Source organism: Pseudorca crassidens, chromosome 7 (assembly GCF_039906515.1).
Source record: "Pseudorca crassidens isolate mPseCra1 chromosome 7, mPseCra1.hap1, whole genome shotgun sequence".
Taxonomy (NCBI): Eukaryota; Metazoa; Chordata; class Mammalia; order Artiodactyla; family Delphinidae; genus Pseudorca; species Pseudorca crassidens.
In genome coordinates, this window is record NC_090302.1 from 88,302,002 (window position 1) to 88,446,180 (window position 144,179).

At 38.5% G+C, this 144,179-nt stretch overlaps 1 protein-coding gene across 6 annotated transcripts; it reads right to left on the reverse strand.

The window, feature by feature from the left end:
- Window positions 1-9,522: 9,522 nt before the first annotated feature.
- On the reverse strand, window positions 9,523-100,144 carry PTPDC1 (protein tyrosine phosphatase domain containing 1). 6 transcript variants are annotated; one of them, XM_067744883.1, is made up of 11 exons: window positions 99,812-100,144; window positions 62,974-63,061; window positions 59,810-59,897; window positions 29,489-29,660; window positions 27,319-27,399; window positions 26,965-27,083; window positions 25,892-26,029; window positions 22,690-23,948; window positions 19,569-19,754; window positions 16,786-16,896; window positions 9,523-14,228 (listed from the first exon to the last, which is right to left on the reverse strand). In XM_067744883.1, exons 2-11 carry the CDS (start codon window positions 62,977-62,979, stop codon window positions 14,112-14,114), a joined length of 2,277 nt encoding a protein of 758 aa, XP_067600984.1. In that variant the 5' UTR covers window positions 62,980-63,061; window positions 99,812-100,144; the 3' UTR covers window positions 9,523-14,111. The 6 variants fall into 6 exon arrangements, with proteins under 6 accessions (XP_067600984.1, XP_067600985.1, XP_067600989.1 ...); XM_067744884.1 differs by lacking the exon at window positions 62,974-63,061; XM_067744888.1 differs by lacking the exons at window positions 62,974-63,061; window positions 99,812-100,144 and adding an exon at window positions 33,644-33,687.
- Window positions 100,145-144,179: the final 44,035 nt, after the last annotated feature.

The following is a 144,179-nucleotide window of genomic DNA, read 5'->3' on the forward strand; positions in this document are numbered from 1 at the left end:
CACATTCAACTTGATGTACCCTGCATCTGTGGAATACCTGAAAAGACAACGAATCATCCCAAATTGAGAGGGGGACTATGAGAGCAAGATTTATTATTTTTTCCCTTTTCCTCTTTTTGTGAGTATGTATGTGTATGCTTTTGTGTGAGATTTTGTCTGCATAGCTTTGCTTTCACCATTTGTCCTAGGGTTCTACCCGTCCGTTTTTTGCTGTTGTTGTTGCTTTTACTTAAAAAAAAATTTGATTTTTCTTAATAATTTTTTTATTTTAATAACTTTATTTTATTTTACCCTACCTTATTTTATTTTCCTTTAACCTCTTTCTTTCTACTTTTTCTCCCTTTGATTCTGAGCCATGTGGATGAAAGGCTCTTGGTGCTGCAGCCAGGAGTCATTGCTGTGCCTCTGAGGTGGGAGAGCCAACTTCAGGACACTGGTCCACAAGAGACATCCCAGCTCCATGTAATATCGAATGGAGAAAATCTCCCAGAGATCTCCAACTCAACACCAACACCCAGTTTCACTCACCGACCAGCAAGCTACAGTGCTGGACACTCTATGCCAAACAACTATCAAGACAGGAACACAACCACACCCATTAGCAGAGAGGCTGCCTAAAATCATAAAAAGTCCACAGACACCCCAAAACACACCACCAGACATGGACTTGCCCACCAGAAAGATAAGATCCAGCCTTACCCACCAGAACACAGGCACTAGTCCCCTCCACCAGGAAGCCTACACAACCCACTGAAACAACTTTAGCCACTGGGGACAGACACCAAAAACAACGGGAACTACGAACCTGCAGCCTGCAATAAGGAGACCCCAAACACAGTAAGATAACCAAAATGAGAAGACAGAAAAACACACAGAAGGTGAAGGAGCAAGATAAAACCCCACCAGACCTAACAAATGAAGAGGAAATAGGCAGTCTACCTGAAAAAGAATTCAGAATAATGATAGTAAAGATGATCCAAAATCTTGGAAATAGAATAGACAAAATGCAAGAAACATTTAACAAGGACCTAGAAGAACTAAAGATGAAACAAGCAACGATGAACAACACAATTAATGCAATTAACAATAATCTAGAAGGGATCAATAGCAGAATCACTGAGGCAGAAGAACGGATAAGTGACCTGGAAGATAAAATACTGGAAATAACTACTGCAGAGCAGAATAAAGAAAAAAGAATGAAAAGACCTGAGGACAGTCTCAGAGGCCTCTGGGACAACATTAAATGCACTAACACTCGAATTATAGGGGTTCCAAAAGAAGAAGAGAAAAAGAAAGCGACTAAGAAAATATTTGAAGAGATTATACTTGAAACTTCCCTAATATGGGAAAGGAAATAGTTAATCAAGTCCAGGCAGCACAGAGAGTCCCATACAGGATAAATACAAGGAGAGACACGCCAAGATACATATTAATCAAACTGTCAAAAATTAAATACAAAGAAAACATATTAAAAGCAGCAAGGGAAAAACAACAAATAACACACAAGGGAATCCCCATAAGGTTAACAGCTGATATTTCAGCAGAAAGTCTTCAAGCCAAAAGGGAATGGCAGGACATATTTAAAGTGATGAAGGAGAAAAACCTACATCAAGATTCCTCTATCCAGCAAGGATATCATTCAGATTTGATGGAGAAATTAAAACCTTAACAGACAAGCAAAAGCTGAGAGACTTCAGCACCACCAAACCAGCTTTACAACAAATGCTAAAGGATCTACTATAGGCAAGAAACACAAGAGAAGGAAAAGACCTATAATAACGAAACCAAAACAATTAAGAAAATGGGAATAGGAACATACATATAGATAATAACCTTAAATGTAAATGGAATAAATGCTCCCACCAAAAGACACAGATTGGCTGAATTGATACAAAAACAAGACCCATATATATGCTGTCTACGAGACACCCATTTCAGACCTAGAGACACATACAGACTGAAAGTGAGGGGATGGAAAAAGATATTCCATGCAAATAGACACCAAAAGAAAGCTGGAGTAGCAATTCTCATATCAGTCAAAATAGACTTTAAAATACAGACTATTAGAAGAGACAAAGAAGGACACTACATAATGATCAAGGGATCGATCCAAGAAGATATAACAATTATAAATATTTATGCACCCAACATAGGAGCACTGAATACATAATGCAAATACTAACAGCCATAAAAGGGGAAATCGACAGTAACACATTCATAGTAGGGGACTTTAACACCCCACTTTCACCAATAGACAGATCATGAAAAATGAAAATAAATAAGGAAACACAAGCTTTAAATGATACATAAACAAGATGGAGTTAATTGATATTATAGGACATTCCATCCCAAAACAACAGAATACACATTTTTCTCAAGGGCTCATGGAACATTCTCCAGGATACATCATATCTTGGGTCACAAATCAAGCCTTGGTAAATTTAAGAAAATTGAAATTGTATCAAGTATCTTTCCCGACCACAATGCTATTAGACTTGATATCAATTACAGGAAAAGATCGGTAAAAAATAAAAACACATGAAGGCTAAACAATACACTACTTCATAGTGAAGTGATCACTGAAAAAATCAAAGAGGAAATCAAAAACTACCTAGAAACAAATGACAATGGAGACACAACGACCCAAAACCTATGGGATGCAGCAAAAGCAGTACTAAGAGGGAAGTTTATAGCAACACAAGCCTACCTTAAGAAACAGGAAACATCTCAAATAACGTAACCTTGCACCTAAAGCAATTAGAGAAAGAAGAACAAAAAAACCCAAAGTTAGCAGAAGGAAAGAAATCATAAAGATCAGATCAGAAATAAATGAAAAAGAAATGAAGGAAATGATGACAAAGATCAATAAAACTAAAAGCTGGTTCTTTGAGAAGATAAACAAAATTGATAAACCATTAGCCAGACTCATCAAGAAACAAAGGGAGAAGACTCAAATCAATAGAATTAGAAATGAAAAAGAAGAAGTAATAACTGACACTGCAGAAATACAAAAGATCATGAGAGATTACTACAAGCAACTCTATGCCAATAAAGTGGACTGCCTGGAAGAAATGGACAAATTCTTAGAAATGCACAACCTCCCAAGACTGAATCAGGAAGAAATAGAAAATGTGAACAGACCAATCACAGGCACTGAAATTGAAACTGTGATTAAAAATCTTCCAACAAACAAAAGTCCAGATGGCTCCGCAAGCAAATTCTATCAAACATTTAGAGAAGAGCTAACACCTATCCTTCTCAAAGTCTTCCAAATTATAGCAGAGGGAGGAAAACTCCCAAACTCATTCTATGAGGCCACCATCACTCTGATACCAAAAACCAGACAAGGATGTCACAAAGAAAGAAAACTACAGGCCAATATCACTGATGAACATAGATGCAAAAATCCTCAACAAACTACTAGCAAACAGAATCCAACAGCACATTAAAAGGATCATACACCATGATCAAGTGGGGTTTATTCCAGGAATGCAAGGATTCTTCAATATGCTCAAATCAATCAATGTGATACACAATATTAACAAATTGAAGGAGAAAAACCATATGATCATCTCAATAGTTGCAGAGAAAGCTTTTGACAAAATTCAACACCCATTTATGTGAAAAACTCGGCAGAAAGTAGGTATAGAGGGAACTTTCCTCAACATAATAAAGGCCATATATGACAAACCCACAGCCAACATCATCCTCAATGGTGAAAAACTGAAAGCATTTCCACTAAGATCAGGAAAAAGACAAGGTTGCCCACTCTCACCACTCTTATTCAACATAGTTTTGGAAGTTTAGCCACAGCAATCAGAGAAGAAAAGGAAATAAAAGGAATCCAAATCGGAAAAGAAGAAGTAAAGCTCTCACTGTTTGCAGATGACATGATACTATACATAGTGAATCCTAAAGATGCTACCAGAAACCTACGAGAGCTAATCAATGAATTTGGTAAAGTAGCACGATACAAAATTAATGCACAGAAATCTCTCGCATTCCTATACACTAATGATGAAAAATCTATAACTGAAATCAAGAAAAGACTCCCATTTACCATTGCAACAAAAAGAATAAAATATCTAGGAATAAACCTTCTGAAGGAGACAAAAGAACTGTATGCAGAAAATTATAAGACACTGATGAAAGAAATTAACGATGATACAAATAGATGGAGAGATATACCATGTTGGATTGGAAGAATCAACATTGTGAAAATGACTCTACTACCCAAAGCAATCTACAGATTCAATGCAATCCCTATCAAACTACCAATGGCATTTTTCACAGAACTAGAACAAAAAATTTCACAATTTGCATGGAAACACAAAAGACCCCGAATAGCCAAAGCAATCTTGAGAACGAAAAACGGAGTTGGCGGAATCAGGCTCCTTGACTTCAGGCTATACTACAAAGCTACAGTAAACAAGACAGTATGGTACTGGCACAAAAACAGAAAGATAGATCAATGGAACAGGATAGAAAGCTCAGAGATAAACCCATGCACATATGGTCACCTTATCTTTGATAAAGGAGGCAGGAATGTACAGTGTAGAAAGGACAGCCTCTTCAGTAAGTGGTGCTGGAAAACTGGACAGGTAAATGTAAAAGTATGAGAGTAGATCACTCCCTAACACTATTCACAAAAATAAGCTCAAAATGGATTAAAGACCTAAATGTAAGACCAGACACTATCAATCTCTTAGAGGAAAACATAGGCAGAACACTCTATGACATAAATCACAGCAAGATCCTTTTTCACCCAGCTCCTAGAGAAATGGAAATAAAGACAAAAATAAACAAATGGGACCTAATGAAACTTCAAAGCTTTTGCACAGCAAAGGAAATCATAAACAAGAGCAAAGGACAACCCTCAGAATGGGAGAAAATATTTGCAAATGAAGCAACTGACAAAGGATTTATCTCCAAAATTTACAAGCAGCTTATGCAGCTCAATAACAAAAAAACAAACAACCCAATCCAAAATTGGGCAGATGACCTAAATAGACATTTCTCCAAAGTAGATATACAGACTGCCAACAAACACATGAAAGAATGCTCAACATCATTAATCATTAGAGAAATGCAAATCAAAACTACAATGAGATTTCATCTCACACCAATCAGAATGGCCATCATCAAAAAATCTAGAAACAATAAATGCTGGAGAGGGTGTGGAGCAAAGGGAACACTGTTGCACTGCTGGTGGGAATGTGAATTGGTACAGCCACTATGGAGAACAGTATGGAGGTTCCTTAGAAAACTACAAATAGGGCCTTCCCTGGTGGCACAGTGGTTGAGAGTCTGCCTGCTGATGCAGGGGACACGGGTTCGTGCCCCGGTCCGGGAAGATCCAACATGCTGCGGAGCTGCTGTGCCCGTGAGCTATGGCTGCTGAGCCTGCATGTCCGGAGTCTGTGCTCTGCGATGGGAGAGGCCACAACATTGAGAGGCCTGCGTACCACAAAAACAACAACAACAACAAAACTACAAATAGAACTACCATATGACCCAGCAATCCCACTACTGGGTATATACCCTGAGAAAACCATAATTGAAAAAGAGTCATGTACCATAATGTTCATGGCAGCTCTATTTACAATAGCCAGGAGATGGAATCAACCTAAGTGTCCATCATCGGATGAATGGATAAAGAAGATGTGGCACATATATACAATGGAATATTACTCAGCCATAAAAAGAAACGAAATTGAGCTATTTGTAATGAGGTGGATGGACCAAGAGTCTGTCATACAGAGTGAAGTAAGTCAGAAAGAGAAAGACAAATACCATATGCTAACACATATATATGGAATTTAAGGGAAAAAAATGTCATGAAGAACCTAGGGGTAAGACAGGAATAAAGACACAGACCTACTAGAGAATGGACTTGAGGATATGGGGAGGGGGAAGGGTAAGCTGTGACAAAGTGAGAGAGTGGCATGGACACATATACACTTCCAAATGTAAAATAGATAGCTAGTGGGAAGCAGCCGCATAGCAGAGGGAGATCAGCTCGGTGCTTTGTGACCACCTAGAGGAGTGGGATAGGGAGGGTGGGAGGGAGGGAGATGCAAGAGGGAAGAGATATGGGAACATATGTATATGTATAACTGATTCACTTTGTTATAAAGCAGAAACTAACACACCATTGTAAAGCAATTATACTCCAATAAAGTTGTAAAAAAGAAAACCAAAAAAACAGAAAAAACTTGACTTACCAGTGATGATATTGACCTTGATTCCCTGGCCAGGACCTGTTTGCCAGTTTTCTCCACTGTAACCTGATACACCTTCCTGCCCCCTTCCATATTATACTTTCTGTAAGCAACTTACTAAGTGCATCTCACATTTTAGTGGGGAAGAGAAGAGTATCTACCTAAATTAATCTGGAATTCTTCATAGGAGATTTGTCTCATCTCCTCCACTTATCTATTGCTCACTTATTTATATAATTATGGCCTCACAGATATTTTATACTTTTTGTATGGCTCATGCATTGTAGAAAAACAAATGGTGGGCTGGATTTGGCCTGAACCCAAGTCTAGGAGACTCCTCAGGAAGGACTCATGTGAATAATATTCTCTGAGTTATTTTATGTTCATACAAATGTGTGGCCTTTATATATAACGGTTGCATTGCTTGGAAACAAAATCCTTTTTTCCATTTCTTCAAAAACACAAAGGGGGGGCTGTTGGAATTGCATTGAATCTTTAAATAGCTTAGAAAATAGCTTGACATTTTAACAAGCTACTCATGTATCATTTATCTTCTGGCATGGTGTTGCTTTTGAAAAGTCTGATGTCAGTCTGATTTTACTTCCCTTTTAAATGACTTGGTCTCTTTGTCTGATTCTCCAAAGAGGTTTTTCTTTTTCCTTTAAAGTCCAATCATTTTACTAGAATATGTGTCATTGTTGGCCAGTCTGGGTCGATTTTCCCATGTATTGATAAATGGAGTGAACTTTTAGTATATACTTTTAAGTCTTCTTTTACTGAACCATTTTTTTGGTATTACAGTTTATAATTTGTTTTTTCCATTATTTTGGCTTTCTTTTTTGGATATTCCTATTATACTTGTGTTGAATTTTCTTTGACTATCTTCTGTATCTATCACTTTTCTCAAATCTTTTTAATCTTTGTAAATTTGTTTTCCTCCTTCCCACCTTTGTCTCTCTTGGATTTATTTGCTCTTGTGCTCCATCTAGTTTAATTTTCAGTTTCTCAAAGCTTTTCTTATTTCTAATTTTCTTGAGTTCATCTGCTTTCCTTTCAGAACTTCTTTTTATCCAATCATGTCATTTCTGAGTTTTTCATATTCTGATTTTTTGTTATTCTATCATAGCTTCTATAATCCTAATTTTTAAAGCTCATTTAAATATTAAGTATTTGCAAGCGTATTTTTCTGGCATCCTTTCTTTATTCATAGAGATGTTATTCTGCACCTAATCCATTAATCTTTTTTATTCTTTTAATAATTTTATATGGGATTGTTGCTCATTCTATGTGAGATGGGGCAGAACTGCTTCCCTACCTTCATGGTTTCAGGGCTTCTTTCTCTGTGGTTTTTGAAAAGTGATGAAAAAAAAAACCAAAACAACTCATACTTTCTGTTCCTCTCCCAACTTTTAAAAAGATCTTCTCTTTCCTTTGTCCTCAATTTCTCCCTCCTTGTCAAATTGAATTCTACTTCCAGCAGCATCTCCTTAGTAGGAGTCACAAAGATATTTATGTTAAGAAGTACAGAACAGGTTTTTGTTCTTCTAAATGAACTATTTTAGAAATTTTTCAATTACTGATATATATAAATATCAATAAATACAATATAACTAAGCAAAACCTCTTTGAGGAACTTAATGATTCTTAGGAGAGCAAAGGGGTCCTGAGATACACCAGTCAGAATTGCTGCAGAGGAGCCAGTGTTTGTTGTGTGCATTTGTGTATGCAGAATCCACTGTCACATGCATGTATGTGTGTATCAGTGACTCTACAGCTTTGCTTTGTCACATAGTGTCTCAGTTGCTGAGAATGGAATGCTGAAGTCCCAACCCTAATTGTGGCTTTGTCTATTTCTCCTTTCAGCTCTATCAGGTTTTGCTTCATGTAACTGGACGCTCTGATGGTTGGTGTGTACGTATTCAGGATTGTGTGTCCCTGGTGGGTTGATCCTTTTATCACTGTGTAATGTTTCTGTAATTTTCTTTGCTCCAAAGTCTACTTTATCAGATACTAATATAACAATTCTGTTTTTAAAAAATAGTGTATGCTATAACCTATCTATAACATTGTATTTTAATGTTTCTGGCAGACAGGATTTATTAATCATTTTTTATCCACTTGGCCAATCTGTCTTTTAATTGGTGCATTTAGACTATCTGAATTTAGGTAATTGTTAGAACTTAAGTCAGTCATTTTATTATTTGTTTGCTTGCTTTGCATTCCTCACTCTTGTTTCTTTTCTTTCCTGTTGCAGTTATTTGAACATTAAAAAAAAGTCCATCCTGATTATAGTTTGTGAGAGTATCACTTTGCATAGTTTTCCTAGTGCTTACTGTAGGTATGACATATGTAACTTGGCACAGTCTACTGGCACGGATATTTTACTACTTTGAATGAAGTGGAGAAATATTACTTCCATTATGCCCCTATACACTCCACTCTCTTGTTTTTAAATATAATTGCCCTAGCTATTTTTTCTATATACACAGACATCAGGGCTCTCCCCTCCTTTCCTCTACCCCCTTCCCTTTCTTTTACCCTCATTTATTGAATCCCTTTTATGTGCCCAGTGTTACACTAGGAGTAGTTCTATGGATGAAAAGAATATCAACAAATCCAGCATCCTATGTTTAAGTCCTGTGAGAGACAGAGATGCATGTGAACACACACGTGAGAGAAGAGGAAACACAAATGTCCCCAAACATGTAATAACACATTGGAACACTATCTCCATCAACTAGATCTGGCAAAAATCAAGCATTCATCACACAGTACTAAGTGTTGACAAGGATGCAGAGCAATGGGAGCTCTCATTCATGGCCGCTGGGAGTGTAAACAGGTACAAACATTTTTAGAAATGCTTTGTTATTGCATAGGAAACTGGACATGTGCATACCTTAAAGCCCATAAATTCCACTCTGAGCTACACAGGCTAGAGAAACTTGCGTGTGTGCACTCATGTGTTTATATTAATGTACAAATATAAACCACCAAGTGTCTATCACAAGTCAAAGGGATAAATGGTGGTATATCCACACAATGAAATACCACTCAGCAGATAACACACAGATCACACATCAACACGCAGAAATATGAGCATGTTGAGCAAAAAAAAGCAAGTCACAGGAAAATGCATACTGCATTCTTCAGTTTACATGAAGTTTTTAACCAAGCAATGTGCTATTTGAAGTAAAACTATAAACACACACAAGGTACACTGTAAGCACTGAGGAGGAGCAGAGATTTTGCTTTCTCCTGTGTCAGTCAGCTCAGGCTGCTGTAACAAAATACTACAGATGGGTGGATTAAACAACAGACATTTATTTTCCCACAATTCTGGAAGCTGGGAGTCCAAGATGAAAGTATCAGCAGCGTGGGTTCCCCAGTGACCTCTCCTTGGCTTGAAGATGGCCATATACTCTGTGTCCTCATATCTTCTCTTTGTGCATGTCTGTGTCCTGATCTTTTCTTCTAAGGACAGCAGTCAGATTGGATTAGGGCCCACACATATGGGCATCCTTTTAACTTAATCACCCCTTAAAAGGCCCTATCTCCAAACACAGTCACATTCTGAGGTACTGGGGATTAGGACTTCAACATATGAATTTTAGGACATAATTCAGCCTATAACACCTCCCCACCTCCTTGGTCGTCAGGTAGTTGAATTTTACACTTAACAAAGAGTTAATTAGAACATATTCTGTTTGAAGGGATCAGAGCTGAGTTTTGAAGGACATCCAGAATTAACTGAATAACAAGTGTTGAGAATTAGTCTTCCAGCATTGTATAGAAAGAGTGCAAGTGTGGACTGAAGGGGGTAGCGAGGTGGCATACAATGCAGAACTCAGGGTGCTGATGGAAGGAGAAGATAGCACGGACAAGTGACGTGGCAGATATAGACTTGGCTCCTGATGGCGGGATGAATGATGGAATGATTCCTGGGTGTCCCCAGCATCAGCAGAGTGCAAGCACAGAGTAGCACAAATCAACTGCTGAAAGAATAGGAGTTTCGTATTAGTCTCTTCCAATTGTATTGGAACTCTAATGTGAGCATACAAGATATTCTTAGAAAATAATTGATCATCTAAACTTTGCTAAAATAATTCAGAAAATGTCACCTACCAGTCCCAGGCACACTAAATTTAGTATTTGGTTGAACCATATGAAATGGCCCATATTTGATAATTCTTGACTTGCAGAAATGGCCATTCAATATGGTTCAACCTGATTCAACGTCTGAGTAGTCTTGTTTTATTTTTAAGAGGAGAAAAAAAATGATAAAGCAATTCACTAAATCAAAACCAAGGAATATCTGAAGACTGTAATCAAATGGTCATGTAAGTAGGAAAGTATTCTAAAAACATAACTTCTCTCCCAAAGAGGCAATTTTAAAACATGTTTTCATTTGCCTCCCAGAGGCAATCTTAAAACTTTTCATTCTTAAAACATCTTTTCATCAAAAAAGCCAGGAGGCAAGAGCGTAACAGCCTTCTATTGTGATATAAATTGCAGTGGATGTATGAAACTTATTTTGAGTGCAAAAGGTTTTATGATATTAAAGTCTTATTGGGACATTATTTTTAGTGACTGGATATTTTAATTGATGGCTTAGAACGAAGATTTGCCACAGCTCCACTATTGAATGGCTCCATTGTGATTACTTATAAATCAGTTTTATTGTCAGCGTTGGGCTAATCAGAGATCAGCTCATGCTTAAAAGCATAATTAAAAAATAATGCACCACTGTGTAACAGGATTTGTTGAATTTTTCTCCTGCCATTTTATCTGTAAATAATTTTCAACACCTAACAATGAAAAGGGCTCCTTTGGTAAGGTGCTAATCTTGGGCCACATTCATAAAAATAAAAAGCACCAAAGGGAATGTGGTTCTTGGTTCACTTGCACTGAAAATATATCAATGCTTATTAATTTTGAACAACAAAGATCCTATGAGTAAGCTATCACTTTTAAACAATCACCCAAATTATTTGGGGGCCTTCAGATATCAAGAACTTGGGGCATGCACTGTTTACAACATAGCATCTCTGGAAATTTTTTTAGACTTCTAGAGAACAGCCAGAAATAGCACTCAAGCATATGAGTAAGTGTCCTCCACTTAAGAGAAAATAGAGATACTTTCTCTCTATTGAAGTATGATATATGGCTATTTTCATGGAATCCAGAGTGATGAAAGCACATACTCTTTCTCAGTTGGAAATGGGAAGCTGGCTGAAGCTATGAGAAAGTAGATCAGCGTAGCATTTCTGAGTTATGCAAATAGATGAAGCAATCTCTAAAACAGCAGCACTTCATCTCAAAGAGCATCAGCAAATCTCTGAAATAGGAAAAAACTAAAAAGTGTGATATGCTAGAGATTTTATATATATATATATATACACATATATATATATATATATATATACACGTGTGTGTGTGCATATATATATAAAACAGTAACAGAGTGAGCTCACTCTTTTTCAGAGGACAAAAAATGTGGGATATTTTTGCTGCAGTTATGGATAATGCGATGTTCTATAATGCCATCGTGGAGTCAAGTGCTGAAAGGGCCTCAAGAGGGAGGCGAGCATGGTTCAAAGTCAGTCAGAGGGGAATTCTTTCATCAGCCAAGTGTGAAAAATACTTCTCTCTTGGTCTTGTAAGAGAAGTAAGCAAGACAAGCATGTGCTCAGCCATGGTAGTTAAGTTCTGAATGTGTGCGCTTTTGGCCCTTTCCACTCTGCTGACCTAAATTTTGCAGCCCTGTAACTTCTTCCAGTAGGTAGATTTCTATCCTCCGGGCTACAAAGAACTCCCCACCATTTCAAAGACAGGAAGGCAGGAATCTTGCTGACCTTGAGATTTTCCTCACACATTCCTCTTAGAACCCTCGTATCTGCCGCCCTCCACCCCTTTGTCATTCTGAACCGACAGGGTGGGGACTGACTAGAGCCTGGCTAGCTGACTATTCAGCCTGCAGCTCAGGCTGCCCGTCAGGATACTCTAATCACAAAGCCACATCTTTATCATTGGGACCTCAGAAGCACCAAGCTAAAGAACTACAAGACGAAGGTTATGGGGTTTTTTTTTCCCCACTTTTATTCAAATTAATACAAAAACTGTATACAGTCTAATTAATTTCTCCCACCATCTCTCTTTTTCAGGCTGGTGCACTTAGATTTTAGACATGCACTGCTGTGGTCACATCATGGCTGTGCAGGATCTATCCTCTAATTTGAAACGACCATTTCAGACACACAAGCCAAAAGCCACTTGTCAAATAAGCCATGGGTGGTGCCTGCCCACGTGAGACTGACTGAGATGAGGATAAACACCTTTTTAGGTAAAAAACATGTTTTTATAATGTACCTTTGGATAAACGTAACTGTTTTCTCCCCTTCTTTCCCAGATTAGGCACTTGAAAATAAGAAATTTCAGGAATGGGCAATCCAGTTCATTAAAATTCACTGGATTTGATTTCCTAAAAAATTCAAACAGCGTGGCATTTGGCATTTGCCACTAGAGTTAGTAAGACCGATAATGACTAAAATATTTTTGATGTGCTAGAGCTTGATTCAGAAATGCACAAGTTGGAGAAATTTCATTTGTTGTAAATTAGTCTTATTTCCCCTGAAATTCTGTCTTTAAGATTAAGTAGTAGCTTTAGTTAGAAACTGGTTTAATATCACTTTTATTGGGAAGAACTACTATCTGTTCTGTGGCTTGGCCTCTCGTGCCCCACATATTCATTTAAATAATATTTAATGGCTTCAATTGCTGATAGTTTTGTTTATAAGGAACTAAAATATTTTGAGCAATTACTTCCTCTTATCCAAATGAATGCAACCTACGTTGAGTCAAATTCAGTTTAAAAGTCTTAATTCTCATAGAAGTAAAGCAGCCAAAGATAGGGCCCTGAGGCATCTGGGTTTATGGAACGATAGACTCAGGAGGTGTGGGCTGGTGCTCGAGCTATCACAACATCGGCATGAACAGAACTGCCTCTGGGGAGAGGCTATGGCTGGGGTGCCCGCCCCTGTAAGACAGTTCTTTCTGCTGGAGTCCTGCAGCTTCCCATACTGCCTGTCACTGATCTCACTTTCTCTGTAAAGATGCTGCTCAGCTTAGCAACAGCCCAGGGAAGTGGGAATAAGGTTTGATGTGTTGAGAACTGCTCCTTCCGCCTGTGACAGCAGAGGTCAGTGAGGTTGTCTGGAAGCCTGACCAAGAGCAAGTCTATTTCCTACAGTAATAAGTCCCAAACACTGCACTGTCAATCCTTTAACGTAAAACTAAATCACTCTGAAAAATAATACATTTGAGATCCTTTGCCACACTTATAAAAAGAAAAAACAGATTCAAACAAATATTAAAAAATCCTTTAAAAATGCTGAGTCAATTGCCTTCTTATTAACAAATATAAAACCGTTTAAGACACTTGGTGACTTCCTTAGGTCGTGTATTGGGGAATAGACACACAGTGAAGTTTTACTACTAAAATTATCTATTTGGTAAAAACTCTAGGAAGAGTTCCATCAATAAGATAATTGTTTTGGAAAGAAGAGTTAAAACTTTTTCCAAAATGTCAAAAAGAATAAGGATGTAAACACCACATTCTTAAAATATTAATACAACAATATTAATCCAGTTAAATAAATAAAAGAAGTGGCACCAACTTTATGGCAATTTTTCAACACAAAAATGTAACTCAAAGATATTTTAAAATAAATAATTGCTCCAAACAGGAACAAGCATTCTTAGCACAAACCAAGAGCATCTGAAATAAAGTGCTATGAGACGAAGCAGTTCCACATTTCAGCTTGTTCAGCTATGAGCAGAAATGCCATCTAGATCTTCAGGTCTGAAATATTCACGAGGGGAAAGTCAGCTTCACTAAATAGCAGGCTTAGGGCCGTCTTTTGCCATTTTTCTTTTTTCTTCCAGTGTGTGCTTAAATATTTTCTTCAGGGTGTTGTAAACTATTGGTCCATTTTCAGAATCAAAATTAACCTGGTAACAAAGAAAATTTATATTCAGGATACTATAACAAGGATTTTAACCAGTCTTTATTTTGGGAGAAAAGGGGGTGGAGAAAAAAACAAAGACTTATAAACCAAATTATATACAAATTAAAATGCACACACAATGCATTTCACACACTAGTTTTAATTAAAATACTATATTAGAACTGCCAATCATGTCAATACCAAATTTATGAATGAAAACTAAAAAAATTAAATCTAGTGCCTGGATATGTACAGTACTCATGAAGCAAGTCAACAGTGAGTGTGATGGGGGTTTTGAATGCAGAGACTAATCATGGATGGTATAAGGGAAAGGTCTCCTTATTAAAACAATGCACACCAGCTTAACTGTTGGACTGAGGTGACCTGAGTGGGAAGCCTAGCTTTCCACCTGTCAGCAATTATAGCCTCAGGTCATACCTAATCTTTCTGTAAAATGAAGACCACAAGATCCATCTCCTTAGGATTTCTCTGAGTACTAAATATGAGGCTCTAACACAAGCTTGGCACATGGAAATACCTCCATAAAGTTAATTTCCTTTCCCATTGGTGGGAAGGCACCACATATACATATTTGGATTGTTTACCCAAGTTCACCGTATTGCAGGGTTAGGAGTAATGTTAGGACAGAGAACCAGAGCAGTCACCACACCTCCACCCCACTCCCATCGCCAAAGCAATGTGTGACTCCTTAGGAAAGGATGAGGATCACTTGGCCAGTGATCCCCACAGAGAGTGAAGGCTGTTCCTTATGAAGGGCTGGGAAGAGTCTGAGATTTCACCCTGATAACACACCTTATAGATGCTAGCAGAAGACATGAGATTGCTGGGTCAGAGACAAACAACTTTATGACTGAAGGCAGCACATGCTCCATAATCACATGGGTTCCCTTGCCCTCCAACCCCCCTGGGGATGATGCAGAGGGGCACAGGTGGAGTCTGCATCACAGCTGAGGAACTCCATGCTTAGGCAATCCCCCATGTTTGATGAGGGAGCTGTGGCAAGACTACTAAGCTTTGGCCTGAAGGAAACATGATCTTTGTTACATAGGAAGCAGATGCTACACAGATTTCCTTGAAGAGCTAGCCTGGAATAGAAGCTATCAGGGCCTTTGCTCCTAAGATTGTGCACAAGGGGAGAGACCCAAGAACGGTATTCTAATATTTTTACAGACAGATTTGGAACAACTGGTATATTTAACTTTTCATTAGTATCCCCCTAAAAGGTCAACAGAAGTTGTAAAGAATTCCTACCACTTTCAGAGAGATCAGTATTCAGGATTTTTTTCCAGTTAAATTCAGAAATTTAACTTTATCTTAATCATTATTTTGTCTGTCCTATCTGCAAAAACTTAGTAACAACAGTTTGAACTGTATACTTTGTTAAACACCAAATCACAACCATCCCCACACAGCAGTGGCCTCTGGGTCTATGAAAACATAAACAGAGACGTAAAGGATCACATGACTTTGGTTTTGAGGCGCTGACTCTGGAAACAGTCATGAAGAGACTGAGAGGATGCAAAGTGGTTACTGCTGTAAAGCATCAGATGAGGAACAAAGAAACCTGCCAGAAGGACATCACTTTTGAAAGAGTGGATGGGGAAAGAGATTGGTGAATGAGTACAAATAATAAGTGCTATTATCATTAATGTTTGCCACAGATGCTGTCATCGAAAAACTGGGTTCTTTGTTTAATGACATTTTTGTATCACATATGAGAGATACCAAACAAATTGGTTTAAGAGGTATGGGGAACATTTTCTTTCTTTCAATATTCATTTGGCTGCACCAGGTCTTAGTTGTGGCATGCGGGGTCTTTTGTTGTGGCAAGCGGGCTTCTCTCTAGTTGTGGTGAACAGGCTCCAGAGTGTGAGGGGTCAGTAGTTGCGGCGCGTGGGCTTAGTTGCCCCCGTGGCATGTGGGATCTTAGTTCCCCGACCAGGGATCGAACCTGCGTCCCCTGCATTGGAAGGTAGATTCTTAACCACTGGACCACCAGGGAAGTCCCAAGGGAACCTTTTCTCTTGGTATGAAATCTGGCGTGTTTTTTCAGCCAGGAAAGACTGCTGCAGGCCAAAAGGATGTGCATGGAAAGGAAACATTATTTTACTTTTTGCTTAGGATTTGCCAACCAGACACGGTACCGAACTGCTAACGTTGGATGTTAAATTCTCAGCAGACAGTTTCTTGTTCAGACCCAAGGTAGAACTGGCTCAACAAGAAAAGATTCTCTGAGTTCTACTAGGAACATGATTTAAAAATATTTTCTCAACACTCAATTGTTTCTCTCTACACAAAACTTCTTTGTTCCAAAGTTTTCCTTCAAAAAACCCACAGTTCAGCCTTTTATATCATTGTTAGGAAACTGATATTTTTTAGCCAAAAGTTTGCAACTATTTTCGAGAAATGTCAAACACATTTCCATTAAAGGGAAACATGGCCAAAAGGTTTATTTTAGAGAAGGCTGGTGACCCTCGGATTCTGATTTACAAAGATGATACTGAGTGTGGTCTGTAGGGGGAAAGAGAAGTGCCACCCACCTTAGTGAAGGCTTTAATGGCACGTGCAAGAACGGCTTCCTCCACGTGGGCAGGAATCATCTGCAGGCTCACTATGCAATGCAACACGCAAAGAATAGTCTGTTGCTGCCCCTGTTTTTGCAGAAATCAAAATCAAACAAGTTAGGGGTAGGATGGGGAGGGTGGGAGGGAGACGCAAGAGGGAGGGGATATATGTATGCATATAGCTGATTCACTTTGTTATATAGCAGAAACTAACACAACATTGTAAAGCAATTATACTCCAATAAAGATGTTAGAAAAAAAATGCGTCAAGAAATAAACTTAAAACAACTGCTAAGCCAAGAACTGGTTTGTGACCAAGTAATCATTACCTCAAATACTAAACTATCTACCAAGGGCTCTACCAGTGTTTAGGGTTATGTGTTAACTTGAAAAGCTTTCAGTAGATAATATCAAAGCTAGTTAGTTATTACACAAAGTAGAATTGAATCTGAAGATAAGTGCAATTTAAAATCAAATGCCTTCCATTCAGTGAACTGAGGACGATCCATTCTTGTTGTTTCTAGACATAATTGTTTCAGTATGGCTAGTAGATGCTGACACGTCACAGCAATACGTGGACTAGATGGCTGGGTACTCAGTGCTCAGTACCTTCATCATGTCTTGCCAGTGGCAGACAATACTGAGTGGGGAGGGGCAGAAGAAGAAAGACAGCCACAGCCGTCCAGGAGCATGCCATAAGGGGGAAGGTCCCTGAAGAATGTGTCCCCAACTTGACTCCTGCGGGTTGCTTACTTTGGAGAAACAAAGGAGAAACTCCATCACTGGAGCAATTCGCATTCAATACACGTTGCCCCCTGAGAGCCACTAATTTCACTTCTGGAAATCTACTCTAAGGACATGATCTGAAATGCAGAAAAACCTGCAAGCACAAATTATCATTACAGTGATGCCTATAAAAGTAAAAAACTCTAAATAAGGTAAATGCCCTGCATGTGAGGGTTGGAGTGAATGATGAGGAAACAGCACAATGTGACAGAAAGTACATGACCTTTGTGCCGGAGTTTGTATCCTGCTCTGACACATGCTGCACACTGTGGGCAGACTGCTTCACATTCCCTTTTATGAAAAGTGGGGCCTCTACCTCTCTGAGTTATGGAGATGAACAAAGGTGAAAATATAAATTATGACCTAGCGAGGGCCTGGCCCATTGCCACCCAATGAAAGTTAACTGCCTTCCTTATCCACCCTCCTGTTTCATCTCTAAAATTTAAATGCTCAGAAAATAGCCTAAGAAAGGGACTGCAGATACAGGAAAAACCTTATCTTTAAAGACATGCATCACACAACTGTGAGCAAGTGCCTGTCTGTATCTCTGTGTGTCTATATGAAGTAGTAATAGTAGTAGTAGAATATTTGGAAGGAATGAGGTGTTTACACCACAGCGTAGTAGGTTACTCAAGGCTGATTATAACATTGTTTCCTAAAACAAAACAAAGCCGATTTATAAATGAAAATTTAATATCTCTTCAGGGTTAAAAATATTAAATTGTATAAAAGAATCTACAATGAAAAGTCTCTCTTGCTTCTTAGATCCACTGTCTCCTACTACTATTCTCTAAAGCAGGGGTCCCCAACCCCCGGGCCACGGACTGGTAACAGTCCATGGCCTGTTAGGAACCAGGCCGTACGGCAGGAGGTGAGCAGCGGACGAGTGAGCAAAGCTTCATCTGTATTTACAGCTGCTCACCATCACTCGCATTACTGCCTGAGCTCTGCCTCCTGTCAGCATTATGGTGAGTTGTATAATTATTTCATTATATATTACAATATAAAAATAATAGAAATAAAGTGCACAATAAATGTAACGTGCTTGCATTATCCTGAAACCATCCTCCCCCCAACCCACTCCATGGAAAAACTGTCTTCCATGAAACTTCTCCCTAGTGCCAATAAGGTTGGGGACTGCTGTTTTAAAGGCAACCACCATTATCAGTTTCTTATTTTTCCCTCTATATTTTATACATACACAAATTATATACATAAATGTATATATGTGACACACACCCTTTTTAAAGAAATACAAATGAATGCATATTCCAACCTACCTCAGTTATTCACATTATATGTTCAGAGTAAATAAGTAGAAACAAATACTTGAAAATGAAAAAGTGGTTAGTTATAACATATCCCCATGTTCGAGCATTATCTACCCATTAAAGTTAACATTAATGAAAAACTTAAACATGGAAAAATACCTATGTTACAATTTTGAGCAAAAATGAAGTATAAAGTTGTATGTGAAATAATTTTTACCAAGTTAACATATGCATCAGTAAGATTGAAAGAAAAGACTTGAAAAAGTTTAAAGTAGTTCTCCTGGGGTTATGGGTATTTTCCCTTTTTATTTTTTGTATCTTCTAAATGTTTATACTGGGGATGCATTTCTTCTCTTACCTTGGAAAAATTTAAATTAGACCCCGATAAGGGATTCTGTGTGAATTCTTTTTTTTTTTTTTTGTGGTACGCGGGCCCCTCACTGTTGTGGCCTCTCCCATTGCGGAGCACAGGCTCCGGACGCGCAGGCTCAGCGGCCATGGCTCATGGGCCCAGCCGCTCCGCGGCATGTGGGATCTTCCCGGACCAGGGCACGAACCCGTGTCCCCTGCATCGGCAGGCGGACTCTCAACCACTGCGCCACCAGGGAAGCCCTTCTCTTTTTTATAATGTTTTTTTTCAGTCTGTAAAACTTGTATTGAGGGCCTTAGTTAACTTCATCAACTGTTCAACAGCTACTTTACCTTCTCTAATAAAAACAGTGCTTCTGCGGCATCCGCAGATCTGTCAACCAACATGTCCACGTCCTCTTTGGTTATCACAGGCTCCTTCAGCTGCTCCACCCAAGACCACATCAAACTGCACAGGATGAAAGGATCCCTTTCGCCACATATTCTTTCCCAAGCTCCATCTCGGGAATTTAGTTCTTTCTAAAAAGGAAGGAAGAAAGAAAGAGAAAAAGAAAGGAGAGAGGAGAGGAGAGGACAGACAGGAAAGGAGGGAGAGGAAGAGAAAGAGAGAGACAAAGTGAGGGAGAGAAGAGGAGAGGGAGGCAGGCACGGTTTGACATCTGATGATCCTTAGGCTGTCCAGGAGAGTAAACTCTTAGGCTCTGGGGTGTGGAATGGGACCCCTCCCAGTGACCCCACTTCCAGCCAGTACCTTGGGCTAAGACATGCAATTTCTCTAAGCCTCAGTTTCCCTTTGTAAAGTTCATCTCCACCCCACAGGTAGACTGACTAACTGAGAAGGCTGTTAAAGCTCTTGGTACAAAGAAAGGCTTAGCTAACCTGAGTTCTCCACTTTGTTTAGAGACCACAGAAACAGTTCAAGAAGAGGGAACCTTCCTTTTCAGGCTCCTTGGAACAAAACAAATATTTACTGCAAGGAAGTAGAATGGTAGATGAAAAAGTGTAAAAGTGCCAAAAAGTCAGTAAATGTGGTATATGTATTTCTTTCAAATTCCTTTTTAGAATCCTATGTAGAATTTAACAAACAAGCCCTGTATTCTGAAATTTGATAGGGTAAAATAACTAGGAAGTCTTGCCAATACTCCAAATGTCTGGAGATAATTTAAGATTTTAAAACTTTACCTCACAGAGATCAGGGGAAAAGTGAGATAAGAATTTTAATTTCTGACAGGGTTCAGATTTGTTTTTAATAAATAAAATATGTGTTTGCAATAGTAATAAGCAGAATAACTGCCACCATCCATTCATTCACCCATCCAATATTCATAGAATACTTATAGTATGATAAGAACGATGATACAAGACTTATCTCTGATTCTTACAGCAACCCAGCAAGGAGGTCTCCTTTACAGATAAATGTACTGGGGGGCTCAGGAAAGATGAAGTAACTTGCCCAGGAGCCCAAAGTGTGAGAGCGCATTCCCAACCCAGATCTGCTCTATCCCAGTCTGTGATGTTTTTCTCATGCTACCAGGGTCCTCCAGCAACTGGGTTTCTCTTTAATATGTCATAAATAAGCCAAAACTTTTAGTTGTGGATAGTCCTTCATATCCCATAGATCATGTACATAGCAGAGTAGCTTTTACTCAATTTTTATGTTGGGCAGAAACAACATGACTCAAAGACCCTCTTAGTAGAACAACCATTACATCATTGTTGTTTTCTGAAACCTTCCCGCTGGGTTAGGAAAAACATCAGGGATGATGGAAAGTATTAAACACATGAACTGTATCCTGGCCCTGCTGCCTTTGGACCACATCGCCTCAAGCACATCACTTGACCTCTGTGACCCTTAGTTTCCTGAACTGTGATACTTAATTCATAAGGACTGAAAGATTAACAAAGAATCTGTAAAAAACATCATCTGTCTCACAGGATTTCTGTGAAAATCACATGAAATAATAGATGTGAAAGGGCCTAATAAGGGCACAGGCAGCATTATCCTACTCAAATCATGTTCATTTTACTTTTTCCAGAATTCAACTGATTTGTTTTATTACTGAAAGACCCACAATAAAATCTAGAAAGGAAAAAAAAGGCAAACCTATCCAAATGATAGGGTAGTATCTACCTCTAGGAAATGCTTTCGTTTATATTATGTGTTCAAACAGTCTGGCCCATGTGGGGCTGACCCACGAGGGGGTGGTGAGCTCTCAAGCCTGAACTCGGAGGTCCTGCCACTAGCTACTGTGGCTCACAGCAACACAGAGGAGACCTGCCCACTGAGTGGAAGGCTTGTTCAGTTTGGAGTAGGAAATAAAGAAAATACTTCATGTTGGAAGAAAGCAATACATTTAACTGTTCATTAAACAAAACACTACAATTCTGATGGAGAAATCGTGTGTGGAAGCGCTCTCCTCCTGTCACACAGTTGCAAGTGAGGGTGAGGCTTCACGCCTACCCTTCCCGCCTCTGCATCTGGAAGGTCTGGCCTCCTGAAAAGTGTACACACCTTGTTTGATTAATGGTAGGATATGGAAAAGTAGCTACACAAATAATTCATGGTAGGTTATGGGCTAACAAGCCAAAATTTCACTGAGCCAGGCCTCCCCAGGTCAGCCCCGCATTTGGGCAGTTTACTTGTTTCTGATAACTAGGTTTATAAGGCCTGCCTTTTCTCTAGACCAGCTGCTTATTTTGGGCAGAGAGCAAGGCTAATTTAAGACTGTCTTCCTAGTGAAAGTACAACACAAGAAGGCGTTAAAATTTAAAACTTCACATTCTAATTTAAGTAAAGGCTAAGAAATAGACCCCAAGAACCCAATCTCAGATAAAACCAGTGGCACAAAGGTACGCTGAGGCCACTTCCATTTGCCTTCCAGAATCCAACACCTGACTTATTGGGGTGGACTGGGAAGTCTGCAGGAGGGAATGCTGAGCAGACAGCATCCATCACTTGTCCTTCTGGCTTTACTTGATAGTTGGGTTAATGAGCTTTGGAAAAGAATTGTCTCTATTTCATTTATATCTCTGTCACTGGTTCTCAGAGAGTAGTTCCCTGCTAGGTCTCAGGTTAGAGATACTTCGGGTCAGTTCCTACAGCTGTCTGCTGTGGTCTGTTCATCTGTCCATCAGTCCTGCAAGCCCAGTGAGAAAGAAGGAAACTATCGACATCAATCAATATCATTGCCTTGCTCAGTCAAGCACCCTGCTGAGTGCTAAGCACTAAGGGCTTTCCTTCACAGAGACTGAAATGAACCTACAAAACAGCCCTGTGTCTGCTGTTTCTATGACAGCAAGCTGGTATTATAGCTGAGTAACTTGAAGTTCAAAAGTTACGTATTATACAAACATGTCTTCAAATTCCTGTAACAAATGAATTTGGGAAAATGTACTGTTTTTGCTCTTACACAAATATTTCCCACTCATATATAATTAAATGAAATACAAGTACCTGCCACATTTCTACCTTCTTTTTCACTTCCTCCTTTTCTGCAATCTCATTTAAATTTGCCAGGGCTTTGGCTGCCAGTATTCTCCTTGCTTCAACACTCAAGTCAGAATGTAAAGCCGTGTATGGAGCAACTTCAGACAGGTATTTGCTATCCTGGGTTTCAGGTCCAACCCAGAACTGTGCTTTGGGACTGGACGCACAGTCCACGGGGTGGTGGCAAGTCTCACTGTCCTCCGTAACAGAGCTTGGGCTACAACCACCACGAGTTTCACACTCACAGTGGGACATTTGCTGGTGAGAACAGTTTAGTTCCTTAGGGATATTTGCAAAATTTGGTGTAACTTGTTCCCCAGGGTTGTATGAACCTGAAATACCGGAAGAGAAGGTTCTACTTCGCTGTACTTCCTTTGGAATGTTCGTCCTATGGAAAATTGATGACCTGTCATCTTTGAGTCCTTCCAGGCCTCCCAATTTAGCATGATTCCAGAAAGAAAATGTACTGCGGACCAGCGTTTCCTTATTTAAATCTAGCTGTGGAGACTGTGGGGAGTAACAATGGCTTATGTGCTTCTGTTGCCTGGGGTTATGGCAAAGCAAGGCCTGGGCAGGCGCTGTCCACAGAGTCCTCCCTTGCTCCAGAAATGACTCGGCTCTCTTTAAGTCCGAGTCACTGTAGCTGAGCTGCCTTTTCAGACGAGTCAGGGGCTGAAGGCACTCAACATTCCGCCTCTTCCAAAGAGGGTCGAACTCTTGCTCACTGGAAAGAATCACATCCTGATTCTCAAAATCTGCCACCACTGCACTGGGGGTGAAAGAGTCCGATGCATCACTGTCATGTCTCAGTAACTCTTTATCCAGCTGCATTGTGACCATCTCAGAAACAGTCTTTTCAATTTCAGCAGAGAGGCCAGGTACTTCTGCCACTTCTTCCGTCACTACTGGCCTGTTCTCAGCTAAGTCCAGCAACAATTTGCACACGAGATGGATAATTTTGGGTACATTTTTCAGAAGTCGTGCCTCATAGCCATGAAGCAGATGCCGCTGACGAATGAGATACTGTGCTAAGGTGACAGCATGTGCCTTGGGGTCACAGCAAGAGAATATATTGCGAAGAGGAATCAGAAACTGAGTAAATTCCCTTACACATAGTAGCTGTCCTCGGGTTTGTATGGAATTAGGTCGCTTTGCCCGAACAAATATAATTGCTTGGTCAGCAGTCATTCTTGTTGCAAAAACTAAGTAACATGCTATTAAAACACCTGAACAGTGAAGAAGAGAATATTGATATGAGAAAAGCTTATATTTTTATTTATACTCTTTGGTGATTTAAAATTTGAATATCTGTTAGGAAACCATATAAATACAGAAACATTTTAAGGACAACGATAACTTTTTGTACAGGTGTTCATCTATTTACTAAGTCTATGTGGCAACCCTCCCCTTGACTGAGAACGCTTGGTCACCTCTGTACTCCAGGGCAAGCACCAAGAACTGTCACAGTGAAGCTGAGTAGGTGTGGAGTGAGGGCGGATGACTGAGTGTGGAGGGTGATGACTGAATAAACTGATGACCTGGCCCATTGACCGTCATTAATGCCCAGCTCCAACATGGAAGAAAGCCAATCCTGCTTTCCACGTTGAACAGTTCTTAAAAATTTCTATCCAATCAGTCTGTACACTCTACCTGGAACTTCCCACCCCTGCCATCTTTGACATCAACTCGTGGCACATTCCAGACTGGCATTTTTCCTACTTGGGTATTTTTATCTTTGGCAATTATTCACATTCACAATCTATTTTTTTCTCCTGATGATTCTTATTTAAGACTAAACTAATGCCTAAACTAATATGTATTTTCCTCTAGACCATAACTATTTTTCTATAAGCCCTTAATATTAAGGAAAACAGCCTTAACAGTATAAACATTATGTATTCTTGTTAATTAATACTAAATTAAAATGAATAATAAAAAGGCAATAATCAATTAACTCAAATATAAAAGTTAATAAACATCAAGTAAAAGGCAATTCAAAAGACATCTGTGTAAATCACCAAGTTTGTGAATCTCGTTACACGTGAAAATCAGAGCCTCTGAAAAATGCATGTTTTCCTAGTACACGGCAAGGTCCAACCTATCTTTCTCACTAGGACATGGCAGTTCTTTAGGGTAAGTATGAAATATCTGCAGAGCTATCATGTGGAATCCTTAGAACAGTGAGATTTTGGCTCAACCATGAGAGCTGACAGTCTGGGACAGAACTGAGTCTCTACCCTAAAGATGCTCCCCAGAAGGTGGAAGACCCAGTGGTAGGTATATGGGTACACTGTGGACAGAGTCGAGCTCAGGTGTCTGGCTAGATTACATGACAATGAAGATTCCAACTCTTTTTTTTTTTTTTTTTTTTTTGTGGTACGCGGGCCTCTCACTGCTGTGGCCTCTCCCGTTGCGGAGCACAGGCTCCGGACGCGCAGGCTCAGCAGCCATGGCTCACGGGCCTAGCCGCTCCGCGGCATGTGGGATCTTCCCGGACCGGGGCACGAACCCGTGTCCCCTGCATCGGCAGGCGGACTCTCAACCACTGCACCACCAGGGAAGCCCAATTCCAACCCTTTTTGTGCCTCAATATCAGTATTGCACTGATATTCTGCAGCATTTTTAAGTAAAATCATTGATTTTTATATAGAATTCTAGGTACAGGTAAGACTCTCCTTTATAAACAAAATCCTTACAGCCATGGGTTTTAAATCATGGCCCTGCCACTTACTTGATGTAGCAAATTAACCTCCTTCAAAACTTACATTGTTGCTAAAGACTTAAAAAGATAGTAGGTGAAACAATGCTTGCTATTTTCATTATTATTTTGGTTCAGGAAAATTACATTTTAAAAAGACACTGCATATTAAAAATAAAATGTTGATTTTTTCCTTTAAAAAAGAAAATCAGAAAGATCATTTAGCTAGCTTTGGAAATCCACCTATTTATTACTCAATATGATGAGGTTTTAGCACTAAATCATTCAAAAATACTCTTATGAATATATGGTCACTGAAGCTATCTAAGATATTTCAAGTATCTTTTACTGACTTGTTCCATTTGACTTAAAACTTTGATAGGAATCTGAAAACTATCCTCTAGAATTAGGAAATATTCCTTATATGTTTAAACATGTAGAAGGACAATAAAACCACCTCCTAGAATTTACCTGTTCGACCAAGCCCTGCATGACAATGGATAGCTACTTTTCCTTCTTGTAAGGCAAATGTCATCACCTTCACCATATCTAAGATGGTGGTAAGGGATGCTACACCATAATCCTTCCATCCAAAATTGTAGAAGTAAACTGGACAATGAGAAAGAGAACAAGAAGAAAATCAACATACAGGGAAAATACTTGTAAAGACATTTGAAAAAAGTGAGTGAATTCATGAAAAGTATAAAGCTGTAAGGCATGCAGATCTCACTGGATGAGTAGACCTAAAATAATAGGCTTTTTACATTTCCAGTAAATTTACTGTTAACATTTCTTAAAAAGAACATTCTATATTACTTAATACATTTCCTGCTGAAACTCAGTCAGAAAGAATTAAGGAAAAGCAGGATTGCAAATTAAAGTCAATGATCTATGCCAAAATTACTCAACCATGGAGGGAAAGCATGCAACCTTGTTTAGCACGGAAACATGTCTAACTGACTGATAAATGGCATAAGGTAGTACATATAGATTTTCTAACTAGTGGGATAAAAACCTAACATACACTTCTTAAAAACAAGTTGTAGATTGTCACATACAGAATCCCTGCATCCTACCCAGGGGCAGAGCTATGCAGTAGGTAAAAGCATGAATGAGTCCTGGGTTCCAATCCTGCTGCCATGTTTAAGCTGTGTGATCTTGGGCAAGTCAGAACTTCCTCAGCCTGTGTGACCTCATGTGTGAAGCAGAACAACTATATTATGTGACTGCTTTAAGGATTAAATGAGATGACAGGTCTGGATACTGTTTATATTAATTATACAGGCATTATTTCTACAAGGTCTCCTCTCAAGTCCCCTCCCACAGGGAAAAAGAAATCTTATACTTTCAACACCAATACCACAGAAGAATGATAGCATTATTTAAAGTCAAAGTTAGCTCATCTTCACTTTTTAGAAGCCCTACTACACTACTATGCAGTAACTGTTTATTTCCATCACCTTTTTAACCTAAGAGCTGAATAAACAGAAAGTCTCTGAGTTCTGTCCTTGGTAACTCATGGAGAAGAGGATGGAAGGACTTACTGCCAGCCTCCATGAAGGCTTCAGGAAGGTATGTGAAGCCACTTTCTTGTTCCAGAGGGTTCCCACAGCTGGCATGCTCACCAGGACGCTGCAGGTTGATGATACTTTTTATGCCATGGCTTAAAGGAAAAAGAAAAAAAAATTAGTCATATTGGAAGGTAGTGTTAAAAAAATTAACCATTTTTGGCATTAATAAACATTATTAACTACTTTCAAAACCTTAATTGTCTTATTTGAAATAAGTTCTTCACACTCCTGTTGGTAAAATGAAAGCACCTTTCCATTTGAAGTCAAAAGCAATAGAAGAGAAAACACAAGCTGGCTTGTTAAAGTGTGTAAACACGCAACGTTTACCTTCGGAACTGCTCGATGATGCAGTACTTCTCGAGGAGCTCAGTGGATGGGCGTGCCATGGCCAGGATATTATCAGTGACCCTACAGATGGGAGGAGGGACTGGTGATATGCACAAAACTGAGAAAGCAAGATTTCAAGCCCTTACTTTTTCTATGATTTCAACAATGCTATAAGGTAAGAATCTCCTTATACAAATCCGACTTCAATTCTGTATTATGATTAGGGCTCTAAGAAACCCTAGCTTCTTAAATCCCTGGAAAAAATTCCAGGACATTAAGTATTTATGGACTCCAGCAAAGTACTTTCAAGGACTTTCATGAGATTATAGTGGACATGATGGAATGATGGAGAAACCTCAGCTGGCAGCAAAGGACATCCTGGATTAGTTATCCAAAGGTTACTGGCTAAATGAGGAGGGCCAGCTGGGAGGCATTTTTAGTTACATAGCTATCCGTACCTCAGTTACCTAATGTATTGAGTGGGGATAATGCCTGCCTCACAAGGTTGGTGTGAGAATTCAATATGATGTGAATGTAAAGACTTTAGCACAAATCCTAGCATGTGGTTATGAATAAATGCTGAGTTATTGTAATTTTGCAAAAAATATGGCTTTGGAGTCAGTCGGACCTGGTTTCAAATGCTGGCTTTTCTACTTTCTAGCTGTGTAGCAAATTACTTAGTCCCTCTGGACTTCAATTCCTTCACCAATAAAATGACATTAATGATGCCTACTTAAAGAGTTTTATGAAGATAATAATTTGAGAGTGTTCAGCACCGTGCCTGGCTTTTAACCAAATGGATGTTTACTGAGTGTACAAATGGATAGAGACCCAGTAAATGGCTATCACTCTCACTAGGGCTCTGGCTTCTGTTCTGATTACATTTCTCACCAGTGGCCTAGTGAAAGATACATAAGGTAGACTATTGCAAGTTGTGGGTCACAAGAACCTGAGAGGAGTAACGGAGACATTAGATGAACAGGTCAGGATTCAGAAAGATACTATCCCTCATGCCTGGGGCAATGTCTAAAACTGTTTAACAGGGACCCCCAAAGGTTTGGGACTCCCCAAATTTAATAGCATTTAGTGTAGGATTGAGAGAGATGTAACATGAAAGCAGTAGAGGCGAAAAAAGTTCAGATAGTTTAGTCAACAATAAACCAAAAATATGAATGTGACCTTAAGCTTCATTATTAGAAGACATTATTGTGTGACCACACCTCAGGAATAGTGTTTGCTTTTTCACAACATTCTTCAAGAAAGATAGTGATAAACTAGAACATGATCTGTGGAGAACAACAGTGACAGTGGACCCCAGACTATAGTACTACACATGTATCCAGAAAATCCAATATGACAAGGTACAGGGTTGCAAGTTAGTAAGCTGGTTGACAAATATCTAATTTGTAAATGAATTCTTGCTCTATAAAATGATTCACAAGCACAGTTCTTTGAATAGTGAATTCCTCTTAGTGCATTCCAAATGTGATTTGGTTTTGAATATCAGAATTTTTTAGAGATATCACTACATCAAAAAAGGTATACTCGACAGTTTACTATTAATAATAAAAGCAGTATGATTCAATAATGAATGAATTACACTTACATACCATAAACAAAGTAAGCATCTTATATCATCTACTGAACTGACAACTCGTACCACCTTCTACTGAGGCAGACTGGAAGTGTATGTATTTGTATGAAAATGTATCCTTTTATACAGAATACAGGAACAAAATAAAAACGAGGCTAAAGCTTACCTGTATGAAACTGAAAAACTACCTATGTACCTCATAATTTCTCAAATTTATAGTTGAACATTTAAATTATTTTTAGCAATTTCTGAAATTTAAGAGCTATCTAGTTACCATTTCTTTAAGATACTTTACATACAGCATTCCATTCAATTAAAAAAAAACCTTATAGGGTTGGTTTCATTATTTCCATTTTACAGATCAGGAAACTGTGGCTCCGACTGCCTGTGTGAGTAGACCAAGATCACACAGCTTGTCAAGTGGCAAAGCCAGGGATGGAGGTGAGGTCCTCCGATTTCAGAACCCCACATTCCTTCTTCTACAGCCCACTGCCTCCTGGTCATCTCCTACACGTCCATTCTGTTTTCCCACTTAGCAGTAGGTGGGAGCTACCAAAGACAGACAGAATCACTTACCAGGATGAGTAGACCCCCTTAATAGCTTGCTCCTGTTCACTCCAGCGAGCTGCATTTTCATACTTGCAAGCTTTGCCACCACATGCCATGGAACAGGCCATATGTCCAGGAATGACATGCCGTAAACGCTCTCCAACTTTTGTATACTTTGGTGTTGGACGTCCTGAATTTCCTAGAACATTCAAAGGGACGATTGAAAATCCTACTCTCCGAACAGAATAGTAACATGGGAAACAGCTTCCATTTTCTCTCAGGATTGTAGATGACAAGCTGGTGCTAAGTCCCCTTCACTTTGTCAGGAATAAAACTGTTTCCCTTTCGTGTAAGTACACTATCCTTTACTACAGAAAAGGCTTTTGCACACAATAATCTCCACATGTCACATTGGTAATGAAAAGGAAGAAACTGTAAAAGCAGATCTTCTACAAGGGAATGAGTTTTGTGCAAAAACTACATTTTTAATGAAAAAACATAAAACATTCAATCATTTTTATCTCCTATTACATGTCTACTGAATCTCTTAGCATAACAGACAATAAAAAGTATAATGCAGGATTAATTGTCAAAAATTTAAAAAGTATCAACACAGTATAACCTCTTCACAGTTCTTATATTTAAACTCAAAGCTGTGGCAATCTTTAAGAAGAAAAGGAGCTTTACTTTTTCTCTCGGGGCAAGTTGGGTTTCTCTCAGCACAGCTGACGGAGGACATGGCCACCATCACCTGGAGAGAGGATGACGAGAGCATCTTGGCAGTGGAGCTGCGCCGCCCCTGCTGCAGTCGCACGATGGGGTCGGAGGCAGAGTGTCGTCGGCCCTGGAAAAAGGAGCTGAGGAATGGCACAGCAGAAAGCCTCCGGGGTGGATCCTGCATGGCGCTGGGCTTCCAGGAGGGAAGAGCTGGAGGCAAGATGTCAGCGCCAGCCTGCTCCATGATGAAGTTACACTGAAACATGAGCATCACTCTGCGTGATCTAACCGCCATTCAGGATAGGCTGACTTGTTTCCATAGTGACAAACAAAGAAACTACTGATTCCCACTCAGATCTGTACAAGCAAAATCCCATATGAATGGATTGTTTTGAACAGACTGTTCAAATATAAGGAAGAATAACATGTATTTTAAATAGATTATACTTAAAATGTGACTTTTCTATTGTTTCTCAAACACATTTTAAAAGATCTGACTGCTCAAAGAATTACATCTAAAATACTGTAATGAATTTAGAAAAATGTCTTTCTGATGTAAACACACACATATAAAAATATTTAAATTTTGTTATTCCTTTCATATCTATTCTTTGAACAGTTTGAAAAATATTCTCTTTCTACTGCTCTCTGGAAGAGGGCTGATAAAAAGTTAATTGTAACAAAGTGAGAGAGTGGCATGGACATATATACACTACCAAATGTAAAACAGATAGCTAGTGGGACGCAGCACAGGGAGATCAGCTCGGTGCTTTGTGACCACCTAGAGGGGTGGGATAAGGATGGTGGGAGGGAGACGCAAGAGGGAGGGGATATGGGGTATATGTATATGTATAGCTGATTCACTTTGTTAAACAGCAGAAACTAACACAACGTTGTAAAGCAATTATATTCCAATAAAGATGTTAAAAAAAAAGTTAATTGTAGTAAAGTGGGATATACTAGATACCTCTAACACTATTAAAACACCATTTAATTTTTCAAAATAAAAAGAAAATCCTATTTTTTTAATAGAACTATTAAAGAAATGCTTGGATAGAACAAATAAAGACATCTGTAGAGCTGATATATTAATCAAAAGACATTTATATTCATATTCTTATTTTCAAAATGTGAAAACCCAATTCTTGGTTATTGGATAGTAATAGTAGTCATAACTATAGCCCTCAAAAACTCAAAGACACGATTCTGTGCCTTTTGTTGCTGACTATGGAGAAAAGAAAAGCTTCAGTAATGTCTTGGCAGAGGCATAGGAAGAAAATTCACTAAGTATCACATTTTTTAAAGGAACTGGATGAGGGGGAGGTTGCAACTTGATGATCAAGGATATAAAGAACACAGAAACTATAACAACCACCAACTGTCTGCCTCCTCTCTTGTTAATGTCAAGCTGCACACCCTAACCCCACCCCCGTGTCTCTCTCCCTCTGTCTCTCCAAATGGTATTTCAGCCATGTGCAGGTGGAAACAGTCTACTGTCATAGATAGGGTTCTTCTTTGTTTTGTTCTGTTTTATTTTAACAATTAATAATGCTTTAAAGCATGCTCCTTTTAAAACACAGCCCCCATCTCCCCAACTGGATGTGCTTTGTCAAATAAGACAGAGTTGCTCAATTTGGTGCCCAAATTCCTACGAGTATAGCATCCTGCCCCTGTTATTTTGCATACAGCAATGGAAAAGAATTCCTTTTAACATACCTAACCCAGAAGGCACAGCTTCCACACAGTTTTACAGGAAAGGAAAGAGTAGAGGATGCGGTATGGAAGGCAAGTTGGAACCTGATGGCAAGAGACCCTAAATGCTCAAACTAAGGGGTCTGAGTCTGCTATCTGGGGAACAGGGAGTCTGACTCAAGTTTCTTAGTGTTAACATTCCCTGCAAAGATAGGGCCGGGAGCCAAGGACTGGGGGCCTGCTGGGACTGTGACTGTGTGAACGGAGCTAAGCATGGAAACAAGACAGTACAGGGGCAGACACTGCACTGGGTGCTGAGACTTCAAGCCTAAGTGAGCAGCAGCAAGATACTGAAGCAGGTAAATATGGAAGTCCATGAGAAGAAGGTGCGAGAGAAAATCCGGCAGGCAAGTTCCATCTGAGATGAAAGGCATGTGAGGCAGCAACTAGGAGGTCTCAACCAGTGAGTAGGAAATGCATGATCTGTGCAGCTCTAAGGACATCCACAGAGGAGAGTCCAAGTGACTCTGTTCTCAACAGTTCTGAAAATGAGAATGAATTTGATGAGGATAGGACTTGTCTGGACCAAGCTAAGGAACGAAAGGTTTATGTATTAAAATACAATGTCTTACAGATGTGTGAAACAATAAGTGTGAGTATATGTAACTAAACTGACCCAAAAAATGAATAAAATAACTATTTTCAAAAAGAATACAAAAAGAGACCAATTTGGTACAAGTTCTAATATCTTTTATTCCATGAATTAGAAGATAATCCCTATAAAGTCATGGCATGATTCTTTTTCGGCAACATTCTGTGAACAAAAATGTGGTTATGTGGAGATGTGGATTTCTGAGGTCAAGGAGTTTGGCACAATAGCCTAAAAATCAATTTAAAAATTTAAATTGGGGTGAATTATAGATTTCTAATGATGAATTGTTCAGACTTTTAGAAATAACGTTTTAATATTTATTTAAATTACCAATAGGGAAAAAAGAGAAGCCTTATCTTTAGATAGAAGGAGGAACAAGACTATTTTATTTTCTATTTCATGTATTATATAAGATGGAAGTATTTTAGAGTAAGAGTAATTCTATGAAGGGCCATACTTTCAACAGAAACTAAAAGGTAAAGAACTGAGTTATTTGTAGTGAGGTGGATGGACCTAGAGTCTGTCATACAGAGTGAAGTAAGTCAGAATGAGAAAAACAAGTACCGAATGCTAACACATATATATGGAATCTAAAAAAAAAAAAATGTTAGATGAACCTAGGGCCAGGACATGAGTAAAGACACAGACATAGAGAATGGACTTGAGGACACGGGGAGGGGGAAGGGTAAGCTAGAACAAAGTGAAAGAGTGCATGGACTTATAAATACTACCAAATGTAAAATAGATAGCTAGTGGGAAGCAGCCGCATAGCATGGGGACAGCTCGGTGCTTTGTGACCACCTAGAGGGGTGTGGGATAGGGAGAGTGGGAGGGAGACGCAAGAGGGAGGAGATATGGGGATATATGATACGTATAGCTGATTCACTTTGTTATAAAGCAGAAACTAGCAGAAACTAACACAACATTGTAAAGCAATTATACTCCAATAAAGATGTTACAAAAAAAAAGGTAAAGAAACTTTTTTTCTGGCAACCACAGAGAAAGTCTGTAGAACCTCGTTATTATAAGCTACATTCACCTCTCTGCTCTCCTTCCCTCCTTCCTCCATAGTTATAACTTGAGGCCACAAGAAACAACACTACTGTTGTTTCTCCACTTACCTGCTAACAGGATCTATATTTTCCTTCTCCGACAAAGTGTTTTTCTAAATACATAAGAAAAAAAATATCAGTTTTCTATATTCCATGAATATGAAATCATAGGGGACCCTGCCTCATTACTATTTTTACCCTTTTTCTTCCAAATATGCTATCTCTAAAAAAAAATCAGTCTCCAAGAAAAAGTAGGAAAACAAAAGATAATCCCCATGACCAATCCTATACTCCCCCCTAAGATGCTGTCATCATCAATGCATAAAAGACCCCTCTCAAAGCATAAAGAATATGGGTGCTGCACTCTAAACACAACAATACCTTTGTGGCCAATGGCCTGTTTGTAGGTAGGCAATCAGACCTTCCCAAATTCAGAATAATATTTAAGGAACCAAATGAGATACTGGTCACTGCAAATGTGAAATTAAGCACAGTAAACAACAAAGAAACCTACCTAAAGTTACTTATGAGCCCTTGGTCTTTTCCTCTTTAATTTCTACATGTGGGTGGTTAGAGCACTAAAGAGTCTAAAGAGATGTGGAGCCTTGAGAACTGGTAATTCCTTTTTATACTCAAGAAAGGACTAATAACTTCCTATTTAAACAAACTCATGCAACAATAGGCCCAAGAATGCAGTGGGAGATGGAGGTCCATCTGGGCTCAGTCCTAAGTCAATACAGGAGTCATTTCCAGGAACTGGAAATGGACTAGAATGCTGACTTTACAGCTTCTTGTTTTCCACTTTTTGTGACAGGAGGCTCACTTCTCACAAGGCAACTAACTATTCTAAACTGTTTGACAGCTCAAGATGTTTTCTAATGTTGAGTCAAAATCCATTTCTCTGTAAACATTGGTCCTGGTTCTTCCCTCTAAAAATTAAAAATAAAGCATCTCCTTGACTTGCAAGGTTTTCAAATATCTGAAGACAGAACTCCTCTAAGTCTTCCCCTATTCAGGTCAAATCTTCTTAATTTTTCAAACATTCCTAGTATATGTCATTGTCTCCAGATCCTTCACTATAATTCCCCTTCTTCAGAGAGCCCTCCCTCTCCCCTTTACTGCTAAACTTCTAAAAAAGTTGACTTCATTTGCCATTTCCATTTGTCACCTTCTCGTCCTCAATCTATTCAACTCTGGTCTCTGTCTTCAGCATCCACTGAAAATTGATCTTGCTAAGGTCTCTGACGCCTTTTTATAGTTTCTGTCTTATTTTGACTGCTTAGCACATTTAACACAGTTCAACAATTTAGTTTTTTTTTTATTAACAACTTTATTGGAGTATAATTGCTTTACGATGGTGTGTTAGCTCCTGCTTTATAACAAAGTGAATCAGTTATACATATACATATATCCCCATGTCTCTTCCCTCTTGCGTCTCCCTCCCTCACACCCTGCCTATCCCGCTCCTCTAGGTGGTCACAAAGCACTGAGCTGATCTCCCTGTGCTATGCGGCTGCTTCCCACTAGCTACCTATTTTACGTTTGGTAGTGTATATATGTCCATGCCACTCTCTCACTTTGTCACAGCTTACCCTTCCCCCTCCCCATATCCTCAGGTCCATTCTCTAGTACGTCTGTGTACATATTCCAGTCTGGCCCCTAGGTTCTTCATGACAATTTTTTTTTTAGATTCCATATATATGTGTTAGCATAAGGTATTTGTTTTTCTCTTACTGACTTACTTCACTCTGTATGACACACTCTAGGTCTATCCACCTCACTGTAAATACCTCAGTTTTGTTTCTTTTTATGGCTGAGTAAAATTCCATTGTATATATGTGCCACATCTTCTTTATCCATTCATCTGTTGATGGACACTTAGATTGCTTCCATGTCCTGGCTATTGTAAATAGAGCTGCAATGAACATTGTGGTACATGTATTTTTTGAATTATGGTTTTCTCAGGGTATATGCCCAGTAGTGAGATTGCTGGGTCGTATGGTAGTTCTATTTATAGTTGTTTAGGGAACCTCCATACTGTTCTCCATAGTGGCTGTATCAATTTACACTCCCACCAACAGTGCAAGAGGGTTCCCTTTTCTCCACAGCCTCTTCAGCATTTATTGTTTTCTCCACAGCCTCTTCAGCATTTATTGTAGATTTTTTGATGATGGCCATTCTGACTGGTGTGAGATGATATCTCATTGTAGTTTTGATTTGCATTTCTCTAATTAATGATGTTGAGCTTTCTTTCATGTGTTTGTTGGCAATCTGTATATCTTCTTTGGAAAAATATCTATTTAGCTCTTCTGCCCATTTTTGGATTGGGTTGTTTGTTTTTTTGATATTGAGCTGCATGAGCTCCTTGTAAATTTTGGAGATTAATCCTTTGTCAGTTGCTTCACTTGCAAATATTTTCTCCCATTCTAAGGGTTGTCTTTTTGTCTTCTTTATGGTTTCATTTGCTGTGCAAAAGCTTTTAACTTTCATTAGGTCCCATTTGTTTATTTTTGTTTTTATTTCCATTTCTCTAGGAGGTGGATCAAAAGGGATCGTGCTGTGATTTACGACATGGAGTGTTCTGCCTAAGTTGTCCTCTAAGAGTTTAATAGTGTCTAGCCTTACATTTAGGTCTTTAATCCATTTTGAGTTTATTTTTGTGTATAGTACTAGGGAGTGTTCTAATTTCATTCTTTTACATGTAGCTGTCCAGTTTTCCCAGCACCACTTATTGAAGAGGCTGTCTTTTCTCCACTGTATAGTCTTGCCTCCTTTATCAAAGAAAAGGTGACCATATGTGCATGGGCTTATCTCTGGGCTTTCTATCCTGCTCCATTCATCTATATTTCTGTTTTTGTGCCAGTACCATACTGTCTTGATTACTGTAGCTTTGTAGTAAAGTCTGAAGTCAGGGAGCCTGATTCCTCCAACTCCGTTTTTCTTTCTCAAGATGGTTTTGGCTATTCAGGGTCTTTTGTGTTTCTATACACATTGTGAAATTTTTTGTTCTAGTTCCCTGAAAAATGCCAGTGGTAGTTTGATAGGGATTGCACTGAATCTGTAGATTGCTTTGGGTAGTAGAGTCATTTTCACAATGTTGATTCTTTCAATCCAAGAACATGGTATATCTCTCCATCTATTTGTATCATCTTTAATTTCTTTCATCAGTGTTTTATAATTTTCTGCATACAGGTCTTTTGTCTCCTTAGGTAGGTTTATTCCTAGATATTTTTTTCTTTTTGTTGCAATGGTAAATGGGGGTGTTTTCTTGATTTCACTTTCAGATTTTTCATCCTTAGTGTATAGGAATGCCAGAGATTTCTGTGCATTAATTTTGTATCCTGCTACTTTACCAAATTCATTGATTAGCTCTAGTAGCTTTCTGGTAGCATCTTTAGGATTCATTTTGTATAGTATCATGTCATCTGTAAACAGTGACAGCTTTACTTCTTCTTTTCCGATTTGGATTCCTTTTATTTCTTTTTCTTCTCTGATTGCTGTGGCTAAAACTTCCAAAACTATGTTGAATAAGAGTGGTGAGAGTGGGCAACCTTGTCTTGTTCTTGACCTTAGTGGAAATGGTTTCAGTTTTTCACCATTGAGGATGATGTTGGCTGTGGGTTTGTCATATATGGCCTTTATTATGTTGAGGAAAGTTCCCTCTATGCCTACTTTCTGCAGGGTTTTTATCATAAATGGGTGTTGAATTTTGTTGAAAGCTTTCTCTGCATCTATTGAGATGATCATATGGTTTTTCTCCTTCAATTTGTTAATATGGTGTATCACATTGATTGATTTGCATATATTGAAGAATCCTTGCATTCCTGGGATTAAACCCCACTTGATCATGGTGGATGATCCTTTTAATGTGCTGTTGGATTCTGTTTGCTAGTATGTTGTTGAGGATTTTTGCATCTATGCTCACCAGTGATATTGGCCTGTAGTTTTCATTCCTTGTGACATCTTTGTCTGGTTTTGGTATCAAGGTGATGGTGGCCTCATAGAATGAGTTTGGCAGTGTATCTCCCTCTGCTATATTTTGGAAGCGTTTGAGAAGGATAGGTGCTAGCTCTTCTCTAAATGTTTGACAGAATTCGCCTGTGAGCCATCTGGTCCTGGGCTTTTGTTTGTTGGAAGATTTTTAATCACAGTTTCAATTTCACTGCTTGTGACTGGTCTGTTCATATTTTCTATTTCTTCCTGGTTCAGTACTGGAAGGTTGTGCATTTCTAAGAATTTGTCCATTTCTTCCAGGTTGTCCATTTTATTGGCATAGAGTTGCTTGTAGTAATCTCTCATGATCCTTTGTATTTCTGCAGTGTCAGTTGTTACTTCTCCTTTTTCATTTCTAATTCTATTGACTTGAGTCTTCTCCTTTGTTTTCCTGATGAGTCTGGCTAATGGTTTATCAATTTTGTTTATCTTCTCAAAGAACCAGCTTTTAGTTTTATTGACCTTTGTATCGTTTCCTTCATTTACTTTTCATTTACTTCTGGTCTGATCTTTATGATTTCTTTCCTTCTGCTAACTTTGCAGATTTTTGTTCTTTCTCTAATTGCTTTAGGTGTAAGGTTAGGTTGTTTATTTGAGATGTTTCTTGTTTCTTAAGGTAGGCTTGTATTGCTATAAACTTCCCTCTTAGAACTGCTTTTGCTGCATCCCATAGGTTTTGGGTCATCGTGTTTTCATTGTGATTTGTTTCTGGGTATTTTTTGATTTCCTCTTTGATTTCTTCAGTGATCTCTTGGTTATTAAGTAGTGTATTGTTTAGCCTCCATATGTTTGTATTTTTTACAGATCTTTTCCTGTAGTTGATATCTAGTCTCATAGCATTGTGGTCAGAAAACATACTTGATATGATTTCAATTTTCTAAAATTTACCAAGGCTTGATTTGTGACCCAAGATATGGTCTATTCTGGAGAATGTTCCATGAGCACTTGAGAAGAAAGTGTATTCTGTTGTCTTTGATTATGTCTATAAATATCAATTAAGTCCATCTTGTTTAATGTATCATTTGAAGCTTGTGTTTCCTTATTTATATTTTCATTTTGGATTATCTGTCCACTGGTGAAAGTGGGGTGTTAAAGTCCCCTACTATGATGTTTCTGTCGATTTCCCCTTTTATGGCTGGTAGTATTTGCCTTATGTATTGAGGTGCTCCTATGTTGGGTGCATAAATATTTACAATTGCTATATCTTCCTTGTTAAATTGATCCCTTGATCATTATGTAGTTTCCTTCTTTGTGCCTTGTAATAGTCTTTGTTCTAAAGTGTATTTTGTCTGATATGAGAATTGCTACTCCAGCTTTCTTTTGATTTCCATTTGCATGGAATATCTTTTTCTATCCCCTCACTTTCAGTCTGTATGTGTCCCTAGGTCTGAAGTGGGTCTCTTGTAGACAGCATATATATGGGTCTTGTTTTTGTATCCACTCAGTCAGTGTGTGTCCTTTGGTGGGAGCATTTAGTCCATTTACATTTAAGGTAATTATCGATATGTATGTTCCTATTCCCATTTTCTTAATTGTATTGGGTTTGTTATTGTAGGTCTTTTCATTTTCTTGTGTTTCTTGCCTACAGAAGTTCCTTTAGCAGTTGTAGAGCTGGTTTGGTGGTGCTGAGCTCTCTCAGCTTTTGCTTGTCTGTAAAGGTTTTAATTTCTCCATCAAATCTGAATGAGATCGTTGCTGGGTAGAGGAATCTTGGTTGTAGGCTCTTCCCCTTCATCTCTTTAAATATGTCCTGCCACTCCCTTATGGCTTGCAGAGTTTCTGCTGAAAGATCAGCTGTTAACCTCATGGGGATGCCCCTCTATGTTATTTGTTGTTTTTTCCTTGCTGCTTTTAATATTTTTTCTTTGTATTTAATTTTGGATAGTTTGATTAATATGTGCCTTGGAGTGTTTGTCTTTGGATTTATCCTGTATGGGACTCTCTGTGCTGCCTGGACTTGATTAACTATTTCCCTTCCCATAATAGGGAAGTTTCCAACTATAATCTCTTCAAATATTTTCTCAGTCCCTTTCTTTTTCTCTTCTTCTTCTGGGACCCCTATAATTCACATGTTGTTGCATTTAATGTTGTCCCAGAGGCCTCTGAGACTGTCCTCAATTCTTTTCATTTTCTTTCTTTATTCTGCTCTGCAGTAGTTGTTTCTACTTTATAGTTGTTTCTATTTTATCTTCCAGGTCACTTATCCATTCTTCTGCCTCAGTTATTCTGCTATTGATCCCATCTACAGTACTTTTAATTTCATTTATTGTGTTGTTCATCGTTGCTTGTTTCATCTTTATTTCTTCTAGGTCCTTGTCAACTGTTTCTTGCATTTTGTCCATTCTGTTTCCAAGATTTCGGATCATGTTTACTATCATTATTCTGAATTCTTTTTCAGGTAGGATGCCTATTTCCTCTTCATTTGTTCGGTCTGGTGGGTTTTTATCTTGCTCCTTCATCTGCTGTGTGTTTTTCTGTCTTCTCATTTTGCTTATCTTACTGTGTTTGGGGTCTCCTTTTTGCAGGCTGCAGGTTCGTAGTTCCCGTTGTTTTTGGTGTCTGTCTCCATTGGCTAAGGTTGGTTCAGTGGGTTGTGTAGGCTTCCTGGTGGAGGGGACTAGGGCCTGTGTTCTGTTGGATGCGGCTGGATATTTTCTTTCTGGTGGGCAGGTTCACGCCTGGTGGTGTGTTTTGGGGTGTCTGTGGCCTTATGATTTTAGGCAGCCTCTCTGCTAATGGGTGTGGTTGTGTTCCTGTCTTGCTAGTTGTTTGGCATAGGGTGTCCATCACTGGAGCTTCCTGGTCATTAAGTGGAGCTGGGTCTTGGTGTTAAGATGGAGATCTCTGGGAGATTTTCACCGTTTGAAATTACGTGGAGCTGGGAGGTCTCCTGTGGAGCAATGTCCTGAATATGGCTCTCCCACCTCTGAGGCACAGCCCTGACACCTGTCTGGAGCACCAAGAGCCTGTCATCCACATGGCTCAGAATAAGAGGGATAAAAACAAGAGAAAGAAGGAAGAAAATAAAATAAAATAAAATAAAATAAAAAAGTTATTAAAATAAAAAAATATTTAAAAAAATTTTTTTAAGTAATAAATAAAAAACAAAGAAGAGAGCAACGAAACCAAAAAACAAATCCACCAATGATAACAAGCCCTAAAAACTATACAAAAAAAACAAAAAAAAGGACAGACAGAACCCTACAACAAATGGTAAAAGCAAAGCTATACAGACAAAATCACACACAGAAGCATACACATACAAACTCACAAAAAGAGGAAAAGGGGAATATATATATATATATATATATATATCGTTGCTCCCAAAGTCCACCTCCTCAATTTGGGATTATTCGTTGCCTATTCAGGTATTCCACAGATACAGGGTACATCAAGTTGATCACGGAGATTTAATCCGCTGCTCCTGAGGCTGCTGGGAGAGATTTCCCTTTCTCTTCTTTGTTCCCACAGCTCCTGGGGTTCAGCTTTGGACTAGGCCCCGCCTCTGCGTGTAGGTTGCCTGAGTGCATCTGTTCTTCACTCAGACAGGACAGGGTTAAAGGAGCAGCTGATTCGGGAGCTTTGGCTCACTCAGGCTGGCGGGAGGGAGGTGTACGGAGTTCGGGGCGAGCCTGCAGCAGCAGAGGTCAATGTGACGTTGCAACAGCGTGAGGCGCGCCGTGTGTTCTCCTGGGGAAGTTGTCCCTGGATCATGGGACCCTGGCAGTGGTGGGCTGCACAGGCTCCCAGGAGGGCAGGTGTGGATAGTGACCTGTGCTTGCACACAGGCTTCTTGGTGGCTGCAGCAGCAGCCTTAGCGTCTCATGCCCATCTCTGGGGTCTGTGCTGATAGTTGCCTGCCTCTGGAGCTCCTTGAAGTGGTGCTCTTAATCCCCTCTCCTCACACACCAGGAAACAAAGAGGGAAGAAAAAGTTTCTTGCCTCTTCGGTAGCTCCAGACTTTTCCCGGACTCCCTCCCAGCTAGCTGTGGTGCACTAACCCCTGCAGGCTGTGTTCACGCAGCCAACCCCAGTCCTCTCTCTGGGATCTAACCTCCGAAGAACGAGCCTCAGCTCCCAGCCCCCAACTGTCTTGGCGGGTGAGCAGACAAGCCTCTTGGGCTGGTGAGTACTGGCTGGCACAGATCCTGTGTATGGGAATCTCTCCACTTTGCCCTCCGCATCCCTGTTGCTGCACTGTCCTCCCTAGCTCCGATGCTTCCCTCCTCCACCACCCGCAGTCTCCGCCCACGGAGGGGCTTTCTAGTATGTGGAAATCTTTCCTCCTTCACAGCTCCCTCCCACCGGTGTAGGTCCCGTCCCTATTCTTTTGTCTCTGTTTTTTCTTTTGCCCTACCCAGGTACGTGGGGAGTTTCTTGCCTTTTGGGAGGTCTGAGGTATTTTGCCGGCATTCAGTAGGTGTTCTGTAGGGGTTGTTCCACGTGTAGATGTATTTCTGATGTATTTGTGGGAGGGAAGGTGATCTCCATGTCTTACTCTTCTGCCATCTTGAAGCTCCCTCCGCCAACGATTTAGTTTTAATTTTTAAAAAATTTTGGAGAGGATTTTTTTTTTTGGAGCAATATTAAACTTACAGAAAAGTTATAAGACCAAGACTATTGTTTCTTGAACCATTTGAGAATAACCTGCAGACATACTGCCCCATTACTCTAAATAACTTAGTATATATTTCCCATAAACAAAGACATTCTCTAAAATTCCCCGAAATCAGAAAATTGATTGATACATTATTAGTTGCCCACTATTCCTCAGACCTCACTCAAGCTTCACTGATTATCTCAATGTTCCTTATGGTAAAATCATACTACACAATGTTCAGAATCACACGCTGAATTTTAGTTGTCCCCTCATTTATTTCACTTTAGAACAAGTTCCTCAGTCTTTCCTTGATATTGATGCCTTTGACTTTTGAAGAGTATAGGCCAGTTATTTTGTACAACATCTCTCAATTTGGGTGTGTCCGCTTTCTCATAATTAGATCCAATAAGTCCTGGTGTTTATTGGTAAAGAATAATATTTAGAAACCAAGTCCAGATGCTAGGTGTGCTCATTACTGTTAACAGTGTTGTTGCTAGCAGGCCCTCTCAGTGGACACAACTAAAGAATATGTGCACTATATACATGCATACACACACACATCACACATTTAAATTAATATTTACATATGCATGCATATATGTTGAAAACTTATTCGAGTTCACCCTGACATTACCAGTTCCAATCCAAGAGCACAGGTTTCCTCCTAATATCCCCCTTTCCATAATTATAACTCCCTTCTCTGATGGTGAGAACCCTGCTATTATCCTTTACTTCTCTGACTAGTCCCCCTCTATGTGACCAATCTCCCCTCACTGCTGATGGCCCCCCTTACCTAAGTGGATGCCTCCCTTCCTCCAACTGAACTCTAAGATCCTGAGCTAGCCTGCTGTTGCCACCCACATGTGTGGATGTCTCCTCACTCTGCTTGTGTTCTGATACACTATGAGGGGTCACTCTGCCATGAGGAGCTCTCCTAACCTCATTTGAGCTCTGACACCTATTCTAACACCCAGGAATCAGGTCAGCCTCCCACATGATATCATCCTGCTCAGGAATCATGACTGCCAGGCTGCCCCCCTATATGGATCTGCCTCACCCTGTTTGGCTTCCAGTGTTGCAGCCTTACTCACCCTCTGGTGTGGATGCCTACTTTTTATGGTCCCGCCCAGTGGCTTTTGGACTGTTCAATTCAGGAAGGGAAGGAAAAAGATGAGGAAGAGAAAGCTCCTTCCTTTTTTTCCCTTGTTAATGGTGGCAAAATACACATAACATAAAATTTACTATTTTAACCATTTTTAAGTGTACAGTGCAGTAGCATTACATACATTCAGATTGTTGTGCAACCATCACCACCAACCACCTCCAGAATTTTTTCATTTTCCCAAACTGAAACTGTATACCCCCTAAACACTAAGTCCCCATTTCTCTCTTGCCCTAGTTCCTCGCAACCACCATTGCGCTTTCTGTCTCTAAGAACTTGACATTCTAGGTACCTCATGTAAGTGGAACCAAATAATTACTTTTGTCTTTTTGTGACTGGCTTATTTCACACAGCTTAATGTCTTCAAAGTTCATCCATATTGTAGCATGTGCAGAATTTCCTTCCTTTCTAAGGCTGAATAATATCCCTTTGTATGTACATGCCATATTTTATCCATTAATCTATTCATGGACGTTCAGGTTGTTTCCAACTTTTGGTTAGTGTGAATGCTGCTATAAATATGGGTGTACAAATATCTGCTCAAGTCCCTGATTTCAATTCTTTTGGTGTATACCCAGAAGTGAAATTGCTGGATCATATGTTAATTCTATTTTTAATTTTTTGAGGAACTACCATACTGTTTTCAATAGTGGCTGTACCACTTACACTACCAGTAATACAGTAATATACTAGAGTTCCAATTTCTCAACATCCTTGACAACAATCATTTCTGTGCTTTTGATAATAACCATCCTAATGGATATGTAGTTGTATCTCACTGTGGTTTTGATTTGCATTTTCTAATAGTTAATAATGTTGAGCATCTTTTCATGGTTATTGGACATCTGTGTATCTTTTCATGAGAACAGTCTATTCAAGTCCTTTGTCTGTTTCTGAATAGGGTTGTTTGTTTGTGGTTGAGTTTTAGGAGTTCTGTATAATTCTGGATATTAGTCCCTTGTTAGATACATGATTTGCAAATAGTTTCACCCATTCTGTAGGATGACTCTTCATTCTGTTGATAGTGTCTTTTGAGGAACAAAAGTTTTAAGTTTTGATGAAGTCCAATTTATCTATGTTTTTCTTCTGTCACCTGTGCTTTGGTGTCATAATTAAGAAATCATTACGAAATCCAATGTTATGAAGATTTTCCCCTTATTTTATTCTAAGAGTTTATACCTTGAGCTCTTATGTTTAGGTCTTTTTTAAAAATTGAAGTACAGCTGATTTACAATTTTGTGTTAATTTCAGATGTACAGCAAATTGATTCAATTTTATATAAACTTATATATGTTAATATATAACTATTCAAATTTATATGTTAACATATATATATTTTTTTCTTTTTCAGATTAGGTTATTACAAGATATTTGTAATAGGTTATTACAAGATATTACAGTTCCCTGTGCTATACAGCAGGTCCTTGTTGTTTATCTATTTTATATATAGTAGTATGTATTTGTTAAGCCCAAACTCCTAATTTATAACTTCCCACTTTCCCCTTTGGTACACAAACAAGTTAATTTTCTATCTGAGTCTGTTTCTGTGAGTCTGTTTCTGTTTTGTAAATTGTAATTGTTTATTTGTATCATTTCTTTAGATTCCACATATAAGTGGTATCATGTGATATTTGTCTTTCATTGTCTGACTTCACTTACATGATAATCTCTAGGTCCATTCATTGCTGCAAGTGGCAATATTTCATTCGTTTGTATGGTTGAGTAAAATTCCACTGTGTGTGTGTGTGTGTGTGTGTGTGTGTGTGTGTGTATACACATATACTGCATCTTCTTTACCTATTCATCTATGAATGGATACTTAGGTTGCTTCCATGTTTTGGCTATTGTAAAGAGTGCTGTAATGAACATTGGGGTGCATGTATCTTTTTGAATTAGAGTTTCATCTTTTCCTGATATATGCCCAGGAGTGGGATTGCTGGATCATGTGGGAACTCTATTTTTAGTTTTTTAAGGAATCTCCATACTGTTTTCCACAGTGGCTGCACCAATTTACAATCCCACCAACAGTGCAGGAGGGTTCCCTTTTCTCCACACCCTCTCCAGCAATTTATTATTTGTGGACTTTTTGTGGACTTATGAGGTGGCACCTCATTGTAGTTTTCATTTGCATCTCTCTAATAATTAGCGATGTTGAGCATCTTTTCATGTGCCTGTTGACCATCTGTATATCTTCTTTGCAGAAATGTCTATTTAGGTCTTCTGCTCATTTTTTTTTTTTTTGATTGGGTTGTTTATTTCATACTGAGCTGTATTTAAGTCTTTAAACCATTCGAATTTATTTTTGTGCATGGTGTGTTCTCATTTCATTGATTTACATATGGCTGCCCAGCTGTCCCAACACCACTTGCTGAACAGACTGTCTTTTCTCCGTTGTATATTTTTGCCTCCTTTGTCAAAGATTAATTGACTGTAGGTGCATGGGTTTATTTCTGGGCTGTCTCTTCTGTTCCATTGATTCATATGTCTGATTTTGTGCCAATACTCTGCTGTTTTGATTACTGTAGCTTTGTAATATTGTCTGAAGTTTGGGAGGGTTATGCCTCCAGCTTTGTTCCTTTTCCTCAGGATTGCTTTGGCAACTCTAAGCCTTTTATGATTCCATATAAATTTTAGGTTTATTTGTTTTAGTTCTGAAAAAATGTCATGGGTAATCTGATAGGGATTGCAGTAAATCAGTAGATGCTTTGGGTAATACGGACATTTTAAAATGCGTAAATGCGTAACCTCAGTCTTATGATGAAACAGTAGATAAACTCATATTAAGAAACATACTGCAAAATAACTGGGCTGTAATGTTCACAAAGGTCAAGAAAGTACTAACTGTGATCATTGAAAGAAACTGAATAAACATGACAAGTATCCTTTTGTTATTAAAAGATATTATTGACACAGTTGATAAAACTTGAATGGGGGTCTCCGGTTGAAAATACATAGAAATTTTTTGTGTGCTTTTCTGTAAGTTAGGAAATTATTTCAAAAATAAAAGAACTAATATTACAAAAAGAGAGACAGTCAGACAACATGGGAATCCTGATGGAAGAATATAGCACAGTCAATGAAATATTGTGCCAATAAAAAAAACCTGACTAGACTCTACAACAGTCTATGAATCCAATTTATAGGAACACTACGAGGGTATAATCAGCAAATACGGATTGTGACAAAATCTACAAGGTAAAATTTCTGGTTTCTTCAACAAATAAAGTGTAAGGAAAAAGAGGGGGAAACCCAAATTTAAAAGAGATGTAAGATACATATCAACCATGTATGATATATGAAACCATATATATTGTCGGATCTCAATTCAAACAAAGATACATCCATCTATGAGACAATTAGAAATCTGAGCAATGTTTAGATACCTAAGCAATTATTGTTAATTTTTTTAAGTTATTGCAATGATGATATATGATTAACGAATGAAATGAAGTAATATGGAAGTAGAGAAAATGAGTGGAGGAAGTGAGTGAGCTGAAATTGTTAAAGCTGGGTGATGGTACCTATATAGGGGATCGTACTTCCATGGCAGGGGGGTGGTACCCACATGGGAATCTTTACTGTATTTTGTATACTTCTGTGAATGTTTGAAATTTCCCAAAATAAGTTTTTTTCCCTCAAAAGTAGTAGAACCAAGATTTAAATTGGGGTCTAATTCCAAAGCTAATTCTTCCTGAGTTTTCTATTTTCCTTAGTATTTTATTTATATATCCCCTAATTAAAATTTCCCATGACCCATTAGTCAACGTTTAAAAAATATACTAACCCCATCCCAATGTTAACCTAATAAAGTATAACTGACTAAATGAAGATGCACTTTAAGAAAGTTAAATATAAAGTAAGTTTTTTTATTTTTCCAGATTTTTTTTCCTAATTAAAAATTAGCTACACTTATAAAATGAGGAAAATTTTATTTAAAAAAATGTTTTTGGAAAGGTGAAAATCAGCTTACCTAGTGGATTACAATAGGGGTTACAACCTTCCTGGGGGCACTTGGAAATGTATATGGTTTTTTTGGTTGTCATTGTAATCTAGGGACATTACTAGATGAGCGGGGCAGGGATACTAAATGTCTTCAATGCTCAGGGCTCTCCTGTACAGTGACCAGTTGCTCTGCCTCAAAAGCCAACAGAATCCCAGGTGAGAAACACCAACTAAGAGGTAACATTCCAACAGAAGAAAGGATAGAGAAAAAGGCTCATCTGATTCTTACATTCGTTAGGCTGGAAAGTACTCAGGGGAAAAAAAACCCCATTATTCTACAAGAGAAGCAGCAAATAGACACCATTATTGCATTTGTTTTAGACAGCACTGCTTTCTAAAACCAGGTAAATGAAAATGTATTGTAAATCTGGCACATAGAAGTTGTCCACAGATGGTAATTATCAGAAGTATTAGTCCCTCTAGAGTACCTCTAGAGTCAGACACAGCACAGACAGATGAAGGAGAATCCACAAGGATCTGGAATTTAGACAAGGTCACAAGTATAAAACACTGGTTTTCCTGATGAAAGAGAGCACCCCCTGGTGGAGTGGTTAGTTTCCAATAAGAAGCATAAACAACTTTGTGAACCAATTATTCCCAGCAAGCATTTAACTCCAATACCTTTAGACCTTTACTCCTTTACTTTTCCTTATATTATCTAATCCATACTTAGAGGGGAAAAAACCCTATAGAGGACCACTAAAGTGAACTTGGGCAAAATCCAGAGTAGGCAATAAGAAAATCATGCAAAGGGTACTGCCAAGAAAAATTATTCAACATGTCTCTTGGCTAACTGCTGGTGGTAGCAGCAAGACTAGTGGTGCCAATGTGGCAGGAAATCAGGGTGTACTTCCAGCTTAGAACTTTCAACAGAAAGAAACAGTGAAGGTGAGTGTGGTAGTAAGAGTCCAAGTCACAGCACCCTTCCTTTCCTGGGACACCTTGTAAAAATCAGAACTGTAGGACCATGACAGAGGAGAGAAAAAAAAAGAGGAGGAGGGCTAGCACGCTTCTGAATGTGCTTTATAAGTGACACTTGCGAATAACAAAAGAAGAAAAAATTGAAAGGTCGAATTGCAAGTAGGCATTTGATGAGAGGAACAACCAGATAATTTAAGTCTAAGAGGATAATGAAGGAGACAAACATTGTTTTCAATATTCCTTCTTAAAAGGCTAAGGAGAGAGTGGCCAAGATGGTGGAGTAGAAAGACTCTGAGGCCACCTCCTCTCATGAACACACCAAAATCACAACTATATGCAGAAAAACCATGGATGAAAAAGACTGGAACCTACCAGAAAAGATCTCCTACAACTAAGGACCAAGAAGGAAACAACAGATGGGTAGAACAGGTGGACTCAGCGATATAATCAAATCCCGTACTCTCCACAAACTGGAGAATAATTATATTGCAGAGTGAGTGAGAATTCTGAGTCCCACATCGGGCTCCCTAGCCCTGGAAGACAAGCCTCCAGAGCATTTGGTTTTGAACTCCAGTGGGGTTTAATTTCAGGAGCCCCACAGAACTGGGGAAACAGAGACTTTACTCCTAAAGGACACACACAAAATCACACACACCAGGACCCAGGGCAAAAGCAGTAATTTGACAGGAGTCTGGGCCAGACCTACCTGCTTATCATGGCGAGTCTCCCGGAGAGGTGGGGGCAGCTGGGGACAAAAACACTAGTGGCAGCCACATTTGGGAACATTCTGCTGGATGAATACTGCTTCTGGCAGCTGCCATCTTGGCTGACTAGCGCTAAGACCTGGTCTCACCCAACAGCCTATATGCACTAGAGCTGGGCAGCCTCCAGCCAAACAACTAACTAGGCAGGGACACAGCCCCACCCATCAGTACACAGGCTGCCCAAAGACTTCCTGAGACCACAGCCACCTCTAAGACATGCCCCTAGACATGGCCCTACCCACCAGAGGGCCAGGACCCAGCTCCACCCACCAGTGGGCAGGCACCAGGCCTTCTCCCCAGGAAGCCTGCACTAGCCTCTAGAACAGTCTCACCCACCAGAGGGGGCAGACACCAGACGGAAGAAAATGACAATCCTGCAGCCTGCGGATCCAGGCCGCTCACAGCAGGCCAAACCCTACCCTGGGACCAGCTGGGTCCTGGCCCTGTCCACTAGCAGGCCAACGCAACCTTCGGGACACCCCAGACCCCATACTCAACTGTGACAGGAACCACTCCCCACCCCTGCCACCAACTATCTGAAAGGAGCTCTGGGATCCCAGAGAGACTCCAACAACTGGCTCTGCCTACCAGTAGGCCAGCACTAACCCCAGGACCTGGCTTCACCAACCAGTGGGCGGGCAACAGCCCTGGAGTCTTCAGGACCCTGACCCTGCCCACCAGTGAGCCAGCACTAGCCCTGGGGTTCCCTAGGATTCTGTAGCCAGCCGCCTTGTGACCAGGCCCTGCTAAACAGCAGCCAACAGCACCTGCACAATGCAGGGCCTGGCAACCAAATGGGCTAGGGGTCAACCAAGCTTAAATGACCATCCACATAGCCCCCATAACAGAAGAACCCACATATTCCCTTTAGGGGGAAGCTCTAGAGCATATAGCTTGGATGATGAGAGAGGAGTGCACTGCTGTAACACAGGACATCTCCTACAGAAGGCCACTTCTCCAAGGTCAAGAAACGTAACTAACCTACCACATACATAAAAAAATAAATAACAACTTAGACAAAGTGAAGTGGCAAAGGAACATATTCCAGAAGCAGGAATAAGATAAAACCCCAGAAAAAAACTAAGTAAAGTGGAGATAGGCAATCTACCCAAGAAAGAGTTCAGAGTAACAATCCTAAAGATGATGAAAGAACTCGGGAGAAGAATGGATGCGCACAGCGAGAAGTTAGAAGTTTTTAAACAAAGTCTTAAAAAATATAAAGAATGACCAATCAGAGATGAAGAATACAATAATTGAAATGAAAAGTACACCAGAAGGACTCAATAGCAGACTAAAAGATAAAGAGAAATGGATCAGCGAGCTAGAAGACAGAGTGGTGGAAATCACTGATTCTGAACAGAAAAAAGAAAAGAAATGAGGACAGTTTAAGAGACCTCTGGGATAATATCAAGTGCACTCATTTTGGCATTATAGAGGTCCCTGAAGTAGAACAGAGAGAAAAAAGGCCTGAGAAGATATCCGTAGACACAACAGCTGAAAACTTCCCTAACCTGGGAAAGGAAACAGTCACCCAAGTCCAGGAAGCATAGAGTCCCATGTAGGATTAATCCAAAGAGAAACACACCAAGACACATGGTAATCAAAATAACAAAAGTTAAAGAGAATATTAAAAGAAGCAAGGAAAAAGCAACAAATTACGTACAAGAGAACTCTCATAAGGCTATCAGCTGTTTTTTTTAGCAGAAATTCTGCAGGCCAAAAGGGAGTGACAACTTGTTGATGTGGTATATCACAGTGATTGATTTGTGGATATTGAAAAATCCTTGCATCCCTGGGATAAATCCCACTTGATCATGGTGTATTATCCTTTTAATGTACTGCTGGATTTGGATTGCTAGTATTTTGTTGAGGACTTTTGTGTCTATGTTGATTAGTGATATTAGCCTATAATTTTCTTTTTTTTGTGGTATCTTTGCCTAGTTTTGGTATCAGGGTGATGGTGGCCTCACAGAAAGAGTCTGGGAGTCTTCTTTCCTCTGCAATTTTTTGGAACAGTTTCAGAAGGACAGGTGTTAGCTCTTCTCTAAATGTTTGATAGAATTCACCTGTGAAGCCATCCGGTCCTGGACTTTTACTTGTTGGGAGTTTTTTTTGATTTCAGTGCTGTGATTGGTCTGTTCATATTTTCTATTTCTTCCTGGTTCAGTCTTGGGAGACTGTACCTCTCTAAGAATTTGTCCATTTCTTCCAGATTGTCCATTTTATTGGCATATAGTTGCTTATACTAGTCTCTTATGATCCTTTGTATTTCTGCAGTGTCAGTTGTAACTTCTCCACTTTCACTTCTACTTTTATTGATTTGAGTCCTCTCCCTTTATTTCTTGATTCTGACTAAAGGTTCATCAATTTTGTTTATCTTTTCAAAGAACAAGCTTTTAGTTTCACTGTTCTTTGTTACTGTTTTCTTCATCTCTATTTCATTTATTTCTGCTCTCATCTTTACGATTTCTTTCCTTCTACTAACTTTGGGAATTGTTTGTTCTTCTTTCCCTAGTTGCTTTAGGTGTAAGGTTAGGTTGTTTACTTGAGATTTTTCTTGTTTCCTGAGGTAAGACTCTATTGCTTTAAACTTCCCTCTTAAAACTTCTTTTGCTGCATCCCATAGGTTTTGGATTGTTGTACTTTTGTGTTCGTCGGTACGTATTTTTTGATTTCCTCTTTGATTTATTTCTTCAGTGATCCATTGGTTGTTTAGTAGCATGTTGTTTAGCTTCCACATGTTTGTGTTTTTTACAGGTTTTTTTTCATGTAGGTTATTTCTAATCTTATAGCATTATAGATGGAAAATATGTTTGATATGATTTCATTTTTCTTACAAATTGAAGAATAAAAACTATATGATCATCTCAATAGATGCAGAAAAAGCTTTTGACAAAATTCAACACCCATTTATGATAAAAACTCTCTAGAAAGTGGGCATAGAGAGTGGGCATAGAAAGTGGGCATACCTCAACATAATAAAGGCCATATATGACAAACCTACAGTTAACATCTTACTCAAAGGTGAAAAGCTGAAAGCATTTCATCTAAGATCAGGAACAAGACAAGGATGTCCTCTCTCGCCACTTTTATTCAACATAGATTTGGAAGTCCTAGCTGTGGCAATCAGAGAAGAAAAAGAAATAAAAGGAATCTAAACTGGAAAAGAAGACATTAAACTGTCACTTTTGCAGATTACATGTTACTGTACATAGAAAATCCTAAAGATGCTACCAGAAAACTACTATAGCTGATTAATGAATTTGGTAAAGTTGCAGGATACAAAATTAAGACACAGAAACCTGTTGCATTTCTATACACTAGCAATGAAAAATCAGAAAGAGAAATTCAAGAAACAATCCCCTCCCAAAAAAAGAAACAATCCCATTTACCATCTCATCAAAAAGAACAAAATACCTAGGAATAAACTTACCTAAGGAGAAAAAAACCTGTACTCCAAAAACTATGAAACGCTGATGAAAGAAATCAAAGGTAACACAAACAGATGGAAAGATATACCATGTTCTTGGATTGGAAGAATGAGTATTGTCAAAATGACTACATTACCCAAGGAAATCTACAGATTCAATGCAATCCCTATAAAATTACCAATGGCATTTTCCACTGAACTAGAACAAAAAAACCTTAAAATTTGTATGGAGACACAAAAGACAATGAATAGCCAAAGCAATCTTGAAAAAGAAAAACAGAGCTGGAGGGATCAGGCTTCCTGACTTCGGACTACTACAAAGCGATAGTCATCAAAACAGTATGGTACCGGCACAAAAATAGAAATATAGATCAATGGAATAGGATAGAAAGCCCAGAAGTAAACCCACGCACCTATGGTCAATTTATCTATGAAAAAGGAGGCAAGACTATACAATGACAGAAAGACAGTCTCTTCAATAAGTGGTGCTGGGAAAACTAGACAGCTACATGGAAAAAAAATGCAATTAGAACATTCTTTCATAACATACACAAAAATAGGCTCAAAATGGATTAAAGACCTAAATGTGAGACCAGACACTATAAAACTCTTAGTGGAAAACATTGGCAGAACACTCTTGGACATAAATTGCAGCATTATCTTTTTCCATCTGTCTTCCAGAGTAATGAAAATAAAAACAAAAATAAACAAAGGAGACCTAATGAAACTCAAAAGCTTTTGCACAGCAAAGGAAACCATAAACAAAACGAAAAGACAACCCACAGAATGGCAGAAAATATTTGAAAATTATGTGACTGATGAGGGATCAGTCTCCAAAATTTACAAACAGCTCCTGTGGCTTAATATCATCAAAATGAACAACCCAGAAGACCTAAATACACATTTTTCCAAAGAAGACATACAGATGGCCAACAGGCACATGAAAAGATGTTCAACATTGCTAATTATTAGAGAAATGCAAATCAAAACTACACTGAGATATCACCTCACACAAGTCAGAATGGCTATTATCAGAAAATCCACAAACAATAAATGCTGGAGAGGGTGTGGAGAGAAGGGAACCCTCCTACATTGTTGGTGGGAATGTAAATTGGTACAGTCACTATGGATAACAGTATGAAAGTTCCTTTAAAAACTAAAAATAGAGCTATCATATGATCTTGCAATCCTATTCCTGGGCATATATCCAAAGAAAAACGTGGTCCAAAAGGATACATGCACCCCAATGTTCATTGCAGCACTGTTTACAATAGCCAAGACATGGCAGCAACCTAAATGTCCATCGACAGAGGAATGGATAAAGAAGACGTGGTACATATATACAATGGAATATTACTCAGCCACTAAAAATAACGAAATAATGCCATATGCAGCAACAAGGATGGACCTAGAGATTATCTAGGTCCTAGAGATAATGAGTGAAGTAAACCAGAGAAAGTGAAATATTGTATGATACCACTTACATGCAGAATCTAAAAAAAAATGATACAAATGAACTTATTTTCAAAACAGAAAGAGACTCACAGACTTAAAGGACAAACTTATGGTTACCGGGGGAATGGTGGGGTGAAGAGATAGTTAGGCAGTTTGTGACTGACATGTACACACACTGCTGTATTTAAAATGGATAACCAACAAGGACCTACTGTGTAGCACGGGAATGCTGCTCAATATTCTGTAATAACCTAAATGGGAAAAGAATTTGAAAAAGAATAGATACACGTATATGTATAAATGAATCACTTTGCTGTACACCTGAAACTAACAGAACATTGTTAAACAACTATACTCCAATATAAAATAAAAAGTTAAAAAAACTAAGATAAAAAACAAAAGGGAGTGGCAAGATATATTTAATGGGATGAAGGGCAATAACTTACAACCAAGAATACTCTACCCAGTAAAGCTCTTGGTTCTGATTTGATGGAGAAATCAAAAGCTTTACAGACAAGCAAAAGCTAAAAGGAGTTCAGCACCACCAAACCAGCTTCACAACAAATGTTAAAGGAACTTCTCCAGGCAAAAAAGAAAAATCCACAACCAGAAACAAGAAAATTACAAAATGAAAAAGCTCATAGGTAAAGGCAATCATACAGTAAAGGTAGGAAATAATCCACACACAAAGCTAGTAGAGGGGTTAAAAGACAAAAGTAGTAAAATCATCTATATCCACAATAAGCAGTTAAATGATACACTAAACGATTAGATGTAAAATATGACCTCAAAAACAGTAATTGTACAATATTGTAAAGCAACCATACTTCAATAAAAAAGGAAAAACCAGTAATCATGAGAAGAGTACAAATGCAGGTTTTTTTAAATGCATTTGAAATTAAGAGATCAAAAACTTAAAACAATCATGTATATACATAGACTGCTACACAAAAACCTCATGGTAACCACAAACCAAAAATCTATAATAAGTATACACTTAAAAGAGAAAAAGGAATACAACGTAACACTAAAGACATTCATCAAATCACAAGAGAAGAAAACAAAGGAAGAAAGGGAATAAAAGACCCATAAAAGCAAATCCAAAATAATCAACAAAATGGCAATAAGAACATACACATCGACAATTACCTTAAACGTAAACTGACTAAATGCTCCAACCAAAAGACACAGAGTGGCTGAATGGATACAAAAGCAAGACCCGTGTATATGGTGCCTACAAGAGCCTTGCTTCAGATCTAGAGACACATACAGACTGAAAGTCAGGGGATAGAAAAAGGTATTCCAGAAAAATTGAAATCAAAAGAAAGCCAGAGTAGCAATACTTATATCAGACAAAATAGACTTTATTTTATTTTTAAAAAATTGTTTTATCATTCTTATTTATTGATTGATTTATATTTCTTGGCCAAGCCATGTGGCATGTGGGATCTTAGTTCCCCAAAAGGGATCGAACCCACACCCCCTGCACTGGAAGAATGGAGTCTTAACCACTGGACTACCAGGGAAGTCCAGACAAAATAGACTTTAAGATAAAGACTGTTACAACAGACAACGAAGAACACTACACAATGTTCAAGGGATCAATCCAAGAAGAAGATATACAGATTGTAAATATATATGCACCCAATATAGGAGGCACCTAAATACATAAAGCAAATATGAACAGACATAAAGGAAGAAATTTACAGTACCACAGTAGCAGTATGGGACTTTAAAACCTCACTTGCATCAATGGAGAGATTATGCATACAGAAAATTAATAAGGAAACACTGCCCTTAAATGACACATTAGACCAGATGGATTGTATTGAGATATATATATATTTATATATATATATATATAAAGCATTCCATCTGAAAGCAGCAGAATACACATTCTTTTTAAGTGCACATGGAATATTTCTCCAGGATAGATCACATGCTAGGCCACAAAACAAGCCTCAGTAAATTTAAGAAAATTGAAATCATATCAAGCATCTTTTTTAAAAAAAATAAATAAATAAATTAATTAATTAATTCATTCATTCCTGGCTGCACTGGGTCCTCATTGCTGCACGTGGGCTCCATCTAGTTGCAGCGAGAGGAGGCCACCCCTAGCTGCGGTGCACGGGCTTCTCACTGTGGTAGCCTCTTCCACCATTGAGCACAGGCTCCAGGCACACAGGCCTCAGCAGTTGCAGCACATGGGGTCAGCAGCTATGGCTCAAGGGCTGCAGAGCACAGGCTTAGCAGCTGTGGCACATGGGCCCAGACGCTCCGTGCCACGTGAGATCCTCCGAGACCAGGGCTCGAACCTGCATCCTGTGCACTGCCAGGCAAACTCCCAACCACTGTACCACCAGGGAAGCCCTCAAGAATCTTTTTTGACCACAATACTATGAGACTCGAAATCAACCAGAAAAAAACTGCAAAAAACACAAACACATGGAGGTTAAACAAAATGCTACTAAACAAGTAATGGATCACAGAAGAAGTCAAAGAGGAAATTAAAAGAAAACCTAGAGACAAATGAAAACAAAACACGACAATCCAAAACCTATGGGATGCAGCAAAAAGTTCTAAGAGGGAAGTTTACACTAATACAAGCTTATCTCCGGAAACAAGAAAATCTCAAATAAACAACCTAACCTTATACCTCAAAGAACTAGAGAAAGAAGAACAAACAAAACCTGACGTTAGTAGAAGGAAAGAAATCATAAAGATCAGAGCAGAAATAAACAAAATAGGGATGACAAAAACAATAACAAAGATCAGTGAAACTAAAAGCTGGTTCTTTGAAAAGATAAACAAAATTGATAAACCTTTAGCCAGAATCATCAAGGAAAAGAGGGACAGGACTCAAAACCAATAAAAGTAGAAATGAAAAAGGAGAAGTTATAACTGACACCACAGAAATATAAAGGATCATAAGAGACTACTACAAGCAACTCTATGCCGATAAAATGGACAACCTGGAAGAAATGGACTAATTCTTAGAAAGGTACAAACTCCCAAGTCTGAACCAGGAAGAAATAAAAACTATGAACAGCCCAATTACCAGTAATGAAACTAAATCAGTAATGAAAAAAAAGAACTCCCCAACAAGTAAAAGTCCAGGACCAGATGGCTTCACAGGTGAATTCTATCAAACATTTAGGGAAGAGTTAACACCTATCCTCCTCAAACTATTCCAAAAATTTGCAGAGGAAGGAATACTTCCAACTCATTCTATGAGGCCAGCATCCCCTGATACCAAGATCAAAGAAAATTATAGGCCAATATCACTGATGAACATAGATGCAAAAATCCTCAACAAAATACCAAAATCCAAACCAAATCCAACAATATATTAAAAGGATCATATACCATGATCAAATGGGATTTATTCCAAGAATGCAAGGATTTTGCAATATCTGCAAATCAATCAATATGATATACCACATTAACAAACTGAAGAATAAAAACCATGTCATCATCTCAATAGATGCAGAAAAAGCTTTTGATAAAATCAAACATCCAGTTATGATAAAAACTCTCCAGAAAGTGGGAGTAGATGTAACATACCTCATCTTAATAAAGGCCATATATGACAAACCCACAGCTAACATCATACTCAATGGTGAAAAGCTGAAAGCATTTCCTCTAAGATTAGGAATAAGACAAGGATATCCACTCTCGCCACTTTAATTCAACATAGTTTTGGAATTCCTAGCCACAGCAATCAGACAAGAAAAAGAAATAAAAAGAATCTAAATTAGAAAGGAAGAAGTAAAACTGTTAATGTTTGCAGATGACATGATACTACACATAGAAAATCCTAAGGATGTCACCAGAAAACTACTAGAGCTGATTAATGAATTTGGTAAAGTTGAAGGACACAAACTTGATACACAGAAATCTGTTCATTTCCATACACTAACAATGAACTATCAGAAGGATAAATAAGGAAACAAGCCCATTTACCATTGCATCAAAAAGAATAACATACCTAGGAATAAACCTACCTAAGGAAACAAAAGACCTGTACTTAGAAAACTGTAAGACACTGATGAAAGAAACTGAAGATGACATAAACAGATGGAAAGATATACCATGTTCTTGGACTGGAAGAATCAATATTGTTAAAATGACCATACTGACCAAGGCTATCTACAGATTCAATGGAATCCCTATCAAAATACCAATGCCATTTTTCACAGAACTAGAATAAATAATTTTAAAAATTTGTATGGAAACAAAAGACCCCAAATAGCCAAAACAATCTTGAGAAAGAAGAACAGAGCTGGAGGTATCATGCTCCCTGACTTCAGACTATACTACAAAGCTACAGTGATCAAAACAGTATGATAGTGGCACAAAAACACATAGATCAATAGGGATAGAGAGCCTAGTATAAACTCAAGCACTTATGGTCACTTAATCTATGACAAAGGAGGCAAGAATATACAATGGGGAAAAGACAGTCTCTTCAATAAGTGGTGCTGGGAAAACTGGACAGCTACATGTAAAAGAATGAAATTAGAACATTCTGTAACATAATATACAAAAATGAACTCAAAATGAATTAAAGACCTAAATTTAAGACTGGTACTGTACAACTCCTAGAGGAAAACACAGGCAGAACACTCTTTGACATAAATTGTAGCAACAGTTTTTTGCATTTGTCTCCTAAAGCAAAGGAAATAAAAGCAAAAATAAATAAATGAGACCTAATTAAATCTAAAAGCTTTGGCACAGCAAAGGAAACCATCGACAAAATGAAAAGACAACCTACTGAATGGGAGAAGATAGCTGCAAATGATATGACCAATAAGCGATTAATATCCAACATATATTGATATAAACAGGTCATACACCTGATGAAAAAATGGACAGAACTGAACAGACATTTTTCCAAAGAGGAAATACAGATGGCCAACAGGCACATGAAAAGATGCTCAACATAGCTAATCAACAGGGAATTGCAAATTAGAACCACAATGAGATATCACCTCACACCTGTCAGTATGGCTATCATTAAAAAGAACACAAATGACAAATGTTGGCGAGGATGTGGAGAAAAGGGAAACTTTGTACACTGTTCGTGGGAATGTAAATTGGTGTGGCCACTGTGGAAAATAGTATAGAGTTTTCTCAAAAAACTAAAAATAGAACTACCATATAGAACTTCCACTCTTGGGTATATATCCAAAAGAAAGAAAAGCATTAACTCGAAAAGATACATGCACCCCAATGTTCACAGCAGCGTTATTTACAATTGCCAAGATATGGATGCAACCTAAGTGTCCATCAACAAATGAACGTTTAAAGAAGATGTGGCGTATATATACACAATGGAATTTATTCAGCCATAAAAAAGAACAAAATCTTGCCATTTGCAGTAACATGGATGGACTTGGAGGGCACTATGCTAAGTGAATAAGTCAGAGAAAGACAAGTACTGTACAATATCACTTATATGTGGAATATAAAAAATACAACAAACTAGTGAATATAACATAAAAGACTCACAGATATTGAGAACAAACTAATGGTTACCAGTGGTGGGGGGAGCAATACAGGAGTAGGGGACTGGGAGGTACAAACTACTGGGTGTAAGATAAGCTCAAGGATACATTGTACAACACAGGGAATATAGTCAACATTTTGTAAGAACTGTAAATGCAAAGTAACCTTCAAAAATTGTATAAAAAATTAAGGAATAAAAAAGGCTAAGGTCATTAATCAGGATTTTGAAAAGGAATTTTAACAGGTGAAAATAGTAAGGCAGAAATAAACAAAAGGCTGTAAGTAGTACCTGCAACTTGAGATTCCAATATGAAGAATCAGCCTTTTCTTTCATGTGTATTCATATAACTATTAAACTCTAGTTTACACAAAGACAAAAAGCATATTAAAGAACTATTACCTTTCATGTTTGCAGCATACCCACTGTTATTCACCAAAGTAGAATATGGTTGTTCATTTTGAGGCAAGACTCCCGCAGCCATGGTAGTCTGTTGGGGGAGAAAAGATTACTTTTTGAAGGTTTGCCTATAGAATATTCATATGCTAATCACGTATAATGTGCTAGACTTCTACTGTCTTATACAGCAGTCATTAGCTAAGGGGTTATTGAGCACTTGAAATGTGGCTAGTACAGATTTGAGATATGTTGTAGATAAAGAATACAAGATTTTGGAGACTTGTACAAAAAAAGAATGTAAAATATCTAATTTTTTACATTTATTTGGCATTGAAATATTTTTGATATATTGGGTTAAATACATTTTTAAAATTATTTTTCTGATTCTTTTTATTGTTACTGGCAAATCTAAATTTGAATATGTGGCTCACATGATATTCTACTGGACAGTGCTGTGCTAGACAGTAAGGACATTACAGAGAAAAATAAGACATACTCTTCCTATACATTTATAGTCTGTTGGGAAGATAAGATGTAGACACAAATAATGCTAATATGTGCTAAGTGTCACAAGGCAGTCTTGGACAAGCAAGACGGCTGTCCAATTTGAGGGTAGGTGCAAGGCTTGAAGAAGGAATTTGTACTTGAACTGGGCTCAAGGAGTAACATTTATTGTGGACATGACAGTACACTAGGCAATTAAACAGAAGCCCTCATTCTTTACTAAAAGTAAGGTAGATAGCTAGTGGGAAGCAGCCGCATAGCACAGGGAGATCAGCTTGGTGTTTTGTGACCACCTGGAGGGGTGGGATATGGAGGGTGGGAGGGAGATATGGGAACATATGTATAACTGATTCACTTTGTTATAAAGCAGAAACTAACACATCATTGTAAAGCAATTATACGCCAATAAAGATGTTAAAAAAAAAAAAGAGTTTACTGAGTTTATGACTTTACAGTTAACAGTCTTCATCTAGCTCATGCTAAGCTATATGGCTAAGTGTTCACTGTGTTCCTATGGTTTCTCCACTGAGGAAAGTGAAGTAAATCTTTTTATGTGTCAAAAAGCAAAAACTGCCACCTTTCTGAAGCCCCTATTATGTGTTGGATTGTGAAATAAGGAAAACACATTGATCTTTGTTCCCTGGTTCCTGACACAGAGCAACTAGACCATCGTAAATTCCTAAGTGATAGGAGCCCAAGGAGCCTCTTTTGTTCCAATTCTAATGAGGCAACTTTAACTCTACGTGGGCTACTGGATGGCTCCTGGATTGCACTGGTCACCAGAAAGACCAAGCCATGATTAGAAGCTTGGAATGTTCTAGAAGGGGAGAGTTGACTGTGACACAACAGAAAGTCACACACAATATTAACGTTTTTTTCTAAATAATGATTTTAATATTTTTCTTTGAAAAAGCACGTTTATTGTTTGGGCATCAATGACTGGGGGGGTCAAACTATAATTTTTATATGGTTATGTATTTTTTTTAAATGCTCTAAAAATCTGTTGAAATTTTTTGCACCAATAAATTAACAGTGGCAATTAATACAGCCTTAATATTTTTCCCTAGAGCATTTATTTTTGTGAGAAAAATCACTTCACAAATTTCAGGGGTCCTCCGAGAATTTCAAATTCACTAAAATTTTATTTCTAAAATCAAGTTTTATATGCTCAATAGGTATAAAATTTTTAATCTAAAGTCCTACTCAATGAAACTGTCTCCCTTCAAAAGAAATACAAGAATTAAAATCATAGAGGTGCTCTAACATGAAAGAAAAAAGAAATTCCTGCAATATTTATATACAAATCTGGTATCATACTAATTAATACAAAATTTTATAATGGGCATAACATTTCAAATGAATGTTACATAAAGACAAGAAGTCAATGGACTAATGGAACAAGTTGTTCCAGGAAACTCATTAGCAAAAACTTAATTTGAAAGAATATACATTATGATTAGATTTACAGTAAACATTTTTACCATATTACTTTTCAAAAATTTGAACTTTTAAAACATGTTTTGACCAAAAAACAATTTATCACCATGTTAGAACCATGGAATTTTAGAGCAGTCAGAGTTCTAGCCCAGGCTGTTTTGTAGATGAGGAGTTATAAAGCATATCCCAGGTGATCCAGCATGTGGTAACAAGGTAGAACCAGTTGTCACTTTTTCTGTGAAGGCTTCCCTGATGCCACCCTAAGCTCTTCAGCTGTAATGTAATGAAATGCGACTACTGGACTGGCTCCCCTGCACACCACGGGGTCTCGAGAGGAGAAGCCATGATTTGCTCATCTCTCTCTCTAAAGAAGGGGAGAGTCTGGTGTAAGGAACACATTCACTGCACATCTGTTGAGCTGAAATGGGCATACTAGACTGAGTTTCATGGATCTATTCATGTCTTATTTATGTGTGTATCCCCAAGACCTAGAGCTCACTGAAAACGTGGCTTTTCATGTTGTGGTTAAGACTCCCCGCTTCCAATGCAGGGGGCGCGGGTTCGATCCCTGGTCGGGGAATTAAGACCCCACATACTGTGCCGCGCAGCCAAAATAACAAACAAAAACAAAAAAACAGAAAAACTCCATTGCTTTAAAGAGTGTTGAATTAATTTTACTCTTTTGGGTAGCAAAAAGTACAAATATGATTGTGGACTGTCTTTAAAAACTTTCTTTTTAACTAGCCCCTCAGAAACTCAAAGTTGTAAGGAACCTCAGAAGTCGTCTATTAGAATCCTAACCCACAAGAGCATTCTCTCCACAATGTCTTTGAACAGTAACACTGACATTATCACACAGCTCTGGTAGTTAGAAAGCTCTTTATAACGTGGCCACTCTGTAATTTCTGCCCATTGGTGAGAAATATTTCTGCCCTTTGAGACTACACAGAACAATAAATAAACCCTTTCTTCCTCATATCAAAAGCTGGCTGGCAATCATCCCAAATTACATCTTCCCAGACTAAGGACCAGCAGTTCCTCCCCTCACCGTTTTTCATATGTAATGGTTCTAGACCTCACAGACCTGGATGCTGTTTTCTATTTACACTCTATAGTTATTCATATCCTAGTACTCAGAGCTGAGAGGTATCCCTCAGGTGGCGTGTGATCATCAAAAATTAGAACAAAAACAATCAGCTCCTCTGTCTGCAGTGAATGTGGCTTACCATCATATTTCAGCAGTCTCAAGCAGTTTTCAGCAGTCTCAAGACACATCAGGATACAATGGTTAAAAAAAAAAGGCTAAAAAATGATCTATAGTACATTTTGAGGTTAAAAAATGGACATTCAGTACAGATAATTAAACATATATAAAAGTTTAAAGTGAAATAAATGGTACAGAAGAAGAAGTAAAGTCTCCATTCCTATCTCCCAGCCCAAGTTTTACTCCCCAGAGGTAAACAATGTAAACATAGGCTTTAGTTCTTCCGGTGGGTAGTGACTATATGTACACCTCTGGTTATTATTTTATCATCTTTAAAATGATTCACCAGACTATTGAATTCCTGGTATAAAAGATGAGGAAATTGGCTCATTTACTCTACCAACCTCCTACCATGCCAAACCTTTCCCCATTTAATACATCATTATATTTTTAATTCTTCTGATTATCTTTGTAATTTTAAATAACATCCTTTAACCATCTTTTCTTCTATCAACTTTAAACAGTATCATGACTCCTTACCTTGTAAAATAAGAAAAGTAGTTTATCTGTATTATTCCATTTCACCTTTCCCCTCCACTTCCACGTTCTGCTAACTATATCATTTCTTATTTTTAAAGATTTTTAATTTTTAAGCTTTAGCTATATCTGTAATTAAGTTTCCCATGCTTTGTCTATAGGCTCATTCCAATATGTAAGATGAAATACAATATAATTATTGAGTGTATTAGATATTTTATATATATATATATATATCTGTATACACATATGTATAATCCATACATATTTACCTTAAAAATATTTTTTACCAAGTCTTATGCTTGGACTCATATAAAAAGAAGTGCAATCGTGTATCACAAAACCTGTGCTGCTCAAAGTAAAACATTCCAAGCATCAGTGTCAAGTGGATTATCCTTTATTTCATTAGCTGCTTAAAACAAGGGCAGATTTTGTTCTGCTGTAAATTTAGACAATGTATTTCTTATACAGACTTCCCCGTTGTTTGTTTGTTTTGCGGTACGCGCGCCTCTCCCTGCCGTGGCCTCTCCCGTTGCGGAGCACAGGCTCTGGATGAGCAGGCTCAGCGGCCATGGCTCAAGGGCCCAGCACGAACCAGCGTCCCCTGCATCGGCAGGCGGACTCTCAACCACTGCGCCACCAGGGAAGCCCTCAAATTCTTAATCATACTATCTACTTGCTTTTTAAAAATATTTTTTCCAAGCCCTTTGGGTTCCTAATTCTAATGTGGATGAAAAGCTTCCTAGGCCCACTAAACAGTTACCAACCTAGGATTTCTTTTAATTGCACCCCTGAGTTGAGGCCACTGTTCCTCAGATTCTGCTTTGGCTTTGCTCTATCCTCAAGTAATTTTTTCATGAAAGGTGAATGTACGACGAACTTTCTAAGTCCTCTCATTCTGAAAATATTTATTTTATCCTCATACTTAGATGATAATTTGGCTACTTACAGAATTCTACGTTGAAAGCCATATTATGTCATGTCTACTGTGTTTTAACAAACAACATTGCTGATGAGAAGTCTGGATGTCAATCAGTATATTAGAAACAGGCCCTTTTCATTAACCTTGATTATTAGTTCCTTCCAATATGTAGATTGAGTCTCCTTCAGAAGCTAAAATTGTCTGTGTACCAAGTACCATGATCTATATTTTAAGTGCTTTACTTTACAAAATCCACATCATTCTTACATAATCACTCTATGCAGTATATACTATTATTAGCTCCATTTTCTCAGGTGGGAAACCTTGCTTGAGATTACACATTTTCACTGGTAGAGCTGGGACATGAATACAGTCTGCACGCTTCTAATACCAATCCACTGTGCCCTACAGAAAGATCTGACCAATTTACACAATTTATTAAAAGACAAGTCTTTTCTCTCGTCCTCATCAATGCCAGCCATTTTAAACCTTTTTAACAGAATCATCTCATTATTGTTTTACTTTGCATTCTTAAGTGAGGCAAAGTAGTTTTTCAGAAGCTTTTTTAAAAACGTGAATTTCTTGTAAATAAACTGCCTGCTTCAGAATTTAGCCCTTTTCCTACTGGGACATTTGCCCCTTTCTTACAGACTTGCAAGATGTCTTTCTATATTAATATCAACTCTTCATCATATATGCTGCACATCTTTTTATTTATTTATGTTTGATGTGGACCATTTTTAAAGTCTTTATTGAACTTGTTACAATATAGCTTCTGCTTTATGTTTTGGTTTTTTGGCCTCAAGGCATATGGTATCTTAGCTCCCTGACCAGGGAACGAACCTGCACCCCCTGCATTGGAAGGTCAAGTCTTAACCACTGGACCACCAGGGAAGTCCCTGTACATCTTTTTAAAAATAGCTTACCATGTCTTAAATATGTTGTGTGTTTTGCCTAGCAGTCTTACTCTGTCCTGTAGTCCAGACTGTAAGATTTTTCTATTGACTTTTCTGGCTGCAGTGACACAATACAAAAAGCTTTCTCCAATATAAGCTGTAAATCCCAATTTAATGTCTCCCATTTGGGGGTGATAAATGCTGTCCCTTTTTTGCAGGTTAACAGTACTATTGCTAAAACATAAGTTAATCTACAAAATTAAAGATAGTCCATCTTTAAAGAATATCATATGTATCCTAATATGACTTTATAAAAGCCATCTTTAAAAGTAGTAAAATAAAATATTCTTATTTGTAAATTATCTACAATTGTAAAGCTTAAATACTATATTTTACCAAACAACACGACATGCTTTATATGAAAAAGTAATTCTTCTAACCTAGGAAAAACAGTGGAAGAATGGAAAATTTTCTTTAAAGGTGTTAGTAACCCAAGAGTTACTATACATGCGTACAGTTAAATTACCAATTTTCAAAGATCTGAAATATATAATAAACATTAGTTTGAGAAACAGAATATTTCAAGACCATTCAAAATCTAAGAGTTAAAACAGAAAATCAGCTCTATTTGTATCTGTAAGGCCATCAAAAGCATCCAGTGCAGATTCCTTTTCATTCTTCTCGCAGTTGCTGATCACTTGCCTTCATCTAAACTCTAGTAGCCTCAGTTCCACTGCTTTATAAATTAAACAGCTTTCCTGTTTTCCTGAACAACCAGTCAAACTTTCATCCTGTTTTACTTAATCCTTCTTTCTCCTCAAGGAAATCCTCATTACTTATTCAATAGGTCTCAATTGCTGACTTTTTTTCCCTTTCTCATTAGACTAGTTATTTGAAATCAGTATGGCAGCTCCAGAGCTGCCTTTATTTTAGGCTAATTTAGCCCATTGCTTAAGGCCATATCTTTCTAAGGCTTCCACCTGCTTCTCTGGGTATTATGAGGCCTTTCTTCTCTGGCTGGTGGGAACACGAACTATTTCCAGCCCCCTGAGTGCCCTGAAAACTGTTCTGTCTACTCCTTCCTGTATCTTTCCCTAGTCTTGAGTAATTTGCACAGGTCAGTACTCAGCCAAATACTTTAGGCCAGCGAAGACTTAAGGGCCCTCTGCACGTTTCTGAAGGCTCTCTTCACACTGCTCCCTTCTCTCCAGTACGCTACGCTGCAAATTCTAGCCACCCTGGCTCTCTACACATCTCTGAGAAGGCTCTGTTTAGGTACCCCTGCACTGCAGCCTACAGATTGCTTCCAGAGAGGCAGCTGGGGCAACCTTAGGCTCATCACATTTCTCTTCTCTCAGATATCACAATTCCAAGCTGCCTGCTTTCCAATGTCCAAAACCCATTTTTTATATATTTTGCCTGGCTTTATAGTTATTTCAGGCAGGAGGGTGATTCTGGTCTCTGTTATTTCATCTTGGTTGGAAGCAGAAATCTCCGTTGGCCCTCTTCAAATACCTCAAATTCAGGGGAACTCTGCAAGAGTGCTCATTGTGCATTGACTCTGCATAAAAACATTAATTTACTGTCCAATTATATACAGCTCAACTAGGTTAGTTAAACTATATGGTATAGTCAAAAGTTCTCTGTTTAAATCTTGACTCAGTTCATTGCCTTCTGTATGAACCATTTTGAGCTTCAATTTTATCTTCTGTAAAATGAGGATTATTATATCTACTTTCTTAGGATGCTGTGAAGATGAGAGGTTGTGTAAGTGTGTGTTTCTAGCACAATGTCCGGTATATAGGTATTCAATAAATGCTTATTTTCATTTGCAAGCCAGTATCTGTAATCTTTTTGTTTCTCTCCCTTCTGTCTATACTCACTTCATTTTCCTGTGATTTTTTATAAGAATCTGTAAAGGATTCCCTTCATTATCTGTAAAACAGTCCTGCCAGTAGTTAGTAATGGTTGAGCTTTTCAAGAAGATTTATAAAAACATTATCTCCATTCACAACTGAATTTATTTCATGTGCCTGGTTGTAGATTCAGGAGAAAAAGGGTTTGAATAGTAATCCTATCATTTCACTGCACCATCATATATTACTTAACTTCATGTTCTGATCCTTATGACAGATATTTTGCTCACTCTATCCTAGAATTTGCTTTTATTCCAAAAGTCCCTCAAAATGACTCAATTGTTAGGATTAATCACGCGCTATTTAGTACCTAATACTTAAAAGTTAGAGCAGCATGGACTATGACTCATACTGTTAAGAATCATCACAAAGTAAGAGTTCGATACAAAGTATGTTCTACTTCATAAAAAAGTCATTTCACACCAGAGACTGGGTTCTGAGGTGGACTGAGGAGTTCTTAGGTCACTACTTTCCCTTCCATCTTCCAGATACACAGTGATCTGCCAAAATCTACATGTGTATTTTTGGGAGAAAATTTGTGGGGATTACATTAAGAAGTGCCTGGGAAGTTAGAAGTGTGGTATAATCCTTCCTAGATTCTCAAAGCACTACCACTCCAACTTGCATCAGAATCACCTTGGGTGCTTGTGGAAAATGCAAATTCCTTGGCCCACCCTCAAAATGTCTGAGCTGGTAAGTTTGGTGTAACAATTTGTATTATCAAATTGTTATTATTATTGTTATTGTTATTATTACACGCCAGCTCATTCTGGTAAGAGGCCTTCTGCCCACACTTAAAGAAGTACAGTCAATATGATTAGATTCTACACAGCAACCATGACAGAAGAATTTGAGGCTGAAAAACTTAAGTTTGTAGGGGGAAAAACAGAGATGGAAGCCCAAGTCTATAAGCGAACCCATGAAACCTATATAAATATTTTTATGTTCATGAATAATAACTAAAACACATAAGCTTACTCGATGCCAGGCACTGTTCCAAATGCTTTATATATCCTAATTCATACAATATCCATGACAACACTATTAGGTGAATACTACCATTATTCCCATTTTAAAAAAATAATTTTATTTATTTATTTTTTTAACATCTGTATTGGAGTGTAATTGCTTTACAATGGTGTGTTAGTTTCTGCTTTATAACAAAAAAATAGCTTTATTTTTTAGAGCAGTTTTAGGTCCATAGCAAAACTGAGTAGAAGGTATGGAGATTTCCCATAAACCCCCACCCTACCTCGCACATGCACAGCCTTTTTCCCATTATCAACAATCCCCACCAAAGTGGTACATCTGTTGCAATAGATGAACCTACACTGACACATCATAATCACCCAGAGTCCACAGTTTACCTTAGGGTTCACTCTTGGTATTAGACACTGTGGAACTGGACAAATGCATGGCATGTATCCACCATTATAGTATCATACAGAATATTTTCACTACCTTAAAAATCCTCTATGCTCCACTTAGTTATGCTCCCTACCCCACCCCAGCAACCATTGATCTTTTTATTGTCTCCGTATTTTGGCTTTTCCAGAATGTATTGATAATACAGTTGGAATCATACATTATGTAGCCTTTTCATATTGGGTAATTTCACTTAGTAATATGGAAGTAAGGTTCTCCATGTCTTTTCATGGCTTGATAGCTAATTTCTTTTTAGTGCTGAACAATATTCCATTCTCTAGATGTAACAGTTTATTCACTAACCTAATTAAGAACTTGGTTGCTTCCAAGTTTTGGTAATTATGAATACAGTGGCTATAAACATCTGTGCGCAGGTTTTTGTGTGAGCATAGGTTTTACAGCTCCTTTGGGTAAACACCATGGAGCATGACTGCTGGATCATATGGTAAGAACATGTTTAGTTTGTACATTATTTCTATTTTACAGATTAGGAAACTAAGGCAAAGAGAAACCAAATAATTTGCCTGAAGTCACGTCTATTATTTGAATTGGGATTTGAGCTGGGATTTGAATTTACACAGTTTAGCTCCAGAGTTAGTGCTCTTAACCACTACACATACAGCTTCTCAACAATTAATAAAGACCTCACACTAAATAAAAGGAACGTCACTGTTAGTCAGCTACACTATGCATTGTAACCTGGCTACGCTGGATTCTGCACCATTTATAAATTCTTCATTTTCAAGAAACTCTTCAGATCTCCTTTCCACAGCAAAATTTTCAAATTTATTTTGCTCTTTGCAGGCAATCTGCTGATTCTCATTCCAAATCTTCATTCACTGCTGTACCAAAGACAAATATCAAGAACACAGCCCCTTTTAGGTTTAACACATTTTAGGTTCCTCCCTCCCAACAGAAAAAGAAATGCAGCTGGTCTGAACGTAACGTTATAAAATCTAAACATATTTTCAATAGAGTCGTTGGCACTTACTGGCTCTGTGATCTTAAGCACACTTACTAACATCTCTGAGACTCACTATCTGCTCTGCAGTAGTTATAAAGATTACCTGAGAGCCAGTACACAGATCTAACTCCATGCCTGATCCATAATTCAGTCTGTTCTCAAGACAGCAGCCAGAGTGATCTTGTTAACTTCATGTCACCCTTCTCTTCAAAACCCTTCTAGTCACCCTATTTACAATTTAAACCAGCTCCCCTTCCCTGTTCCACTTTTCTCTTCAGGACTTATGAATAGCACATTACATAATTTACTTATTTATCCTGTTTATCATCTGCCTTTCTCTACCCAATGAAGACATAGATTTTTGTCTGCTTTGTCAACTGTTATGCCTCAAAAGCCCAGAAAAGGACCTGTCACTAGTAGGTGCTCAAAGATTTGTTGAACAAATACATGAATATATGTTCAATAAAAAGTAGCTGCCACGACACCACCATCATTTAATCTCTTTGAACCTCAGCTTTTTAATCTGTAAAGGAGGCATAGTAATAGTGCTTTACTTATCTCAAGATTATCGCTAAAAGCCTATTTATTACATGACAGTACCACTACGCAAATGCAAGGAATGGCATTCTCACTATCTTAGCTTTCCTGATCACAGTTATATCTCCAACTGCTCACCTATTTTCAAACTGACAAATTTGTATTTCTTCTAATTCCCTGAGGTGTGTAGCTGTTTTTCTTCAGCCAGCCAAATACACATGATGACAATAAATTCAACCCTCAGCCCAAATTTTCTCTCCTTTAGGATGCCTTCGTAATACCAATTACACTGTTTATTCACATCCCCTTATCATGAAGGGCTGACTGAAGATTTATCTAGTGGCCCGGATGCTATAAAACATAGCTTCCTAATACCACAGTAGTATTTTGTTCTTAAAAGAATTAAAGCACTCCTTATGACCTTTTATGTAGTAAAACAAAACCAAACCAGGTTACTTTTAAACTGTAAGTCCTCACCTCTGAATCTGCAACCTCAAAAAAACAAAACAAAAAACTCCAAAAACAACAAAAAAAACCCAAACCCCCAGAACTATATAAAATCCCCTATCTCCTCAAATCACTTCCGGAGGGCAGGTAGGCAACATTTAAAAAACACCTTTTCTTTTTTAAATCCCTCCAGCCTTTCTAACTATGTAAGTCCTCAGGGAAAGAACTAAGGACTGCTTTGAATATACGATATGTCTAGCAGTTTGCTATGAACTTCACTGGCTTCTGTGATCTCACACCTTAAATACACCTTAGGCAGGGTCCCTGTCTCTCAGGAGACTCATCACAGATCAGGGAAAAACAATACTACAGTAGGATTCTCACCATTTCATCATTTAAAGAAATATGCTGTTTGTTTCAGATTCTTCAGAAAACACATTATGATAAAGCAGATAGGTAAGATATTAACAATAGGTGAAGCTGGTTTTCACAAGCAAGGTTTCCATACTCCCTAGCCTTTTCCCACAAAAAACCACATCTGGCTGGTTATTCCTACAGAGTTGAACCAACCTCACGTGAACATCACCACGACAGATACTTCTAAACTCATAAGGAGGTCAACAATTCCTAATTCAACACTCATCAGAATCACTTGGAGGGCTTTCTTAAAAACCCAGACTGCTAGGCCCCACCCCCAGAATTTCCACTCAGTAGGTCTGAGTGGGGCTGAGAATCTGCATTTTTAACTAGTTTCCAGTGATGCTGATGCTTTGAGAACTACTGCATTAGGTAAGCAATCTGCATTTACCTAACAACACATATTCTATAGGTTATTGTCAAAGAGTGTCTCCTGGGTTCTGTTAAAACCTGTCACACAAGCAAACCTTGCTTTTTTTCTGAGCCAATCTTCGCAATGTCTTGAAATACATTAAGGAGTCCTACATCATCAACCAGACCTAGAAAAAGCCTCATGTTCCTGGGTGAGACCTGGGCACTAACGTTCCTACCAAAATTCTATTTTAAACCAAACACATCACCTGGAATCAGGGCATTGCTATGCAAGTGGTATCAGCAAGAAGAAAGACTCTCCACATCAGCCACTTTTTAGTCAAGCACCACACCCCGCATCATTTTGGAGACCATAATTAGGATTCCTAACCAACAGATGTTTATTATCTGAATATTCCTTTTAGTAAGTATATAAGTATTACAGACATATAATTACATTCACCTTTAAATACACATATTGTGACACTGTTTAGAATGTTTTAAATAAATTGCAGCTAGTTCAACATGAAAAGCTTAAACTACTAGATGAAGCAGAGTTTACTATTCACTTTACTATCCCCATTTATTTACAGACTGGGAAGGATAACAAGATTTTACACCTCTTAAATTCCTGAACTACTTCTCAAAGAAAAAGCCATCCTGTGAAACATATTTCAAATACCTGGGTGACAAGCTTGGATGACTTAAAACATATGCAGGTGTGTAGCTCCTGGGACACCACAGGCTTAGATTAGACCTTCTATAGCAAGATAGAGAATATCTGGTTTAAGTAGTAGATTGAACTCATACACTAGCTTCCCCTTCCTCCTAAGACCCTGGTGAGAAAAAATTTTAAAAAGAATAAGCTCGGGGCTTCCCTGGTGGCGCAGTGGTTGAGAGTCCGCCTGCCGATGCAGGGGACACGGGTTCGTGCCCCGGTCTGGGAGGATCCCACATGCCGCGGAGCGGCTGGGCCCGTGAGCCATGGCCGCTGAGCCTGCGCGTCTGGTGCCTGTGCTCCACAATGGGAGAGGCCACAACAGTGAGAGGCCCGCGTACTGAAAAAAAAAAAAGAGTAAGCTCACAGAGCAAGTAGCAAGAGTCTTCAATGGATTTTGGAAGAAAGAAAGCAGATGAAAGTAAAGAGGCAACTAAAACTGAGTGGCCTAAAATACGACCATGAAGAGGGTAACAACAGATGGTTATGCCTCATCAGAAAAGATGGAAGACAGTGAGATGACCACCTTCGAAGTGCTGAAAGAAATACATGGTCAACCAAGAATTCTATAACCAGCTAAATTCTCCTTGAAAAATGAAGGCGAAATTAAGACACCTCCAGATTTAAAAACAAACAATCCAAAACCATAAAACAGATATGAGAGAATTTGTTGCTAGCAGACCTGCCCTATGAGAAATACTAAAGGAAATCCTTCAGGCCGAAATGAATGACATTATAGGGTAACTTGAATCCACACAAAGAAATAAAAAGCACCAGAAAAAGTTAACTAAATGGGTATTATGAGAATAAATATAACTCTTTAAATATAACACTTTTCTTGACCAGTTTTAAGACACTTGCATAAAGCAATAATTATAAAAATAGGCTGATAAGCATATAAAAGTATAATTTGATGACAGTAATAGTACAAAAGAGGGAGAAGGCAATGCAGATATACTGGAGGAAAGGTTCTGTATACTTCAATTAAACTAGTATTAATCTGAACGAGGCTCTTTTAAGAGCTAATTGTAATCCTAAGGTGAGTGCTAAGAAAATAATTGAAAATAAACAGAAAAGAAAGAAAAAGGAAATTGGAAAGGCATAATCAAAAATATCTAACACAACAGAAGGCAAGAATCAAGGAATAAAGGAATGCAAAAGCTGCAAGACATATAAAAACAAGAAAAGGGCAGGTGTAAATTTATCAGTAATTACACTAAGTGTAAGTGGATTACATACCCCAATCAAAAGTCAGAGATTGGCAGAATGGATTTAGAAAATGAACCACCTAAAATATATATATATAAGACCTACATGAGGAAAACTACAAAACACTAATGAACAAAATCAAAGAAGAACTAAGTAAATGGAAAAATAGTCCATGTTCATGGACAGGAAGATTCAATATTGTCAAGATGTCAGTTCTTTCCAACTTGATCTATAGATTCAATGCAATCTCAGCCAGAAAAATCCCAGCAAGTTATTTTACGGACATCAACAAACTGATTCTAAAGTTTATATGGAAAGGCAAAAGACGTAGGATAGCCAACACAATACTGAATGAGAAGAACAAAGCTGGAATACTTACACTACCTGACTCCAAGACTTACTATAAAGCTACAGTAATCAAGACAATGTGGTACTGGCCAAAATAACAGATCAATGGACCAAACAGAGAACCCAGCAATAGACCCACATAAATACAGTCAACTGATCTTTGACAAAGGAGCAAAGCTATACAGTCTCTTCAACAAACGGTGCTGGAACAACAGGATGTCCATAAGAAAAAAACATTAATCTAGACATAGACCTTAGACTCATCGCAAAAATTAACTCAAAATCAATGATAGGCCAAAATGTAAAACACAAAACTATAAAACTTCTATAAGATAATATAGGAGAAAACCTTGGGAACAGTGATGCCTTTTGAGATACAACACCAAAGACAAAATCCATAAAAGAAATGACTAATAAGCTGGACTTAATTAAAATTAAAAACTTCTGCTCTGTGAAAGACAAAGTCAAAAGAAAGAGAAGACAAATAATGGACTGGGAAAAAACATTTGCACAAGAGATATCTGGTAATGGACTATTATGCAAAACATACAAACAACTCTTAAAATTCAACAATAAGAGAACAAACACCTGAGTAAAAACTGAGCCAGAGACCTTAACAGAGACCTCACCAAAGAAAATACATGGCAAATAATCTTATGAAAAGGAGCTCCACATCATATGTCATCAGAGAAATGCAAATTAATACAACAATGAGATACCATTACACACCTATTAGAATGGCTAAAACCTGGAACACTGGTAACACCAAATGCTGGTGAGAATGTGGAGCAATAGCAACTCTGTACATTACTAGTGGAAATGTGAAATGGTACAGACACTTTGAAAGAGTTTGGTGGTTTCTTACAAAACTAAACATACTCTTAGTATATAATCCAGCAGTTACGCTCCTTGGTATTTTCCCAAAGGAGTTGAAAACTATGTCCACACAAAAACCTGCACACAAATGTTTATAACAGATTTATAATACTTGGAAGCATCAAGATGCCCTTCAATAAGTGAATGAATAAACAAGTTGCAGTATATCCAGGTAATAGAATATTATTCAGCACTAAAAAGAAATGAGCTATCAAACTATGAAAAGACATGAAGGAATCTTAAATGTATTATCACTAAGTGAAAGAAGTCAATCTGAAAATGCTACATACTATATGATTCCAACTATATGACATTCTGGAAAAAAAAGAAACTATGAAGACAAAAAGATCAGTTTTTGCTGGGGATGGGGGAGGCAAAGAGATAAGAAGGGATGAATAGGCAGAGCAAGAGGATTTTTAGGGCAGTGAAAATACTCTGTATGATGTTCTAATGATAACTATGTCATTATACATTTGTCCAAATCCATAAAATGTACATCAAGAATGAACCCTAAGGGAAACTATGGCTGACTATGATGTATCAATGTAGGTTCATTGATTATAACAAATGTATCATTCTGGTGTGTGATGCTGATAATGAGAGATGCATCTGTTGGGGCAGGGGATATATGGGAAATCTCTGTACCTTCCTCTCTCTGTACCTTCACAATTTTGTTATGAACTTAAAACTGATCTAAAAAAATTAATCTTAAAAACATGGACCCAAAAAACATAAAACAAAAAGGCATAAATAGGATTCCATTCAAAAAAATAAATCCAACTATATGCTATCTACAAAAGACAAGTTAGATTCAATGACACAAACAGGCTAAAAAATAAAAGAAAAATATAGACCATGCAAGCAATAACCAAAATAGAACTGAGAAGCCTATACTAATATCACACAAAATTCTATAAGGCAAAAATTGTTCCTAGAAACAAAAGAAAGATATTTTACAATGATAAGAGGATCGATTCATCAGGAAGATATAGTGACTATAAGTATACTTGCACTTATAAAGAGAGCCCCAAAATACATGAAGTAAAACTGAAAACCTGAAGGGAGAAATAGACAATTCAACAAAAATAGTTGGAGACTTCAATACCTCTCTTATAAGAATGGGTTGAAAGCAAGGCAGATCAACAAAAAAGAGCTAATTTATTGAAGAATACCATAAACTACCTTGTCATAGCAGATATCTACAGAATACTCTAGATCCAAAAAGAACAGAATACACATCCTTCTCAAATGCACATGAAACATTCTCCATGACAGACCATGTGCTAGGTGAGAAAACAAACCTCAATAAACTAAAAAAGAATTAAATCATGCAAAGTATGTTCTTTGACCACAATGAAATTAAATTTGAAATCAGTAACAAAAGAAAATGTGGAAAATGACAAATATATAAAAGTCAAGCAACATATGCTTAAATAACCAATGGGTCAAAGAGGAAAACACAATGGAAAACATAAAGTACTTTGGGATGAATGAAAAAAACAAAAAAAAAAATCAAACCTTATGATACACAGCTATGCTGATACATAGCAGTGCTAAAGAGAAATTTATAGCTGCAAATGCTATATTAGAAAGAGAAAGAATTCAACTCAATAACCTTCCACCTTAAGTAACTGGAAAAAAGAAGAGCAAGATGAACCCAAAGCAAGCAGAAAGCAGGAAATGCAAAAGATTAGAATGGGAAAAAAAGAGATAGAGAAAAGTCATGCAGAAAAATCAACTAACCCAAAAGTTGGTTCTTTAAAAAATCAACAAAATAGACAGACTTTTAGCGAGACTTCTCCCCACCGCAAAAAAGAGAAGACTCAAATTATAATAATAAAGAGGGAATATTATAACCAGAAATAAAAAGGATTATAAGAGAATACTATGAAGAAAAGTATGCCAACAAATAGGTAAGAAAGATTTAAAAAGTTCCTAGAAAGACACAAACTACCAAGAATACCTTTGAGAAGAAACAAAATCTGGGAGAGTGATGTCAGCAGCACAGTGAAATGAGACACTCCCTTTCAATCTACAACCAGTAAAATATCCATAACTCAACTAGGGCCCCTCTACTCAACACAATAGGATGCTGAAGAATACCACACACCTGTACACCAAAAGGTGGGTGGACTGTAACACATAGAGGCAGAACTGAGGGAACAATAGAGGCAGTGCCTGCAATCCTAGCACTCCAGCCACAACAGCTAAGCCCACAGCCCTAGAAAACCAGGTAGCAACAGAGGAGGTGGTATACGTGACTCTGACCTCCCAGCAGGAGTGGCGCCCATGGCCACTGGTAACTGGGCAGCAGCAGTACTAGGGCCCAGGATCCCATCCCCCAAGTCACTGAGGCGTCCACAACTCTGGCCAACTGCTACAGTGCCCACAGTGGTGGAGCCTGTGAACCTTACAATACCAGATACAAGCAGAGGTGCCTGCATGACCCCAACTCCCCATCCCCACCCTTGGTTGTGAAGCCTGTGATTCAGAGAATTCTGGACGCGGCAGAAGAGCCCATCATCCCTGTGCCCCAGGAGGCAATGCCACTGACCCTGAAGGCACAAGAAGCGATAATGAGGGTATGGGGCAATACCTCTGATACTGGAAAACAAAAGAAAATCCTCTAATTTCTTACTTGTTGAGTTATTAGAATCCAGTCGGAAAGTATTTGCTTCTTCAAATGCACCAGCAGAGGAACAACTCATCAGGCATCCTAAAGAACCACAGTAACACTGTATCACAAAAAGAAAATGACAATTCCCCAAAAACCAACAGAAAATTGTGGAGCATTATGATCTAATAGAGAATTCAAAATAGCTGTCATGAAGAAATTCCACAAGTTACAAGAAAACTCAGAAAGGCTCAATTTCAATTAGCTCAGGAATAAAATTAATGAACAGAAAGAACACTTTACCAAAGAGACTGAAATTCTAAAAAAGAACCCAACAAACTCTGGAGCTGAAGAACTCAATACATGAAATAAAGAATGTACTAGAAAGCACTGGAAATAGAGCAAACCAGATACCACAAAAATACAAAGAATTATAAGAGAATCTTATGAACAGCTATGTAGCAACAAACTGGACAACCTAGAAGAAGCAAATTCTTAGAATAATATAACCTTCCAAAACTGAATCATAAAGACAGAGATTGAAACAGTAATATAAAAACCTCCCCCAAAACAAAAGACCAGGACCAGAGAGCTTCACAGGTGAATTCTATCAAGCATTCAAAGAAGATTTAATATCTATCCTATCAAAGTCTTCAGAAAAATAAAGAAGAAGGAATGCTTTCTAACTCATTTCATGAAGCCAATGTCACTCTGATACCAAAACCAAATGAAGACAACACACAAAAGAGAAAATTACAGCCAATATCTCTGATAAACACACACGCAAAAATCCTCAACAAAATATTGGCAAACTAAATACAACAGTATATTCAAAGGATCACACACCATGATCAGGTGGGATTTATTCCAGAGAGGCAAGGATGGTTCAATATCCTGAAACCAATCACAATGATACATCACATTAATAAAATGAAGCATAAAAACATAAGATCATCTGAATACATGCAGAAAAAGCATTTGGTAAGATTCTAACACCCATTTGTGATAAAAACTCAATAAAGTGAGTATAGAACATACCTCAACATAATAAAGGCCATATATGACAAAAGCACAGCTAACATCACCCTCATTGGTGAAAAACAGAAAACTATCCCATTAAAATTAGGAATAAGGACTTCTCCAGTGGCGCAGTGGTTAAGAATCTGCCTGCCGATGCGGGGGACATGGGTTCGATCCCTGGTCCGGGAAGATCCCACATGTCACAGAGCAACTACACCCGTGCGCCACAACTACTGAGCCAGCACTCTAGAGCCTGTGAGCCACAACTACTGAGCCCACATGCCACAACTACTGAGACTGCGCACCCTAGAACCCGCGCACTGCAACTACTGAGCCCACGTGCCACAACTACTGAACCTGCACGTCGCCAACTACTGAAGCCCACACACTCTAGAGACAGTGTGCCACAACTACTGAGCCTGTGTGCTGCAACTACTGAAGCCCGCATGCCTAGAGCCTGTGCTCTGCAACAAGAGAAGCCACCACAATGAGAAGCCTACACACTTGCAACGAAGAGTAGCCTCTGCTCGCCACAAATAGAGAAAGCCCGTGCGCAGCAATGAAGACCCAATGCAGCCAAAAAACAAATAAAACTTTAAAAAATTTTAAAAATTAAAATAAAATTAGGAATAAGACAAAGATGCCCACTCTTGCCACTCCTGTTCAACATAGCATTGGAAATCCTAGGTAGAGCAATTAGATAAGAAAAAGAAATAAAACACTGTTACTATTTGTGGATGGTATGATTATATGTTAAAAACCCTAAAGACACCACCACAAAATTATTAGAAGTAATAAACAAACACAGCAAAGTTGCAGAATACAAAATCAACATACACAAATTTGTGGTGTTTTTAACACACTAACATTGAGCTAACAGAAAGAGAAATTAAGAAAATAACCCCACTTACAATCACAACAAAAAGAATAAAATAGCTAGGAATAAAGTTAACCAAGGAGGTGAAAGATCTGTACATTGAAAACTATAACACACTGTTGAAAAATACTGAAGAAGAGATAAATAAATGGAAATATATTCTGTGCTCACAGACTGGAAGAATTAACATTGCTCAAATGTCCTAAAGCAATCTCAGGTTTGAAGTAATCCCTATCAAAAATTCCAAGGACATTTTTCACAGACACAGAACCAAAACTTCTAAGACTTATATGGAACCACAAAAGACCCCTGAAGAGCCAAAATAATCCTGATGGAAAAAAAACAAACAAAGCTGGAGGTATCACACACCCCGATTTCAAATATTACAAAGCCATAGTAACAAAACAGCATGGTATTGGCAGAAAAAGTTACATAGATCTATGCAACAGAACTGACAGCAAGAAATAAACCCACACATATATGGATAACTAATTTATGACAAAGGAGCAAAGAAAATACAATGGAGAAAGCCTAGTCTTTTCAATAAATGGTGATGGGAAAACTGGACAATCACATGCAAAAAAAGAAAAATGAAACTAGACCACTATCTCACATCATACACAAAAATCAACTCAAAGTAGATTAAAGACTTGAATGTAAGATTTAAAACCATAAAACTCCTGGAAGAAAACATAGGCTGTATGCTCTTTGACACTGATCTTATTATTTTTCTAGATAATGTCTCCTCAGGCAAGAGAAACTAAAGCAAAAATAAACAGGACTCCATCAAACTAAAAAGCTTCTGCACAGCAAAGGAAAATGTCAACAGAACGAAAAGACACCCTACTGAATGGGAGAAGATATCTGTAAATCATATATCCAATAAGGGATTGATATCCAAAATACATAAAGAATTCATACAACTTAACAACAAAAAAACCATATGACCTTATTTAAAAGTGGGCAAAGGAGCTTCCAAAAGAAGACATACAGAATGCCAACAGGCACATGAAAACAACACTATTTATTAGAGAAATGCAAATCAAAACCACAATGAGATACTAACTCATGCTTGTTAAAATTAACAAGCTATGATCAAAAAGGCAAGAAATAACAAGTTTTAGCAAGTATGTGAAGAAAAGGGAATGCTCATACACTATTGGTGGGAATGTAAATCGGTGTAGCCACTAGGGAAAACAGTATGGAGATTCCTCAAAAAATTAATAGAACTACAATAAGGTCCAGCTATCCCTCTTTTGGCTATTTATCCAAAGAATACAAAAACACTCGCTCCAAAAGATACACGGACCCCTGTGATCATTGTGGCATTATGTACAATAGCCATGATATGAATATAACCTAATTGCCCATCTTGTGATGAGTGGAGAAAGAAGGTGTAGATAGATAAATAGATAGATGTGTATATACTAGAATACGCACTACTCAGCCATAGAAAAAGAAAGAAATCTTGCCATTTCTTTCAACATGGATGGACCTTGAGAGTATTATCCTAAGTGAAATATGTCAGATGAATAAAGACAAATATCATATAATTTCACTCATGTGGAATATAAAAAACAAATTTTAAAAAGTTGAATAAACTAAACCAAACATAGATACAGTGAGCGTAGTGGTTACCAGAGAGGAAGGTGTGTTGTGGCAGGGGGGTGAAATGGGTAAAGGGGGTCAACTATGTGGTGACAGGTGGAAACTAAATTTTTGGTGAGCTGTAATGTATACAGAAGCAGAAGTATATTATTGCACACATGAAGCTTATATAATGCTATAAACCAATGTTACCTCAATAAAGAAATAATTAAAACAAAGAAAAAAATAGAAAATCTGAATAGACCTATATCAAGTAAAGAAACTAATTATTCCAAAAACCTGCCACAAAAAAAGCACCAAGCCTAGATGGTTTTACTGGTGAGTCCTACCAAACATTAAAGAATTAACACCAATCCTTTTCAAGCTCCTCAAAAAACAGAAGAGGAACATGTCACAATTCATTCTACGAGTACAGAATTACACTGATACTAAAATGAGAAAAACAACACAAGAAAATTATAGACCAGTATCTCTTATGAATATGGAAGAAAAAAATCCTCAAAATATATTAGCAACAAACCAAATGCAACAACATACAGAAAAGTATACACACCATGATAAAATGGAATTTATCTCAGGAACATGAGGTTGGTGTAACACTCAAAATCAATAAAATACCTCATATCAGTGGAATAAATGACAAAAACCACATGATCATCTCAACAGACACAAAAAGCATTTGACAGGCCATATATGAGAAACCCACAGCCAACATTGTCCTCAATAGTGAAAAACTGAAAGCATTTTCACTAAGATCAGGAACAAGACAAGGTTGCCCACTCTCACCACTCTTATTCAACATAGTTTTGGAAGTTTTAGCCACAGCAATCAGAGAAGAAAAGGAAATAAAAGGAATCCAAATCGGAAAAGAAGTAAAGCTGTCACTGTTTGCAGATGACATGATACTATATATAGAGAATCCTAAAGATGCTACCAGAAAACTACTAGAGCTAATCAATGAATTTGGTAAAGTAGCAGGATACAAAATTTATGCACAGAAATCTCTGGCATTCCTACACACTAAGGATGAAAAATCTGAAAGTGAAATCAAGAAAACACTCCCATTTACCACTGCCACAAAAAGAATAAAATATCTAGGAATAAACCTACCTAAGGAGACAAAAGACCTGTATGCAGAAAACTATAAGACACTCATGAAAGAAATTAAAGATGATACAAATAGATGGAGAGATATACCATGTTCTTGGATTGGAAGAATCAACATTGTGAAAATGACTCTACTACCCAAAGTAATCTATAGATTCAATGCAATCCCTATCAAACTACCACTGGCATTTTTCACAGAACTAGAACATAAAATTTAACAATTTGTATGGAAACACAAAAGACCCCGAATAGCCAAAGCAATCTTGAGAACGAAAAACGGAGCTGGAAGAATCAGGCTCCCTGACTTCAGACTATACTACAAAGCTACAGTAATCAAGACAGTATGGTACTGGCACAAAAACAGAAAGATAGATCAATGGAACAGGATAGGAAGCCCAGAGATAAACCCATGCACATACGGTCACCTTATCTTTGATAAAGGAGGCAGGAATGTACAGTGGAAAAGGACAGCCTCTTCAATAAGTGGTGCTGGGAAAACTGGACAGGTACATGTAAAAGTATGAGATTAGATCGCTCCCTAACACCATACACAAAAATAAGCTCAAAATGGATTAAAGACCTAAATGTAAGGCCAGAAACTAATAAACTCTTAGAGGACAACATAGGCAGAACACTCTATGACATAAATCACAGCAAGATCCTTTCTGACCCACCTCCTAGAGAAATGTAAATAAAAACAAAAATAAACAAATGGGACCTATTGAAACTTCAAAGCTTTTGCACAGCAAAGGAAACCATAAACAAGACCGAAAGACAACCCTCAGAATGGGAGAAAATATTTGCAAATGAGCAACTGACAAAGGATTAATCTGCAAAATTTATAAGCAGCTCATGCAGCTCAATATCAAAAAAACAAACAACCCAATCCAAAAATGGGCAGAAGACCTAAATAGACATTTCTCCAAAGAAGATATACAGACTGCCAACAAACACATGAAAGAATTCTCAACATCATTAATCATTAGAGAAATGCAAATCAAAACTACAGTGACATATCATCTCACACCAGTCAGAATGGCCATCATCAAAAAATCTAGAAACAATAAATGCTGAGGGTATGAGAGGGTATATGAGAGGGTATGGAGAAAAGGGAACACTGTTGCACTGCTGGTGGGAATGTGAATTGGTATAGCCACTATGGAGAACAGTATGGAGGTTCTTTATAAAACTACAAATACAACTACCATATGACCTAGCAATCCCACTACTGGGCATATACCCTGAGAAAACCATAATTCAAAAAGGGTCATGTACCAAAATGTTCATTGCAGCTCTATTTACAATAGCCAGGAGATGGAAACAACCTAAATGTCCATCATCGGATGAATGGATAAAGAAGATGTGGCACATATATACAATGGAATATTACTCAGCCATAAAAAGAAACGAAATTGAGCTATTTGTGATGAGGTGGATGGACTTAGAGTCTGTCATACAGAGTAAAGTAAGTCAGAAAGAGAAAGACAAATACCGTATGCTAACACATATATATGGAATTTAAGGGAAAAAAATGTCATGAAGAACCTAGGGATAAGACAGGAATAAAGACAGAGACCTACTAGAGAATGGACTTGAGGATATGGCGACAGGGAAGGGTAAGCTGTGACAAAGCGAGAGAGTGGCATGGACATATATACACTACCAAACGTAAAACAGATAGCTAGTGGGAAGCAGCCGCATAGCAGAGGGACATCAGCTCGGTGCTTTGTGACCACCTAGAGGGGTGGGATAGGGAGGGTGGGAGGGAGGGAGATGCAAGAAGGAAGAGATATGGGAACATATGTATATGTATAACTGATTCACTTTGTTATATTGCAGAAACTAAGACACCATTGTAAAGCAATTATACTCCAATAAAGATGTAAAAAAAAAAAAGCATTTGACAAAAACCAACATCCTCTCAAGATAAAAACACTCAATAAACTAGCATTATAAGGGAATTTCCTCATACTGACAAAGGGCACCTAGGAAAAACCCACAACTAACATCATAAGTAATGGTGGAATACAAACAGCTATCCCCTAAGCTCCAGAACCAGACAGACATACACTCTTATCACTTCTGTTCAACACTGTAATGGGGGTTCCAGTCAGAGCAATAATGCAAGAAAAATAAATAAAAGTCTTCCATATTGCAAAGGAAGAAATAAAAGAATTTCAATTTGCAGATGATGTAATGATTAGAAGAGTTTAAGGAATCCACTAAAAAAAAAAGCTATTAGAATAAACAAGTTCAGCAAGTTGTCAGGATACAAGATTGATATACAAAAACAACTGTATTTCTGTAAGTTTAAACTAAATATAAATTCTACTTCTATAAGGTCTGTAAGAAAAAGATGCTCTTTATCAAGCTGAGGCAGTTCCCCTCTATTCCTAACTTTCTGAGAGTTTTTAATGAGTCAGTGTTGAATTGTGTCAAATGCTTTTTCTGCATCGAGTGATATAAGTGTGTGACTTTTGTCTCTTTAACCTGTTAATATGGTCAGTTACACTGATTTTCAAATACTGAAGCAGCCTTGCATCCTCTTTCAGCAGTGTTTTAGGCAGCTCACAAGTTTTTGATATGATGAAATTTCATTCAGTTTAACATATTTCCCCCACTGAAAAAAGCATGTCCACTCTTACCACTTTTACACAATACAGTATGGAGGCAAAATTATGTTTATTCAAAGATGACACATCAACTATGTAATCTGATGCAATCCACAAAAAACCTACTAGAAATAAGCCAACTTAACAAGGTTACATGATCAACATACAAAAATTAATCATATTTTTATATAAATCATAAATAATAAAATTAGAAAGCACATTTACAATAGCATCAAAAATAATGAAATATTTAGGGCTACATCTAACAAAAGATGTGAAAAGGTTGTATACTGAAAACTGTAAAACACTACTGAGAAAAAATAAAGAGGACCTTAAAAAGGGGCAAGATCTACTGTGTTAGTAGTTCAGAAGACTAAGATATCAATTCTCTCCATAATGACCTATAGATCCATCACAATCTCAACCAAAATTTCATGAGGTTTTTTTGCAGAAATTGACAAGCCAATTACACAACTTATATGGAAATACAGTAGCCAAAACAACTTGAACAAGAAAAGTTTTCAGTCTAATACTTCCAACAGCAATAAAAACAGTGAGGTAGTAGCATAAAGCCAGATAAATGGAGCAATGAAACAAGAAAAAACAATGTCCAGAAATATACCCACACCTACTGGACAACTGATTTTTGACAAAGATATAAAGGCAGTGAAGTAGAAAAAAGTATGCTCTTTTCAACAAAGTGTGCTGAAACAACTGAATATCCCTATGCAAAAAACAGGAACCTCTAATGACCTCTCATACCACAAACAAAAATTGACTCAAGGGCTTCCCTGGTGGCGCAGTGGTTGAGAGTCCGCCTGCCGATGCAGGGGACACGGGTTCGTGCCCCGGTCCGGGAAGATCCCACATGCCGCGGAGCGGCTGGGCCCGTGGGCCATGGCTGCTGAGCCTGCGCGTCCGGAACCTGTGCTCCGCAACAGGAGAGGCCACAACAGTGAGAGGCCCGCGTACCGCAAAAAAAAAAAAAAAAAAAAAAAATTGACTCAAAATTGATAATATGCCCAAATTTGAGAATTGATAGCATAAACTTTATAAACATGAAGCAAAAACTGATAAAACTGAAAGGAGAAATAGACAAATTGCCTACAGTTAGCCCTCTATACCCACAGGTTCCCTACTCATGGATTCAACCAACCATGGATGGAAAACATTTGGAAAACAAATTCCAGAAAGCTCCAAAAACCAAAACTTGAATTTGCTACATACCTGTAACTAGTTACATAGATTTCAGCTTGTACTTACAACCATTTACATAGCATTTACACTGTATTAGGTATTATAAGTAACCTAAAGATGTTTTAAAGTATACGGGAGGATATGCATAGGTTATACACAGAGACAACACCACTTTATATAAGGGACTTGAGCATCGATGGATTTTGGAATCTGGGGTTGGGGGCGGATACTGGAACCAATCCACTGTGGATAAGTGGGATGACTGTATTTACAATTGGAGGCTTCAACAACCTTTTCCAAGTAATTGATAGAACAGGTAGGCAGAAAATCAGTAAGAATACAGATGACCTGAACAGCACTATCAATCAACTTGATACAACTGATATTTATAGAACATTCCATCTAACAACAGGAGCACACACAGAACATTCATCAACATTCTGGTACAGAAAACACAATTTAACAAATAGAACAGAAACCTTACAAAGTATATTCTCAAAGCATACCAAAATAAAACTAGAAATCAGTAACAGAAGATAGCTAGACAATTCAAAATATTTGGAAATCAATTTTTTATATACTTTTGGCTGCGTTGGGTCTTTGTTGCTGCACACGGGCTTTCTCTAGTAACAGGCGAGCAAGGGCTACTCTTCATTGCAGTGCCTGGGCTTCTCATTGCAGTGGCTTCTCTTGTTGCAGAGCACTGGCTCAGAGCACTGGGCTCTAGAGTGCAGGCTCAGTAGTTGGGCACGTGGGCTTAGCTGTTCCACAGCATGTGGGATCTTCCTGGACCAGGGCTCGAACCCATGTCCCCCGCATTGGCAGGCAGATTCTTAACCACTGCACCACCAAGGAAGCCTCAAATATTTGGAAATTAAACAACATAGTTCTAAATTATATATGAGTTAAGAAATCTCAAGATAAATTTGAAAATATTTTGAACAAAATAAAAATGAAAATACAATTCAACTTGCACAGCATGAATATACTTAATATCATTTAACCACTTAAAATGGTTAAGATGGTAAATTTTATGTTATGTATATTTTACTACAATTAAAAATAACTTTTAAAAATACATCAAAATTTATGGGATGCAGCTAACGTAGTGCTTAGAGAGAAATGTTTAGTATTATATATTTTAGAAAAGAAGAAAGTTCTAAAATCAATAACCTAAGCTTTCAACTTAGGAAACTAGATAAAGAAAAATGAATTAAACCTAAAGTTAAAGGAATGAGATGATAAACCTCTAATCAAAGTAACCAAGAAAAAAAAGAAGAGACTACAAATTAACAATATCAGGAATAAAACAGGTATCATCACTACTAAAACCAAAGACATGAAAAGATAATAACGGAATACTACAAACAAGTCTGTGCCCATACATTTGATAATCTGGATAAAATGAACCAGTCCTTGAAGGGCACAAACTACTGAAACAAACTTAAGGAAATATAGATAATATAAATAGTCCTATATCTAAAAAAGAAATTAAATTAGTAGAAAACCTTCACCCCCCCCACACACACAAAAGGAACACAAGGCTTAGATGGTTTCACTGGTGAATTTTACTACATATTTAAGGAAGAAATAATACCACATTTACAGTCTCTTCCAGAAAACATGGGAGATCACTTCCCTACTCATTTTATTAGGCCAGCATTAACCTATTCCAAAACTAAAATATACAGTTGACTCATGAACAGTGTTGGGGTTAGGGATGTTGACCCTCCATGCAGTTGAAAATCCGCTTGTATAACTTTACAATCAGCCCTTGGTATCCACAGTTCCACATCTGCAGAGTCAGCCAAACAGGGTTCATTCAGTACTGTAGTATGTATTTATTGAAAAAAATCTGTGTATAAGTGGATCCACACAGTTCAAACCCATGTTGTTCAAGGGTCAACGGTATTACAAAAAAGAAAACTATAAAAGAGTATCTTTCATGAATTTAGATGTAAATATATTAGTCAACTGAATCCAGCAATATATAAAAAGGGTAATACATCATGATCACATGGGCGTTCATACCAAAATAGCAAGGTTGGTTTAACATATGTAAATTAGTCAATGTAATTCATCATTTTAATACATTGAACAAGAAAAATCATGTAATCATATTAATACATAAGCAGAAACAGTTCAACATCCATTCATGATAAAAACTCTCAAAAAACTGAGAATAGAAGGGAACTTCACTAACCTAATAAAGATTATTTTTTAAAAGTCACAGCTAACATCATCCTCAATAGCAAGATGTTAAGTTTCCCCCTAAGATCAGGAACAAGGCAAGGATGTCCTTTCTCACCACTTCTAATTCAACCTCATACTAAAAGTCCTAGCTAGTGTATTCAAATAAAGAAATGAAAGGTATACAGACTAGAAAGGAAGAAATATGCAAAACTGCTTTAATCACAGACAACATAACTGCTATGCAGAAAACCCCAAAGTATCCACCAAATAACTCCTGTACATAATAAATGAGTTTAGCAAGGTCAAAAGTTACATAGTCAATACACAAAAGTCAACTGCTTTTCTATATACCAGCAACGAATACTCAGAATTTGAATTTTCAAAAATAATAAATTTATAATAACATCCCCCAAAATGAAGTCCTTAGGTGTAAATCTAACAAAATATGTACAGGATTTGAGTATAGAAAACTAGAAATCACTGATGAAAGAAAGAAAATCTAAATAAATAGAGGAGATATTTTGTGTTCTTGCCCTGGAAGACTCAACACAGTAAAGATGTCAATTCTCTGTGGCCTAATGAAATCCCTACTGTAATTCCAGCCAGGTTTTTTATAGACATACATAAGCATATTCTAAAATTTTATGAAAAGGTAAAGGTACTAGAATAACTAATTCAATTCTGAGAAAGAAGAACAAAAGTTGAAGGATTTATATTACCTAATTTCAAGACCCACTGTTACAATAATGAACACAGGGTAAGAATAGACACATCAATCAATGGGATAGAATTGAGAGTATGGAAACAATAGAGTATGGAAACAGACCTACAAAAATACTGTCAATTTTTTGACAAAGGTACAAAAGCAATTCAATGGAGAAAGAAGTCTTTTCAACAAATGATGCTACACGTTGGAAGTCCATATGCAACAAATTGAACCTCACATCTTACACAAAAATTAACTTGAAACGGATCACAGACCTAAATGTAAAATGCAGAAACTATAAAATTTCTAGAAGAAAATGTAGGGGAACATCTGCATAACTTTGGGTTTGGCGATGAGTTTTTAAGTACAATACCAAAAGCAAAATTCATAAAAGAAAAAAATTTAAGTTGGACTTAATTAAAATCAAAACCCCTTGCTTTGTGAAAGACACTGTTAGGAGAATGAAAAGACACACTGGGGGCTTCCCTGGTGGCACAGTGGTTAGGAATCCACCTGCCAATGCAGGGGAAACGGGTTCAAGCCCTTGTCCGGGAAGATCCCACGTGCCATGTAGCAACTAAGCCCGTGTGCCACAACTACTGAGCCTGTGCTCTAGAGCCCACAAGCCACAACTACTGAGCCTGCGAGCCACAACTACTGAGGCCATGAGCCACAACTACTGAAGCCCACGAGCCACAACTACTGAAGCCCACATGCCTAGAGCCTGTGCTCCGCAACAAGAGAAGCCACCACAATAAGCAGCCTGCGCACCACAACGAAGAGTAGCCTCTGCTCACCACAACTAGAGAAAGCCTGCGTGCAGCAACAAAGACCCAACATAGCCAAAAATAATAAATAAATAAGGAAAGAAAGAAAGAAAAGAAAGAGAGAGAGAGAAAGACAGAGAGAGAAAGAGAAAGAAAGAAGAAAGGGAAGAAAGGGAAGGAAGGAAGGAAGGAAGAAAGGAAGAGAAAGAAAGAAAGAATGAAAGAAAGAAAGAGAGAAAGAAAGGAAGGAAGGAAGGAAGGAAGGAAGAAAGAAAGAAAGAAAAGAAAGAAAGAGAATGAAAAAACATACTGGGAGAAAATATCTGCAAATCACATACTGACAAAGGACATGTTTCCAGCATATACAAAGAAACTTTTAAGGTTGAATAAGAAAACAACCTAATTTTTTTTTTAATGAGCAAAATGAGAGAGGGAAATGGTGAGGAGAGAGGGCAGGAGTGAGAGTGAGAGCAAGACTGACAGGAAGGATAGGTTTCAGGATAGAATATGATTACCATTCCCAAGAAGCCTACTGCTTTTTTTCTGTTTATATATTGGTAAATTATAAAATTATAGATATCCATATAGTGTATTTTTATTTAAGAAAAAAACTAAAAGGCCATCAGTGTGTATAAAAGTGTGGTTACTGTGGTATTCTTCTTGTAGACAAGAAACTGGTATTAATTTGAATACTTTTGAGTAAGAAATGGTTGAGCAAATTATAGCACATATTTCTTATGGAATGAAAACCAGCTGGAACAAGTTAGATTTAAATGTACTGACCTGGAACACTGACTATAATACAGTGATAAGTTAAAAAATAAAAGCAAGTTGCAGAGTAATAATTTTAGTCTAGTTAGGTTTATATGTAAAACATTTCAAAATTATAGAAAAAAATGCATTTCTGTTACTAGAAGCATAGGGGAAAAACCTGCAGCATATGTGTCAATTTGTTAACACCAGTTATTTTAAAAGATTTAGGTTTGGAGCAAAAAGGGAGCATTTATCCTATTTTATTTCCTTTATACACTTCTGTATTGTCTGAACTTTGCTTTGAAATTAAAAATTAAACCTTGATATTCTATTTTTTAGTTCCTACTGAAATAAAAAAAAAATGGGCAAAAGATCTATTCGTAGTTACCAACTGCCAATACCTGGAAACAACCAAGATGTTACAATCCTGCTACGAACACCATTCTGTGATCAAACAGAAAGAGCCATTAATCTATGCAACAACATGGATAAATCCTAAATGCATTATGCCAAGTGAAAGAATCCAGTCTGAGAAGCCTACATCCTGTATGATTTCATTTATATGACTTTCTAGAAAAGACAGAAAACAGATCAGTTTTTTTAAGTGGTCTGGAAAGGGCAGAGGAGTGGCTAGGTAAAGCACAATTTTTTAGAGCCATTAAACTATTTTGTCTTGCACTACAGTGATGGATACATGATGTTATCTACTTGTCAAAACCCACGGAACTTCATAGCACAAGGAATCAATGTAATATTTTTAAATGAAAATTAAAACAAAACTCAACTAAGAGGGTGGAGGGGGGGAATTCCAGCACGGAATGCAGACTATGACAAAAGAACTTAATTGTATTACAAATGTATGACATAACCCCACTGGAGAGGATGGGGAGAAACGGCTCTAAGTATCTTTGGAAATGACTGGAGACGGCAGGACAAAACAAAAGGAACTGTATATAAACACTATACTGTAGTTGGTAATGTTGTTTCTCGAGGTACTGGTTAACAATTCTGATACTGCTGTACTTGTACACTGCGACTGATAAAATAAGTAAAAAGATGGGGAATGGTAGAAGCTAGATTTCTCACTGTTGGAATGGGAGTTTACAGATAAGTAAGGGGAAGAGGCTAAAATGAACCATGTAGTTCTGAACTAGAGTCTGAGACATCAGTGGGAACTCCTGTTTAGCTTAAGTTAGGAACTGATGAGTAACAGTAGAAATAATACAGATGTGTATACATACACAGGTTAATATACATACATTTACTTTCTAACACTGACAGGGCCTAAAGGCAGTGACACCCCAGTTTCAATGATGAGCAGATTAGATCAATGCCTGGTTTCTAATACCATTCTACAATAAAAGGATCTGCGGATCCTTGTTGAAATGGCTGATTTTATATAAAAAAGAATGAAATAATGCCCTTTGCAGCAACATCGATGGACTTAGAGATTATCATATTAAGTGAAGTTAAGTCAGAAAGAGAAAGACAAATACCACATGATATCACTTACATGTGCAATCTAAAATATGACACAAATGAACTTATTTACAAAACAGAAACAGACTCACAGACATAGTGAACAGACTTGTGGTTGCCAAGGGTAAGGGGAGTGCGGGAGGGATGGATTGGGAGTTTGGGATTAGCAGATGCAAACTATTATATATAGAATGGATAAACAGCAAGGTCCTACTATATAGCACAGGGAACTATATTCAGTATCTTGTAATAAATCATAATGGAAAAGAAAAAAATAAGCAACAACAAAAACAAACAAAAAGAAATGGCTGATTTTAGGGGTGGCGCAAGGAATATACAAGATGATCCTGGAGCATCCTACAGTGCCAGAAAGTAGGAAAGTGCTCAAAACACAAACTGCTGGGACTATGCCAACGTTCTTTCAGCCAACTGGAAGAACTCCCAATGGCAAATGCTGGAACAATTTGAGCAACAAAATAAATAATACAGTTTTCAGTTATAACTGTCTGGTAAGAGAAAACTTTGACATCCTCAATAATAATAAAATTAGGTCATCTTTGATATTTTTCCAACTTTCAATCATGTAAAATTGTGTCTTTGTGCAAATATATTTTTTTCAAAGTCAGAAGACAGAACATACAAGGAACATAACTGAAAAAAGACAGATAAACTGGAATATGTTTAGAGGGGAAGAGGCCAGGATAGTTAGGGACTCACATGAACAACAGTCCAATTCAATATAATAAATATTTGAGCTGCTACTAGATGCCAAGAACTATGAGAGTAATGGGGAATATAAGGATAAATAAATAGGTCCTGACCTTTAAAAACATAATTGTCTGGTAGAAAGGATGAAAACATATACTCAGGGAGTAATGAAGTGTGGAAAAGGAGTCAGAGTTGTTCACTATGACCTGAGGGATAGGCTTAGGAAAGAAGGGTGGATATTGTACCAGGCTCCCTTGGTCTCAATGTCTAGCACAAAGTGAATGATTGCTATATGTTAAAATCTCTTCCCCAAATGCCCACAGGACAAGATTCACTCTACTGAAACCAATAAATTTCACCGCTTATGTGACAAAAGGATATTACTTCTAGTCTATATTGTTATAGTCACCTAGAAAAGTTAGTTTTAAAAAAGTATAAAATTTAAGTCCAAAATTTAATATAAAGAAAAATAGTTCAATTTTATTTCCATCTTCACCAATGTGAGGAATTTTGAAGTTTGATTTGTCTATCTAGGAGGTCTACCACTGATCCAAGTAATAATCAATTAGACAACAAGACTTTGAAAGGTACAAGCTAAAAGCATAATTATTCTACAATCTTTTTATAGCAATTTAGACCATTAATGGCATTCACACTTTAAAAGTACACAAATAATCAGAACTGTGTTTTCCCTGTTTTGAAATATCTAATCATTTGCATAAGACAGAAGAGAAGAAAATTATCTAAATGAGAATACTTTTCCCATGTGCACCAGGAACCACACACAAATAGTCACAGAGAGAAGAAAACCTCCCCTGTGGTCCTGCTTATCATCTTTGTTTTCAATGAGCTTTTGCTCAAAGGAAAGAAAACAGTGAACTAGAGTCAGTTGATTCTTTACAGCCTTTTACTGACAAAATTAGGCAGGCTAAATTAGATGCATGGTAGGACCTGTGCAAAACAGACTTATAGAATGAAGGAAATGTGGAGATTACAAGGGCTGAGAAAATGAACTCAGCTATGGGGAAGAAAGGAAGACATAGCAGTCCAATAATAGCATTCACCAGGACATGATAAAGTAAGCTTGTTCAGATAAGCCACCAATATAAAGTACAGAAACATAAGAAGTGTTCAAGAAATGACAGCAATGATGACGATGAATATTATAAAGCATCCATGTCAGGATGATCAACATCTGGGAAGAACCTAGCCTGCAGGAGAATTCAGATGGAGGAGCTGGGAAAGACAGGGGCTAGCATTAGCTGCAGTACATTATATCAGGGACATATTAAAATATTAAAAATTGATTTAAAGTGGTAAAACATTTCTATTAAGGAAGTCAAATACAAAAACTGTACACATACTTTGTAAAAATAAATAGGCAGAGAAAAAGGACTTGAAAGAAATTGACCAAAAATGGGAGTGTGATTGTTTTTTTCCTTTACACATTTCTATATTTTCCATTATTACTTATATTAGTTCTTATTTTGTTATCACTCAGATTATTAAAACAAACTTAAAAAGTTAGTATGCTCACGCTTTTCCCTAAAGACACATGATGGGCCAGATATCTATAGATGCGCAAGGGAAGTTGAAATCTGTTATGGTTTATAAAAAGGGTGGATAAAAGATTTCAACCTTGGAATAGGAATAAGCCCATCCATTCACAAAACAGGTTCAAAACAGATAATGTATACATATTCAATTCAAATAGAGTTAAAGCACTCACGGGAGAGCTATCATTTGATATGACCATTATGAATAGAATTCACTATAGATTAGGAAAGAGAAAGGCAAATTAGATTAGTAAACTAATGGAACATTAACAGTGGTGGGATGCTAAGTGTTTTTTTCTGTTTGGCCTATTGGTATTTTCTAAATTTTTAAACATTTAATTTTTAAAATTTTCTCCTTTTATAGAAATAAATTTGTCTTCAAAAGATTCTATAGTTGCACTGGTTACAATTATGTACACTTTTGGGTATTTACTTTCATACTACAATTTAAAACCCATTCCTACCATTGTTTTTAATATCCAATATAAACTTAATCTGTGGCTTGAGTCATTTATGTATAATTTCTCATAGAGTATAAAGACATTGAGAATGAAAACAAAAATACTGCATATTTCAAAACAGGGATATTTAATAGTCAAATATATTTGCACATTAGCAACAGATAAAACAAAATTGCTAGAGAGTTTGAAGTAATACACAAAAGGCAAGATGGAATTTAAAAACTGGGCCATTTTCTTTGGAACACAAAAAAACTTAAATTTGAATGTCTATTACTCAACCCTAAACATATTTTTATTCAGATATCTCCCCTTCCCCTACAATTCTGAGCAAGAATTCCAGCATATGATTTTTATTTTCCCACATTACTACAAACCCTCCCAACTCCACTCTTGATGGGAAGTTGAAATCTGTTATGGTTTATAAAAAGGGTGGATAAAAGATTTCGACCTTAGAATAGGAATAAGCCCATCCATTCACAAAACAGGTTCTCTAGCAAATAAAGTAAAAACTAAAAATGCTGAAGGATTGGCTGAAAACGTTTGAAAAGATGAGATCTTAAGCGTTAGTATGTAACTGACTAGATAAACCTTCCTTCAGAGATTCCCCCAACAGAACCCTCCTGGGGGTGGGAGAATGGGCAGTGGGGAGTAACGGGGACAGAATTAAGGCTGGAAAGGAGCAGAGAAGTGGATTTTGTTGGTAGATTGGGTTTCTGAATTTATCCTGCAGAATAATTTAATAAATAGATTCTTGTAGTCCCTATTCTAGCAATAAAACATCTGCTTACAAAGAACGGGAATCATGTGAATAAAAAAGCATATTTATTTGCCATGTAATACTAGATTAAAAAATACAAGCTGTGAAATAGAATGCAGAGTATGATCTCATTTTTATCAAAGAAATATATAAATAAAATAGGTACACAGAGAAAGACCAGAAGAATATATATCAAAGTATTAACAGGGTGCATTTTATTTTATTTTCTGATTATTAATATTTTCTAAGTCTGATACTGAATATATATTACCTTTATACCTTTATTTTCTTCCTAGAAAACATTATTTTTAAAAGTCAATATATATTATATGAAAACTTCTTGGGAAACAGTATTGTGAATAGAATAAAATAAAAACACAGTCACAGAGAGTAGCAGCTACACAGCTACAGCTACACAGAGAGTAGCACTGACATATATACACTACCAAATGTAAAACAGATAGCTAGTGGGAAGCTGCTGCATAGCACAGGGAGATCAGCTTGATGCTCTGTGACCACCTGAGGGGTGAGATAGGGAGGGTGGGAGGGGGGCTCAAGAGGCAGGGGATATGGGGATATATGTATACATATAGCTGATTCACTCTGTTGTACAGCAGAAACTTAAAACAACATTGTAAAGCAATTATACTCAATAAAGATGTAAAAAAAAAATCCACAGTCACAACACTAAATTAAACTACGGGGCTATTTAATTCCTAGAATAGAAGATTTTTTAAAATGGAGAAAATATAAATTCTCTAGAACATTTTCCACCTAGAGCTGAATTAGTCTTTATAAAGATATAAAAGTAACATAATCAAGATTGACTTTGCAAAGGCATGTTTCTAAATGAGAAAATGTTTCCATGAGTAGCTAAGATCACTTGGCTCTTCTTAAACTTAAAGAAATTTGTCACTGAATCCATAATAACAGATCCATTTAAACTACTATAATGTCTAGCACGTAGTAAGTATTCAAATTTTTTTGATGAAATAAAGTCCTGAGTTCATTTATGCAGCCAGACAACCTGGCTTTTGAAGGGGAGAGTGCCACAAATTATTAGATCAAGTGTGCAGAAGAAATGGTGCTGCTTGAACTGTAGTGAATAGAAATGACTCAGAGATCAAAAGGCATGCCTTTGTTTCCCTCAAGTACTATTTGTGGGCTTTCTCCAAACCATTCTCTACCTGCAATGGTCAACTCCTTGTGTTATAAACACAGCAGCATCCAGACAGGAAAGTATGATCCAAAGACTGAAACTTATTCACACCCAAGAGAAAGAGCAAAGAGAGGAAGTATTCTTTCATAGCAGCTAGAATGAGGCTGGGTGATGATCTTGAGGTAGAACCTACTACTCAAAAAGTTATGGATTAAAATCATAAAGGTTTATTACCCAAGAGAACAAATGTTAGGTTTTAAACCAAGACAAAAAAAGCATGTCCAAATACTTAACTACATAGCCCAGAAAACATGATCAATAACAAACTGAGAAAATGCTAAAGCTGAATCCCTATTAATATTCTTAAGTTATTTTTTTCAGGCAAGTGTATATAGATAGGGAGTTTCAAATTTTCATCATTGTAACTAGCCACTTGCAAAATTCAGTTTTTTTAAAAATCCAATTTGCTCAATTTACTGTGATCAGATTGATCACTGATAAACTAGAAAAATAAAGATATGTAACTTCTAAATTATATCTAAAATTACTGGACTTATATCTAAAGTTTCTTAGACACCTGTTTTACAATGGTCAGTCCATATTCACTGTGTGTTAAAATTCCCATGGGCTTAAGAATCAATAAATTTTACAGAAACCATAGAGGAAGATGTTTTTTGGACACAATTTTCTACCAAGCTAGGTACCCATGTTAATTTCTATTAAAGGGAATAATTTCCAAGAAAAATATTATAACTTATTTAAAGTCAAGGTAAAGAACTATCAACATTGACAGTTCTATGGAACTGTAAATCACATCTCTTGCATCAATTGTAAAAATTACAGTATTTCAGATCTCGGTAATCTTTAACTGTGATCATTTATTTTCCTTAAGTTCTCCATTTTCTGACACACAATCTACGTTCACAATCTTAACTGAGACTTTTTAGAGAATTTTCTAACCAATATTTGTTACAAATTAAACTCAGTGAGGAACACAGTTCCTTATCATGTTAACACTGAGACACTTTACAGTCTTATTGTCCTGGCATTTATCACAATCTGTAATTACCTTGTTTTATTCATTTATTGTCCTTTTCTTATATAATTTTTGTAAGATAAGGGACGTTGTTTGTCTTCTTCACTGGTATATCCCCTACATTTAGATGCCTGGCACTAATAAGTGTTCATAAATGTTTACCGAATTAACAAATGGATGATTTTGGTCATAGCAAAATGTGATAAAGAGCTAGATAGTCTATGCCCTTAGATTTCTCAAAGAAAAATTTAAAAGGTGGTTCACTATTATTTTTATGGATTTTGTTTATGCCACACATAGAAGATCCCCAAAAAAACCCTCTGCATCTCTTTTGGAAATGAAAATAACCTCAAATATTATACAGCAGGATTGGAACTCACAAATTTGCTCTAAAAAGAGTGAAGGAGAAAGAGAACTAATAGTAGAAAAAGAGTTGTGCTTAGTACTCTGGTGGCTTTATAAATGCTGTCTCAGATAAACCCCTGGTGGCACTGTCCCCATCTTAAAGATGAGCTAAGTGAGAAAAACAGAGGAAGTCAATGGCCCAAGGTTAAAGTGTTGGAATTGGGATTGGAACATGAAGTTTTCCTTAAACCAAAACCCACTTTATTTTCTCTATCCCATACTGCCTCCACAAGAGCCAGAAAACTAAAACCTTTTCAGCAACAAAGTGCATTAAATGATAATAATTGCAAAGAAATGTTTTGATAATTCAACTTATATTTTTTAGAACAGGAAATATATAAGCAAACTAAGTAATTAAACATATATTTTGGTGAGGTTGAAGTGATATGGGAAAGAACAGATAAAGTTACTAGAGAAGAAATATTTCAGTGTATACATTTTCATTCCCACTATACCATTTATTTTAGAACTAAAGAAAAACCTTCAGATTTTGAGGAATTTGGAAGAAGAATGAGACATGCTTTCAAGAAAACTGTGATTTAAAGTTTATCTTCAGCATAATTTTCTGATTTCCAATAGGAATTGTGAAGTTCAAGCCTATCTCTTGGAAGAATTTTCTAAATTTTGTGAACTTGAACAATCTATGATTATTCAATGATTAACAAGAGGGAGATCATTAATTAACAGTAGAACAATACAACGGAACATGAACATTGTTAGACTGGTAGCATTATGACTGAATTGTGGCTTTTAAACTTTTTTTCATGGTGTTTTAAAGTTTAATATTAACTTTAAAAGAAATGCCTTGAGCCTGGTTTTTCAGGAGGGTCAGAATAGCAGTGAAGGAAGCTTTACAAAAAAAGGAAGGAAGCAAGGGAGGGAGGAAGGAAGGAAGGGAAAGAAAGAAGGAAGGAAGGGAGGGAGGGAGGTAAGGAAGGAAGGGAGGGAGGAGGAAAGAAAGAAGAAAGGAAGGAAGGGAAAGAAGGAAGGAAGGAAGGAAGGAAGCGAGGGGGGAGGAAGGGAGAGAAAGAAAAAAAAAGCAAAATTGTCAGCACTTTCTCAAACAGAGCTGTGCAACATGCTGTCTCATAAACTTTGGCTTCTCCCAACAAAGGACTTCCTCCCAAAGCTTGGTTGGTCACCTATCTGGAAGAGGAGATGGAATCTCTGATCTGGAAGGGGAATTTTGAATCCCTAGGGTACAATCCCATGAGGACATGGGGACTGGGTGGGAAATTAGACTAGAGTAGTTGTTCTCCAAATGATCCCTGGATCACCAAAATGGAATCACCTAGTAAAGTTATTAAAATGCAGATTCCCGGTCCCAGATACTGAATTCACATTTCTGGAGTGGAGGGTGCTGGGAATCTTCATTTTTAAAAAGTCACAAAGTAGAATTCTTGGTTGGGACATAATTGGACCACAGGCTGAGAGGCAACATGATGTGCAGGTGGGTTTGGAGCCATAGAGACTTGGGTTTAAATTCCAGTTCTTCCATTTAATAGCTCTGACTGCAGCACATCACCCAAACGCTTTGACTCTCAATTTTCTCATTATAGAAAGTGGAATGACAGTTTGTTTTGGAGACCAAGTAAAATTATGTGTGTGTACATGTATGGTGTCACAAAACTTTTCTAATAGTTAGATGACCTCTCAGGTTCTTCCAACTCTGTCTATAAATGCTAGTTTGTTTTAATCCTTTAATATATACAAGTATCACAGGAACGTCTGTTTACCTCTTCCCTTAAAGCAGTGTTTCTCACCTTTTTCTCATTTCCCCACTCTCTCCCCCAGAAGCCTTTCTAGGCATTTTCTCTTCTAATTCCCCCAGCCCCTATTAACATTTTAACGCCACATGTACATCTGCTTATATTCTGTGGCCCTTTGCAAAGCCACAAGCCATTGTATTTTCTAAGACCTTTCTGACCCCCAGGTATATGAGCACTATTACCCATGTTGAGAATGCCCATCCCAGGGAGACGTGACTTGGTCAAGGTCACACCACAAATCAGGAAGAGAATCTGGTCTACATAGGTCACAAACTGATGGTCTGGAATCGGCCCGTCAACAACTTGTTTGGTTCCCCCCGTGTTTACTTATTTACTTTTAATTAGTTACTAACATTTAAAAATCAGGAGCTTCTACAGGAGAATGGCGACATTCAGCTTCTCGAGATCCAGGTCGGGTCCTGGGTGGGGGCTGAGGACGGCCCCTCGCGCCCCAGCCCTGCAGCCCCGAGACCCAGGCCAGTCCCCCTCACTGAGGTGCCCTCCAGCACTCACCACGTGCTGATCCAGACGTTTAGGACGGTGTTGGAGTCGCAGGCGCAGCTACGTTAGCTGCAAGTCGCGCACCTCTTCCCCGACTCCTCATCCAGAGTCCTAGCAGCGGCGGGCGGGTCAGCTTCGCAGCTTCCCCCGCCGGCCCCGCCCCACTCGCTCCCCTCCCGCCGGCCCCAGCCTCAACCGAACCCCACAGGCCGCGCTTCGCCGGGATGTCCCAGAGGGCCCGCCGCCCCCCGCAGCAGGATAGGCAACACTACCGCCCCTCACGGCCTTGCTCTACCAGGCCGCCCGCCTAGCAGACCGCTCACCGCCGCTGGGCGCTCGGGGCTGAGGCAACTCTGCCTCTGCGGTCCCCGGTCCGCCCCCGCCTCCTCGTACCGCACCAATCGCCGCCGCGCGCTGCCGCACGTGACGCGCGCTGGCGAATGGCAGCTCGACACAGCCCATGACGCAGCTGGAAGCTCCGGGCGCTTTCAAAGCGGGCGGCGGGCTGAGGGGGCGGCGTGGCGCTAGCTGGCTACAGGGCCGCGAGAGGGGTCCTGATAACGTGGGTGGTCTCGGGCTCGGTTCTGCACGGCTGCGGGTAGCCGAAGTCCGGCTCTGACTCCCTCTGCTCTCCCCGGAGGACACCGGAGTTCGGTGGGAAAAGGAAGGGAAAGGAGTACGGACGAGGGCTGACAGAGTATGGGGCTTGGCCAGCCTCTCTGCCCTGGACCTGGAGTCTGTTACCCGCCTTTTCTCCCTCTATTGTCATCCTGGTCCAGCCCCACTCTTACGGGCCACCTGGCCTCCAGCTAGTCCCAGGATGTTCCCAAGGACACTGCAAGGGATGGGAATACTGGGATTAGAGCAAAGCCCAGCAGTCAGTCTCACACTAGCTGTTAACAGATGGACTGATGGGTTCGCCTGCATCCCCAAATTCCAACATCTTAAACACATATGGCTTTTGTCTTCTCTCTCAGAAAGTGTTAAGTAGGTACCCCAGGGATCCAAACTCTACTCTATACTTACTGCTTGGCTTCTATCCCCAAATTTGGGCCAAAATTTTTGTTGGAGCTCCAGACATCACGTCTTTTATTTTATTTTACTTTATTTTGTATTAAACTGTAGTCATTGTATTCTTCACCACTACTCTTTGCAGAAAAAGAAAATAAAAAGCCAGTTTCATTTAAGAAAGTCATAGATGAAACAGTAACAATTATTAACTATATTAAAACTTGACCCTTGAAATATACATATCTTTAACATTCTATGATGATTGTCTGGAAAGGCATTTGGTCTATGAGGTTGAATGATATGATATGACATTGCCGTTTGTTCTAATCAAATACCGTTTGAGTTGTGAGCTTGTAATAGAGCGGGGCAACGTACAGCCATTAGCACTTGGCCAGTTACTGGGCACCGTTATTGCGCAGCCTCGGGTGAGCTGGGGGGCCCAGGAAACAGGCTGGGGGCTGTGTCCTGCAGGACTCTAGAGCCCTCTCCAAGGCCACCCACTGGCTGCACCCAGGCCTTAAGGCAGCGGTGAACCTCTCCCCCATCCCTGCCCCTTTGGCCCCTTCTGCAACCTCTGCATCTTCAGTCTGTCTGGGTCGCAGTCTGCAGGACCTGGCCCCTGCCATCTGAGCGGCCTAAGGGCCAGGCTCCCTCAGTGATGACAGCTGGGTAGGGTCTGGGGACCTGGCCCTGAGGGAGCTGCCTCTTCAGCCAGGCCTGGGCACTGGCGGGAGGACCCAGACTGGGTGCTGGACAAACGCTCTGGGGCAGGGTAACCGGCCCCTGCAGGCACCCCCTCCTCTTAGCCAGGACCTGGACCTCGGAGGGTGAAAGTTTTGCCTAGGGACCTTGCCCTTTTCTTGTCAGAACAGAGACTAACATTTGTTTGGTGGAGATTTACAGAAACGTAGTTACCTGACCATGACCCGACCTCAAGAACAAAGGATCTGACACCAAGAAGTTTGCAACAACTAATCATGTCCCTCCCCCACCTTTCCTGTAAAAGGGCTTTGCTAAAAACTTTCAGGGAGTTTGGGGCTTTTAAGGTGTGAGCCACCCATTTCCTTGCATGGCCTTCCAATAAACCTTTCTCTGTTCCAAACTGTGACGTTTTGGTATTATTTGGCCTCACTGTGCATCAGACAAACGGGAAAAGGACAAGAGAACAGACAGTTTGAATACATCATGATGCTGTGGGTGGTATGGGAACACGTGAGAAGGGCATCCAACCTGGAGGGGAGGCGAGGGAGAAAAAGGGAGTTGTCAGAGAAGAATTTCTAAAGAGCTGATAACTAAAAAAATAAAAATACAAAATAAAGAGCTAATGACTGAACAGGGTCTTGAAAATTGAACAGGAGACCACCAGCTAAGTGTAGGGAATGGTAGTACAAAAGTATGTAGATGGCAAAGAGTGTGAGTTATATGTGACTACTGGGTATGAAGAGAGAGGGATAGGAGAGCATACTGAAGAGTTAGGCAGTGCCTTATTATGATGGATCATGTATGCATGCCAAGGAGTTTGTATACTATGGCCACTAGAATCCATTCCCTCCTTGCTTTGGGGGGAGTTACATTCTTAATTTAGACCCCTCTGCTTCCCCAGCCAATGGATGGGCAGTTGACTCAAGCAAAGCCAATCAGATCATCTACCAAGAGTGAGAGGGAAAGTTGTGGGATGGGGAGTTGAGTGTTTACACATCCTCACTAGAAACAGGGTGAGGGAGTTGCTCTTGGATCCATGAAAAGATTCCAAGTTTGGATGGAGAGCACAACTGATCATAGAGGTTATATGTATGATATTTTCTTTAGCAAACCCAATAACCTAGAGTCCCATTACTTCATTTTCACATCTCACAACTGGATATAAATACTGTATTTTATATTTGCAAATGAATCAACAGATAGAAGATTAATCTCCAAAATATACAAACAGCTCATGGAGCTCAATATCAAAAAAACAAATAACGCAATTAAAAAATGGGCAGAAGACCTAAATAGACATTTCACCAAAGAAGACATACAGATGGGCAAGAGGCGTATGAAAAGAGGCTCAACATACTAATTATTAGAGAAATGCAAATCAAAGCTACAATGAGGTATAACCACACACCGGTCAGAATGGCCATCATCAGAAAATCTACAAACAATAAAAGCTGGAGAGGGTGTGGAGAAAAAGGAAACCCCTTGCATTGTTGGTGGGAATGTAAATTGATACAGCCACTATGGAGAACAGTATGAAGGTTCCTTAAAAAACTAAAAATAGAACTACCATATGACCCAGCAATCCCACTACTGGGCATATACCCTGAGAAAACCATAATTCAAAAGGATGCATGTACCCCAATGTTCATTGCAGCACTATTTACAACAGCCAGGACATGGAAACAACCTAAACGTCCAACGTCAGATGAATGGATAAAGAAGCTGAGGTACATATATATATATATATATATATATATATATATATACAATGGAATATTTCTCATCCATAAAAAGGAACAAAACTGGGTTATTTGTAGAGATGTGGATGGACCTAGAGTCTGTCATACAGAGTGAAGTAAGCCAGAAAGGGAAAAACAAATATCGTATATTAACACATATATATGGACTCTAGAAAAATGGTACAGATGAACCTATTTGCAGGGCAGGAATACAGACATAGACATAGAGAATGGACATGTGGACACAGGGGGGAAGGGGAGGGTGGGAGGAATTGCGAGATTAGGATTGACATATATACACTACCACGTGTAAAATAGATAACTAGCGGGAACATGCTATAAAGTGCAGGAAGCTCAGCTCGGTGCTCTGGGACAACCTAGATGTGTGGGATGGGGGGCTGATGGGAGGGAGGTCCAAGAGGGAGGGGAATATAAGTGTACATATAGCTGATTCACTTCTTGTACAGCAGAATCCAACACAACAATGTAAAGCAGTTATACTCCAATAAAAAAAATACTGTATTTTAGTTACTGAAAAGATATATGTATTTATATATATATATAGTGATCATACTTTCTAACCAAAAATTAAATACTTCATATTTAATCAGCACTGTTATGGAAAATCTGGACTATGTGGAAATCATTTCACTATGGCAACTTGTGTGGGGTGTTCCACACAAAATTTTTTTCACTAATGTGTGCAAAAACCCTACCCAATTTTACTCTCATTCCATGTTCACCTAACAACCTTCCTGGAGTTTCAACTCAATAATAACAAGGTTCCCCAGTGGAAAAATGATTACTCTGGCATTATACATGAATTCTTTAGGTTTCAAAATTTCTAAGAGCTTAAAACCATTGCATCCTCTTGCCCGAAACGAGACAGAACTGACTGCCTAGGAAAGCTTCTACTTTCAAGACCTCTACCAGTATTATGATTTCAAGACACAGCCAGTAGCTGTGATCCAGAGATAGGAAGCCAGAATTAATAGTAGGTGCTGCTGTTGCAGCTGCTGTAATAACCTCTAGTCCCCTAGGATGGAGAAGGGATACTGGTGAACTGGACAGGAAAACCTTAACATATCCAAGACTTTGTTTCCTAGTAGAAAGAGCTGAAGGTGGAGGCAGAGAACCTATGTCTCACTTCCACCTCCAAATCTCAAAATCCTAATTTATACAAGAACATAGTTTCAAGAGAATGTGGGAAGTATAGTTATCACATCTCCAGCCAAAAGGCATATGGAATGGAAATAGTGAATACCAATTCACATTATCCACCATGTAGAGATGTAATCAAAATTGCCTGTTCAAGGAGGGATAATCAGATCTTACTTTTGTCCTCCATCCTCCCCAGGGATACTCTGATGTGTATGAGGAAGCTAGACTGGAGTGGTGCACTTCATTTTTGATCTCTTGAAATCAAAGGTGCATGATTTTAAAAAAAATGAAAGAATGTAATTACATATAAATGCTAATTTTAAGCAGTTTTACATCTCTCACCAAATAGAACTGGCTTTCATCAAAATACTGATGAAGGAAGAAAGAATGATTGGAGAATTAGAATTAAATTTATTCCTGTGAGTCTGAGTCATTTTATCTTAGTGAATAAAGTTGTGAATTTTAAAGCAGAAGGTTTTCTGATGGTGAAAGTCAAATAGAACTCATATGCTAATATATAATTTCTCCCCTTTCACTGCCACCCTAGAGTAAAAGTTTCATTGTCCTCATGATAAAGAACAATAGTGTTGAGAAAAGACAACTTTGTGGGAGGTGTGGAATAAAACCAGAGTTTTGTTCTTAAGTTCCTGGAGGACCACTAGTTAGAGCCACTTGCAAGCAAACTCTTCTTTTCTTTTCTTTTTTTTTTTTTTTTACATCTCTATTGGAGTATATTTGCTTTACAATGGTGTGTTAGTTTCTGCTTTATAACAGAGTGAATCAGTTATACATATACATATGTTCCCATATCTCTTCCTTCTTTCATCTCTCTCCCTCCCACTCTCCCTATCCCACCCCTCCAGGCGATCACAAAACACCGAGCTGATGTCCCTGTGCTATGAGGCTGCTTCCCACTAGCTATCTATTTTACGTTTGGTAGTGTATATATGTCCATGCCACTCTCTCACTTTGTCACAGCTTACTCTTCCCCCTCCCCATATCCTCAAGTCCATTCTCTAGTATGTCTGTGTCTTTATTCCTGTCTTACCCCTAGGTTCTTCATGACTTTTTTTTTCTTGGATTCCATATATATGTGTTAGCGTATGGTATTTGTTTTTCTCCTTCTGACTTACTTCACTCTGTATGACAGACTCTAGGTCTATCCACCTCACTGTAAATACCTCAATTTTGTTTCTTTTTATGGCTGAGTAATATTCCATTGTATATATGTGCCACATCTTCTTTATCCATTCATCCGATGATGGACAATTAGTTTGATTCCATCTCCTGGCTATTGTAAATAGAGCTGCAATGAACATTTTGGTACATGACTCTTTTTGAATTATGGTTTTCTCAGGGTATAAGCCCAGTAGTGGGATTGCTGGGTCATATGGTAGTTCTATTTGTAGTTTTATAAGGAACCTTCATACTGTTCTCCATAGTGGCTCTACCAATTCACATTCCCACCAGCAGTGCAACAGTGTTCCCTTTTCTCCATACCCTCTCCAGCATTTATTGTTTCTAGATTTTTTGATGATGGCCATTCTGACTGGTGTGAGATGATATCTCATTGTACTTTTGATTTGCAATTCTCCAATGATTAATGATGTTGAGCATTCTTTCATGTGTTTGTTGGCAGTCTGTATATCTTCTTTGGAGAAATGTCTATTTAGGTCTTCTGCCCATTTTTGGATTGGGTTGTTTGTTTTTTTGTTATTGAGCTGCAAGAGCTGCTTGTAAATTTTGCAGATTAATCCTTTGTCAGTTGCTTCATTTGCAAATATTTTCTCCCATTCTGAGGGTTGTCTTTTGGTCTTGTTTATGGTTTCCTTTGCTGTGCAAAAGCTTTGAAGTTTCATTAGGTCCCTTTTGTTTATTTTTGTTTTTATTTCCCTTTCTCTAGGAGGTGGGTCAAAAGGATCCTGCTGTGATTTATGTCATAGAGTGCTCTGCCTATGTTTTCCTCTAAGAGTTTTATAATTTCTGGCCTTACATTTAGGTCTTTAATCCATTTTGAGCTTATTTTTGTGTATGGTATTAGGGAGTGTCCTAATCTCATATTTTTATATGTACCTGTCCAGTTTTCCCAGCACCACTTATTGAAGAGACTGTCCTTTCTCCACTGTACATTCCTGACTCCTTTATCAAAGATAAGGTGACCATATGTGCGTGGGTTTTCTCTGGGCTTTCTATCTTGTTCCATTTATCTATCTTTCTGTTTTTGTGCCAGTACCATACTGTCTTGATTACTGTATCTTTGTAGTATAGTTTGAGGTCAGGGAGCCTGATTCCTCCAGCTCCACTTTTTGTTCTCAAGATTGCTTTGGCTATTCGGGGTCTTTTGTGTTTCCATACAAATAGTGAACTTTTTTGTTCTAGTTCTGTGAAAAATGCCATTGGTAGTTTGATAGGGATTGCATTGAATCTGTAGATTGCTTTGGGTAGTAGAGTCATTTACACAATGTTGATTCTTCCAATCCAAGAACATGGTATATTTCTCCATCTATTTGTATAATTTTTAATTTCTTTCATCAGTGTCATAATTTTCTGCATACAGGTCTTTTGTCTCCTTAGGTAGGTTTATTCCTAGATATTTTATTCTTTTTGTTGCAATGGTAAATGGGAGTGTTTTCTTAATTTCACTTTCAAATTTTTCATCATTAGTGTATAGGCATGCCAGAGATTTCTGTGTATTAATTTTGTATCCTGCTACTTTACCAAATTCATTGATTAGCTCTAGTAGTGTTCTGGTAGCATCTTTAGGATTCTCTATGTATAGTATCATGTCATCAGCAAACAGTGACAGATTTACTTCTTCTTTTCCGATTTGGATCTCTTTTCTTTTCTTTTCTTCTCTGATTGCTGTGGCTAGGACTTCCAAACCTATGTTGAATAATAGTGGTGAGAGTGGGCAAACTTGTCTTGTTCCTGATCTTAGTGGAAATGGTTTCAATTTTTCACCATTGAGGACGATGTTGGCTGTGGGTTTGTCATATATGGCCTTTATTATGTTGAGGAAAGTTCCCTCTATGCCTACTTTCTGCAGGATTTTTATCATAAATGGGTGTTGAATTTTGTCAAAAGCTTTCTCTGCATCTATTGAGATGATCATATGGTTTTTCTCCTTCAATTTGTTAATATGGTGTATGACATTGATTGATTTGTGCATATTGAAAAATCCTTGCATTCCTGGAATAAGCCCCACTTGATCATGGTGTATGATCCTTTAATGTGCTGTTGGATTCTGTTTGCTAGTATTCTGTTGAGGATTTTTGCATCTATGTTCATCAGTGATATTGGCCTGTAGTTTTCTTTCTTTGTGACATCCTTGTCTGGTTTTGGTATCAGGGTGATGTTGGCCTTGTAGAATGAGTTTGGGAGTGTTCCTCCCTCTGCTATATTTTGGAAGCATTTGAGAAGGATAGGTGTTAGCTCTTCTCTAAATGTTTGATAGAATTCGCCTGTGAAGACATCTGGCCTGGGCTTTTGTTTGTTGGAAGATTTTAATCACAGTTTCAAATTCAGTGCTTGTGATTGGTCTGTTCATATTTTCTATTTCTTCCTGTTTCAGTCTTGGCAGGTTGTGCATTTCTAAGAATTTGTCCATTTCTTCCAGGTTGTCCATTTTATTGGCATAGAGTTGCTTGTAGTAATCTCTCATGATCTTTTGTATTTCTGCAGTGTCAGTTGTTACTTCTCCTTTTTCGTTTCTAATTCTAATGATTTGAGTCTTCTCCCTTTTTTTCTTGGTGAGTCTGGCTAATGGTTTATCAATTTTGTTTATCTTCTCAAAGAACCAGCTTTTAGTTTCATTGATCTTTGCTATCGTTTCCTTCATTTCTTTTTCATTTATTTCTGATCTGATCTTTATGATTTTTTTCCTTCTGCAAACTTTGGGGGTTTTTTTGGTCTTTCTCTAATTGCTTTAGGTGCAAGGTTAGGTTGTTTATTCGAGATGTTTCCTGTTTCTTAAGGTAGGATTGTATTGCTGTATAGTTCCCTCTTAGAACTGCTTTTTCTCCATCCCATAGGTTTTGGGTCATCGTGTCTCCATTGTCATTTGTTTCTAGGTATTTTTTGATTTCCTCTTTGACTTTTTCAATGATCACTTCGTTATTAAGTAGTGTATTGTTTAGCCTCCATGTGTTTGTATTTTTTACAGATCTTTTCCTGTAATTGATATCTAGTCTCATAGCGTTGTGGTCAGAAAGGATACTTGATACTATTTCAATTTTCTTAAATTTACCAAGGCTTGATTTGTGACCCAAGATATGATCTATCCTGGAGAATGTTCCATGAGCACATGAGAAAAATGCATATTCTGTTGTCTTTGGATGGAATGTCCTATAAATTAAGTCCATCTTGTTTAATGTATCATTTAAAGCTTGTGTTTTCTTATTTATTTTCATCTTGGATGATCTGTCCATTGGTGCAAGTGGGATGTTAAAGTTCCCTACTATGATTGTGTTACTGTCGATTTCCCCTTTTATGGCTGTTAGTATTTGTCTTATATACTGAGGTGCTCCTATGTTGGGTGCATAAATATTTACAATTGTTATATCTTCTTGGATTGATCCCTTGATCATTAGGTAGTGTCCTTCTTTGTCTCTTGTAATAGTCTTTATTTTAAAGTCTATTTTTTCTGATATGAGAATTGCTACTGCAGATTTCTTTTGGTTTCCATTGGCATGGAACGTCTTTTTCCATCCCCTCACTTTCAGTCTGGATGTGTCCCTAGGTCTGAAGTGGGTCTCTTGTAGACAGTATATATATGGGTCTTGTTTTTGTATCCATTCAACCAGTCTGTGTCTTTTGGTGGGAGCATTTAATCCATTTATATTTAAGGTAATTATCAATATATATGTTCCTATTCCCATTTTCTTAATTGTTTTGGATTTGTTATTGTAGGTCTTTTCCTTCTCTTGTGTTTCTTGTCTAGAGAAGTTCCTTTAGCATTTGTTGTAAAGCTGGTTTGGAGGTGCTGAACTCTCTCAGCTTTGCAAGCAAACTCTTTCTAACTTATTTTTGATAAGTGATGAAGTTTCTGGTGACACTTTCAAAATGTTTTTTCTTAAGGAATAAAAAGGTTATGGGCTTCCCTGGTGGCGCAGTAGTTGAGAGTCCGCCTGCTGATGCAGGGGACATGGGTTCGTTCCCCGGTCCGGGAAGATGCTACATGCTGTGGAGCGGCTGGGCCCATGAGCCATGGCCGCTGAGCCTGCGCATTGGAGCCTGTGCTCCACAACGGGAGACGCCACAACAGTGAGAGGCCCACGTACCGCAAAAAAAAAAAAAAAAAGTTACAAGTTAGAGTACATTAAAATGATAGTTTTTAAAGCATTTCTGTGTATTTTAATCCTTACTCTTTTTTTTTTTGCTGTTTTTTTTTGCTTCCCAGATTTGAATCTCTGAAAATTAATGATTGATTAGACCTAACTAAGTAGATTGCTTTATGAATTAGAGCATTAAAAAGAAAATCCTGATATAAACATAAATCTGTAAGTCATATTTCCAAACTTCCACCAAATGCATTCTCTAGTTAATATCAAAACAGTTTATTCCATGGCACCGTCTCCTATTATGTTCTCCTCAATAATATACCTTAGCCACTCCTTGACCATCTCTGAATCCACCTACTGTAAGGGAGATAAATGGACAATCATTCTTGAAAAGTAAGTTGTTGCTCTTACAGAAGAACTTGCCCTGTTAGTTTAGCTCAAATATTCCATTATTGGGTAGAATGAATGTTCTGGCATAGCAGTTATTCAAGTTGTGATTTTGTTTCCTTATAATCACTTGCAGTTGTGCTTGGAGTAAGCCATAATGCAATTGTCTCAATTTATTGTGAGCTGTTTCTAGCAATGCAAAAGCTCTGATTGTGTTTTTTCATTTTATCCCTTAGTATAAGATGGGAATCCATGTTTAGTCATATCCACAGATTACCTTAATGAACAAAAATGTATTACATTATCTTTATTTTTTAAAACATCTTTATTGGAGTATAATTGCTTTACAATGTTGTGTTAGTTTCTGCTTTATAACAAAGCGAATCAGCTATATGCACACATATATCCCCATATCCTCTCCTTCTTGCGTCTCCCTCCCACCCTCATCTCACCCCTCTAGGTGGTCGCAAACCACCGAGCTGATCTCCCTGGGCTATGCAGCTGCTTTCCACTAGCTATCTGTTTTACATTTGGTAGTGTATATACGCCAGTGTTACTCTCTCACTTCGTCCCAGCTTACCCTTCCCCCTCCCCGTGTCCTCAAGTCCATTCTCAACATCTCTGTTTTTATTCCTGTCCTGCCCCTAGGTTCAGCAGAACCATTTTTTTTTTTTAGATTCCATATATATGTGTTAGCATACGGTATTTGTTTTTCTCTTTCTGACTTACTTCATTCTGTAGGACAGACTCTAGGTCCATCCACCTCACTACATGTAATTCAATTTCATTTCTATTTTTTAATAGATTTTATCTATCTATTTACTTATCTATCTTTCCATTTACTTTTGGCTGTGTTGGGTCTTCATTGCTGCGTGTGGGTTTTCTTTAGTTATGGCTAGTGGGGGTTACTCTTTTTTGTGGTGTGCAGGCTTCTCTCATTGCGATGATGGTTTCTCTTGTTGTGGAGCACAGGCTCTAGAGTGCAGGCTCAGTAGCTGTGGTGCACAGGCTTAGTTGTTCAGAGGATCTTCCAAGATCAGGGCTCGAACCCATGTCCCCTGTATTGGCAGGCGTATCCTTAACCACTGCACCACCAGGGAAGCTCCTTAATTTCATTTATTTTTATGGCTGAGTAATATTCCATTATATATATGTGCCATATCTTCTTTATCCATTCATCTGTTGATGGACAAGTAGGTTGATTCCATGTCCTGGCTATTGTAAATAGTACTGCAATGAATATTGGGGTACATGTGTCCTTTTGAACTATGGTTTTCTCAGGGTATATGCCCAGTAGTGGGAATGCTGGTTCATATGGTAGTTCTACTTTTAGTGTTTAAAGGAACCTCCATACTGTCCTCCACAGTGGCTGTATCAAGTTACATTCCCACCAACAATGCAAGAGGGTTTCCCTTTCTCCACACCCTTTCCAGTTTTCATTGTTTGTAGATTTTTTGATGATGGCCATTCTGACCAGTGTGAGGGTGATACCTCATTGTGGTTTTGATTTGCATTTCTCTAATGATTAGTGATGTTAAGCATCTTTTCACGTGTTTGTTGGCAATCTGTATATCTTCTTTGGAGAAATGTCTATTTAGGTCTTCTGCCCATTTTTGGATTCAGTAATTCTTTTCTTTGATATTGAGCTGCATAAGCTGCTTGTATATTTTGGAGATTAACCCTTTGTCTGTTGCGTTGTTTGCAAATATTTTCTCCCATTCTGATGGTTGACTTTCTGTCTTGTTTATGGTTTCATTTGACGTGCAAGACCTTTTAAGTTTCATTAGGTTCCATTTGTTTATTTTTGTTTTTATTTCCATTTTTCTAGGAGGTAGGTCAAAAAGGATCTTGCTGTGATTTATGTCATAGAGTGTTCTGCCTATGTTTTCCTCTAAGAGTTTTATACTGTCTGGCCTTATATTTAGGTCTTTAATCCATTTTGAGTTTATTTTGGGGTATGGTGTTAAGTGATTTAATTTCATTCTTTTACATGTAGCTATCCAGTTTTCTCAGCATCACTTATTGAAGAGGCTGTCTTTTCTCCATTCTCTTGCCACCTTTATCAAAGATAAGGTGACCAGATGCACGTGGATTAATCTCTGGGCTTTCTATCCTGTTCCATTCATCTATATGTCTGTTTTTGTGCCAGTACCATACTGTCTTGATTACTGTAGCTTTGTAGTATAGTCTGAAGTCCAGGAACCTGATTCCTCTAGCTGCATTTTTCTTTCTCAGGATTGCTTTGGCTATTTGGAGTCTTTTGTGTTTCCATACAAATTGTGAAATTTTTTGTTCTAGTTCTGTGAGAAATGCCATTAGTAGTTTGATAGGAATTGCATTGAATCTGTAGCTTGCTTTGGGTAGTAGAGTCATTTTCACAATGTTGATTCTTCCAATCCAAGAACATGATATATCTCTCCATCTATTTGTATCATCTTTAATTTTTTTCATCAGTGTCTTATAGTTTTCTGCGCACAGGTCTTTTATCTCCTTAGGTAGGTTTATTCCTAGGTATTTTACTCTTTTTGTTGCAATGGTAAAGGGGAATCTTTCCTTAATTTTTCTTTAGATTTTTCATCATTAGTGTATAGGAATGCAAGAGATTTCTGTACATTAATTTTGTATCCTGCTACTCTACCAAATTCATTGATTGGTTCTAGTAGTTTTCTGGTAGGATCTTTAGGATTCTCTATGTATATTATCATGTCATCTGCAAACAGTGACAATTTTACTTCTTCTTTTCTGGTTTGGATTCCTTTTAATTCTTTTTCTTCTCTGATTGCTGTGGCTAAAACCTCCAAAACTATATTGAATAATAGTGGTGAGAGTGGTCGACCTTGTCTTTTTCCTGATCCTAGAGGAAATGGTTTCAGTTTTTCACCATTGAGAATGATATTGGCTGCAGGCTTTGCCATATACAGCCTTTATTATGCTGAGGTAAGTTCCCTCTATGCTTACTTTCTGAGGGGTGTTTTATCATAAATCGGTGTTGAATTTTGTCAAAAGCTTTTTCTGCATCTATTGAGATTGTCATATGGTTTTTATCCTTCAATTTGTTAATATGGTGTGTCACATTGAATGATTTGCGTATTTTCAAGAATCCTTGCATTCCTGGAATAAACCCCACTTGATCATGGTGTATGATCCTTTTAATGTGTTTTTGGATTCTGTTTGCTAGTATTTTTGGGGGGATTTTTGCCTGTATGTTCACCAGAGATCTTGGCCTGCAGTTTTCTCTTTTTTTGACATCTTTGTCTGGTTTTGGTATCAGGATGATGGTGGCCTCATAGAATGAGTTTGGGAGTGTTCCTCCTTCTGCTATATTTTGCAAGAGTTGGAGAAGGATGGGTGTTAGCTCTTCTCTAAATGTTTGATAGAATTCACCTGGGAAGCCATCTGGTCCTGGGCTTTTGTTTGTTGGAAGATTTTTAATCACAGTTTCAGTTTCAGTGCTTGGGACTGGTCTGTTTATATTCTCTATTTCTTCTTGGTACAGTCTCTGAAGGTTGTACTTTTCTGAGAATTTGTTCATTTCTTCCAGGTTGTCCATTTACTGGCATTTAGTTGTGTGTAGGAGTCTCTCATGATCCTTTGTATTTCTGCAGTGTCAGTTGTTTCTTCTACTTTTTCATTTCTAATTCTGTTGATTTGAGTCTTCTCCCTATTTTTCTTGATGAGTCTGGCTAATGGTTTATCCATTTTGTTAATCTTTTCAAAGAACCAGCTTTTAGTTTTATTGATCTTTGCTATTGTTTCCTTCACTTCTTTTTCATTTGTTTCTGATCTGATCTTTATGATTTCTTTCCTTATGCTAAGTTTGGGTTTTTGTTTCTTATGCTGTTGTTCTTCTTTCTCTAATTTGTTTAGCTGTAATGTTAGGCTGTTTATTTGAGATTTTTCTTGTTTCTTCAGGTAGGATTATATTGCTATAAACTTCCCTCTTAGAACTCTTTTGCTGCATCCCATAGGTTTTGGGTCTTCATGTTTTCATTGTGATTTGTTAGTAAGTGTTCTTTATTTCCCCTTTGTTTTCTTCAGAGAACTCTTGGTTATTTAGTATCATACTGTGTAGCCTCCATGTGTTTGTATCTTTTACAGTTTTTTTCCTGTAATTGATATCTAGTCTTATAGCGTTCTGGTCAGAAAAGATACTTGATCTGATTTCAATTTTCTTAAATTTACCAAGTCTTGATTTGTGACCCAAGGTATGGTCTATCCTGGAGAATGTTCCATGAGCACTTGAGAGAAAGTGTATTCTGCTCTTTTGGGATGGAATGTCCTATTAATATAAATTAAGTCCATCTTGTTTACTCTTGTTAAATCTTGTGTTTCCTTATTTATTTTCATTTTGGATGATCTGTCCATTGTTGAGGTGGGTTGTTATAGTCCCCTAGTGTTATTGTTTAACTGTCGATTTCCCCTTTTATGGCTGTTAGCATGCCTGATGTAATGAAATGCTCCTCTGTTGGGTATATAAATATTTACAATTGCTATATCTTCTTCTTGGATTGATCATATGCAGTGTCCTTGTTTGTCTCTTGTAATAGTCTTTATTTTAAAATCTATTTTGTCTGATATGAGAATTGCTACTCCAGTTTTCTTTTGATTTCCACCTGCATGGAATATCTTTTTCCATCCCCTCACTTTCAGTCTGTATGTTTCCCTAGGTTTGAAGTGGGTCTCTTCTAGACAGTATATGTACGGGTCTTGTTTTTGTATCCATTCAGCCAGTCTATGTCTTTTGGTTGGAGCATTTAATGCATTTACATTTAAGGTAATTATCAATATGTATGTTGCTATTACCATTTTCTTAATTGTTTTGAGTTTGTAATTCTTTTCCTTCTCTTGTGTTTCCTGCCTGGAGAAGTTCCTGTAGGATTTGTTGCAAAGCTGGTTTCGTGGTGCTGAATTATTTTAACCTTTGGTTATCTGTAAAGTTTTAAATTTCTCCATCGAATCTGAATGAGATCCTTGCTGGGTAGAGTAATCTTGTTTGTAAGTTTTTCCCTTTCATCACTTTAAATACGTTCAGCCACTCTCTTCTGGCTTGCAGAGTTTATGCTGAAAAATCAGCTCTTAACCTTATGGTGAGTGCCTGTACCTGATTTTTTGCTTTTCTCTTGCAGCTTTTAACATTTTTTCTTTGTATTTATTTTTTGATATTTATATTAATATGTGTCTTCCCATGTTAGGGAAGTTTTTGTCTATAATCTCTTAAAATATTTTCTCAAACCATTTCTTTTTCTCTTCTTCTTCTGGGACCCCTATAATTCAAATGTTGGTGCATTTAATGTTTTCCCAGAGGTTTCTGAACCTGTCCTCAATTCTTTATATTCTTTTTTCTTTATTCTGCTCCCTGGCAGTTATTTCCACCATTTTATCTTTCAGGACACTAATCAGTTCTTCTGCCTCAGTTATTCAGGTATTGATTCCTTCTAGAGTATTTTTTTTTATATATACAGCATATTCTTATTAGTCATCAATTTTATACACATCAATGTATACATGTCAATCCCAATCGCCCAGTTCATCGCACCACCACCCCACCACCCCGCGGCTTTCCCCCCTTGCTGTCCATACGTTTGATCTCTATATATGTGTCTCAATTTCTGCCCTGAAAACTGGTTCATCTGTACCATTTTTCTAGGTTCCACATATATGCGTTAATATATGATATTTGTTTTTCTCTTTCTGACTTACCTCACTCTGTATGACAGTCTCTAGATCCATCTACATCTCAACAAATGACCCAATTTCATTCCTTTTTATGGCTGAGTAATATTCCATTGTATCTATGTACCACATCTTCTTTATCCATTCATCTTTCAATGGGCATTTAGGTTGCTTCCATGACTTGGCTATTGTAAATAGTGCTGGAATGAATATTGTGGTGCATGTGTCTTTTTGAATTGTGGTTTTTCTCTAGGTATATGCCCAGTAGTGGGATTGCTGGATCATATGGTAATTCTATTTTTAGTTTTCTAAGGAATCTCCATACTGTTTTCCATAGTGGCTGTATTAGTTTACATTCCCACCAACAGTGCAAGAGGTTTCCCTTTGCTCCACAGCCTCTCCAGAATTTGTTTGTAGATTTTCTGATGATGCCCATTCTAACTGGTGTGAGGTGATACCTCATTGTAGTTTTGATTTGCATTTCTCTAATGATTAGTGATGCTTGAGCAGCTTTTCATGTGCTTCTTGGCCATCTGTATGTCTTCTTGGGAGAAATGTCTATTTAGGTCTTCTGCCCATTTTTGGATTGGTTTTTTTGTTTTTTTAATATCGAGCTGCATGAGTTGTTTATACATTTTGGAGATTAATCCTTTGTCCGTTAACTCGTTTGCAAATATTTTCTCCCATTCTGAGGGTTGTCTTTTCATCTTCTTTATGGATTCCTTTGCTGTGCAAAAGCTTTTAAGTTTCATTAGGTCCCATTTGTTTATTTTTGTTTTTATTTCCATTACTCTAGGAGGTGGATCAAAAGAGATCTTGCTGTGATTTATGTCAAAGCGTGTTCTTCCTATGTTTTCCTCTAAGAGTTTCATAGTGTCCAGTCTTACATTTAGGTCTCTAATCCATTTTGAGTTTATTTTTTGTATGGTGTTATGGAGTGTTCTAATTTCATTCTTTTACATGTAGCTGTCCAGTTTTCCCAGAAGCACTTATTGAAGAGACTGTCTTTTCTCCATTGTATATCCTTGCCTCCTTTGTCCTAGATTAGTTGACCATAGGTGCTTGGGTTTACCTCTTGGCTTTCTATCTTGTTCCATTGATCTATGTTTCTGTTTTTGTGCCAGTACCATATTGTCTCCATGACTGTAGCTTTGTAGTATAGTCTGAAGTCAGGGAGTCTGATTCCTCCAGCTCCATTTTTTTCCCCTCAAGACTGCTTTGGCTATTCGGGGTTTTTTTTTTTTTTGTATCCATACAAATTTTAAGATTTTTTTGTTCTATTTCTGTAAAAAATGCCATTGGTAATTTGATAGGAATTACATTGCATCTGTAGTTTGCTTTGGGTATTATAGTCATTTTCACAATATTGATTCTTCCAATCCAAGAACATGGTATACCTCTCCATCTGTTTGTATCATCTTTAATTGATTTCTTCAGTGTCTTATAGTTTTCTGCATACAGGTCTTTTGTCTCCCTAGGTAGGTTTATTCATAGGTATTTTCTTCTTTTTGTTGCAATGGTAAATGGGAATGTTTCCTTAGTTTCTCTTTCAGATATTTCAATGTTAGTGTATAGGAATGCAAGAGATTTCTTTGCATTAATTTTGTATACAGCAACTTTAGTAAATTCATTGATCAGCTCTGGTTGTTTTCTGGTGGCATCTTTAGGATTCGCTATGTATAGTATCATGTCATCTGTAAACAGTGACAGTTTTACTTCTTCTTTTCCAATTTGTATTCCTTTTATTTTTTTTCTTCTCTGATTGCTGAGACTAGGACTTCCAACACTATGTTGAATAATAGCGGTGAGAGTGGACATCCTTGCCTTGTTGCTGGTCTCATAAGAAATTCTTTCAGTTTTTCACAATTAAGAATGATATTGGCTGTGGGTTTGCTGTATATGGCCTGTATTATGTTGAGGTAGGTTCCCTCTATGCCCACTTTCTGGAGAATTTTTATCACAAATGGGTGTTGAATTTTGTCAAAACAATTTTCTGCATTCATTGAGATGACCATATGGTTTTTCTTCTTCCATTTGTTAATATAAGTTATCACGTTGATTGATTTGCATATATTGAAGAATCCTTGCATCCCTGGGATAAATCCCACTTGATCTTGGTGTATGATCCTTTTAATGTGTTGTTGGATTCTGTACTTGGTTGAGGATTTTTGCATTTATATTTATCAGTGATATTGGTCTGTAATTTTCTTTTTTTGTATCTTTGTCTGGTTTTGGTATCAGGGTGATGGTGGCCTCATAGAATGAGTTTGGGAGTGTTCCTTCCTCCTCAATTTTTTGGAAGAGTTTGGAAGGATTGGTGTTAGCTATTCTCTCAATGTTTGACAGAATTCACCTGTGAAGCCATCTGGTCCAGGACCTTTGTTTGTTGGAAGATTTTTAATCACAGTTTCAATTTCATTACTTGTGATTTGTCTGTTCATATTTTCTATTTCTTCCTGGTTCAGCCTTGGAAGATTATACCTTTCTAACAATTTGTCCATTTCTTCCAGGTTGTCCGTTTTTTTGGCATAGGGTTGCTTGTAGTCGTCTTTTAGGATGCTTTGTATTTCTGCAGTGACTGTTGTAACTTCTCCTTTTTCATTTGTAATTTTATTGATTTGAGTCCTGTCCCTCATTTTCTTGATGAGCCTGGCTAATGGTTTAGCAATTTTGTTTATCTTCTCAAAGAAGTAGCTTTTAGTTTTATTGACCTTTGCTATCGTTTTCTTTGTTTCTATTTCATTCATTTCCACTCTGATCTTTATAAGTTCTTTCCTTCTGCTAACTTTGGGTTTTGTTTGTTCTTCTTTCTCTAGTTCCTTTAGGTGTAAGGTTAGATTATTTATTTGAGATTTTTCGTGTTTCTGGAGGTAGGCTTGTATCGCTATAAACTTCCCTCTTAGAACTGCTTTTGCTGATTCCCATAGGTTTTGGAATGTCATGTTTTCATTCTCTTTTGTCTCTAGGTATTTTTTTATTTCCTCTTTGTCTTCAGTGATCCTTTGGTTATTTAGTAACGTAGGTTTAGCTTCCATGTGTTTGTGTTTTTCACTTTTTTCCCCTGTTATTCATTTGTAATCACATGGCATTGTGGTCAGAAAAGATGCTTGATATGATTTCAATTTTCTTAATATTACTGAGGCTTTGTGACCCAACATGTGATGTATCCTGGAGAATGTTCCGTGCGCACTTGAGAAGAAAGTGTAATCTCCTGTTTTGGGATAGAATGTCCTATAAATATCAATTAAATCTATCTGGTCTATTGTGTCATTTAAAGTTTCTGTTTCCTTATTTATTTTTATTTTGGATGGTCTGTCCATTGGTGTAAGTGAGGTGTTAAAGTCCTCCAGTATTATGGTGTTACTCTTGATTTCCTATTTTAGAGCTGTTAGCAGTTGCCTTATGTATTGAGGTGCTCCTATGTTGGGTGCATATATGTTTATAATTGTTATATCTTCTTCTTTGAATGATCCTTTGATCATTATGTAGTGTCCTTCCTTGTCTCTTGTAACATTCTTTATTTTAAAGTCCATTTTATCTGATATGAGTATTGCTACTCCAGCTTTCTTTTGATTTCCATTTGCATGGAATATCTTTTTCCATCCCCTCACTTTCAGTCTGTATGTGTCCCCAAGTCTGAAGTGGGTCTCTTGTAGACAGCATATATATAGGTCTTGCTTTTGTATCAATTCAGCGAGCCTGTGTCTTTTGGTTGGAGCATTTAATCCATTCACATTTAAGGTAAGTATCAATATGTATGTTCCTATGACCATTTTCTTAATTGTTTTCAGTTTGTTTTTGTAGCTCCTTTCCTTCTCTTGTGTTTCCCACTTAGAGAAGTTCCTTTAGCATTTGTTGTAGAGCTGGTTTGCTGGTGCTGAATTCTCTTAGCTTTTGCTTGTCTGTAAAGCTTTTGATTTCTCCATCGAATCTGAATGAGATCCTTGCTGGGTAGAGTAATCTTGGTTGTAGATTTCTTCCTGGTTCAGTCTTGGAAGGTTATACCTTTCTAAGAATTTTTCCATTTCTTCCAGGTTGTCCATTTTATTGGCATAGGGTTGCTTGTAGTTGTTCCTCCCTTTCATCAGTTGAAGTATATCATGCCACTCCTATCTGGTTTGCAGAGTTTCTGCTGAGAAGTCAGCTGTTAACCTTATGGGAGTTCCCTTGTATGTTATTCGTCGTTTTTCCCATGTTGCTTTCAATAATTTTTCTTTGTCTTTAATATTTGCCAGTTTGATTACCATGTGTCTTGGCGTGTTTCTCCTTGGGTTCATCCTGTATGGGACTCTCTGCACTTCCTGGACTTGGGTGGCTATTTCCTTTCCCATGTTAGGGAAGTTTTCGCCTATATTCTCTTCAAATATTTTCTCGGGTCCTTTTTCTCTCTGTTCTCCTTCTGGGACCCCTATAATGCGAATTTTCTTGCATTTACTGTTGTCCCAGAGGTCTCTTAGGCTGTCTTCATTTCTTTTCATTCTTTTTTCTTTATTCTGTTCTGCAGCAGTGAATTCCACCATTCTGTCTTCCAGGTCACTTATCCGTTCTTCTGCATCAGTTATTCTGTTATTGATTCCTTGTAGTGTAGTTTTCATTTCAGTTATTTTATTGTTCATCTCTGTTTGTTTGTTCTTTAATTCTTCTATGTCTTTGTTAAACATTTCTTGCATCTTCTCGATCTTTGCCTCCATTGTTTTTCCGAGGTCCTGGATCATCTTCACTATCATTATTCTGAATTCTTTTTATGGAAGGTTGCCTATGTCTACTTCATTTAGTTGTTTTTCTGGGGTTTTATCTTGTTCCTTCATCTGGTACATTGCCCTCTGCCTTTTCATCTTGCCTATCTTTCTGTGAATGTGGTTTTTGTTCCACAGGCTGCAGGATTTTAGTTCTTCTTGCTTCGGCTGTCTGTCCTCTCTAGAGTATTTTTAATTTCAGCAACTGTGTTGTTCATCACTGTTTGTTTGCTCTTTAGTTCTTTTAGAATCTTGTTCAATGTTTCTTGTATTTTCTCCATTCTGTTTTGAAGATTTGCGATCCTCTTTACTATCATTACTTTGAATTCTTTTTCAGGTAGGTTGCCTGTTTCATCTTCATTTATTTCATCTTGTAGGTTTTTACCCTGATACTTCATCTGTAACATATATTTTTGTCATTTGTTTTTTTAATTTTTGATGGGTGGTGCTATATTCCTGTCTTATTGGGTGTTTGGCCTGAGACATCCAGCACTGGAGTTTGCAGGCAGTTGGATAGAGCCAGTTCTTGGTGCTGAGATGTGGATCTCCGGGACTTCTCACTCTGATTGATATTCCCCTGGGTCTGAGGTTCTCTGTTAGTCCAGCAGTTTGGACTCAGAGCTCCCACCATAGAAGCTTGGGCCCAACCTCCAGTCTGGGAACCAAGATCCTGCAAGCTTCAGGGCATGGTTAAAAAATAATAATAATAAAAAATAAAAGAAAGTAAGAAAGAAAAAATGGAGCAGTACAATATTAAAGAATAAAAACCAAAATAATATTAGAAAGATAAAAAATATATTCAGAAAAATAAAACTATAATTGAAACAAGTGCAACAATGTAAAATAAAACCACAAGAGAAAAAAGAAAGAAAAGGAAAAGGTGGAGGGGTGGCGTGCGGGGGACAGGAACAAGCCAAAAGGAGAGAACAATAACAAAGTATAAAGAATAAAGTAAAATTAGAAAAATAAAAGATTTATTAGGAAAAATAATAATGTAAAAGAATTAACAGCAATGAACCAAAAAGGTAAAATGGAACCTCAATCTAAAAGGAGAAAAAAGAAGAAGAAAAATTTTAAAAAGCCTTGGCCACGGGGGCGGAGTTTAGCTGGGGGTGGAGCTTAGACAGGGGCGGGGTTTAGGGTCAGGTGGGATCTAGGCAGGTGGGGGGGTGACGTTTGATCATGGGGCAGGGCCTAGGCGGGGCGACGTTTAAGTATGTGGCAGAGCCTCTGCTTAGGACCTGAGGAGAAGGGGAGAGGCAGCGTATAGAAAGGACGGCCGCTGGAGTGTGGAATTCCAGAGTTTGGAGGTAGGGACCTGGGTGGGGGTGTAGGGGCGGGTCTCAGGTTCTGCACAGCAGGAGGGTGGCTCCGAAGGCAGAGGATTAGGCCTGGGAGCCCAACAGGCTTCCTGGTGCCTAAGTGGACAAGGAAAGCACTGTCCGCGTTCCCTTCCGTTTCTTCACACCCCTCCCCCACTGTGTTCTCCAGGGTCTTCCGTGGCCGCTGGACCCCTAACCATGGGTGGGTCCCGCTGGGTGTAGGAACACCTCTTCTCCCCCAGCCACTCCGCAGTGGTGCTGGTCCCAGAGGTCCACCTTTACTTTTGCTCCCCCTTCCCCCTCTTCCATTCCCTCAGGACCCCTGCTGCTGGAGGGGGCCTAGGTGGGCAAAGGATCAGGCCCAGGATCTCAACAGGTTCCTGGAGGACCAAGTAGACAGGAAAAACCTGGCCACACTCCCTTTTGATCCTCTGCTCTCCCAGTGGTTCCCCAATTTCCCGCTTTGGCATAGGATCCCTTCCCCTCCCCAGCTTCCCCTCAGGGGCGCCAGTCCCGTTGCATCTCCACTTCTCCACCCCCTTCACTCCCCCCATGCCCCGGGTCCTACCAGGTTGCTGGGGGTTCCTCCTGTTCCCTTAGTTGTCCATGTTCCCCCACTGATGCCTAGTAGTTGCTCTAGTTGTGAGGAGATGCGAATTCCATGTCCTCCTAGTGTGCCATCTTGACTCCGCCCCACATTATCTTTTAATCAATGAATTTCAGTATGTTCCAAGGTTCCCCCCAAAATGTTGTATCATTATGACACAAATATGACACCATCACAGATAAACTTTCCTCCCAAGGTTTTGAATATATTTTTTTCTTTGAAAATGGGAATACATCTATCTTTAATTATAAAATAAATGTTCATTGAAAAACTAAATTTCAAGACACGCAGAAAAGTATGAGGAATACTTTTAAAATATATACATTTTATATATATAAAATATATAAATTTTAAAATATATTAAAGTGCTTTATATTGTCCAAGACATTTTTCTACAAATATTTTTTCAAACATAAGCTTAATTTTAAATAAGATCATATAACATAATGTTTCATAACCTATTTGTTATTTAACATAACATAGACAGGTTTGAATAGCAAAACCACAAACTTAGTGACCTAGAACAACACTTATTTATTATCTCATTTTTTTGTTGCCAGGCTACAATCAGGTGTTGGCTAGGACTGTAGTCTCATCAGAGGCTTGACCAGGGAAAGATTTGCTTCCAAGCTCCCTCAGGTTATTGGCAGGATTCATCTCTTTACAGCTCTAGACTGTGGCTCTATTTTCTTGCTGACTGTCAGCAGTGGGCTGCTCTCAGCTCCTAGAGTTATATCAAATATCCACCCTCAGTTCCTTGCCATGTGGTTCTCTCCGTTGACCCTCTCACAACCTGGAAGCTTCTTCAAAGCCAGCAAAAGAGAGAGAATCATTATCATTTTAATGGTAGCATAATATTCTACTGTACAAATGTCACGTAATTTAACTACCCTCTATAGATATAAGGTTGTTTCAAATTTTTCTTTATTATAAACAATACTACAATACATCTTTGTGACTTCTCTGGTTACTTCCTTAGCATAATGCCCAGAAGTGGAATTGCTGAGTCAAATGGTATGTGCTTTTAAAACTATTTAAATATTACAAAATAGCCATCCAGAAAACTAATCCCATCATACCTCCAGTAAGAATGTATGAGAGTGCTGGTTCGTGCACATACTTGCCAACACTGGCCTTATCCATAAATTTAAGCTTTGTTAATCTAATGGTGAAAAGTTATACTTCATTGTTTTAATTTGTATTTATTTGATTGGTAAGATGAAACATGTTTATATGTTTACTGGACATTGTGTTTTATGAATTGTCCTTTCATGACTTTTGCCCATTTTTCAATTGTGAAACATTATATGTTAAGTGCTCTTTGTGGACTGCAAATATTTCTCCTAATTCATGTTTGTTAATGCTTGGGGGAATTGTTGGCCATATGAAAGTTTTAAACTTTTTTCAGAAATCAGTTCTATTGGTCATTTTCTTAATGCTTTTGCCTTTGATGTCATACTTAGAAATAACTTTCCCATCTGAGAAGTGTAAAAATTTTCACACATTTGTGGTTCTAAAATTCTTATAGTTTTATATCTCATTTAACTTTTAATTGTTCTGGAATTATTGTGTTGTAAGATTGATTAATTGTGACAACCATGACAAGTGTGTGGGTTTTTTTTTCTTGAGTTATTCTATGAAAGTTTATTATTATTATTATTATTTTTTGCGGTGCACGGGCCTCTCACTGTTGTGGCCTCTCCCGTTGCGGAGCACAGGCTCCGGACGCGCAGTCTCAGTGTCCATGGCTCACGGGGCCCAGCCGCTCTGCGGAATGTGGGATCTTCCCAGACCGGGGCACGAACCCATGTCCCCTGCATCGGCAGGCGGACTCTCAACCACTGCGCCACCAGGGAAGCCCTACCTGTGTTTTCGAAAGTGTGTACCATCTTATATCCCCACCAGCAGTGCACGAGAGTTCCCGTACTTTGCATCCTCACCAACACTTGGTATGGTGGGTCTTTTTCATTTTAACCATTCTGAAAGGTGTGAAGTGATATCTCATTGTGGCATTTCTCTGACTAATAATGCTTAGCATCTTTTCCTGTGCTTATTTGCCAACTCTATATCTTTGGTGGTGTATTCAAATCTTTTGCACTTTTAAAAGTTTGAGCTGATTTTTCTTTTGTCATATTGTTGAGTTTTGAGAGGTTTTATATAGTCTGGATTCAAGCCCTTTATCAGTTATATGCTTTGCAAAATTCCCTCCTAGTCTATGGCTTGTCTTCTCATTTTCTTAACAGTGTCTTTTGAAGAGCAGAAGTTTTTCGGTTTTTTAAAAATTTTATTTTATTTATTTTTGGCTGCATTGGGCCTTCGTTGCTGCGCGGGCATTCTCTAGTTGCAGTGAGTGGGGGCTACTCTTTGTTGCGGTGCATGGGCTTCTCATTGTGGTGGCTTCTGTTGTTGCAGAGCACAGGCTCTAGGCATGCGGGCTTCAGTAGTTGCAGCATGCAGGCTCAGTAGTTGTGCCATGCAGGCTCTAGAGTGCAGGTTCAGTAGTTGTGGCACACGGGCTTAGTTGCTTCCGCAGCATGTAGGATCTTCCCCGACCAAGGCTCGAACCCGTGTCCCCTGCATTGGCAGGTGGATTCTTTTTTTTTTTTTTTTGCGGTACACAGGCCTCTCACTGCAGTGGCCTCTCCCGTTGCGGAGAACAGGCTCCAGACGCGCAGGCTCAGCGGCCATGGCTCACGGGCCCAGCCGCTCCGCCGCATGTGGGATCCTCCCAGACCGGGGCACGAACCCGTGTCCCCTGCACTGGCAGGCGGACTCTCAACCACTGCGCCACCAGGGAAGCCCTCTTGAGTTATTCTAGATGGGCAACCCTAGAGCTATTTTAAAAACGAGTCACTTGTTACTATAGATTTGCAGGAAATAGAGAACAAATCAGCACTGTGGAATGTTTTCTTCATCATGTGCTTCTCTGAGTACTTTTATTTCCAGTAATATCCACTTTTTCCTGAAGTTTGATGGAACTGTGTCACTTGTGCTATAATAACATTGTATAAGAGGATGTACTTAGTGATGAAATTGACAACAGGGAATAAATTAAGAGGACCTAGGACAAGGACCAAACCACAAAAGCCCTTAATTAAGAGGTCAGGATGATCTTGCCACAACACAATTACTTTCAAAAGTAATAATGTTGAGGCCAAGGGCACTGAGGCTTCTGTTGAGAAAGTGGAGTTATTCATCGCTACAAGTGGGAAACCAAAGATAGTCGGGTAGCAGAGGGACGCCAAGACTGAGATTAGGCCTGGCTAGAGTGTAAAGCAAGTCTCTTAGGTACATTCTTCTGCCCCAGTGAGATTCAAAGAAAACTGATTCAAAAGGAATTTTGGTGACCAGAAAGCCAAAGTAGCTTTTGTGAGCTTTGATGTCTCTTAAATGAATGAATGTGTGAAATGAAGAAGCAAAAGCAGATATGAGATTCAAATGCTGTGACTTCTTGGCCTGCAATTCCCAACACTTGGCACAGAGCCTGGCTCAATGTGGGTTCTCAATCAATGTTAATTTCCTCTGAGCCATCCTCTTGCTTGTCTCAACATCTATCACTTGGCACAGTGACTGGCATATTATTGAGCACTTAGTGAATGTTTATGGAATAAATGATTGCAGGGTTTGAAGAAGTAAATGTGTAGGTATCCAAGAGGAAGTTTAGTCACATACCAACAATTATAGTAGCCAATTTATGAAGTGCCAATTTCTAAACTAAGTGCTTTGCACACTTAGTTCATTTAATCTTCATGATAGCCTCATGATCTAAATATTATTATAATTCCAATTTTACATGTGAAGAAACAGAAGATCAGAGAGGAACCAAAGTTATCCAACTAAGTGGAGGAATCAAGGTCTAAAACCCTGAGCTGTCTACATTACAAAGCCCAAGTATTTTCGCAGTTTCCCTTATAGCCTCTAAAATGCTCACAAATCAGTATGGTGAGAAAACTCTAATCATTGTATAGGCATGTACACTCCCAAGGCACTTCATGGGGGTGTTTATCTTCCAAAATGGACAAGACCCACACCCAAAGATTGTGCAAGACCACACTAGCCAGAGAGAGCTCATTAACCTTCCAAATTCCTTCAACTCAGCTCCCCAGGGAAGAAAGAAAACAGATGGTCAACGTGCTGTTCACTTCCTCAGCTGCGCAACTATTTCTAAAGACATTTAACTTGACAGGCTGGTTGGACTTTCTAGTGGCTGTGGGAGCTGGAGCATTCAAGTTTAGCTTGAGCCTTCACACCTGCTTATTAAATCTGTTCAAAAGGCAGCCACCAGGCCAATATAGTGGGAAACAGTTTACTAGAAAGAGTGGTGAGAAGGAAATAGGAGATCTGGGTCCAGCTCACTGTTTATTATCATTAGTATTACTTTCATTATAAATTTGTTCATTCAGAAAATGCTTTTTGAAATGTCTGTTATATGCCAGACTGTGTTCTAGTCTATGAATTTAGCAAGAAAGGGTTGAGGGAGATCATCACATAATGATTTCTTCTGCTGAAGGGGAAAACATATATGTAACCATCATCCTTAAGCAAGTTACATCCTGGTCTATGTGCTCCTTTCTCAGAAAGTAAGCCACACTGAAGGAAGAGAAAATGGGGCTCCTACAGATGAGTGTGCTGACTTACTTTCAATGTTTCTTTCAGATAATAGACAACCTTGCCCCTTGGTGTTCTATAAGAGAGTTATAATTAGATGTTATCATAACTCATAATTTCTGCCCTAAGGAACATTGGAGAGCGGGGAGGTATAGACCAGCCGTCTTCCCTGCTGAAACATTTGCCTGGTCATCTCTGCTGTGCCTACCTCCTTCTGAGTTAGGCCCCGACTTTACCAGATGAACCATGTCAGCTTGGCGGTCCAGTTCGGTTATTTGAAGAAATCCCAGCTTCAGCCGAGGGCTAGAGCCGTCCAGATACATCCAAATACAGTTTAGCATTGTCCTGGATAGGAAGAAATGGCCATTTAAACCCTGCAGCTTCTCTCCATTTTTGGTGCCCTCAACTAACATGTCATTGTGACTAAGAGTAAGGCTCACACTACAGAGGAGGAAGTCCCTTATTTCTGGTAGGTCTGAAGAGACAAACTTTCCTCTAACTTTTAGGAACTTTGAGTCTAGGGATGCCACGTGCTTGTACATATTAACTTCAACTAGACCCTGCCAGGTTGTGCCTTATACCTTAAAGCCACTCTCATATTCATCTTCTCATTAAGCCTTACAAAAGGCTTGTGGGGTATTTACTTTTCATCCTACCAATGAAGAAACATGGGCTCAATCAAATGTAATGATATGTCCAACTGCAGAGATGGTGAGTGGTGAAGCTGTCAAAACCATGTCTGTGATTCCCGTGCCTTTGTGTGTTGGCAGGATTATCACTTGTTTTCCAAGAGTTCTTGCCCACCTTCCATATATACATCCTGAATAATCCTTGGGATTGAATCTGATGGGTTTTCCTGCCATAATTAAGTTATGTTACCCAGCACAGTTGATGTTAAGGAAAAGAGAGAGGATCTTGGTGGGTCTAACCTAATTGCATGAGACCACTGAAAGGAGAGGATTTTCTGTGGCTGGTAACCACAGCAGAAGTCAGAGATTTGAAGTGTGAGAAGGATTTGAGGCACTGTTTTTGGCTTAATGATGGAGGTGGAAAGGACTTGAGAGAGGCCTCCAGAAGTGAGAGCCAATGGCCAGCAAGGAAACTGGGCCTTCAATCCTGCAACTGAGAGGAACCGAGTCCTGCCAATAAGGATGAGCTTGGGAGTGGATCCTTCCCCAGAGCCTCCAGATGGGAACTCAGCCCAATGATGCCTTAATTTCAACCTCATGAGACCCTGAGCAGGAAACCAGTCATGCTGGGCTGGGCAGGGCCTCTGACCCACAGAACTGTGAGTTAATAAATTGGTGTTGTCTTAAGCCACTAAATTTGTGGTAATTTGTTTTGCAGCTTGCTTTTCTTGCTAAATCATAGGACTTGGAGCAAGTCTTTTAAATTTTCTGGTCTTCATTTTCATTTAAAAGAGAATTTATGTAATCTTTAAGGTCTTTCCAGCTCAGATGATTCTAAGATTCTTAAAACTGTGTTTTTATAAAGATAGAAAGAAAATAGTGCACATGAAAGCACTTTAATCTTGAGAAAGTATACAAATTGAGAATAGTAATCAATCTAATAACGTTACGAGTCATCTGATGCCCTCCTGGGATCTTCTAGGACAGTTTCCCATGAAAAGTAATCTGTATTTTAGGGCTACAGCTGTGAACATATATGGAAGAGAGAATTCCTGACTCCTGAGGGCTTTCTTTCCACTGTGGCAGACAGAGGAGCACATAGAGGGAAAGACACCCCCCAGCATCTTGAAGCACCCGAGCTATGGGGTCGGAGGTGCTATAGGAATGAGGTGCAGCTCCTGCCTTGCAGTGTGAGAGGGTGGTGTCCACATGAATAAGCCGAGACAACAAAGTGATCGGAAGCTACAGAGGAGGAAGAGGCATTGTCAGGGGCATCTATGAGCTTGGGCTGTGTTTTGAAAGGAAGGGGTTTCCCAGCCACACTGTGTTGGAGCAGCCCAAACAGAGGCAGCAGCACATGGGAAAGTGTGGATAACAGTTGCTGATCCTAAAGCCCAGGTGGGTATTCAGTTGATGGGAACTGTTAGTTGATTATTGCTGGAGAATTTGGAGTGGGCACGCTGGAGGGGGATTAGGGTGACTCTGTGCTAATATCCGAGTCTGATATCACCTCTCTAATTTTAAATTCACATAACTGATACTTATTCAACCTTGTGCACATCCCTTCTGAAGGATAGTTTTATTGTGTTTTACTTTCTGTAGTTAGAATTATCAAATCAGTAAGCACATATCGAATCTACCCTTTCCAATGACCTGACCATCACCCCTTTCTACCACCCAGCTCAAGATCCCATTAGGGTCTCCTGAAGATTAGGAATCATTTATCCAAAATATGAACTTAATGTGAATTATGACTAATAGTGCTGACATAAGAACTGCTGGACTGTAAACTCCTTGAGGACAGGAGTCTTGCTTTGCACATCTCCATAGCACTCAACACAGTTTCTTGCACACAGCAAATTCTGTGTTGAATTAAATTTAGTTTGAGATAAGCTGTATTAGCATGCAGATAAAAAAGGAGCAGAGATCATAACAAAACCTCCCTGATAGATAGTGCTCAGGCTTTTTGCACACACCAAACCACAGCGGCTTCAAAGCACAGAGCCAATTGGTTAGAGCATGTTTCTCTGAGAGAATACCACATTTCAGGCCGTTGTTCCTGGGAGAAAGTCATTCAGCTGCCAGAGGTGAACTTGGAGGAAATCCCATCTCTGCACTAGATCCAAGTTGTTCTCATCAGTCACAGGAGACTCACTTATTCCTACTCTATATGACAGCTTTATGAGTTGATAGTTAAATTACACGACAGTTATGGATGATAGTGTGACATTAACTGAGGAATTATCAAAGTAGTTCTAATCAAAGCATTGCTAATCTCCTCCCACCATTATACAGAATTAAAGACCAGACATGATGGAAACTTGGTTGGTCAATCTTTTGTTTCTTTTTGGTGGGAAAAAAATTTCCCCTGAAATCTTTTAATTTTCAATCTGGAAGAAACCTTAGAGGTTACCTATTTATCATTTAGTCTACCATTAATTTATTCATTGAAAAATGTTAATTATTGAGTGCTTACTGTGACTCAGACACTAGGCTGGCCTCTAGGTTGGAGCTGCAAATGAGATCAATGTGTTTCCTTGTCCTTATATGAAGCTTCAAATCTAGAAGTAAGACATTTCAAGAGTGTAAAGTATTATGATGGCCAAGGGCAAGATGCTCCAGGAGTGTGTTCTCAGGGAACTAACCTAGTTCAGGGAGATGAGATTCTCTAAGGAAATATTTCAAGTGATAAGTAAAGATGAATGTGAGTTAGTGAGGGAAGGGAGATAAGAGAGGGTGGGAGGGATTCCAGATTAAAGGAATAACCACATTCTTGTAAACTAGGCCTTAGGAAATAGAAAACTCAAGACTCAGTTTCTTAAAGAGAAAGGATGCTATAAGTGGAGAAGGCAAATGTGAGATCTTAGACTTAGACCAACCTCATTGCATTTACTGAGAATTGTGCCACCTTGTGGCAGCTAATTATGAATGCACATACTGTGTGTCAACAAATTTTCTTGGAATCCTAGGGTTTTTTTGAGCTGGAAGGTCTTTGCTTTAGAAAACAACTATTACATAGGTTCCTAACTTTATCAAGAAGGTTACACATGATTATCTGCCTCTCCTCATGGGTCATGTTTTGAATGATATCTATCAAACAAGGATACACTTCTTGTTCTTTTTTTTCCCCCTCTGTTAACTGGATAATCCTAGCTACATTATTAAGTTGATATAATTCAATTTAAAAGCAAAGAAACTTAGTTTTTCATTTTATTTAGCCTTGTAAAACCCCACTTCTGCCTTAGGAAAGTTATCTCCACTCTGTGGACTATTTCATCATCTGAAAATGGAAATGGCAAAATAGATATAAGAATACCTACTTCATTAGGTAACTTCAAGGAAACATGAGCCTAAGACATGGGTACTTAGTAAATGTTTATTCCTTTTGTAGCCTTTTCGTGGGCAAAAGTTCCATTTTATTAGCTTACTGATTCCTGTTCATATCACTGAAGGCCCCCTGGGAATCCAGGGGTCCAATTCTTGGCGTCTAACTCCAATCAAGTTCAACCTTCTTATTTTACAGACGAAGAAACTATGACGGACTTCCCTGGTGGCACAGTGGTTAAGAATCCGCCTGTCAATGCAGGGGACACGGGTTCGATCCCTGGTCCGGGAAGATCCCACACGCCGCGGAGCAACTAAGCCTGTGTGCCACATCTACTGAAGCCTGCGCCCCTAGAGCCCATGCTCTGCAACAAGAGAAACCACCACAATGAGAAGCTTGTGCACCACAACAAAGAGTAGCCCCCGCTCGCCACTACTGGAGAGAGCCCATGCGCAGCAACGGAGACCCAGTGCAGCCAAAAACAACAACAACAACAAAAACAAAACTATGACACAAGAGAAAGGAATTTGGAAACCTATGCCTAATGGCGGAATGAAGACCAGGGAGAATTCGCATCTCCCCCCCACGGTATCTATGACCACCTTGACTCTGGCACACTAGGACACATAGTTCAGCCGAGGACTCAAATGGAAGGGCTAATGGATTTCTGCCTCCCTGTACTTTGCTGTCACATTTATGGGAGAAGAAAGGAGAATTTAAGTTCTTCTTTGCTAGTGGGTGTCCCATTGACTTTTGCTTTGTCTTCTTACGTTTATTGTATTTAGTTAACAAACAAGTATATATTGTTCAATAAGGTATCAGGTGCTGTTCTATGCTCAATAAGGTATCAGGTGCTGTTCTAAGGATCTTACAAGCATAAATTATTCCATTTAGCTTGTAACTTTGTCAAGGACAGGGAATTCCTCTCCCTTATGCACCTTGGCACATGGTAGACTCTAGGTAACATTGATTTGCTTACCCATCAACATGAATTAGAATACTCAAGAAGAGGAGGAAAGTCTATTGGGTTTATCCATACTTTTTTTTTTTTTTAGAGGGTTTACCCATACTTTTACTCCTACTGTTTTTCCTTCTTCCTTCCTGGAATTCCCAAATACCTTCTTTTATCTTTTTGGTCTCAACAATACCTTTTAGTGTATGTCTGCTGGTGACAAATTTTAGTTTTCCTTCCTTTAAGAGTATTTTGATTTCCCATTTATTCCTGAGGGATACTTTCACTGGATGTAGAATTCTGGGTTCATAGTTCGTTTCTTTCTGTATCTGAAGCGTGCTGTGCCTTCTGGCCACCATGGTTTCTAATGAGAAATAAGGTCATTTGAATGGTTTTCTCCACAGATAAAGTGTCATTTCTCTGGCTGCTTTCAAGATTTCTTGGTCTTTCATGTTCAGGAGTTTGACTGTGTTATTTGGCATGGGTTTCATTATGTTTATCCTATTTGGAGTTAGTTCAGTTTCTTGAATCCGTAGGGTTATGTCATCTGCTAAGTTTGGGAAATGTTCAGCCGTTATTTCTTTGAAAACTTTTCAGTCCTATCTTCTTTCTCCTCTTCTTCTGAGACTCCAATGACACATGTAAGATATGTTACAGCTCCACAGGAAATGAGGGCTCATTCATTTTTAAAAAAATCTGTTTTCTTTCTGTTGTTCAGTTTGGGTAATTTCCTTTTCTCTACCTTCAACTTTATTGATTCTTCACTCTGTCCTTTCCTGTCCATTTTCCATGGTACCCATTCATGGAGTTTTTCATTTGTATTTTTCAGTTCTAAAATTTTCATCTGACGTTTCTTTACATCTCCTGTTTCTTTGCTGAGACTTTCTATTTTTTTCATTTGTTTCAAGCATGTTTATATTTGCTCATTGAAGCATTTTTATTACGGCTGTTTTAAAATTCTTGCCGTATAATTCCAACATGTGTCCTCTTGGTGTTGGCTTCTGTTGTCTTTTCTCAGTCAAGTTGAGATTTTCCTGGTTCTTGGTTTAACCGGTGATTTTCTATTATATTCTGGACATATTGAGTATTATGCTATAAGACCCTGGTTCATATTTAAATCCTTTATTTCAACAGGCTTCTCTGTCACTGCACTGGTGGAGAAAGGAGGGTACCGCCTTGGTACTGCCAAGTTGGTGTGGAAATTCAGATTCCCCACTTGGCCTCCACTGATATGGTGGAGGAGGGTTTCATTACCATCAGATGGGGATGAAAGTCCCAGCTCCCCATTCAGCCTTCTCTGACACCATGCTGATGGTTGGGAGGGACTGTCTTGTTACAGCCATGTAGGTGAGCGTTCCCCACTAGTTCTTTGAGGATGGGGATGGCAATAGAGCTGCAGTGTTTTCTGTGGTGTTTGACTGGAGTTTTTAATTTGCATTTTCTAGTTCTAAGATTTCTATTTGGTTCTTCTTTATGGCCTTAAAGTTATGGTCTAAAGGTTTTCTGTCTTGCTAGGCTGTTGTGTTCCAATTCCTTTGGCTAGAGAGAATTGGCTTTTTGGAAGGCTTTTGTTGTCTGTACTCATTGGCATTTGCAAGTTGTCAGCTTCTGTAGCTCCAAGTCTTGAATGTAGGAGGGAACCTAGGGAAAAGAAGAATACCCAGGGAATACTCCACAGTGCCATTTCTCAGGTCTCAAGATCCCTAGTTGATCCCCCTTCCTTTCTACATCTTTCAGATTATTCTCATGTTCATTTTATATGTAATGCCCAGGATTTTTAGATGTACTTAGTGGGAGGAACAGGGATAAGTGAGTCTACTCCACCTTGTGTGGAACCAAAAGCCCCCCCCCTTTTTTTTTTTTACTTTTGAAGTGGATCTTAGAAGATATGTTCCTGTTACCTTAAATAGGTATTAATGGGGAGAACAGTTGCATCATGTTGGAAAAGCATGACATTTTTGTCACCTTTGCTGAACACAATCGTAAATATGGGTAGTGAAGTGGGTCATAATGCTGAGTGCTATGGGGCAGGCTGCATGGATTATTTCTATTGTAGCTGAGGTCCCCACCTGCTTTTTGTCCTTCACTTTTGACTACTGGAGCTGAAAGAAATCTGCATTTCCTAGATTCACTTGACAACTGGCTTCTGGTTCTCACAATGGAGGCACTAGCAGGAGATTGAAATTGGGGGAGAGAGAAGCTTCCTGTTCCTGCTGTGACAGCACACAGTTGCTCTGCAGGTGGGAGGGGCATCACTGTGCTCTCACGTCCCAGCACAGGCAGCATAGGAGTGAGTGGTGGTTTCAGAGCAGGAGTGATGGTGGCCCCTTGGTTCCTGGTTATCACTCTTTCTTTTTCACTCTTCTAGCCCTTCTAACTCATTCGTAACCAATTCCCTATATAAATTATTTTCTGTTTAAATACCTAGTTTGGTTTCTGTTTTCTTTCTTTCTTTTTTTTTTAACGTCTTTATTGGAGTATAATTGCTTTACAATGGTGTGTTAGTTTCTGCTTTACAACAAAGTGAATCAGCATCTCCCTCTCTCCCACCCTCCCTATCCCACCCCTCTAGGTGGTCACAAAGCACCGAGCTAGGCCATGACTAATACAGTAATCTAGAGTACCAGAAATACTGGTCTGACATAACACAATAAACACAACAGTCCAGCCCAGGGCCAGGTGGGGAGAGGGTAATAATTTGACAATGTTTAAATGGGTGGTTTTAAAACATTTGTTCAACTTTTACTTAGAGGAAAGGCTCAGTGCTCTTAACAAATAAAGGAAGGGCCCATAGGAGGAATGTCCCCGGGGGGGTTGACCCCAGGCTTTCTGCCACCTCCAGGAAATTCATTTCTGGCCCCAAATTTATCATCCCCTCTCAGCAAAACAAAAGCCCCACAATTAAGGGCACCTGTTATCTTAGGAGTCAATGTCCTGGTGCAGGCCCCTCAGAACCTTCTTTCCAGGCCCTAATCACATATTCCTTTCCTTGCCCTGCTGTTTCTCTTGAGGGAAAATCTGGAAAAGACTATTATGTCTCCATCTTGGTACTGTTTTCAGTGATATTCAACTGGCCTACCCCAGCTAAAAGGAAACATTGTTTTTTTTCCAAGTGAACTGGGAGGGCTGAGTACTCTGGTCTTCCTATAAGGGGTGGCTTGTGCCTTCATACCCACTGCTCACCACTCCTAGTTCCACCGCGCCCCCCAATTTATCTGTCAGTAGGGCCATGACATAGAATGTGCACAGAAGTTAGAAAGGATTGCTCTTTGGGTCTTTATAAGTTTAATTCTGGCTTCTAGCTTGGCACCCCTTTCACACGACCCCCTTGGTCACCTCTCCCAGCCTTGGAGTGCAGCTTATGATGCTGTTACTCTTGCAAAGGGCTTCCTCCTGCAAAGGGCATGGCTCACTGAACTTTACCCTCCACTTCCTCCACCATTTCCATGATGGCAAATTGAGCTGCCTGGAAATTGGTTTTTTGACATTAAGTGTAATAGTTTTCCTTTTTCTCTTTGAGGCGAGTCCAGAATGATCACTTGAATACCTTTTACCCACAACTATGGGTCAAAATTATTCCCTAGAACATAAGTGGCAGAAAGAAAGGACAAAGCAGAGTAAACAGTGTGTTTCGCAGAACACAGTCAACTTTGAATGGCATGGAAAGTACTCATTAGCCAAGAGGATTTATAGAGCAGCGTGCAATGCTCAAGGCACCAAAATGGATGGGGCGCCTCCTTCCTCAGCTTGCATTAGTTGAGAATACGGAGTGTGATGTGTGTGTGTGTGTGTAGTATATACAACTTTTAAGAAAAGTATTTCTGAGACCAATAGTATCATAAAGAATTAGCACACTTAAACAGGAACTGTATGTGACCTATTTGTAAAAGTAAAAAAAAAAACAAAACTGATGTGGTCAAGATGGTGGATTGAAAAGATATATGTTTAATTTCCTTATTTCCCAAAACCCAACCAAAATAGAAGTGGAGACATTTACAAAAACTTATTAGCCCAAACAGCAAAGAGAACACTGGGAAGAAATATCAACATGTGAGAGAGTTTAATATGTTGACTGCAAATTAAATGTGGGTAGAACTCTGTCCTTGAAGGAAATAGGAGAGAAAGCCACTGTCCAGATGCAGTGGCTATCAGTGGTTGGACCACACAAAAGGCACCCCATAATTCCTACCTCCTAACACTCTCAGATTCCATCTTCTGCATTATACCAGGGGAGTTTGAGCATCTTACTGTTATTTAATGCAGTTTGTTGTTGGACCAGGTGTTAGTCAATCAGACAAACAAACTGTTAGAGTCACTCCACATTTAATCTAGGATCTCAGGTACTGGCATACCACAGTGATACCTTTTCTTGATTCAACTATCCCACCCAGCCATTTTGCACGCTCTCATTCCTTCCCCCAAAAGGGGACACACAAAGTCCCATTACTCCCATGACAATGTCTGGATGGTCATTTCTTTTCTGACTTAATTAAAATCCCACCTGGAAATTCTGTGACCCAAAAACTAATAGAAATTAATCACTATCAAAACTGCTGAGTAAACAATAGGGAAGAAGAGAAGGCAAAACTTGGTTTACACACACATACACCAGGAAAAAAACAAGAAAATGTGTGTAGCTTTTACAATTTTCATTTGTACAACTGGTCTTGAAGCCATAGTCAGTATTTGAGTTTTCTTCCTTCACTACCCCATCCATGTTCTCTTTGCTCTCAGCCAACCAACCTTTCAGCTGGTTGGGATCTAGCCCCAGTGGTGATCCAAACCTTCAGTATTTGAAACTTTGAATTCTTAATGGCCCTGCTTTTATTGAGAGGCCATAGTTTTCCATTCACTTATATATATATAGTTGTGGCATGCGGGATCTTCATTGAGGCACGTGGGATCTTTCACTGCGGCGTGCAAACTTCTCTCCAGTTGCAGAGTGCAGGCTTAGTTGCCCCGTGGAATGTGGGATCTTACCAGGGATCAAACCCATGTCCCCTGCATTGGAAGGACGATTCTCAACCACTGGGCCACCAAGGAAGTCCCTCCATTCACTTTAAAAAATTAGCCTTATTGTTGCATAATTCACATGAATAAATAGCACTCATTTTAGTGTGGAGCTCTATGAATTTTGAAAAATGTACACGTCCATGTAGTCACCATGACAATCAAAATAGAGAACATTCTCATCAGCCCAGAAAGTTCCACATGCTCCTTTGCAGTGAATCTTCCTTGCTGGAGCCCCAGACACTGCCGGTTTGCCTGTTAGGGTATTTCCTATAAACAGAGTCACATAATAGGTGCCCTTTCGTGTCTGGCTGCTTTTTTCTCAGCAAAATGTCTTTGTGATGCATCTGAGTTGTGTGTGTGTCAGCTGTTCATTAATTTTTATTGCTGAGTGGTGTTTTCCATTGTATAGATTCACCACAGTTTGTTCATCCGTTAACCTATTGATAAGCACTGGTGTCATGTCTATATTGGGGCATGTGCAAGATCAATTTATTGCCTCTGAACTCCAGATTCACCCCAAGAGCACTTTTTCTTGTGATAATGGCCTGGGTTCTATCAGCATTTCTCCTTTGCAGGGAGCATAATGCCAACATTGTCAGCAGATGGCACTAGAGGGCCAGTGTAGGAGGGAGGGGCCCCTCCTCTTGTCACCCATGCGCTGCATCCTGCTTTTTCTTGCTTCTGCCGCACCCCCGGGGAACACCCAGAGGTGTTCATATGCCCAGAGGTGTCATATGCCCAGAGTGTGTGCCCCTTGAAACTTCTCTGCCTAGAACAGGCCCGGTAGCCACTTTGCTGTAGCGCTTCCAACATGGACTCCATGCACCAGAGACCGTGTACTGTCCTGTTAGTGAGCAGGCAACCTCAGAGGGTCATTTCCTGCTGTCCAGGGACTTTGGATCAGCTCTGGCCAGGCAACCAGCAAAATCCTGTGCCATCTAGTGAGCTACAACCAACACCTCCAACAACAGTGCCTGAACTTCATGCTTGGGGAAGCAGGGCCCCTTCCAAGTTTGTTCTTCCTTACGTGTCCTTGCTACATACAAGAACACGTGTGTCGTGTTTTTCCTGCAATGTACCACAGTTTGTTTATCCAGCCGTAGGATTCCCTTTAGAGTTCTCTCTACATCTTTATACTTACTCCTCTAATCACAGCTTAATAATTCTTTATACTAAACTTTCCCTGTTTAAACTATGTGGTTTCTGTCTTTTGCTTGGATCCAAACTAATATAGAATTGGTTCTGGGACTGGTCTCAGGAAATAGATATGTAAAAATGGAATTTGGGGATTGATGTAATTGTGCCCTCAGGTTCCTTGCCAATGGGAAACAGGAGGCTGGTAACCATGACATGGCAGCATCACAGCTGATGATGGTGACCCAGGTGGCTGCTGCTCTTGACCATTAGGGCAGTAATCATTCCTGCAAGGACTCTGGGGTGGGATGTATCCTTTCAGGTGTACTTGAGCTCTTACAGAGAGAAAATGAGAAGCTCAGATGTGTTAACTCTCAGCTCAAGCCATCTCTGAGAACCAGAAGAGTCCATGGCAGCCCCTGAAGAGTCTCACTCCTTGTAGACATAGAACTGATACTGATGGAAATCAAGCACAAAATTTAGTTGTGCAGGTTGATGGATGACGATTGTTGAATTCACAGTCTTGCCAAGTTTCTCATTTGAAAGTTAGGGTATTGATCAGGAAAGAATGAGATCTTGAAACTTGGAATAGAGAAATCTGGTTGGACCCAGATGAAAACAACAATATCGAACCCCCAAATCATTCTGAGACTCTCTCACCAGTGGAAGTGGCTTGCCTTTTAGTGGCCAGGGAGAGCTTCTGGGTTAAACGTTGTGATAACTTCACCTGGTCAAATGTCTCAAAAAGGAGTACTCATTCTTTTCAAGACCCACCACAACCTCTCCCTGTTGCCACTAGACCCAAAAATAAGGTCAGATCTCAGCATGATTTCTAGGAACAGATACACACTCTGGCCCAGGAGGATATAGTGCAAACATCGAAAGATTCCCAAGATTTCACTAATATATATTGGAAAACTGGGGAACACGTGGAGATAGATTCTAAGCTGTTAGACCAAGGAGAATAGACTAGAACACCAGATCAGGATGAATTTGTCGATACGGATGTTCTTACTAGAGAGTCTGGATTTAACATATTAACTGGAGGTTGCTTTAACAGCTTATCTAGCTGGTTGGCTCAGTGTCGACTCAGCAGTGGTCTACACTTAATGAGGTTAAGATGCTAGTGCTTTCTGTTACAACGTGAAGGAGGGAATCCAAAGGCTTAGGGAGATAGAAATGCAGGACTGGGTTTATCATGTGCGTACCTACCCCCAACTATGCTCCACAAGAGAATCCAGAAGACACTCCCTTCACTAATACATTAAGAAATATGGTATGTCTGGGAATAAAATAGATGGGCAACCTACTGGAGTGATGCCTGATCTGTATAAAAAGAAAAACTCTATGTCTGGTAGACCAAAGCCTAGCTCGAGGTGTCACAGTGAAAAGCCATGGCCCATCACCCAGTTTCCAGATATAAGTCAGTTTACAGGCCCTAAATCCATTGAATCAAGGGCAGGCTGAGTTCCCTTGAGAAAAGACCCTGTGCTATTACTGCAGGTTCACACACACATATTCCTCGGAGCCTTCGCAAGGGATCTGTGGCTGTTACTAAAGTGGCTGTGCATTGGAGAAAAAGAAATGTGCAGACCTTTTATGGATGAATGGAATCTGGCTCTGAATTGACACTAATTCCTAGGGACTCAAAATGCCACTGTGGCCAATGAGTCAGAGTGGTAAGGCCATCAATGGAGTCCTAAGTCTCACAGTGAAACTGGTTGGTGCACAGGCAAGTGACACATTCTCCATATTGGCTTCTTGACCCATGGAGTGAAGGCCATTATGGTAGGAAAGGCTAACTGGTGGCTCCTGGAACTTCCCTTCCCTACCAGGATAGTAGAAGGATAGTAAACTAGAAGCAGTACTGCATTTCCTGGGGGAAATTACTGCCAGCATCAAAGTCTTGAAAGAAGCAGGGATGGTGATCCTATTATATCCCATTTAACTCACCAGGTTAGCCTGTGCAGAAGCCCGATGAATCTTGAAGAATGACTGTGGGCTGTCATAAACTTACTCAGGTTGTGACTCCAATTTCAGCTTCTGTCTCAGATGAAGTGTCTTCACTAGAGCAAATCAACATGGCCTCTGGCACTTGGTTGCATTTCCCTTTATATCAATTTCCAAGAGCACCAGAAACTGTTTGCTGTTACCTGGTAGGGCCAATAGTATGCCTTAACAGTGTTTTCCACAGGGTCCCATTAATTCCTCTGCATTTTGTCAGTGTATAGTCCAAAGTCATCTTGATTGTCTCAACATTCCACAAAACATCACACTGGCTCACTCTGTGATGACAATATGCTGATTGGGTCTGATATGTAGGAAGTCACAAGTACTTCAGATGCTTTAGCCCTATGCAAACTAGAGGGTAAGCAATAAACTCCACAAAAATTCAGGTGGTGACAGGGGCCCACCACCTCAGTGAAATTTCTGGGAATTCAATAGTCTGATGCTTGTTGAGACATCCTCTCTCTGGTAAAAGACAAGCTGTTGCACCAGCTGCCACAAAAAAAAAAAGAAAGAAAGAAAGAAAACATGAGGCATCCTGTTTGGTAGGTCTTTGGGACTTTTAGAGGCAATATATATCATATTTGAGTATGTTACTTTGACCCATGTACACAGCCACACAAAAGACTGACAGTTTTACATGGGGACCAGAATAGCAGAGGGCTCTGTATCAAGTTCAGGCTGGAAGGAAAGCTACTTTCCACTTGCTCCTTATGATCCAGCAGATCCCACGATAGCTGAAGTGTCTGTGGCAAATGCAGTTGCTGTATGGAGCCTCTGGCAAGCACCAGCAGGAGAATCAAGGTGCTGTCCTTTAGAATTTTGGAGTAAATCTGTGCCCACTTCTGCAGAAAACTATTCTTTTTTTGGGAAATAGCTTCTGACTTGCTACTGGACCTTCATAGAGGCTGAATGTCTAACCATGGAGCATTGGTGACCATGTGGCCTGAGCCTTCTTTCATAAACTGGGTGTTGTCTGACCCACTTAGTCATGGAGCTTAGTGTGCACAGTAGCAGTCTATCATTAAGTGGAAATGGTAGATAAGAAACTGTCAACTGAAAGAAAAACACACAGCGTGAGAATTATGAATTAAATTTTATTTATGGTCTTACTGAGGACTATAGCCCAGAAGACAGCCCTTCAGAAGCTCTGAGAAACTGCTCTGAAGAGGTAGGGAGGGGATTAGTTTATATATGATTTTTTGGCTAGGGAATACATGCAGTCAAGCATGCATCTTTGTAAAAGATGACTGCTAGTCACAAAGAATAGATATCTAAAGTTAATCTATGTATGGGAATATTCAAGGAGCTGAGTTCATTAAAATTCTTCCTGAGATACACCTAACTAAGGGGATTGTTTGTCCAAAAGGACAGAGAATCCTATTATCTCCTTATTCTTTTCTGTCTAAAGCACAGGGTGTACTGTTGGTCAGCAACTGCAGTGGGTTAATATTTGTAGACTTGGATGGTGAGCAAAATGCTCTCATTGCTCTTCTTTTGTTTGCAATTCTTGCATTTTGGTCATAAATTTGACCAAAGTTTGGAAGGCATTCCATGTCCAATTTGTTCCACGGTGCTAGGAAGACTCATTCGTAGGTCAGGTGAGGATTTCATTGATAAGTCACTCATTGTACTATAACTAAACTGGGCCCTGTTAATGGTAGCCATAAAGGTCTCTGGACTACCTGTCTTAGTAGTCTGTTATGGTCCAGGAAATGATTCTCCCTTGTTGCTTCTTCCCATATATAAAGTTATGTTATTACATTCAATTTTAATCTTGTGTAGAGGTAAATAGCTGGTCAATTGTTTCAAGTCACTTAGTCATCATTATTTTTGTTGAAGGCTCAGTTTTATATTATGAAATACAAGAAACAGCAACTTGTAAAATAGGCAGAATACAAATAACTAGTAGCATTGATAAAGTCATAACTAAATATTTAAGCCAAGAACTTCCAGCACCAAACCAATTCTTTAAGAGATCACCAAGACTACAGAGTGGATTGTTTAAGGCAGAAATCTGACTTTTTCATGTGGGTCATTAAATGTGTCATATTAAAGACTTCATCTGGTATGAAGACGCAACATTCAGTTTGAATTATGGTGCAGGTGACTCTTTGAGATGCTGTAAGGATATTGAGGGCCATGCGATTTTGTAATACCACTTTTCTCATCAGAGAGACTTCAGAATTCAGTCGGCTAATAGCCTGATTACTATCATTTAAGGCCTATTCAGTGAATTTGTTAAGGCTTTGATGTGTGCTATTACATCTTCCAATCCTACTGAAGGCACAAAAATAGCTGCTAAATGGCCATACCAGTGAAATACAGATCTCTTGATCCATTGGGCTAGTACCAGTGGCAGATTTCCTGGAGTCATATCAAAATTGGCATGCAAGTGGCCTTGAGACCAAGGGAATCTTAGGGTGCATCTTCCTATTTATCCTGGCAGAAGCCAGGACCATAAGTTGGTGCCACAAAACCACTGAGTTCCATCAGTTGTGAACTGTTATACTTCTGGTTGACTGACCCAGTCTGTTCTGTGTCAATCACTACCTTTAAGGGTAATGATATATTGAGGTACTGTTCATAAGGCACCCAGCCAAATTTCCAAGTGTTAATATGCTGATTATCTTTAGTATGGTTTCATCTTTCCCAACATAAGGGGGCCTTTAAACTTAAATGACTATGATCCATATAAATCAATCCCATAACTGAGACAGGATCCCTCCTAATAAGCGGGAGGTTGTGGTTTTTGACTAAAATTTAGCTCTTTGCTCTTATTGTACTCAAATAACAGTTAACGAAAATTCATATTTATGGCCACGGTCAGAGTAAGTGAGTATTGATTAACCAAGTGAGGGGATCCCATCTAGTAATATCAATAGTGGCCCGAACAGAACTATGACTTCTCTCTTCTAATATAAATTTACTAAGGGCCATCCAATCAGATCCTTGAAGAGGTGAAACTCACCAAGGTAAACCAGAAGTACTGGACATAGGTAATTTACCACAAACACAGCAATTTGATTGATTTTTAAAATTTGCATAGGATCCTGTCCACAACAGAAAGACATTTGATTCATAAGCAAAAATCCAAGAAATCAAGAGACCATTATAAATAATCATAAGGAGGGTTAGGGTTAGGGTTAGGGACTTTCCACGATGTCCTTGCAGATATGACTAATCAGCAAATAATACAAGATCAGGATTATCCATACAGATTTCTTGAAGATCAATTCTGGAAGATTAAAGATTGAGATAAAACAATACAGTCATGTTTCTTCATTATTGACATCTGATTCCTCTGGTAGCAAGATAACTGGATTAACCTTGTTACACCTGTGGAGAGTTGTGTTCAGTGAGAGGAAGAAAATTTCAGTAGAGGTTAGCTGACCTGCTGAACGATGTTGTGTGTGATAAGAGTTTAGTAAAGCTTCCAAGGAGTGGGGAACAAAGATGGTGAGAGGGTGACTCATGACTGTGTCTTCTGTGGTCTGACATAGCACAGCCATTGCTGTAACAGCCTGGAGACCAGGGGGAGACCCTTAGCTACTGAGTCTGGTTGCTGGCTCTTATGTCCGATTGGCCAGTAGTAACCACATGTTGCTGGGTTAATACTCCTAATGCAGCACATTTGTTTTCATGTACAAAGAGAAAGAAGGGTAAATCATAATTTGAATGCCCCAAGCCTGAGGCCTCTGCCAGGAGGTTTTTAAGAGTTTCTATAGCTTCAGAATGTTCTGTTTCCCAACAAAGAGATTCAGGTTGGTCTTGTTTAAATGGATGAATCATTAAGGGAAAATTTGAAATCCAGTTCCTGGAATAACTTGCAAGGCTTAGAAATTCCCTTAATCACCTTTTTGTCTTAGGAGTAGGGAAGGCCAAAATGACTTTCAACTATATCTAGATCAATGAAAAGTCCTTTTTTAGATATCATATGTCCTAAATATTTTACACTAGTCTTGCAAAATTGCAATTTTTCCCTGGACACTTTATGTGCCTTTGAAGCTAGCTTCTGAAGTAAGTACAGGGTATCTTTCTGGCTATTTAAAAAGAACTCGAACACAACAGCAAATGGACTACATATTGTATCAG

Bases quoted from the DNA above. Each gene is read 5' to 3' on its own strand.
- PTPDC1 (XM_067744881.1), bottom strand. From the start codon at position 30,473: ATGGCGGTTAGATCACGCAGAGTGATGCTCATGTTTCAGTGTAACTTC. The intron at 27,084-27,318 runs GTAAACGTTGCG...TTTTCCTTTAAG, and splicing joins ATCATCGAGCAGTTCCGAAG to CCATGGCATAAAAAGTATCA. The intron at 16,897-19,568 runs GTAAAGTAGCTG...CTGCAAAAACAG, and splicing joins CACTGTTTTTATTAGAGAAG to GGGCAGCAACAGACTATTCT.